Source organism: Metopolophium dirhodum, chromosome 2, assembly GCF_019925205.1.
Source record: "Metopolophium dirhodum isolate CAU chromosome 2, ASM1992520v1, whole genome shotgun sequence".
NCBI classification, from domain to species: domain Eukaryota; kingdom Metazoa; phylum Arthropoda; class Insecta; order Hemiptera; family Aphididae; genus Metopolophium; species Metopolophium dirhodum.
The window spans coordinates 27,778,562-27,922,740 of NC_083561.1; the positions used below are offsets into that span (position 1 = coordinate 27,778,562).

General features: G+C 28.8%; 11 protein-coding genes across 26 annotated transcripts in view; 8 read left to right on the forward strand and 3 right to left on the reverse strand.

Moving 5' to 3' along the window:
• Positions 1 to 11,010: 11,010 nt before the first annotated feature.
• Positions 11,011 to 12,265, forward strand: LOC132938861 (52 kDa repressor of the inhibitor of the protein kinase-like). The gene is made up of 2 exons (XM_061005859.1): positions 11,011 to 11,014; positions 11,405 to 12,265. Exons 1-2 carry the CDS (start codon positions 11,011 to 11,013, stop codon positions 12,214 to 12,216), a joined length of 816 nt encoding a protein of 271 aa, XP_060861842.1. The 3' UTR covers positions 12,217 to 12,265.
• A 2,492-nt stretch (positions 12,266 to 14,757) lies between these two features.
• On the forward strand, positions 14,758 to 22,408 carry LOC132938543 (S-formylglutathione hydrolase-like). 4 transcript variants are annotated; one of them, XM_061005444.1, is made up of 6 exons: positions 14,758 to 14,882; positions 17,424 to 17,717; positions 20,356 to 20,540; positions 20,607 to 20,790; positions 21,101 to 21,320; positions 21,451 to 22,407. In XM_061005444.1, the coding sequence occupies exons 2-6, from the start codon at positions 17,464 to 17,466 to the stop codon at positions 21,628 to 21,630; spliced, it is 1,023 nt and encodes a 340-aa protein (XP_060861427.1). In that variant the 5' UTR covers positions 14,758 to 14,882; positions 17,424 to 17,463; the 3' UTR covers positions 21,631 to 22,407. The 4 variants fall into 4 exon arrangements, with proteins under 4 accessions (XP_060861427.1, XP_060861428.1, XP_060861429.1 ...); XM_061005446.1 differs by lacking the exon at positions 14,758 to 14,882 and adding an exon at positions 18,672 to 18,948 and having other exon boundaries at positions 17,581 to 17,717; positions 21,451 to 22,406; XM_061005447.1 differs by lacking the exons at positions 14,758 to 14,882; positions 17,424 to 17,717 and adding exons at positions 17,724 to 18,426; positions 18,672 to 18,948 and having other exon boundaries at positions 21,451 to 22,406.
• LOC132938541 (uncharacterized) lies at positions 22,339 to 26,675 on the reverse strand. 3 transcript variants are annotated; one of them, XM_061005442.1, is made up of 8 exons: positions 26,287 to 26,675; positions 24,831 to 25,007; positions 24,648 to 24,745; positions 24,496 to 24,576; positions 23,858 to 24,298; positions 23,001 to 23,188; positions 22,595 to 22,866; positions 22,339 to 22,503 (listed from the first exon to the last, which is right to left on the reverse strand). In XM_061005442.1, the coding sequence occupies exons 1-8, from the start codon at positions 26,508 to 26,510 to the stop codon at positions 22,401 to 22,403; spliced, it is 1,584 nt and encodes a 527-aa protein (XP_060861425.1). In that variant the 5' UTR covers positions 26,511 to 26,675; the 3' UTR covers positions 22,339 to 22,400. The 3 variants fall into 3 exon arrangements, with proteins under 3 accessions (XP_060861425.1, XP_060861424.1, XP_060861426.1); XM_061005441.1 differs by having other exon boundaries at positions 23,858 to 24,304; XM_061005443.1 differs by lacking the exon at positions 26,287 to 26,675 and adding an exon at positions 25,455 to 25,883 and having other exon boundaries at positions 23,858 to 24,304; positions 24,831 to 25,061.
• A 555-nt stretch (positions 26,676 to 27,230) lies between these two features.
• On the reverse strand, positions 27,231 to 39,944 carry LOC132938538 (proton-associated sugar transporter A). 8 transcript variants are annotated; one of them, XM_061005431.1, is made up of 13 exons: positions 39,806 to 39,944; positions 38,698 to 38,871; positions 32,330 to 32,525; positions 30,713 to 30,970; positions 30,310 to 30,572; positions 30,053 to 30,229; positions 29,888 to 29,989; positions 29,671 to 29,825; positions 29,498 to 29,608; positions 29,228 to 29,389; positions 28,963 to 29,093; positions 27,924 to 28,098; positions 27,231 to 27,846 (listed from the first exon to the last, which is right to left on the reverse strand). In XM_061005431.1, exons 4-13 carry the CDS (start codon positions 30,925 to 30,927, stop codon positions 27,619 to 27,621), a joined length of 1,719 nt encoding a protein of 572 aa, XP_060861414.1. In that variant the 5' UTR covers positions 30,928 to 30,970; positions 32,330 to 32,525; positions 38,698 to 38,871; positions 39,806 to 39,944; the 3' UTR covers positions 27,231 to 27,618. The 8 variants fall into 8 exon arrangements, with proteins under 8 accessions (XP_060861414.1, XP_060861416.1, XP_060861415.1 ...); XM_061005433.1 differs by having other exon boundaries at positions 38,694 to 38,871; XM_061005432.1 differs by lacking the exons at positions 38,698 to 38,871; positions 39,806 to 39,944 and adding an exon at positions 34,314 to 34,713.
• On the forward strand, positions 39,940 to 50,716 carry LOC132938540 (synaptic vesicle glycoprotein 2C-like). Its single transcript, XM_061005440.1, has 13 exons — positions 39,940 to 40,079; positions 40,164 to 40,330; positions 40,452 to 40,520; positions 42,837 to 42,902; positions 44,738 to 44,899; positions 44,966 to 45,128; positions 46,005 to 46,123; positions 46,787 to 47,022; positions 47,121 to 47,272; positions 47,381 to 47,646; positions 47,750 to 47,909; positions 47,964 to 48,091; positions 49,262 to 50,716. Exons 2-13 carry the CDS (start codon positions 40,309 to 40,311, stop codon positions 49,315 to 49,317), a joined length of 1,599 nt encoding a protein of 532 aa, XP_060861423.1. The 5' UTR covers positions 39,940 to 40,079; positions 40,164 to 40,308; the 3' UTR covers positions 49,318 to 50,716.
• A 1,600-nt stretch (positions 50,717 to 52,316) lies between these two features.
• On the forward strand, positions 52,317 to 81,629 carry LOC132938537 (uncharacterized). The gene is made up of 22 exons (XM_061005429.1): positions 52,317 to 52,335; positions 52,409 to 52,509; positions 52,626 to 52,694; positions 53,766 to 53,831; positions 57,641 to 57,802; positions 57,868 to 58,030; positions 58,872 to 58,990; positions 59,662 to 59,897; positions 59,996 to 60,144; positions 60,254 to 60,519; positions 60,749 to 60,908; positions 60,963 to 61,090; positions 75,777 to 75,842; positions 77,302 to 77,463; positions 77,523 to 77,685; positions 78,572 to 78,690; positions 78,932 to 79,167; positions 79,266 to 79,414; positions 79,517 to 79,782; positions 79,871 to 80,030; positions 80,085 to 80,212; positions 81,323 to 81,629. The coding sequence occupies exons 2-22, from the start codon at positions 52,485 to 52,487 to the stop codon at positions 81,376 to 81,378; spliced, it is 3,048 nt and encodes a 1,015-aa protein (XP_060861412.1). The 5' UTR covers positions 52,317 to 52,335; positions 52,409 to 52,484; the 3' UTR covers positions 81,379 to 81,629.
• Positions 63,643 to 74,155, forward strand: LOC132938539 (uncharacterized). Of its 2 annotated transcripts, none has more exons than XM_061005438.1 (7): positions 63,643 to 64,015; positions 70,543 to 70,820; positions 71,246 to 71,679; positions 72,228 to 72,408; positions 72,492 to 72,670; positions 73,382 to 73,544; positions 73,653 to 74,155. In XM_061005438.1, exons 2-7 carry the CDS (start codon positions 70,547 to 70,549, stop codon positions 74,114 to 74,116), a joined length of 1,695 nt encoding a protein of 564 aa, XP_060861421.1. In that variant the 5' UTR covers positions 63,643 to 64,015; positions 70,543 to 70,546; the 3' UTR covers positions 74,117 to 74,155. The 2 variants fall into 2 exon arrangements, with proteins under 2 accessions (XP_060861421.1, XP_060861422.1); XM_061005439.1 differs by lacking the exon at positions 63,643 to 64,015 and adding an exon at positions 64,053 to 67,823.
• Positions 81,630 to 84,188: 2,559 nt separating the features above from the next.
• Positions 84,189 to 94,412, forward strand: LOC132938618 (synaptic vesicle glycoprotein 2B-like). 2 transcript variants are annotated; one of them, XM_061005552.1, is made up of 11 exons: positions 84,189 to 84,385; positions 84,478 to 84,546; positions 86,514 to 86,675; positions 86,738 to 86,900; positions 87,683 to 87,801; positions 89,106 to 89,341; positions 89,447 to 89,595; positions 89,687 to 89,952; positions 92,322 to 92,481; positions 92,710 to 92,837; positions 94,219 to 94,412. In XM_061005552.1, the coding sequence occupies exons 1-11, from the start codon at positions 84,364 to 84,366 to the stop codon at positions 94,272 to 94,274; spliced, it is 1,530 nt and encodes a 509-aa protein (XP_060861535.1). In that variant the 5' UTR covers positions 84,189 to 84,363; the 3' UTR covers positions 94,275 to 94,412. The 2 variants fall into 2 exon arrangements, with proteins under 2 accessions (XP_060861535.1, XP_060861536.1); XM_061005553.1 differs by lacking the exon at positions 84,189 to 84,385 and having other exon boundaries at positions 84,482 to 84,564.
• A 4,045-nt stretch (positions 94,413 to 98,457) lies between these two features.
• Positions 98,458 to 109,190, forward strand: LOC132939263 (probable peptidoglycan muropeptide transporter SLC46). Its single transcript, XM_061006343.1, is given in 9 exon segments — positions 98,458 to 98,610; positions 104,497 to 105,217; positions 105,583 to 105,955; positions 107,274 to 107,375; positions 108,165 to 108,302; positions 108,500 to 108,583; positions 108,644 to 108,750; positions 108,752 to 108,801; positions 108,913 to 109,190. Coding segments are annotated over 8 exon segments (1,617 nt in total). The 5' UTR covers positions 98,458 to 98,610; positions 104,497 to 104,590; the 3' UTR covers positions 109,049 to 109,190.
• A 21,725-nt stretch (positions 109,191 to 130,915) lies between these two features.
• On the reverse strand, positions 130,916 to 142,442 carry LOC132939265 (uncharacterized). 2 transcript variants are annotated; one of them, XM_061006346.1, is made up of 8 exons: positions 142,340 to 142,442; positions 134,492 to 134,860; positions 134,177 to 134,423; positions 134,023 to 134,105; positions 132,769 to 132,901; positions 132,230 to 132,416; positions 131,576 to 131,762; positions 130,916 to 131,490 (listed from the first exon to the last, which is right to left on the reverse strand). In XM_061006346.1, the coding sequence occupies exons 3-8, from the start codon at positions 134,264 to 134,266 to the stop codon at positions 131,331 to 131,333; spliced, it is 840 nt and encodes a 279-aa protein (XP_060862329.1). In that variant the 5' UTR covers positions 134,267 to 134,423; positions 134,492 to 134,860; positions 142,340 to 142,442; the 3' UTR covers positions 130,916 to 131,330. The 2 variants fall into 2 exon arrangements, with proteins under 2 accessions (XP_060862329.1, XP_060862328.1); XM_061006345.1 differs by lacking the exon at positions 134,492 to 134,860 and having other exon boundaries at positions 134,177 to 134,428; positions 142,309 to 142,408.
• Positions 142,360 to 144,179, forward strand: part of LOC132939266 (uncharacterized) — a 2,008-nt gene continuing 188 nt past the window's right edge. The window contains exon 1 of the mRNA XM_061006347.1: positions 142,360 to 142,651. Within this exon, the coding sequence (XP_060862330.1) occupies positions 142,360 to 142,651 (292 nt within the window). The remainder of the gene's footprint in view (positions 142,652 to 144,179) is intronic.

Here is a 144,179-nt window from a genome sequence, read left to right on the forward strand (position 1 = left end):
TGAATTCATGGGGCACCAAGTTATCAATTTTCAAGTCAATACAAAATATTCAACTAGAGTTACAGTACTAAAAAAAAAATTGAAGGGAGGTGTTGGCGCCCGCAGGCAAATTGATTTTAGAAAACAAAAAAGAAATTTGGAAAAAAGTTTACTTTTACACATAACGAAGTTCAAACTAAAATGTCCCGAAACATAAACAGAGAACACTATTTAAAATATTTAGTTCATTAAAGAATGATTATTCATGGGGCACCAGATTGACAATGTTTAAAAAAATTGGCTAGAGTTAAAATCATAAAAAAAAAATTGAAGGGAGGGGTTGGCGCCCGCAGGCAAATTGATTTTAGAAAACAAAAAAGAAATTTGGAAAAAAGTTTACAGTAGCAACACACATAACGAAGTTCAAACTAAAATGTCCCGAAACATAAACAGAAAAAACTATTCAAAATATTTAGTTCATTAAAGAATTTATGGGGCACCAAGTTATCAATTTTCAAGTCAATACAAAATATTCAACTAGAGTTACAGTACTAAAAAAAAAATTGAAGGGAGGTGTTGGCACCCGCAGGCAAATTGATTTTAGAAAACAAAAAAGAAATTTGGAAAAAAGTTTACTTTTACACATAACGAAGTTCAAACTAAAATGTCCCGAAACATAAACAGAGAACACTATTTAAAATATTTAGTTCATTAAAGAATGATTATTTATGGGGCACCAGATTGACAATGTTTAAAAAAATTGGCTAGAGTTAAAATCATAAAAAAAAAATTGAAGGGAGGGGTTGGTGCCCGCAGGCAAATTGATTTTAGAAAACAAAAAAGAAATTTGGAAAAAAGTTTACAGTAGCAACACACATAACGAAGTTCAAACTAAAATGTCCCGAAACATAAACAGAAAAAACTATTCAAAATATTTAGTTCATTAAAGAATTTATGGGGCACCAAGTTATCAATTTTCAAGTCAATACAAAATATTCAACTAGAGTTACAGTACTAAAAAAAAAATTGAAGGGAGGTGTTGGCATTCGCAGGCAAATTGATTTTAGAAAACAAAAAAGAAATTTGGAAAAAAGTTTACTTTTACACATAACGAAGTTCAAACTAAAATGTCCCGAAACATAAACAGAGAACACTATTTAAAGTATTTAGTTCATTAAAGAATGATTATTCATGGGGCACCAGATTGACAATGTTTAAAAAAATTGGCTAGAGTTAAAATCATAAAAAAAAAATTGAAGGGAGGGGTTGGCGCCCGCAGGCAAATAGATTTTAGAAAACAAAAAAAAAATGTGGAAAAAATTTTACTTTAGGAACACGCTTTAGAAGTACATGGGTACTCAGCGTACTCCCAGGTATAGCCGGTTAATCTTGAAAAATATTTATACAAAAAAATCTACTAGAGTATTGAAAAAGAATTGTTTGAGAAATCTGTGTGAAATAACACTAAACAAAAGAATACGCTGGAAGCTAAATACTGCAATACATATTAACTACAATCCAAAAACTAGGTATTGTTTACATTATAATAATACGAACAGTTATTATGATCAGAGGTGTATCACCGTAATATATGTATTAGAAAATGTATAAAAACGAATGTAATTTATAAAGGATGCAAAAAAAATAAATCAGAAAAAGGTCCTGCGCGGACTCTATTATGTGATTGTAATTTATGAAGGACATAAAATAATGTTTAATTTAAAATAATATTGTGTTTGGCTGGGTCTACAGTCAATATTAAATAACAAACTATAAAGTCTAAATGCAAATAAAAACATAGTCAGATATCTGTTTTAGTCTTTGTAAATATGTGCGGAAAAAAATTAGATTTAGTACAATGTAAAAAATTGTGGAAAGAAATCCCTGAGAATTCTTTGACAGTAGGATAATAAAACACAATACTATATATTAAATTAAAACTATTGATTTTAGACATTTTCTATTTACAAAAGCTCATAAGTATTGAAAACCTTATAAAATCCTAAAAAAATTATATTTTGTTATATTTCAAAATACATTTTATAATTTGTGGTGTTAAAAAAATCATTATTTAATGTTGGCTGTATTTATGTTTTTAATAACTATACTGGTACAACTCTAGTTGACAGTCTTTAAGACCGTGTTAAAAACTATAATAATTAGTTAAATTTACTGTCCTATCCTAACCTAACCTAACATAACCAAATTAATAATATTTAAATATTTTCTTTCATTGTTATGTTTACAATATCGAATAACTTTATAGTTAGTAGGAAAAGATCATCGCAAAGTTCACGACCAGTGATTGTAGTCGTCTATCATTACCATAGCTTCAACTAACCTTAGGTTTACCAAACTAGCCTTCTTATGACTAATTACATTAGGACACTTTGAATAAAAAGTTCCTGAGTTGCAGGTTGCCGAACTTATAAGTGATTGATTATCAAGTTGATCCTTAGATTGTTGACACCTTAGTTCCCCTCGAAGACCGCTGGTAAGACTATTACTATATACTATTATGTCCTATCCATTATGTTATATCTATATTATCTATGATGGAGCCATACCCAGCTCACTCGTGTAAGCAATTTGAAGCACATAAAAGCGATTAATGAGTCTCTATTAATGATAATATGAAATCCCAGACCTGTCCCCCATACTCTGATATTAAGAGCCCAGCCCACCTTCATATTCTCTATGCAAAAAGTAAATTTAAGACAAATTTGTAAATCAATGCACAGTCTCTCTATTTTACTAATATTTGTGATTTCATTAATTTTCAGTATTTTGTATAATTAGTAATAATTAGTAAACCTAACCTACTGAGGCAACCTTGAGGCATTTCTTTTTAGGAAATTAATTAAATCCTCAAACATAACTCTTAATTCAAGAGTTTGTAACTAATACAATCATAATATAATATGAGTATAGTACATTTCGTAATATTTTTTTATAATATTTACTGTTAGTGAAATATTAAGTTTGTATTTCTAATATAATATATGTTATGATATTTATGGACGACACTTGCACCATGGTCCCTCGATATAGTAATGTGGCGACCCGGCACATCTCTTTTAGATAAATGTTTAAATACTTAATCAAGTCTTCCAATTTACTAAACATTTATGTTTTGTAGATAATTTGAAGAACAATTTAAAATTGAAGAGAGACTGTGTGAATTAACAAAATTTGTGGTATGAAATGTTTATTTGAACACCTGTTATAATGTATTATATTGAACTTAAGTTAATTTTTATAATGTACTATAGTAAACATTTGAACGTTTATTACAATATACGTATATTATACATAGATTTCAAGTATGATTTTTTTAGTATTTTGTGGAATAACAGTACCTAACCTTCTATTATAATTTGTTATGAATATAATATTTTATGTAATAACTCAAATTTAGCACTTTTACGGTACTTAATACATTTTCCTAATATTTTAACAGAAATTATGGAGCTAAAAATATAGAAATCCCTATATTATGTCACGGTACATAGTTGATAGTTTTATTTAATTTATAATAATAATGCTTTTTAATATACTTTTTCATAAATTAATATTTATTAAGGTTGGCTTTTATGATTTGTTTTACGTATTTTTACCTATTTTTTTTTTATTTGTTTTACCTATTTTTTTTACGTATTTTTTTGGGAGATCCCTATTATTACAACACCGTTACCAATATGCGTTTTTTTCTGGTTAGTTAATATAATTGCATGTTTTCATGATTTCTTCGTATTTATGCTTATTTTCTTAAAATGTTTTTATATTTTCGGTTCATCCGTTACCTACCTACCAAGTGTGTAAATAAAGAATTTTTTTTGTAAACCAATTTGAATTATTATTTATTAATTTAAAAAAATTTTAATAAAAACGTTTTCATTCAGTACTTTTTTGAATATTTTATTATTTTTAATATTTTTGAATATTTCAGTGCATATATTTGCCTGTTTTTAGTGCATACATGCAGGCAAATATTTAACACTTAAGAGGATGTTAGATTTTTAGCGCACCATTTATTTCTCTCTCCGACCCACGCACAATCATTTTAGTGTTTTCTTAATCGTACATTTGGTATGCTACGCGTGGGTCAAAGATGGAAAACAAATAGTGCGCTGACATCCCAACCAGCAACACGAGTGCGCTTTGTATGGCTCCATCATAGATAATAAAGATATGGATAGGACATAATGGTCTTATCAGCGGTCTTCGTCCTTCGAGGGGAACAATTGAGGCCAAATAAAGTATACTCATATCGAGTATCGACTATCAATATAAAGTAGCCTCAATTGCCTTCCCCTCCGGGAACGCGGCCTCAAATGTATTTAACATAGGCGTGGACTATCCATGGTGTCAACAGAGGATAAACTTGATAATCAAACACTTAAGTTCGGCAACCTTTAACTCAGGATCTTTTTATTCTGAAAAGTGTCCTAATGAGTCATAAGAAGGTTAGTTATTAAACCTATGGTTAGTTGAAGCTAGTGGCCTTTGCAATTCAAGATCTTATCCTACGTATTCGGCATTGTTAACATAACTATTCTACCTTTACACTTTTTCTTCCCCCGTCTCTCACAGCTATATACAGGTTCAGCCACTCTCATTCCACACCACCATATGATCGGTATTCTGTCTACCCATCTCTTCTTCAGTCTTCTCACCCCTCATTTCCCACCTAAATTAACTAACTTCTATAGAAAAGCCACTCTCACTATCTCTTATTATACAGTGACCGAACCACCTAAACCTATTCTCTCTTGTTTTCACTACAATATGTACACTAACCTACACTACCCTTAATTAATTAATTTCTTATTATATCCTCTTTTGTACCTTAACACCTAACTTATTATTCTCATATCTGATACCCTCACTCCACTTACCTACCCTAACCTTACATTTCTTTTTCATCTTTCCCTTTCATACACCAAACATTCTGAAATCCTGTTGACCCATTTCCTTATCTTCGCCATATTACACACTACCTAATTCCTATTCACCCAGTCTCTAGTTACCTACAAGTAATCGTACTTGATTATCGGTGAAAATATTTAAATATCATTGAGCGAATTCCCTACTCGAAAGAATTACTTAAAAAAATATCATACCTCCCAATTTTCTAATTTTTAACACGACTTTATTGATAGCCGGAATAGTGTTATACCAGTATAATTACAATACAAATATTGAAAAATTTCGGGCAATACAACCTTTGATCAATTAACAATAATAAAAAAAAACCTACTGAGAAATAAGAAAACACATACCCCGTGACGGAATCTAGAAATCCAGAGGTACTAGAAAACTGAGATGAGTGTGTTGAATGAAATAAATTAAAAAATTGATTAACACAACAATCGCTTAAAAATTAATTTAATTCAAATAATGAGATGAACCTTATTAGATCATTTAAATTTTCCAGAACAAGCCCCCAGTTGTTGGTCGCATGCCAATTTTAACCATATACTAGACCACAAGTTTATAGACATTCTATAATGCATTCTGCTGCCGGTGGCCCTAGACACTGTTGGGTAAATTATATTTCTTTAGTAATTAAATTACGATATGAATTATAAGTTACGTAGGTACTTGTCCAATACTCCACTACCAGAATTTAAATTAAAGAATGTGATATACCTAGGTAACATATCGATCGGTTCTCAAACAGAAACTTAACCTAGGTACAAATAATATCACAATATCAAATAGTGAAATGTGAAAATTTGAAGAAAATTTCCTATAGGTATATCCCGTAAAACCCCCAAAATAAAACGTACGTTTGAGGTGTTCTCTTAAAACCCAAATATTTAATGCCCGTATGCATAGAAAATGTATGTTTCACATTTAACGAAAACTAAAACTATCGTGACGGAACTGAATTACGAAGAACGTATAAAACAAAAATAATCGTCACCAAGTGATATGTGTAATCTGCTATATGTACTTACAAATCATATTAAATAACATTAATCATTATGTATTTTCTTATTTTGTTAGGTAGGTATAAAAACCTACCTTCCTACTTATAAAAGCATTACCTAATCATTGATTTCAAATTTTAAAAATTATTCTACTATAACAATAAATTAACAGTTGTAGGCAAAGTATTATAATTTAAGGTATTTTTCGTAATATACTAATTTTTGTACACCTATAACAACTGGATTTTAAAAACTACTCTACGTCTAGTGGGTATATAAGTTTGTCTGACAATAAATATTTACATTAGGTCTACCGCGTCAACAGAGTAGTAGGACAATACTTACGTTATTATTTATTCTTCCGGCGAAACGCGGTCCCTTTGAGTGTATAATATTGTCTAGTGTCAGAGCTGTGCGTCTCCACCAAGCAAAATGCAGCGCCGTCTTCATATCTCCGATCCAAAAGTTCAGTCTGGAAGTATTGAGATTAATGACATTTATAAAAATAGGCACTTAGCTTAATAACCAGAATGGAACGAAATATGTGAGTACGTATTGGAATCGCTGTTCGTCTCAAACGATTGTCATTTTCCATAGATTATTTATAATTATAACCTAACCGTCCCAATCATAGAAAATATATATATGGTCCTAACCGATGGATGATGGATATTTTTACATTATCTTCAAAAAAACATTTATTTGTTTCTACTAGACGCAAATGCGGTAAATTGAATTCAAATTTATAATATAGATAACGGTTTTTTTACTTGGTAACCATTTATTTATTACTTGGTTTATAAACAAATTCTAATTGATATAAAATAGTAATTATATAAAAATAGTTTTATTGATCCCAATATTTAAAAATAATGTTTCAAATAAAATAATAAAAAAAAATTAAGAAATACCTATTAATTAATATGTATTACCTAAATAACAAAATAACTAAATAAATTCGTGTTTTTTTTAAACATTTTCACGTTCCCCCCCCCCCTTACAAAATTGTGTCACTGCTCCTTAGAGTGGTGCGCCCCTTAGGTTAAGAGCCCTTGAAATAGTGCATGTTAAAAAATCAGCCATATCCTCCCCCCCCACCCCTTGACAAAATCATTTGACTCATTTAGCTACTTTATGAATTAAGAACGATACATTGAACGTACAAAACTGTACCTACCTACATAATAGTTATCAACCTATTAACCCATCAATAATATTATATTTTTTATTGTGTACACTAATCGATTGGTATATACAAAATAACATTAAGTTATAAATAGGACGTGGATTTAAATGCATTAAAAATAAGAAAAATGCCTTAAAAATACGATTTAATGCACTTATATTATTACAAAGCTTAATAAAATGGCCAGAAAAATTAAAAGTCCAATTTAAACGAATATAAAATAGAATTTAGATAAGTGTATAGGTAGTGTATTCGTTATATTATTTTGAGTTTCATTATAGCACATCCAGTCGATCAGATGCTATTTAATATATTAAAATAAAAAAATTCGACAGTAATTCCATATTGGCAAGTGTTGTTTTCTATAACTGAAGACTGAAGTTATAGTATCTTACATAATGGGTACGTAAAAAAATAGAAGTATAAGAAAAAAAATTACCTTTATTTAATTGTATTTAATTTTTTTCTAATAAGTTTTTATAATATTGACTTTATCCCATATAAATGTTCTAATTTCATTTTTCAATTCGTTGATAATATATGAAACGAATTCTTTGCTTGGAAAGCAATGTTTTAGAAAATTCAGAAAATGCAGTTTATATTTAAATATTATAAATAATAATTTCTGATGCATTGATGCGGAAGAGTGAGGGGGGGACAATCAGCCGAACCGAAATCTAACATTTTAAACACTTTATATAAACAATTTTTCACACACGCGTCATGGTATGAAAATAAAAAAATATTTACTACCGAAAAAATAAATTACTTTAATCTCAATATTATTTATTAGTTATCGATATCTTTACTCAGAATCGTTTTTCGTTTGTCGTTTTGTATTTTAATAATTTATACGTGGATATATTATTATTACTAATAATTATAGTAGTTGTGTTTGTTTTATTTCATTAATTTATTTAGTACTATACCCATAAATTATATATTAATTAATGATTTTTAATACATTGTGTTCAAAAAAAAAAAAAAAAATGTGATTTTAATTAGTCTTGTAATGTACCTACTTATATTTAAAAAATAAATGAATATAATAATAACTGTTGAACTTTTAGTGACATAATAGGTAACACATTCGTGTATGTAGTATTACACTATTTATATAGGTATATTTATATACCTATACCAGTATATGAGTAGGTATATTATTCATAAGTGCGCACACGTCAGGATAGGCAGTTGACCATTCCGTGAATATACTTTTATGTGTACATGGTTATACATCCCTAATCCCTATGATATAGAATATAGATATTAGGTAAACAATAGAAGTTAAGTATGTGACACTAAATTAATAGTTACCTATAACTTATAAAGTTATAACGTTGTATTTGGAAAAAAAATTACCAGTTATTAATTAAAATTGTATCTTATGACTATTATCAGTTATAAGTCATAACATATATTTCTATAAATTAAACCAAAATATTTATATATTTATATTAAGTACCCTGTATAGGTATGCACCTATTAATTATAATTATTCTACAAACAGGGACTGGAAAAACGACAACGGCGTTTATATCTCGCGTATTTTATACATTTCTAGTCCGGAACTAAAATATGAGCCTACAACACTTGGATAGCACATTTTTCGTGACATTAAATATTTGTTTTAAGTCTTAAAAGTAAATTTAAGCCCCAAAAGAATATAAAAACAAACTTACTTTAATTATCGACTCCTTCGGCGGAATCCGTGACGTGTGTGAACTGCGACGCCCAAGAGGAAACGCTCCAGAATACAGCCAGAACTTAGAATATTGTGATTTATGAAAAATAAAATTATACGAAACGCAGTAAGTTTTTTGCTCATATCTTCTTTGCTTATTGAAATTTTAGAATTTTTAATCGACTGTGTCTTCTGCAACGACTTTGAGATTTGCCATAGATTAAATAAATAAATGATAGATATTATACTAGGTATACGTCAATATGATGAATCCACAGATATGATATAATGCAACTTTTTATATCAAAGAGTTCTGTGTTAAGGACCAATTTGTTCATTGAAATTTTATATGACAATAAAACCAAAATAGTTTATAATTTTGAATTTGAATTATAATAATATGATATAGGTATTATTTAAATTATTATTTTCGTTTATCAATTTAATTATTGATTAAGGTGGTGAATAGATATCAGAAGCACACGAATATTTTTATAAGAGCATATTGTATTTTATGAATTATTAAATAAAAATGTGATTACTGGATTTTAGAGTTAACATAAAGCCATAAGCGTATACAGTAAATTCATCAAATACTATAATACCAACTATATTTTTACAATGATGTGTGTTTTTTTTTTTTTTAATATTTTTAATTATTTTTTCTTGTGGTCTGTTTAAACGATAAGTATTTGTAATAAAGATTCAATTTTCATATATAATATTATATTATAGGCACTCAGTATATAATCATAATATGTTTATTTTAGTTTAATTTAATTGTAGGTATTTAGTAAATAATAATAGGTATACGAAATTGTGTTTTCGAATAGCAATTTATTGTTTGTATTAATACCTACACCATAATAGGGAACTTAAATTTTGTAAATGATGTACAAATGTATTTTTGGTGTTTTAAGGCTGCTGTAAGATTAATTTATGAGAATCCTTGCATTAAATTGTTAGGATTATTTGATATGAATAATTATTTTATTACATATAGGTTTATTACATATTGGTAAGTCGATCAGAAACTATATTTACACTGAATGTTAATAGTAAAAAGCTATTCAAATATCTATTATTTGTATTTATTTGTTAATAATTATTAATAAATAAGACTTAAATATTTGCAGTAATCTTGTTCATTTCACAAAATGTTTTTTAATTATTTTTAATTTAATTTACATTTATCCATTTGGCATCTATCCCAAAGTGATCTCTGAATAATAATTCAATGATTCAATTTAATAGTTACATTATATGGATTATAAAAACTACAGTTTCCAGCTTCTACTACAACATTATTTTATGTTTTTAATTTTTTTAATTCAGTCTGCACCTTGTGTCGGTGGTTATATAATAAAATTGATACTAGTGATGAGTAGGTACCTGATTGTTTAATCAAATTATTTACACGATTTCAATAAAAAAATATCTATGAAGTACAAACATCCGCATTTCTATTAACTATAAATTCATAATTGTATGAGATATACACGTTACATATATTTTTCGAAAAAATTATTTAAAAAAACAAGAATAATTCCTATTTTACGCCTAATTTAAGTCTAAAAAGTAAATGTAAAATTGTAGGTAATAATATGAAAACAAACTTACTCGTAAACATCTACTCTTCCGGTGAAATGTAGCTAGAGTGCCGCCATTGCCGAAGAAACAGCTATCTTCATCCATCTTCATCTAATCATCTCACTCCGATGAGCTGAAACTTGAAAGTATCGAAATATTTTATGAAAATAACCTGATCAAACGAAATTTGCGAGTTTGTGTTACAACTTATCCGGTTTAACGAACTGTCCGTTTATATTAGTGGCTCATTATTTTTTTGTTCACTGAAATCAAAATATACAATATATTATATTTATAATACAATAGTATTTGCTGAAATTATTAGAATTGTTAACCGTCGCCGACGAATTTCGACAATTGACGATTGCCATAGATATTATAAAATATATTATTTACTATGATAAATCATAAATCCATAGAACTAATATATTATAGTATTATACTCAGTACCTATACGGTATATTGATAAATGGTATGTTCTTTTACAGAAATCTTTGTCATCTGCAATGCACCTATTCTGGTTTTCTATTTCAATTATAGTTCGCATCAGTGCCGTATCCAGGGGGTGGGCTTTTGGGCTTAAGCCCCCCCCGAAATCTCAGGAAAAATATTTTTTTAGTAATGCGTTATGCGTAATGGGTTCATATCACAGAACAATATCATATTATCGTTCATGTCATAGTAATAATGTTGACGACCTTTTAGTATATTATGGTTGTGGTGACGCGGTAGTCTTATCACCACGTCTTACTCACTCCGCTCGCGTTACCGCGCTATACGCGCCCCATGATAATATATTGATAACAATAATCTTATTCGTGATATCACAAATTGTTTTATAATATAATCTGTGGTGATACGTGGTGATACCATCATAAAATAATGCAATACTCCAATATACCTACTATCATTAATTATCAACATCAATTTGTGGCTTTTTGCTTTTTAGTTTTTACTTTATATTATATTTAGTGAAGTGTGTCAGTTTTATTAGTTTATAAAATGAATGAAAACGAAAATGAACCTAAGAGAAAAAGGTCCTTGGAATAACTTATTTTATTTCAAAATATCTTCAAACAGAAAATATTGATTTATCCATTGCAATAGAATCTGTAGAATTGACAATTCAAAAATTACAAGATTTACGGACGGAAGAAACTTTTTTTTCTATATTTCATCGTGCTTGTGAAATCGCAAAAGAAGTTGGTACATCACCAACCATACCAAGAGTAGTCGGGACTCAAAAACATCGAGAAAATTATGCCATACTCAATAATGACCATGTCTCTTACTACAGACAATCATTATATTATCCATATTTAGATGATATTTTAGCATCATTTAATGAACGTTTTAAAATGAACTCTAATATTTTTATTTCTTTATCTTCTTTATTACCAAGCAAAATTGGTAATTTATCATTTAGTGATATACAGCCAGCTATTGATTTTTATGAAGAAGATTTAAGATCTAATAACCAAAACATTCACATGGACTTATTAAAAAATGAATTTGAATTTTGGAAGCAAAAATGGTCTAATGAAGAAAATAATTTACCAAAAAATGCATTAGACACATTATCAAAATGCCCCGAAGATTTATTCCCACATATAAATATTTTATTAAAACTTCTTGCTATTTTGCCTGTATCAACGGCATCGGTTGAAAGAAGTTTTTCTTCTTTAAAAAGAATCAAGACCTATTTAAGAAACTCTACCGGTGAGGCAAGATTAAACGGATTAGCTCTTATGAATATCCACAGAGACATACAAATTGACACAGATGCTATTTTAAATATGTTTGCGTCTAAAAAGGAAAGGCGTTTAGATTTTAAATTGTGACAATTTAATAATGAATGCATAATACATTAAAAACTATGTGTATATATTATATGTTTTAAATTTTTTCCTATAAAGTTAAGTATGTTAAAGCCCCCCCCGAAAACAAATCCTGGGTACGGCACTGGTTCGCATGCCAAATTTAACTATACAAACTGGTCCGCAAGTTTATAGACATTCTAATACATTCTCCCGGCAGTGCCAATAGACACAGTGTTTGAGAAGTTATATTTTTTTGGTACCTAATTAATTTACAATAATATGAATTATTATAAGTTACCTATGTAGGTACTTGTCCAAAACTCTACTACCTACCGGGAAACCATTGGTATAGCCTTACATGTTCACGATTTTCGGTGTTTTACGCACCCGTACAACGCTTAAAGTTTACCGAGCTTAAGTATAACAAATTAATTTTTTTTTTAATCTATAATATTTATATATTAATCACATTTAGAGCATTCATATGGACAATTTGAGCAGAAGAAGAAATTATATTATTGTATTTTATTTATTTATTTATTTTATTTATTTTTAACAAACAAGTTTATTAGACACTTGGATTTTTTCTAATACATATTTTTTTAAACTTGGAACTTATATCATTGATTATAATTTTATTATTTAAATTTTTAAATTTTTATTTATATTTATTTTATTTTATACTTATGTGTTGTGTTGCAGGCTACAAAATATCGGTATAAGTTAATATAATAGAATACATTTATTTTATATTTGAAATATAACTTTGAATAATATTAGATATGAATTTTTTTTAAATCCTTACCGTGAATAGAACCAAATATAATAATTTAAATGTAATCAAACGATTATGTGATAAAGCAACTGTCATGATAGTGTGATACTGATAATAATAGTACTGATAAGAGGCGCTGTCTCTAGACCATAGAGTAATATTACTCTATGCTCTAGACGCTCGTATATTATATATATAATATACATATAATCTTATATTATCTATGTTTTAATTTTTTTAACTTTTTTATCATTTATCAATTAATAGGTATTGCTATTATGGCACGTGAAAACGATTAACGTACTATAATATCTTCGTTTTGTATAGAAAATATATAGTACCTATCCAGTAGGTCATTAGCAAATATTAGGATAGTTAACATTTTATATTGTGTACCTACTAATTATTAAAAGTTCCTACTTATACAAATTCCAAAATATAATATTCTATGAACTGATCACTTTACGTCTACACTTGCCAATTTATGTATACAGGGCATGTTAATCTTTGAGAGATAAAAACGATGGGAAATGCGTTAAGAGGACGTCACACCCCGCGTGTGTTGTTTCCGTCTTACACACGTACGACATAGCAAATTTTCGTTCGCTAGTTTCAATAGGAATAGGGTGCTGTCATTTTTGATTTTAGAGTGAATTGACCTATTATCAAACTTTTAGGTAACAACATTATCTGTGTCCTCTCGTTGGTTTTTTACAATGTTTTAATTTTTAAGTGAGTTGTCAGTATGTAAATTATTAATGTTTAAAAATGTTCATAACTCAAATAGGTCAATTCACTCTAAAATCAAAAATGACAGTACCCTATTCCTATTGAAACTAGCGAACGAAAATTTGCTTTAGGAATATTACTTATAGGCTCCCTAGATGATGTACATGAATTTCTGCTGAATTTTCGTAGACCAGCAGCGTTGTGTCATACTTTGATGTTTATTGTATCACAGAATACTGAATAGTAGAATAGTTGAAGATTAACATTTACATTTCACTACCTAAACACCACGATGTATAATACCACGTCAATAGTTTTATAATATTATTATAATATAATATAATCTACATCGTGTTATACACTATAATTATCGTATTTGACGGTATAGAACTTTTGATTTCCAAGAGGAATTTTGAATTGGAGGGAAATAAAATAATTTATTGAAAATAGCATAGATAATAAAAGATTCTTATATTATCTATGGAAAATAGTACCAGAAAATTAGTACCAGAAAATTCCATATGATAATATTCCACTATTTCCAATGCACATTTTTTCTAAAAACCACTATGACCATTGTTAATTTTTTCCAATATTGGTAAAAACAGAAAAATAGAAAAAGTTGTTGTTGGAAAAATTAAAATGTGGAAAAAGTGGTAGATAACTTTGGAAATAGTGGTTTTTGGGAATTAGAAAACATAGAAAATATTGAGTCATGGAAAAACGTTCTTTTGGCAATTGAGTACAATGGTAAAACTGGTAAAAACGTTACTGGATAAAATGGTTTTTGGTAGTAAATGTAATGTTTACTTTTCCCAAAGTACATTTTTTCCATGGAAAAAATGTGCAATGGGAAAAGTGGTAATTGGTAAAATTGGTAGCAACCCATGTCGGAAGCTGCAGTGGTCTTTTGGTCTGGTCGTCGATATCGAGCCGGTTAGTGTGTGATAAGGAGGTCTGGTGATAAGGAACTGTGATAAGGTTAGGACTTAGGACCACCGCGGTTCGACGTGGTAGCCCGGCTTATGCCGCCGGAAATTCGGAATTCCGTATAAAAATCATGTAGTCGCCGCGATTTTTTTGGGGTCTAGCAGGTCAGTTACCTCAGTTTTCCGGGTGGCGGGTAGGCAATCTGACTTCGTCGGATAGCGGACAATGTGCGACGGCCGGGTCACGTCATTAGGTATGTAAACCGACTGCGTCGGATCGCGGATAGCGTTCATTACTGTCACAAAAAAAGCAAAAATAAGTAATAAATTAAGTGAAAAAATTTCGGGCGTCCATGCAAATCATATAGCCAACGATTGTATTTGGGTGTCTAGCAGGTCAGTCACCTCAAATGACGTTCACCGTAGTATATAACCACACACAATGCAAATGATATACTACACAAACCAAAAAAACATATTGTATATACCTACCTATGATATATGAACTAATAACGTACATAATATCAATATAATATTACAGTTGTCAGGTGAGTTAACTGGTTGAGGTAATCAAATAGCCACTTTCTGATTTTGGTAATTAATAATTTAATGTAGCATACAAATACTGCTATAGTTACTATATAATATATATTAATAAATAAATAGATCCTCATTAAGTCATATAGTATACATGTAGGTTAGTTATTAATTTGATTTTATGCACATGATTAAACATACCTATAATATAGTCGACTCGAGCTAGGATATTTTATTATATAATATATTAGTTACTAATAATTAGTATGGCCGTGGTCGGGAATATCATTAGACACTATATATTTTAGACACATGTGTATTGTGTTTTATTGCAATGAATCAAAAATATTTAATATTATAAATATTGTATTTATCATGGAAAATACCTGTGTCTACCTACGTTTATTTATTGGTATTTCAATAAGATAATTTTAACGTATAGTATTCATCTTACAAATCATTTATTGCCTTATGATATACTTTATTCAACTGCCTAGAAGTTTACAATTGAAAATTATAGCAAAATTGCAGATAACAGAATACAGACCATTACAAATTTTATAATTTCTATATAATATAAGTAACTCAAATCTATTTATATATACTTACTTCTTTATATTTACTTTTGATTCAATATTTACCTAATATTGGTATTTGGTACCTTCTCTTAAAAATATGTAAATATATCTAAAACACTATTACATTAATAATAATAGGTAATGTGCCTAAGTATAATACGTAACATAGTATATATATATAAGTAAGTAGTTAGCACATAATATTAAAGAAGTAGTTACAACTTGGACTGTTTTGACAAATTTTTTTGTTTTCTCAGGGTTTAAAGTGGGAAAAATTCCAGAGGGGACTAATGTCTCCATATAGTTTTAACTTTTAAGCGTTCAATTTATAATTTTATGTATAATGCCTAATGTATAAAATCCTAATTTGTTAAATGGGACGCATTTTAACCGTCAACAGAGGTAGGGTTGACTGATTCCTCCTGTATCCCCCCCCCCCCCCACTTTAACCCCTGAATGTTCTGTGTTGTGACATAGATAATATCCTGATTTGGGTAGTATTTTTTACAAATTATGTTAATATAAATAGTAATCTAGATTTACTAAAATAAACAAATGTGTTATTTAATTAAAATTATAATTATATCCCAATCAGATTATAAAAACATAAAACTTAAAACTAAATATGTTATAGCCTATAGGAATATTGTAATAAAATAATTAATATATAATACATTTTACAAAAGGTAAAAATTCGATTTACTTAATATGTACCTAATAGTTATTTATTAATTATAGTTTATCTTACATCAAAATAAAAGTTATAAAAATATTGTTTATTACCTAATAATTATCATATTAAATTATAATATTTAAATTTAAAGTATGAGTATCCGTATCTTGAAAATTACTAAAATGATTTTATGTACAAATAATTTATCTAAGTGTATAAATTATTATTAGGTACCAAATAATAATAATACTCTATATAATTATTATATTATTGTGGAGTAATGCTATTTAGTAATTACCTACTTAAAATTTATAAAAAATCATGTAAATATTTTTTTGTCTTTAATATAGTCACAGTATGGACCTCTAAACAATGAAATATTTTTACCTTCACTTCCACTAGCGTATCTTGTCTTACAACCTGGTACATAGCATTTATTTAGCATGTTTAATTATTTAATTTACCTATTAAACTTTTAAAATAATATTTTAAAACTTAATATAATATTAATTGTTCGGTAACTAAACATTCAATAGTAGACATTTAAATGGACAGTCATAGTTCTTACAATAATTCTAATAAATTTTGAACAATATTGGGAAGGGATTTATATTTTAAATACTATTTGTTATGACTGGAAGTCTACCTCTATATGTTTATTTTATTGAATTCGTGAATATATTTATACGATACATTAGTTTGGTCTATATTTAATACACCATAATAGCAAATAATTAATATAACCAGCCTTCGAGTAATGTAGCGGTGCCTAGCGGTATTCATTTTAACTAAATTTTTGCAGTCAAAAATCGTGCCACTTTTTTCGGGGAGTGTTATCACCTTCTCTTCTCTACATCGTGATATTATCTATCTCATGCACAGATAGATATCATGGGAACAACCACAGGACACAAGATATGAGAATGAGACATAAATACATAATATTATATATTATATTAAAAAAATATAATATATTATACCTATAGGTATTTCATATGTTTTTATAGTATATCTGTGCGAACAACATTACCCAACGAAAAAAACGATATGCGTGGTCCATTATGTCATAATAATATGTACATGTTCCGGTGTGGATATCGGTTGTCCGCGGTCTGCCCGTCATCGGGTCGAGCAGTTCACACAGTCAAATTCCAGAAGCGACGCACTCGACTGCACCAAGACCAGGATTTCCAACGATTGTGTGGGTCACGTCAGTGGTCCAATAACACCGAGCAGCAATTGAAGGTAGTGTCGGACAACCGCTGTTTCGGCGGACAGCAAAAGGTCTACGAACATTACAGGTCCGTAGTAACTCGCAATACTGCACTGACGTCATTTGAGGTGGTCAAGGTGGGCATTTGCCCCTGTGGCCCCGTCTGGTTTTAAAAGCAGCCCAATTGGCTAGTTGTTGGTGAAAAAACACAATTATTAGTTGCCAATTATCAATAGTCTGTATATTTTTCATAGCAAGGAGTTACCAAATTCTATAAACTGAAATTTGTTATGGCAATAAATAGAAATAACAAATATATATATTATTATACTGATGGAAAACAGAAAGGTCGATTTTGGCAGAAAAATGTATCACCCTTAGGTAAATTCTACATGCACAGGGTGATACCTGTTTCCACCAAAGTCGAAAAGTGTACCTTTTTTCCACTTAGAGTGTAACTTGGCCTTTTTCATCAATACTATTACCATACATTAATGAGATATTGACCACATTTTCACTAAGACAATTTTTATACCATTTAAAACTATTATACATTATACATATTTATTTAAAATACTATAAAATATTACATTTTAATAGGCAAAATTATTTTTATAGCAAATTGCTATTATCAATAATAATAGAACTCTGTACCGGTAATGAGGGTTTGAATTGGTCGTATGCTACGTACATATCAATATATTATATTAAAGGAAAATTACCGAATAATTACAGCTTTGACCAGAGGTATTTAAACTTTTTCATCTCGCGGATCTTGATTAATTCCCCATGTTTATGTAAGTTCAGTTTTGTAAACATGTCAGTTTAACAAATATTTAAAACCAAAAACTTTGGTCATTGATTTTGAAGTTTCAATTAAGAGAAAAACTTCATAATATAACTATTGTTAGATATCATTTTTATTTTAGTTAGTCATGGTGTATTAAATTATTAAGACATAACTTTAGGTATTTCAGTATTTATAATTTTATTCATAACATAATATTGTAATATACCTTTTTTTTTTTAAATTTGTTAATAGGTGAAGAAAAATTCAAACAGTAGGCCTTGTAATCGATTATACAAATAAATAATCTAACATAGGAAAATGGCTTGGACAATCGTTTTGGTCTTACATTTCTGGATCCAAATGAAGTCGAATTATAATTGGAATAAGATTTTAAAAATGGCAAAACATATAATGAACAAATTTCAAAGCTTGTTATTTTTTAGAAAATACATCCATAAAAAATGATGCAATATTTTTACCCAGTTTTGAGCTAAAAGAGAAGGGACATTGGAGAAAACAACAAATTAGTGTGAGTCTTTTCATGTAAAATTTGGTGATTTGTCTAGTTCGACACATCCCAATATTGTGATTTTCATTAAAAATGTATTAGTTAGTCGGATTCTTATACACAGTTGAACTCTGCTAATAGTAAATAATAATGACTAATGACTCGTGTCGTCAGAATATTCAGAATGAGGTTTTCACGGAAAGAAAAGTTGGAATATTCAGGAAAAACTATAAGGCCTTTTTCTATGAGTTTTTTGTAGATATATAAATGGTATAATATAGTAATAGTAGCAAATTAGTAGAAATTAGTTTTTTTTTCTATGTAAATGGTTACCATAGGTTACATTTAAATACAATAAAATTGATCGGATATAATAATTTTGATATTATTTGGGCACAGTATTTTTAACCTGCTTTGGTTTATCCAATGCAATAGACTCAAAAACTACTGGACTGTTTTCAATAAAAGTTCTACCTATAAATACTTCCTCGAGACTTAAAGAGTGTTTAGTTTTTCAATCCTTATACCCTAAAATATTTATAAAAAAACACATCTTTGGCAAGGGAATCGTTGGTGACACAGCTAGTATTAAATATATTTCAAGGGATCTATGTAGCATAGGTACCTTATAGATCGGTGTAGTAGTTTTGTGGTATAAATAGATGTAAAGGTAATTCTTTCTTCTGTCCATCCATCTCTTCTTCGGTTTTCTTCACCCTTCTTTCTTTTCTTCTACATTAATTTCCATTGCCATTCTCACTGCTTTTGAATAATTTCCCTCTTAACATGACCAAACCATTTTAACCTATATTCTTCCTGATTTTGTCTATAATTGGTGTGATTCCTACACCTTCCCCTAATGAATTAAGTTCTTATTAATTATTATATACTGTATAGTACCCTACAATCCATCTTAGTTTTCTCATTTCTGCTACACTCACTCTCTGTTCTGATTTATTGCACACTTCACACATTCAGATTCATACAACATTACTGACCAGAACACACTCAGAACCATTTAATATAATCTACCATAGCTAAATATATTTAGCCATGTAATCTACCTTTTAATCTCAACGGCATCCTCTTATCGTTAGATAGAATACCTGACGTTTCTCTCTTCTTCCATCATAGACAATCCTATTTTGACATCATTCTAAAATCCACTATATTTTTGTCCTGCCAATCATAATGTCTTACACCCGCTTAAACTCTTTAACTTCACATACTAAATCATCTTCATCACATGCCTTGCATTGCTTTGCACATCATAAACACCTCTGTGTTACTCATACTAATTCTTAGCCCATTTTTGATTTATTATCAATGTTACTTTAAAATAGAAACAATGTTATTAATTATTATTTATAAGTTGTTTTTTAGTTATTACTTATTTTATTAAATGTAATGTACTTTTATTATTTTTAGTGCAGTGTTAAATTTCCGAATGAGATTTGCTGTGTATGTACCAGGAAATTTGGAAAGACCTGCTCCAGTCTTATATCATTTGGGTGGTATGTTATGTTCCGAACAAACATTTATACAGAAGTCAGGGTTTCAACGATGGGCAGCACATTATGGAATAATCGTAGTGTCACCAGATGTCTGCCCTAGTAAGGATATCTAATTTATTTTGTAATAATAAACATTTAATAACAAACATTGACTTGTGTTTTCAGGGGTTAATTTAGGTGTTGAGAATAATAAAATTGAAGCTAATGGCGAGTCATATTATGTAAATGCCGTGAAAAAACCATGGAGTAAAAATTTCCAAATGTATTCATATGCTAACGAAGAGCTACCTAGTATTATTCAGGAGAATTTTAATGTCAACAAAGACAAGCAGTCAATCATGGGTCACAGGTATATTAATAAATATTAAATAAATAATTTATGTTTTTAATATGTATTATGCATTATGGTAAAAAAGGAAATTAGACATATATTATTATTAATAATATAACTTAACGTGTTTAAAGTGTCTTTAAACCAAGACGTTTAAGATCAGTTCATTTTAAACATAATTTGGTTATTTATAATACTACATAATTATACCTATGTATCAGGAATCAATATTAGTACCTATTATATTTTAAATTCATAAATTTATATTTTATAATTGTATGTATTTTATGTATTCCACTGTACTAATTAATCAATAATAATATTTTAGTATGGGAGGTCATGGTGCATTAATAAGCGCCCTTAAAAATCCTGGCAAGTTTCGTTCAGTCTCAGCTTTAGCTCCGGTTTGTAATCCATCTCAATCACCCGGTATACATTTAATATTAAAGTGTTACTTTGGAGATGATACAAAAACAATGGAGAAATGGGATGCTACCTGCTTAGTAGCTGATTATAAAGGACCAGAGTTAAATATTCTCATACATCAAGTATAGTTTAACTAAATATTATATTAAAAATGTCTTCATTTATTTTTTAAACAATATTATTGGCATAATATGTATTACTATAATGTACGATTAATTTGAAAATTGAATGTATGTATATATTTTTTTGTAGGGATATAATGATGCTCATAAAGATGATTTATGTTTGGAAAGTTTTATAATCGCTTGTAAAAAGGCAGGGATTGCAGCTTCAATAAATATAGAAGAAGGATATGACCATGGTTTTTATTTCATTTCAACTTTTATAGAACAGCATTATCATCACCATGCTAAATTTTTATGTGACTCTTAATAATTTATTAAATTGTATGTATTTTTAAGTAGTATTTAATTTAAAAGTGGTTAAAACTGTTAAAACTTATATGTTACCAAAAAAACCTTACCAAACTTAATTTTAATTTACATAATTTAAAAGTTCATGGAAAATAAATTATAATAAATAATAATTGAAAAATAGTGCTCTTATTAAATTTGAATGTAACGATAGATTATCATATTTAAAAACACGACTGAGCACAAATCTATAAAAATTATATTAGCTGATATTTTTTCAAAATTGCCACCAAGGATACACCTTCAAAAGTTTTTTTTACAATTGTCTCATGTTATTGGTTTTTATCTTACGCCTAAGTATAGTTACAGAAACTTAAGAATACTGAAAAATTACTTTTATAAAGGTAAATTTTTACATCATTATGTTATGTATATATTATGTAATATATAATTTTTTTGAATCTGATTTAAATTAAAAATAATGTCTCAATTGCTTATGATATAATTGACAGCACGATACAAATTAACGAATATACAATCCGATATACTATATTCTTTATATTATCAAAGAATATAATTAAGCGATTATTACAAATTTACATACTATTTTTTTGTAGTTCGTACCTATATTGTATTAAATTAAAGAATGCTGGAGTCAGTTTTTTAAAAAAAAAATGTTGATATTAGATTGGTACAGTATAATTTAAAAGAAAAATAGACCAATAAATTAATAGGTATAATATGTATTTATTTATTGTCATGTTCACTTAGATGATAAAATCATAAATTTTATTGACATTGTGAAGGCAAAATACAATGACCTAATAATGCAGATATCACTGGCTGGCTTTTATCTGTACCTAATTTCTTCGAAAGCCATCCTAAAGAAACACTGAAAACAAAAAAATTTTTGATTACTATTCACTATCTATATACCATAAACACCAATGAAGCTTATATTTTAATACTTAATTTCAACTCACTTCCAAACAGGCAATAATTTTGAACTGAAGTTTATACCGGTTTTTACTAGTCTTTTGGATCTTTGGCACAATGTTTTGACTTCTTCACAATTCACAGAGGTCCCGTCCACGTTTGCCATCATACTGTCCATCGTCGATACTATGGTCCACGACAACTCGTTTATTTCCCAAATTATGAGGTTATTGTGGTTATTATGTCTTCTGACTCTAGACACAGTGGCGCCGTGATGTAATGGCGATGAGTTTAGCGTTAGCGTTGCTCCCGATTGCATCTGAAATAACAACGAGAAATTCTCACGGGGGCTTGTCGAATGCTTATATTATCATGACGTATATTACGTTTTGCAGTATTATATAGTTTATATTATTTGGGTTTCGTTTGTATGAAAAGCCATTACGAACTTACCGCCATGGCGTCCATGACTAGATTCATGACAAATGTACCGAACCCCAAGAATGCAATGGCTGTTAAAGTAAGATCGTACATATCTGTTGCAGTAAGTCCTCGTATAAATAATGGTTCTCTATCAGAATTATGTACACCGTTATCCGATTGACTTAATGTTTCGATATCTCGGGTCGGAAGATCGTGACCTTTATTAAAATTATACGCATGTTAATATTAGGTACATTTTATTTTAAATGTTTACAAACTACGTGAACGATATGCATTTATATACAAATAATGAAGTACCTACCTATCTTTAGAAATGTAGATATAATATATTATATTGACACGATATGGACTCTTTCTATAAAATTAATTTTAATATATTTTGCTAATTTTTAATGTGGATTGCGGATAACAATATAATATTATTAACTTGAAATAGTGCCAGTAATTGGGTTGATTTATTTTTTTTGTCTTATTATCTTATCATCATATTAATGGCCGTATTTATATTATATTATTATTATATAGCTAATAAGGGTAAGCTAGAAAAACGATGTAATACATAATAAATACATATGCAGCTGCTATCACTATGTTTAATAATTATTTAATATTTTAATGAAAAATTTCGTTAACCAATTAAAAAATCTAAAAAAGTAGGTAGATAGGTAGTTATAATTGGTGCATATTCATAAAATTCTAAAAATTATGTGTTGTAGCCTGTAGGTATATATTGATATCTATTATAATGGTATGTATAGGTACATTTAAGGTACCTTTGATTACTTTACTTACTAATCTCTGATTAATTTTTAAATTTTTAACTGTTTAAAGTTAATACATGTTTTGTACTGATAGTAGGTATTCACCTGTATTTTTATTTGGCGGAGACAATCCAGGACGTGGATAATTTGATGGATGGTAATTTGAAGTAGGCATAAAAGAATGACCGTATGACGACGAAGGTGGTCCATACGATGACGGAGGTTGTTCGTGTGATGGTGGTGGTTGTCCATATGACGTCTGCAATGATGGCATTCCATAATCAGACGGGTATGAAGGTTTTTGATTCGACAATAGTGGAGGTTCATAGTAAGTTGGAAGTGATGGTGGTTCATGTGATGATTGTGGAAAATATGGTTCGTGTGTTGACTGAGGTATTTGAGTAGATTGTGTAGGGTTGAAAGCAGCGGAGCCATGGTGCGGTTGATTTGGTCGTTTGTACTCTTTTTCATTATCAATATCGTACTGTATAGATTGACTTGGTGCGAAATCCACAGTGACTGTATCATTGGGGCTAGCAAATGAATCTAAACCTTGGGAAATATTGTATTTTCCTAATAAGTAATTGATTTGTAATTTATAAAATAGGTACCTTATTATTAAATATACTTTATTTTACTTGTTGAAATAACAAAGTAATAATAATCGTTTTAATTACCTATTGACTCTACAACTAACATTAGTCATTACTCATTACGTTCTCATATTATTTACGGTGTTTTACCTTCGTTTGAGTGATGAACTTCTTTCAAATCTTTTATGTCATCTACGTTCTTCATGGTATTGTAGTCATGTGTTCCTAAGCCTAAACAATAATATTATTATAAAATATACTGTGTTAAATTTTTAGAACGGTAGGTACCTATGTGTAATTACTTTCATTATTTTTATTGTTTAGAGTGAATCCAACGGGTTTTTCGTGCATTCTAACGTTTAAATCGTATTCGTCATAAATTCTTTTCAATAATTTTGTTCTAAAAATTAACACGATAGACATATTTTAATCCATATTCCATTATACTTATACAATAAATTATAGTTTATATTTTAAATGTATACTTAATCAGCCATGCATTGTAAGCAGATGAGCCTTGATCGGTTTGCATTGCAGACGTTTTACTCCTCACGTGACTGTCTTGAGACATCGATCGGCCTTCAGATGACGTACTGTCCGTAATATCTTGTAATATTTCTTCAACTACGTATTGTCGACAGAGATAGTCATTTATTTTTGTTCTAGAAGAAATAGTAGAACATTGATCGAATTTTATTGATTAATTCAGTACCTACCTACAGTCCCTAAAATTGTGTGTACTACGACACACTTTATGTAGTACGAAAAGTGCAGTGTGTAGTACGAAATTTAAAAGTGTGTTATTCTAATTAGGTAAACCTTTATAATAATATTATGTATAATTTTATATCTTCACATTTTTTAAATATCTTAATGGTTTTTGGCCAAACCTTATTTTGATTATTATCTACATTCTACACAGACACACAGTAAACAATATTTTGTGTTGTTACGTCTCATACTCTTATTATAGTTATTATAATAAACTATTCATTGTTATTGAGAGTAGCTACTTTTATTATTATCAGCTTAGTAGTGAATTTAGATTTGACCGATTTAGGACTATGTGTGTAGTACAAAAATTTGAATATTTTAGGGACTGCGGCTACCTATATAGGTAGGTACAAGGGTTTAATATTAATGTCGGTTCATATTCATTTATAGTTTGAACTTTTGAAGCTGTAGCCAAACTATTATTTGATACAATTTGGTTTGAAACAAATAACCAAAGTGCTAATTTGACATTAAAAACAATTCAAAGTAAATTGATATTTTATTTTATTTTTCTTATTATATTATCATGTATTAACTAGGTATTATTATATTTTATATAGGTACTGCAATATTATTATGCGTTTATTGAATTTCCATGAATAATATCTAGTATTGGTTATAGTTTTGCTATATAAATATTTTAAAATGAAAATTATACTACTTTTATACTAGAAAGCGAAGAACGAGGTTTAATATAGGTAGACAAGTAGTAGGTAATCTCATGTTTTTAATGTTTTATTCCTTATTTTTTTAAATGTTCATTATGTAATTTAAAAATATTTGGGTGTGGTGTCAATGGACTTCACTCAACCATCCTGGTATCCTGTACCATGTCTCATTTTATATTTTTACACATATGTTTCGCCGTATCAATTGATTAAATTAATTAATCAATTTTTCACAATTTTTTTTTAAAATTAATATTTAGTGTATTATTTTAAGTTTATTGTAAATTATAAAATACAAATAAAACATTGCATTCAAAAATAATATTATAGGTACGTCAATTATTTTAAGGGGATTATTGCGGTTAAATGCATGTTTGGCTTTTTTTAGAGTATTTGTCGATGGTTTTAGACTTTTAGAGCATTTAAATCCGGGTCATATATATATATATATATATTATTTGATTAGTGATTGCGGTAGGTATATTATATAAAAACATACCTGTGGAAATTCATGGTTGTCAAGGCGTCATTTAAATCTCCTGCAATTATTATGGTGTTGTTACGAAGTTGGCCGGATTTTGAATTATTGACAATGTCAGATAAGCCTAATCCTTCAAATACCAAATCTTCGGGGAATACGTCATCTGCGTGGCAGTGAGTTGCTAATACGATGTACAATATAAAGAACATATTTTTAAAATCGACTGTCCAGTTTGAATGCATCTAAGACAATGTTAACACTCTACAAGTGTCCAACAACCGGAAAAATTAAACTACGTGCGTAAAACAATACGATTATAATAGGTAGTTTTCATAGTTATTTAGACCATCTAAATTAGAACGCATGTAACTAACTATATAAGTATACTTAAATGTCAGAATGTCACACATAATGAGCTTTGAGAATATAATATACTACGATATACTATCGTATGTGAAAATAATGATTGAGAACCTTTTTTTTAATTAATTAGCTGTATATATGGTTATTATATGTTTTTGGTTTATTTGATAAATATATAATAATGCAATTATTATTATGTCAGTCTAGGTATTTGTTCAATTATTATAAAACATAACTATAATTAATGATTCAACGATTAAAATGAATACAGACATACAGTTCACATGTTAAGTAAGTAAAAAAAAATCGGCGTTAAATTAAATAAACATGTTGAATAAAATAATATAATTTATTTAACAATTGAGTAAATGTATGAAATTTAGTTTAACTTTAGAAATTCTGAATAGATAATTTTTAACTTAAATCATGCATAAAGTAGTAGATATTTCATTCAAGATATTAGCAAAAAACGATCGTCAAATAATTAATTTTAATTCCGACAGTTTAAAATGTTGATGTGTAAAAAATTAGAGAAGTAATATGGTAATAACATTTTTTTAATGAAAGTCTTGAGAACTTATTCAATAAAATTATAACAACATAATAATATGTAATTAATCGTCTTCAAGTTTAATATTTTAGCAATATATGTAGGTAGTAGGTATTGTAGTATTTTACGGGTTATAGGTACATTTAGAGAAATTAATTTCGTAAAGTAAAATAATTATTAATAAACAACAATAGTTAGGTGCCTATGTGATATTTCATTTAGATATGGATTTTTGATTTACTATTAAAGTAATTATATAAATTAAAATTCATAGTGGTACATATTAAATTGAATAAAAATGATTATTTTGTTGATAATATTATTATTTGGTTATATGTTAATGAAGCATTAAAATATGTAACAAGTGAAAAAATGGAATGTAATGTTGAAAGAATGGAATGTTAACATATGTTCGTGGGATTCTGATGTTCTTGGTTTTATAGGTCTAAATACACGATTTGTGAAGCGACTATCGAAGCACAAAACGCTAAAAACGATGCAGTGTAAACGACGGCCGAAGTCGTCCCGGATATGCTGACAATTGTCCCCATGCACATAGACAGAATGAACTGAGCCACGAATACCATGGAACTGACCACGGCTACATCCGTGCCCAAACCTCTGATTTGATCATCTGGTTCTTGACCACGGACATTGTCGGCAAACTTGAAAAAAATATCAAAAATCAAACTAACACCGCGAGAACGTCCCAGGTTTAAACACGACATAATCTAATACTAACCGTGTTGGTTGAGTGATAATGGGCGATAAGCAAGTACGGCATCGTGAACATCGTAGAGTACATTACACCGGCCGCCCAGGAGAAGAATATCACGCTGAACTTGTGTCGTGTGATGGCCATTAGAAACATACCGGTAGAATAAAACAGCAGACCTCCGACGTACACTCGTTTGGCCCTGTCCGACAAAAAACATTAATGCTATCAAACAATGGTGATGCGAGAGTTTTTGGTTGGGTAGACATTGAAATAAAAATGGCACTAACACAGCGTCGTCGATAATAGAAGATTGAGGTAATACAATATATTATTACTCTATGGGTAATACGAACGACGAGACGCATCTCATAGCGTAGATAGTAAACCCAACTCCCATTAAAATTCCCCCTGTACCCGTGCGCCCATAATTGGGAGACGTTACATCGCAACGTCTCTTTGATATAATACCATTTATGGAATGACCCGCATACTGATGAAGACATCTATCCAAATTGCAATTTTTTAATTAAGATTTTGGTTGTATTACCTGTGACAGTGTCATCGGCAGAGAGAAGTATCTCTACCCTGAAAAGGTTAAACGTCTGGTTGAGAAATAGAATGAGTGAAGAGAGATTAGTTGGATTAGCTCTGCTGAATGTACATAATGATGTTAAAATTACGCCTGATGAAGTCATTGACCAGTTTGCCAAGAGTAAAAATAGAAAGCTAGACTTAATTCTTTAAATTTGAATTTAATATTTTATTATTATTTTATTGACATATTATATACTATTGTGTACAATGTAAATGTATGCCACCTTATTCTATTTTTAACTTTAAATGTGTATTTTCATTATTTTTATTTTTTTTATTTTTGCTGTATCTACCAGATCTATAAGATTAGTGTTGTTTTTTAAATATATCAATGTTGTCATTGATACCAGTTTGTAAGAATAAATTCAAAATAATGATATAAAAAAGTATGCTATTAACTATTAAGTATGAATAGTATCTGTTGGATACATTTTAATTGTAGACACCACGTGGTCGTTTTAGTGCTTACCCAAATCGTTTTATGAGTCTTTCGATTACGCTCGAATAACACGCACACGACAACGAGTACATCGCCATACCGACCGATCCAAATCGCACGCCTTGTTCGTAGAGTATTTTCTTTTCGGTTCCCATTAAAGCCTAAACATAATTTTTAATTATATTTTCTGTAGTTTATGCACATGACCATTGTAGTATGGACCGCGGTGATATTGTGTTATGAGTAAACGTGTAAATGTGGCTTGTAAATTTTTTTCAAAACTATATAAACCCACCGTGGGATCGCCTCCGAATACAGCTTCACCCACATAATCCGTGAAGTATAACGAATAGCAAACATGGGCCATCCAACAGAACAAATTTGTCAGACACAATAACTTAATAGATTTGGGCATAACGACTATAGTCTTCAGGTAGTGGCCAAACGTTGCATGCTCCTGTAAAATGTGTCATTATGAAAAATAATATCATATATCATTGTTATACGTAACTAATAAAACAGTGGCTTGTTGTTAGTATCAACTACTATACTATAGTAAGCTTACTGGTATAAGACGTGGTTCGTTATTTTCGATTTCATTTTCATTCACATCATCTTTTAAAGTACCGTACGACTTTGGTGCGTATTCAGTGAGTTTATTTTCTACATCAATATCCTATGACATTTTAATCATGATTTAATTCAGTTATTTTTTCTGCAGTTATTTATTTTGCTAACTTCATCAGCTGCAGTGATCAATATTCTTGTTTGATTTGACTGTAATAATTTTAATGGCATCTCTTTGAAACTGCTTATAGTATAAGTGACGCAACCAATAAAAAGAAAAGTGACTAATGTGAACACTGCTCTTACGTGGCCGCCCATCAATTCTCCTAAATATTATGTATGAGATTTTCCAAAAATTAAAATATTAAGTAAAAAAAAAATGTTTTACCAAATTTCAACGAGTCCCAATCAATTCCACCTAAAAGATAACCGATACATCCTCCCAGACCGGCCATTATCGTAAACGTACTTAGACCTTTGGCGTGATCCTCTGTGCACATTTTATAATGTTTGAGTCATTTACTTAAAATCTATTTTTTTTATCCATAATTACCTGGTACGCAAATGTCTAAAAGATAAGCTCTTGCTGGGCTTTGACAAGCGTCTGCATCGAAATCTAACAGTACCGTACCTAGTACTGTAAAAAATATTGCCCAGAAATTGTTTCCTGGTGCTAAATCACCTTCCACCCAATGTCCCAATAATTTTCCATTTGGCACCAATATTAGACCTATAAAAAAATATTAAGATAATTATTTCAATCTAGATATTATAGGTACATATATACGAGAAATAATTTGTCTTATTTACCTAAAAATACCCCACAAGCTAGCATTATGAGAAATGGTCTGCGTCGTCCCAACGGAAGTTTACACCTGTCACTTAAAGATCCTAATATGGGCGTGACGAAAAATCCAATGCAAGGAGATACAGCCCATACAAGACTCATATGTTGATGGTCGACTCCAATGTTCAAAAGTGTTGGAGATACGAATGCTGTTTCTGCTGCATACGAAAATTCAATTCCCATCACAGCAGCGGATATGCGTACGAGTTCACTTCTAGTCTTTTTTCTACAACACGTGTAACGGTTAAAATGATTTTAATATTATAAATTAAAAATGTTGAGCTATTTGTTTTATGCCCCCCCCCCCCCCATATTATAGTTATTAGTACTTTTCTCGTGATTATCAATGGATATTATTGAACTCACCTAAATATGTGAGAATACTGTTCCACATTAACTTCAGGGGGACATTCGTCCTCTTTTTGGTTTTCTGGACGTTCAGCCAAACCTAATGACTGTAAGAGCTCTAAAAGTGTTCGAGGACGTTTTTCTTTCCATCCTTCCCATTTATCTCTTAACGAATCCCTCCAGGTATGTAAAATACCAATCGGGCCTTGGTACTCGTGAAGTTTTTCCACCATGATAAATCACCACCAGAATTTTCTTTATTCTAATATAGAATACCTATAAATGAAAAGAAAAATGATCTTTAGCTATTTTTCATCGATTAAAATGGCTGGACCTAGAAGCATGAAAATATATTCATTCAATACTATCTTAAATGTCCTTGTATGTACGATGTACCCATGGTCTGGTTAAATCGTTTACATTGTTACATTAATGATTAAATGTAATAGGTATTGTATTATATTTAACACGAATTGTAAAATTGTAAAATTTAATTTACTAAACAAATATAGAAATATTATAAAACATAATATTTATCTAGATCTATACTAACTCTATACATAGACCAGGAACAAGCCAAGCAAAAAAATGTACGAAAACCTAAACAAAAAGTTTGCCAGGCCGACACTGGACTGATTAGGTACGTATTTTGAAGTGTTGTGATTTTAAATTGTGCATTTGTGTGCTTATCGTTTACCACCAATCAATAGGTTCACTTCGAATCACCTGCTGTAATAGGCCAATTATTGAACTTTGGACGAAGCTCAAATTATGGCAACGATAAAGCCGTGTGCCGATGGCCGAAAAATGACTCGCTAATTATATTATTGTAATCGATCCGACCGGTTGTATGGCACTTTCTGCCGCTAAGTTCAGATGCACGATACATAATTTTTGCCGTACTTAATAACCGATAAAGCCATTCTCACTTACACCGTCGAATTGTACTTGTATTTTTTTCGACCGGCGTGTACGAGAACATAGGGAATGGATCATAGTTCATAGGTAGTATTATAATTTTTTTTATTTCGACTTGTTTCATAAACATATATATACCACTCGCGGTTAAAATATAATATTTTATATTAGGTACTGCGAGAATTACGAACGCAATAAATCCAAAAGTTTTAATTGTATTCGAAACGAAACTTGTGTGGTGGATTTTAAACCCGTGGAAACAACTGCTGCCGTGTACTAGTAGGTATTTTATTTTAAATTACGATTTATGTTTTAATATGACGTGCGTTATCATTGTACGACGCACATTCTATCACTGAGGAATTGAATTCTGATTATTATTTTCATCATAGTTTGTCGTATTAATTAATACAAATATTTAGATAAATCGATAATTGGTAATAGAATAAATATGCGGAAGTCCGAGGTGTGAGTTTTTTACGATTGAATTGAATCTATTGCCCATTTGTTAATAAAATTAGTTTTAACTAACGAATGTAATATAATATCTATTTGTATATATATTACATCTATATATTATTAATTAGTATATAGTAAAATTTAATATTTTAATATTTTACAGAAAATAAAACATTCATGATATTTATATAAAATTAATCTTTCATTGATTAAATAATATAATAGCAAATTCTTATTTATAATAGTATGTATTATTACTTTTTTAGAATTCGACGATTGCGTTGTTGACGTTGTATAGTATTGTCCAGTACAGATATATGGAGTACACTTTGAATTTTGCAAATTTTAAGGAATATATTGAATGCTGAAGATGCTGTTGTGTCAGTCAAGAGAGGTGAACTTTGTTCAGTCTGTCTTCTATGATCACTGCACTGATATCATAAGGAAAGATGTTCTGTAATGTTCATTATTATTTCGTTAATACACTAAATGTAAATATAGTACTTTAGTTTAGTAGGTACCTAATTATAATATAACTATAGATATTTAGTAGGTTGTTCATTTAAGTTATAACCTCAAAGTAATATAAATAATTTTTAACTTTTCCCGATTACGGTAATAAATAATAGGTAATGAAGAAAACCCTACTGGTTACCTACTGGCTACTGGCTACCGTGTGCATAATATAAGCGATCAATGACAATAATATTATATTTATTGAATAATAATGATTAGCAATATGAAAATACTATATACATACTTGATATTTTATAGACATTCAAATATTTACGGTAGGTATAAGATAAAATCATAGTAAATTCTTTATGCTTCTAGTAATTAGGTAATTAGTAAATAAATAATTGAGCAACATTATTTTCTTATCAGATATTAAATAGTAGGTATGTGATTATGAAAACATCCGTTAAATAGTTTATTTAATCATGTTCACGTGTTATAATATTATTGTTAGTAAAATGTTACATTTTTAAATACGGTTTGTACCCAATATGTTTATCATTGACTAAACCTTATTATTATTATTATTTATTTTACTAACGTTAATTTTTAGGCTGTAACAGTTAAACATATCAATTTAGCATTTATAATACCAATATTTATCAATATAATACCTAGAAAATAAGATATGAAATCTTAAATAAATTAATGAAGACAAAATATTGATTATTGTAGCCTGCACAGACTGAAGTGACTGAACAGATAGATTGAATTCAATAGTAAATTATGGTTAGTGTTTAAATAATAGTGTATTACTATTGATACTAATTATATCAATCAAGTAATTTAACTGATGCGTAAGTCTTTAAACTATGTTTTAATTTTATCGTATTTTAAAGTAAGTAATCAATTAAAATACTAAAATGGTGCACAAATGTTGTGGTTATATTCTGAAATGTTCAGAGATAAATCAATAACAATGTACCATGCAACAGACTTAATAAAAAATTAAATTAAAAATTAGTTGTAAGTGTTCTAATTACTTATAGTGAACCTGTAAAAAGTTACAATAAATCGAACTATAAAAAAAAAAAAATAATATTTATAACTGCGTGGGTACAATAATTTGTTATAATAAAATACATACCTTATTTTCTCTTACTGAATAAACGGCTTAATTTAAAAATAATTTATTTACATATTTGTGTTTAAGTTCCGACATATTATCATCAAAAAACGGGAAGAGAGTAAAGGTGAATGCGCTTTGCTCAACGTTGGCGAATATACTAAAAGCGTATAGCGTGATAATCCGAACACACACCCCCGACGAAGTTGTATTTTTTCTCCGCCGAGCCGCGGAGAATATTATAAATAAAGAATAATAATTATTGAATTTGTTTTTGAACATTCCAGTACAGTTTTACTTATTTACGTATTCGCGATTATTAGGTTAAAATGATGAAAATGATTAACAAATCAATTGCATGAATATTTAATATTTTAGCAATTAAAAGAAGCAATTATTGCAATCTGAATCTGATCCCGAAACCACTCAAACTTTATAGACATGTTTAGTTTCAAATAGTTATTACATTATAGGTTATACCTTTCGTAGTTGTAGGTAATGTATTTAGAAAAAAAATTACAGTTATAAATTTGAAACAATTTTTTTAAAATAATTTTTCAATTGAATTTTATAGGTACAACATCATTGACTGTCCGTTAGAACGCTAAAATAATGATGTTATCGAAGCAATTATGTTTATTGCAAAGAATTTGTACTTACGCGGGCTCGGCTATTAAATCTAACGCAATTCTGATTACTTTGAGTGCGACAACCACCTGGGTACTTTTCAATTTTTCACGTTTTTATTTTTAAGTATTATACAAATCACGTGAACAAAATAATGAAATTAGTAAATAACACGGCACTTTGTTAATAAAAATGTATTATCATTTATCCTAGTTTACTTCTTATATTTTAATTTTTTTTTTTTGATAACTTGTATAATGTATATATAGGTAACGATTAAGAGAGTATCGTACGACTTCGTATCAGCTGAAGAAGCCTTAAAACTCGGTCAAACGTAACTCTTTTGAAATTGATTTTCACTTTAATATTAGTATCTCTTTCGAAGTCAGTGTAGTATAATTGTTCGATTTTGGGTCTATTGATACACACATAATACGAATTGGACGTGCCTACCTAATTAATAATTACTAATGAAGCATCTACCTGACTGTATATAAAAATTATCATTATCACTATTTTTAATGATTTTATTCTATTTAAAATCCTTTTAGAACGTTCTCACGAATCTATTATAAATACAATAATAACTGGTAATTATTGATAATCTTTTATATAATTTAAATAAAAACAATTAGCAGTTTAGCACAATATACGACATAAAATAATGAATAGTGTAGATCGATTTATATAGTGATAGTTTCAACTGTTTAAAGTTTTAAACCCAAACGAAGTTACTTGGGTTAATACTGAGTAATAATATTAATTCAAATAAAACCCATGTTGAAATACAAAAAAACATAATTTTTAATTGTTTAGTTTAATTTGTATGTCTTAATCAATTTATTTGGAATTAATTTGGTCAACTGGTATAATGTAAGGCAAGCAGCACTATAATGGTTTAGAAATATGAGTTATATTTCTGTGACCTACTCGTATGCAATGCATGGTCCTAATGATTTGATAAACAAAAAGTATTTAATAGCAATATTTATAATAATATAAATTGTCAAATACGCGAATGCAATCATCACAATTTATAATTTTACACACATTCATTAACTCGAACCAATTTTGATTTTAATATTTGTGTTAATATTATAATATTATTAACATACTGGCTGAATATCTCGGTTTCGCCAGTGTGCAGGTTTTTTTCTGTGGCAAATCCTATATAGTATATTGTATATACGATGTATATGTGTGTCTCGGTTTAAGTATACCTATCTCAGTTTTAGTGCATCTCAGTTCACGGATGAATGAGTGTCACTGTGTCAGTGTACAAATTACTATCTTTGTAAAATAATAACTCGACCTCGATGGACAACCGCAAATCGTGGATTGGGTTTAGGCTATTTAGCACTTGGTATATTTTTTAACGTGGTTTAAACTACTTACTCTCTAAACTTCTCTGACATCTCTAAAAATAATCTGTGAGATTTTCGTCAAATTCGAATGAGTATTTTTTGAGCATATAAGTTACATACGTACATTTGGCTTTAATATATAGTTTCTTTAATCGATTCCATAAGCGTGACAGTTTGATACATGCTTATACACAGGGGTGGCTCCAGAAACATGGGATGGAAGGGAGGGAAGTAACAATTTTTAGAAAATTTCGATATTATAATATTTATTTTTTCAAACTTTAATAGTTTAATACATTTATATAATAAAATAAAATAAATTTTTTTTGGTATATCTGAGAACTTAAATTATTTAGTCAATTGTTTATAGTTCATAACATAATATTTTTTCTTTAAATTAATTTGAAATTTCTAGTAATTTTTATATTATATTCATTGGTCAATATTATTTGAATCGATTATTTAATCATTATTATGATTTATTAATTTCCATTAGGTACCTAATTGTAATAAATCATTGTCAGTAAAATATTGTTTGAATCGTATATATAATATGTAAATTGTTATAATTAATTAGTAATTAGGTAATATTAAATAATAATTATGTCTATTTGTAAATGATTATTAGAACAATATAGATCATAGGACATATTATATATTATTAATTATTATCTATGTATTGTTGAGAATTTATTTATTTTAGTTAAAAGTGTCGATTTTTGTATTAATTTACAATAAATTATACACTAGCTTTATTTAGATTTATGAACAAATTATTTTCTTTAGGTTATTAATCATAACATATTATTAAATTGTATATTATGTATCCTATCTATGTATAATGAACAATAATATACATACATACTATTAAATTAAAATAATGTTTCCAAAGTTTAAGGAAAACAATCTACGTAAAAAACTAATAACAAATACATTTTAAAAAAATTAAAAAAAAAATTAATGATTAACGTGTTAATACCTAGAGTTTTTAAGAATACGTTTTATATTTTTAAAATATTTAATCGGTTATCGGCCTTATCCTTCACCAGTTGCACCTGACTTCTAATAAACTATCCTCTAACTACATCTTTGAAAAACTATAACAAATATTATAGGCAAGTAATTGTTTAAATAATTAATGGAAATTATTATGCTGACTTTACATAAATATCTGCACGAATTACCTATTTAATAATTTTAAAAAATATATTTTTTTCAAATATTGAGTTCCAGTGAATTCCATGTATTATAAAATATAGATTATAATTAAATATATATTTATCTATTATAATTAGGGCTCGTATTTCAATGCAAAGTGCATCTTTTTTTGGGTGATCTTAGGTAATGTTTTCCAAGCACAACATTTGTTTCATGATATAGATACTTCAACGGTGAAAGTTGTATTTTGCAATTTGTTGCATGTTTGAATGTTTTTTTATAAAAACGTTTGTGAATTTTTTAGCATGTTTCGGTCATTTTGTTGGTTTTATTGCATATTTGTACATTATACAACTTACTACTTTAAATTGAATTAATTTATAATATTACCTAAAGATAATTTATTAAATTGTTTGTTTTGATGTTTAATAGGTTTTTCTGATTTTTCTATACAAATTCTCAATCGTTCTTTGATACGTCTATGCATCAGTTGATCAAATTAATTAAACAAATTGTCATCAAATTTTGGTTTTATTTTTTAATAATTGCCTAGAAATTATTTTAAATTTATTGTAAATTATAAATTAGGTAGGTACCTAATAAAACATTGCATTAAAAAAATAACTTATTATTGCAGTAAAAGACATTTTTAGTCGTTTTTTAGAGCATTTTTTTACGGTTGTTATATCATTTCAATTTGGGCCCGAATTATAATCCAAGTATAATAATGAGTATAATAATGTTTTAAAATTGTATTTCAAAAATGTGATTTTTTGGACAAACACTGTACAGATACATACTCTATACTGCACATGTTACATTATAAGTATAATATTATAATTTATAATCTAACGCTGCAACTGGTATAGACACCTATATAGCTATATATATAAGAGTACAACTTGTTTATTTACTGTCGTCACATTAAGTTTGATTGGTGAAACTTTAATTATTTGAAATTGATGAATTTATAAAGTATTACGTTTGTGAAAAAAAGAATATTGGATTTTTGTGTTGTTAAGAAGTCGACACGACGTCGTGCGTGTTGGTTGGAATAATAAAAATGTAAATAGATTATCAAGATACTGTAACGCCGTGGGACGTAAAACACAAACGATTATTTTCTGTTATTACAGTGAAAGGTCTCATTCTTACACAGTATACAATATAATTGTATTTTATCGTCTTCTATGTTCTCCATTCAGACAGTAAATAAAAGCTTCTTATTGGAAGGGAACGTTTAAATCTTGCAATCGTTATCCTTTTTGATAATCTTATGTTTTTATTCCCATTATAATCGTATTGAACATATTATTTTTCCCCCAATCATCAGGGGATTTGTCGTGCTGTACTGCTATAGTAATGAGTATGATGCGATTTCAGTGACAGTATACCTATGTAGGTCTGGTTTTTGTTTTAAGATATTATATTATTCAATATATGAACGTACTTTTTTAATGATGCCATATTCTGCTCGTTTTTCAGGCGGTAAAAATACGCAGTAAAAAGTTACATTTATAATAATAATAAAAAAAATATAGTAAATACTCTCATAAAAACGAGTAGGTAGGTACACTCATATAATAGTCATGTATGCTATTTTATCTATATACAAGGTATTTTGGTAGCTGGTAGGCTTAAGAAAAGTGTTTAATGATTAATGCCTACAGGTATCCTGGAATATTGTAACTTAAAAGAATATGAAACGGGAATAGTTCAAAATAATGGCAATAATTTATGTTATAAAATTCGATTTAACTGCATACCTACTTAACTAAATATTTTACCATGATATAATTACATTTTTACAATGATTACATTTATTTGATAAGGCAAGTAATATTTTTAAGTAAAAAATTAATAATATAGTATGTTACATATAAATTGTTACCTACTTCAATTCTGGGACAGTCGAGCCACCGGTCATTATTCTATTTGAATAATATTATAACAGTCAATTTTAGTTAATATTACTCGGGTAACATAGACGAATAGTCCAAGTGCAAAAAAAATCGCCAAAATGTTTCCACTCCAGTATCCTCGCACTATATTCTTTATTGTGTTTAGTGCTGAAATCAGACGTAGGTATAAATTTCCTATGGGAGGGGTTTAAAGTATAGAAAGAGAGATTTGAAAATAAATTTTGTCTAGTGTAATTTAACTTCTCAGTGGTGGTGGGGGTAGAGTTGAACCCCCTTTTCCCTTAACCTACGCCATTACCTGAAATAGGATTTGGTACCACTATATAGACACAATAGTTTTAACGTTATATAATATTATAATCTTATATACCACTTGGAAAAAAGTAAAATACGCCCTCTAAAATATTAAATAGTAAACATTTTTTAAATGTTCGCAAATTATCGACCGTTCTGTATAGTATGCTCGTACAACAATTCATTTTAGCGCATGCATGTATTATCATCGAAACTATAAGACAAGTACTACAAGACGTTATTATAATATATGACGTGTTATCTAAAATTATTTCACAAACAAGTTTGTTTGTACTGGTAGACAAATTGTATAATATAACAGCTGATAGATAGCAGGCTATTATATTATACCTACTTGTAATAATTAGATAATTGGTTACAGCAACAAATCGTGAATAAAATTAGCGCATATGATTATTGAATTACAATCATGAACACTGGGCATGAATATTATACGATGTGGAAATGAAAAAAAATTTGGATTTTTAATATCGTCGGACCGGCCTATTTGGTTGATCTCATTGTATTATGAATAGTGCGTATTATACATTTATACATCATGATTATAATATAATATTTTTAAATATGCACATAATATTTAAAAAGTAATTTTCGCACTTATGGGTATATTATGGCTCGTATTTGTTTAGTTCAATTTAGCACATGCATATATTATTATCGAAACTATACAAGTACACGACGTAATTATATATGTGTTATCTAAAATTATTTCACAAATATGCATATTATAATATTTTAAAAGTTATTTGTGTATTTAGATACAGACGACGGCGTGCAGCAGTGTATAATAATATGGCTATATTCGCTACGCCTGCTTCTTGTGTGGGATTCGACGAGCAGACACACATTTGTTCGGCGACAAATTTTCGAACTGTTGATACCACACCTTTGACCACGCATATGGCATAATATGGCACATCGGACTATACCGTTAACACTACGACATCGTTATTATGAACACACACACTCGACCAATTTGAACGTGTTAACTGCATACTGATATACGATGGTTTGCGTCGTTGCGTTACGAAAGTCGATAAGTAATTAATAATACCATTTATCTGGGACTGTGTTAAGACGATATTATAATAATTGATGTACATCATGACATTAATTGCCGATAGTAAATTGGACCAGTAATATCGAATTAAATTGGCAATCGTTTTATTACACGTACGAACGTTGAAGTAATAATCTTAGTTAGAGTCCGCTGGACGGAGGGTCGTTATTTTATGCACGCTTTTGATTGTGCCTGCTTGATCGATCGTGATGGAAAAAAATAAATCAAAAGGTAAATATAATTTTAGTTGAATTCTTGTTCATAATATTATAATAAATAGTGATTGGTGAATTACACTTGTTAAATCAATCAATATTGCTTTATGGAAATAATTTGTTTTTATTTTATATAGAAGACACGAAGTCCGTGTGTCTCAAAAGTACTCGACCGGTACATTTGGATAAAGATATCAAAAGTTTCGGTGAGTTTAAATCAAAAAGTCTTGCACTATAAATTTAAAACATTTAATACTATGAATTATACGGAAAACGAATCATCTTAGACTTTTTTCATTTTTAATATATACGAGTAATTTTAGTTAGTATAGACATTTTTAATGTGACTGACATTAAAACATCATTGGTAGAGATTTTAAAAGTAATTAACTAAGGACATAACATACCTCTTATATATAATATTCACAATACGACAAAATTTCGGTTGTGACAACCAACTGTTACTGAAACTAAAACTTTTATAGGTATATAGTATCTGCTTTTGATTTGTGTACGAATGGTTTTCCTATATTTTAAATAAAATAAAAACTATATTCTAAAAAAAAATCGTTGCAGGTTAATACAGAATGGTTAAAGTTTTTATCTTATATAAAATTGTATATAACTATCTATAATATAAAAAATTATTGAAAATATTACTTTCACAGCGTAATGACATGAGAAAATACTACTCAACGTGTGCTATATTATGTATATTTACCAATTATTAAATATTAATCAACTGTTGTAATTTGATATAAAAAGTGCGTTTTCGTTTCTAATATTTACATACCCGTGAAAAATAAAATAAAATGCAATATCTATAATATTATGTTCGCATAAAAAGAAGAATATTAAGTTGCTATAAATGTAATAACACAATTATCGATATCGTTAATTCAAAAGGATAGTTGTTATAATAATTGAAGTAATTAATAAGTAGTAAGATGATTTACTAAAATTAAGTCATGTCAAATTGTAAATGAAACATTTGAATGTGTTATTAAACATATCTGTAATAATGTAATATACTATATTATATCAATAATATTTCATTATAAATTTAAGTTTATTGTAAATTTAGCATTTTGATCATTTCGGTATTTTTTCTAAAAAACAAAATCTAATATTAAAAAGTAAAATAAATAAGTTAAAAATAGATTTTAGATTCTGAGCAGAGCGAGGAAGCTAGTGGTTTTACAATGGTGCTTATTTTTATATCTTGTATACAAAATTTCTACCGGAAGGAGTGCTTTGATTTCAACATATAGTACCTTATCTTCTACCTTATCACTATAAAAAATTATAATATTAATTCAACTTAAAGGCTATAATAAATAATAAAAATTTAAAAAATCCAGACTGATAAACCGTTTCTACTCAGAATCGTTTTTCTTATACAATGATATTATATCATTGAATTCAAGTTTAATACAATCAATTTATTATACATTGACCCACTTGTAACCTACTGTATAGCAGAGTGACATCCACTTACCCCCTTTTTTAATTGTAAAGTTTAATTAAGATTAAAAAGTAGTCAAATCAACATTTATAAGTTTTTGTATGGAAATTAGGTGCTACATTGTTTTGATGAGTTATTTGTAGCCGTTATTTTTGCATATTAGCGGAAAAGTAAAAACTATAATGTATTGTATGGTTATAGATGTTCAACAAGATGATGGTAATGAGGGTTGGTATCCCTTACAGTTCATGACGTAATAATATATTGACGTACTGTAATTTATTACGAGTCTTAATAAATTCATTATTGTAATGTTATAATTTACGTACTTATCAGTCTTTGAAATGATTTTGATTTTACTTTTAGTTTTAAAATTATAATCTAGTGAGTGTCATTAGTGGATGACTTCTCACATCAAGTGTAGCCTGTTAATATTTAATTTTAATTGTATAAATGATTACTAAAATTAATTTATATATATACTCTAACCACATAAACCTTATTGTGCCCTTAAGGTATAGATTGTATATTTCAAAAAAAAAAAATTATAATCCATAAACGTACTGTACAAATATAAAATTGAATAGTAATTTGAAATCGTATTGTAATACTATCGTATTATGCTGGATATAGAGTAAGTACCGGCCCACCGAATTTAAGTACTTTTAATAGCCCAAAACTCATTGAAATGGGTTAAAAAAATTAAGTTTAATACTTATTAGTTATTACTAGGATAGTCCGGCACTCTGGCTCACTGAGTTAAACTCGGTAACTCGTCGGTTCTATTCGAGACTTTTGCATGGCATATACCTTTGTATACAAATGTTGTTATATTTTATGCGCTTACACCAACAAATATACATAACATCGTCCATGCAATTTTTTCAGGAACATGATTTAAGTGGAAAAATATAAACAAAACGTTCTAGAGTCTTCAGCCTCAGATCCTCAATCGAGGACAGTAATAGCTGTATACCATAATAATATATAGTATCCACTATCCTGCATGATATTATCATGTACTCAAAACTACTATTTTTGACATTTTTTTTTCTAGAAATAGCAAGTTCCAAATTGTTGATAACCAAACCAGTAAATTTGGACGAAGCTATTGAAATTGTCGGTAAGTTATAATTTGTTTAAATTTAAATAGGTACCTTTATATTATACAATTATTGCACTCATTTTTAGTGATTTGATTAATCAAGCTGGTTAGTTATAACACACTATTGTATATTATTAGCTGCATTAATATTACGATTTTTACTTAAATTAAATGTATGCATGGAGTGGCGGATAAGTGTATTTATTTTTACCATGGAACATTTTTAGGTGTCCTAAAGTTTCAGAACCTCCCAATTTTCCAGTGAGCCTATATGCATATAAAATTAATCGTTTACGGTAAAGCTGAAAATTAATTTACACGTATCGTGACAAACTAGCAAAAGTATAGTTCAAATTTAAACATATATTAACAAATAATAAGGTATAGATTTTTATAGATTATTATAAGTATTACTTTGATTTATATTTATACCTAACTCATAACATTAGGCAGAGAGCTAGCACTGGTGGTTTACCTCACCCATTTCAGCTTCCTTGAAATTTTTATAGCTAATAGAATCGGGTCTGCTGAATACGATAGAAAATTCGGCCGATTCGTAGACCAACTTAGAGGGGGGAGGGGGTGTCTCAAAAATCAACTGACTTCAACGCCTCAGCTACCAACACCAAATGATTTGAAATAATTAAATTATGGACCCCCCCCCCCAGACACTGATACATATATAATTAATTAATTAATTTTATAAAAATAAAAATAATACATTTGAAAAACATATTATTTTTTAGGACCCCCTCCCCAGAAAAATTTCGAAAATCCGCCACTATGTATCATCATGAAATAACTAGATAGGTACGTTTCTACAATAAACAATTTTTAATACAGTTTTCTTTAAAAATAAAAAGGCTATTGGAAATTTGACCCCTCACATTACTCTAGTATTCGCCATTGGTAGTAGATATAATATTTGGAGTCATTGAATAATTCTTATTGAAGTTATAAGTTCAATTAAACTTTTCGAATCCAAAAGGTCTCCTAAAATTCCCTGTCTTTTCCTGATAAGGGTTTGAAATGTATGATTATCTATATAAGAAAAATTGTATTTGATTTTATGTAATATACCAAGATTAATTCAGTTTTAATGAATTGAGTTTCAATTTAAAGACATAATCCAGTTAATATTCTTATAACTTAAAAAAAAATGGTTATTATATTCAATTTTATTATTAAGTTTAGATTTTAATTTGGTAGGCACAGAATATATACACTGTAAACATTTAGATTAGGGGTCGGCAATAGGCGGCCTGCGGGCCAAATCCAGCCCGTGGAGGGGAAAATCTGGAATAATATTTTTTCTTATGCTGTTTTCCACACATAATAGATATTTGATCTATTTTTATTTTGTACATGGATGTATTTTGGCTCTACATATACATATGGGAAAATTCGTTCTCCAAAATGACGTTTTTAAAGAATAAACGTCGTTAAAGATAAACTGATCTCCACCTTGAAAGCACTCTGTGAATTAATTGTTCTTCAAGAGTACCAAATTTTAAAATCTGGCTAATATTATATATTATATTGAATAATTTGCTTTAATTAGTTTAAACTGTATTTTTGACTTATACAATTTTAGATAATAAATTAATACGGATTATCATTATAATTGTTATTTATTTTTTTAATAAAATAACATTCTTTTGATTAAATCTGTGCCAATTTTCAAAATTAAAACGTCTGGTTAAAAAAAAAAATGCTAATAATATTAAAATGTTAATATTTGTAAAATCGTGTAATTAATCAAAACTATACCTAACTTGGATAACTATATACCCATATTTATTAGACACTTCAAATGAGGAATGTTAATATTATGTTTCTATTATATTATGCAGGGTTTGGGAGTTTTCATTATTACATATTATTCATTTGCGGATCGCTTTTCGCAGCAATCTCTATTAGCGTGACGTCTGTGTCTTTCATTATACCGTCAGCACAATGTGATTTCCAAATGACATCCGTACACAAAGGAGTCCTCAATGGAGCATCGATGATAGGTACCTACGAATTTCATTCCTCCTCATATTTATGTGTTTTTTTTCAATAGTATTGGTTTCTCTCAGGAATGTTCTTCGGATGTTTTATTTCGGGTTACATGGCGGATTCCAAAGGCAGAAAGTATACATTGGTCGTCTGCATGATGATCGATGGTATCTTCAACCTCATATCTAGCGTGTCTCAGATTTATCCAGTATTAATATTCTGCAAGTTAATGAGTGGATTTGGGTAAGGAAATATTATTAATATAATTATCTACCCTTATGCACTTATATTGTGTGTATTATTGAGTTTTAGGTTTCTAAACATAATACGTTTAGAACAACACCTTATACTATCACCGTTGTGTCCGTCCGTCCGTTAGTTACCAGTCCATAGTTACGATTATTTGTGTTAAGATTTTATAGCCGCAATTCTATTCAAAGTAAATTCATATACTAGCCAGTATTAAAAAAATATCAATATGTGAGTACTGAGTATTTAATATATAGATTCAGAGTAGCGATTCAGAGTCTTGACGGACTATTTGAGTATGTACAAAGCTATACTCTGTAACATCTAAGAGTGAACCGCTTTCGCGCACGCCGACTGAGCCGCCGAATAGTGCCTGACCCCCTATGCGATGGCTATGAGTTCTATGATTGGCGGACAGTCAACGCAGGCCGTCGTCGGTCGTCGGGCGCCCGTGCACCATGTAACATGTTAACTCTCTCGCCAATGTCCGGATTGTGGCGGGGATGCGCAGAAAAAACGTGTTTTGGTCAACCAAGTGGTTCACTCTTAGATGGAACAGAGTATAGGTGTGGTGCTGGATTTTTTTATTGGGGAGGGAGGGATAATTATATGAATACAACTTGTGGGGGATTTACATATACTCGCTCTATGATAGTCATCGGTCTTCATATTACAAATAATATAAAATACTAAAATTAACTTATAAATAACTATATGAGAACAAATTTTGTAGAAAACATAGTTATGTATATATAGGTAGTAAGCATTGTAAATATTTATTATTACCTATATGTATAATAATAAATGCATATAAAACATTTAAGTGCACAATAATTATTAACATATTGATGAATAACGATTAATTTTTAGGGTGTCTGGTGTTACTGTGTTCTATTCATACTTAGGAGAGTTCGTGAACAGCAAAAATCGCGAAAAGTTTCTTTGTTGGATGGAATTGTTCTGGACATTTGGTGTGATATTACTTCCATGTGAGCATTATAATAAATAATAATTAATCAATATCTATATAATAGTAATTATTATAGCTAGGCACCAAATATACCTACTACTACCTACTATACTAAATACTTATAAATAAGTTTGTGTGTATTTGAGCATATGTATTAAGTTAAGAGGACATCGTACTTACGTGTGTTTTCTTCGTTTTACACACTTATGTCATAGCAAAGTTTTGTTAACCAGTTTCAATAGTGAGGTGTTAGTTTTGGTATCAGAATCAATTGACCTATTCTACAATTTTAATGTAAAATTATTATCTGGGGACGACGTAAGTTTTTATTGATATCATTATATTTAAGTAAGTTAAGATGGTTTTAAAATGTACAGTTTCAAAAAGGTCATTACTAATTCAAAAATAATAATATCAATAAAAGCCTTTGTCATGCCCTAGATAATAATCTTACCTAAATTGTATAATAGGTCAATTCACTGTAATATCAAAACTAACAGCACACTTATGAAACAGGTGAACGAAAACTTGAGATATGTGTAAGACAAAGACAACATACTTGAGTACGACGTCCTATTAAGTAAAATTGGTACAGTGTAATAAGGAATCAAATTGAATATATCAATAGATTATAAATTTAGTAAAATACCTATTCGATTAATAATATTTTAGTGTTTTTTAGGCATTGCATGGATAGTTATACCACAAACATTTAGAATCGAATACGGTTTCTTTTTGTTCAGATCATGGAATTTATTTGCAGTTATTTGTTCTCTTCCGAGCATAATATTTTCATGTTTGTTGGTTAAATTGCCGGAAAGTCCAAAGTTCTTACTCGCCAAGGGTAAACACGACGAGACCGTGGATTGCTTGAAATTCGTTTATAGATGGAATAATAAGACTGACGATGAATTTCCGGCAAGTTTAAGTTGTAATTATCAGTTAATAATGCTCCCACGGGACCACTTTCGACAAATCTTAATAACACTTACTTTATTTGTACCGGGTTGTTGTAGGTGACTTCATTAACGTTACCAGATTGTTGTGTTAATGAACAGAATAATAGCTTTTTTAATGGACTCTACAAGAGCATTCTGGAGCTGTTTACGTCTAAATTCAAAGTTGTAGCTATGAATACATGTATGATACAATTTTGTTGCACTGCCAGGTAAAAATAGATTATTTAAGTGAATATATAAAAAAAATATGTAAACCAATAATAAGAATAAAGTAATTTTTACATGAACCTGTTTGTTCTGTAATTTTAAATGTGCAGCTTTTACATGATGGTTTTGTGGTTCCCAGAGCTGATGAATAGATTTCGATGGTATGAAACATTATATTCAGGTCCCAAAAACATGACGAATATGTGCGAAATTGTATCACTGTTTAAAATTGAACCGGAAGAGATAGATCTCAAATGCAATGATGAAATCGATCAATCTGTTTACGAGAACATTCTCATAATCGGCATAGCTTGTATACCTACAAGTATTATTGTGCCGCTGTTAGTAAACAGATTCGGAATAAAATTTTTTTTAGGTTTGAATATTATATTATATTGAATAAATGTTATAAATGTCAATTTAAATAATAATATACCCGTATGTTATATTTTAAATTAATTTAATATGTTTTTATTTAGTGTTAAGTTTTTTCGGGTCAGGTTTGTCTGCTGCTTGCTTGTATTTCATTACGTCTTCATTCGAGAATATCGTGTTATCTTCCGTATTTGAAGCTCTTTCCAGCATGGGTATAGGTTTAATATTTTGTATTAGTGTTGAACTATTTCCAACAGAATATAGGTAAATTTAGAAAGTTAAAAATATTCGAAATTTGTAATATTTTGTTATTTTTAGGGGCGTCGCTGTATCTATTGGTTCTATGTTTGGCAAAATTGGTGCAGTTATTGGCAACATCGTAGTTGGTGTATTTATAGATGCACATTGTATGGTTCCTATTTTAGTATCGTGCTCTTTTTTGATAAGTAAGTATAGATAATGTTTAAAAAAATCGAGAAAATCGCTCAGCTATAGTAAGGGTCAAGTGTAGTCGTAAGTAGGTTTTAATCATCGAGCAGGTCACTTTCTAATGAATGTCTCAAGTTTGAATTCAATGATAATAGTGATAACACAATACATAGTTACGAAAAATAATTCTAAGCGGAGACGGGTTGTCAGTCTACATTTTTAAGGATATTTTACTCTTTTTTTATTAATATTATCATTAGTTATTTCTATTTAGGTATATAACCCTTATATACCCAGTAGATTTATATATCGTTAGGTTGAACTTATTTTTCCATAAGCAAATTGCATGTAATGCCATATTTTATTATATTATAATTCATGGATAGTAAGTACAGTAATTATATAATAGTATTTCATATAAATATATTATAATAATATACTGCTTGTTATTTACTTAGTATAGCAAAAGTTTTCAAGTCTCTACGAATAGATATTTGAAACTATAGCAAAATAACTTAAAAACTTGATTTTTATTTAAATATCCAATTTTCACAAAATGTGACAAAAAAATTGTGTCTTGTATTTATGGGATTTTTAGGTGTCTGTAAGAAAAATGTATAAGAAAACCATGTGGTATGTATTATAATATATTGGTCAAGTCTTCGATATTAAATTAAACAATTTCAGACATTTTTACCTACAAAGTACTTTGAATATTTTAGTGATTTTGACGAATATTATCAACATTTTAACTTCAAACACTTATAAAAAATAATGTGGAAAAAAATATTTTGAAAATTATATCATGTTCAGTAAATAAGCTAATATTCTAAAAATTTGGTGAAAATTTCAAGTTTTCTCTGAATTTTTGATTTTAACCCTTAAAGGCTAAAAGTATTATTAACATTCAATTTTCTTTCACAATTCAACTCAGAATTTATAATATATTATAAATAAATAATAATAAACTATTACCTTAGTATAGGTATACAAAATATACAAATAGTTTCAATGTTTGAATAGTTTAAAATATTAAATATATGTATACCCATACTATTTTTATTTTAACTTGATTAGGTCAATTCAAGTTGTTATTAGTAAATGCTTTCAAGTAGAAATATATTGTTAAAATATTTTTATATATTAATTAATTTAGTCATAGTTGTAATTATAAATTATTTTTTTAGTTTCAGGGTTATTAGTATTAACATTACCAAAAACTGGAAGAACCGCCATGAAATGATAGTATAATATTAAAAGAGAGAACTTTGATCTTGTATCATTAAACAATTATTATATACTGTTTTTTTTACAATTTTAAATACATTTATTAATTTATTTTTCTTCGTAAAAAAATGAATATCTTCATAATGTATTATGTAAGGAAATAAATATTTATTAAAATTGATGAACAATTAAAGATTTGTGTCTAGTAGTCGAGGTACTTTCTGAAAATGAATTCAAAACTAAATTTTCTTGTAATATTTTTTGAATGTTTGTTGTTTTTTACCTTTTATTAAATATATCAGTATTTTCATGTGCATGGAATTACGTAACTCGTTATAAACATAGTAATGGAGTTACTTTCATTATGTTACTACCCAACACTAGTAATACTATATTATGTTTTTGTGTTATAATTGTGTGATGTGATAATTTTCTATTAAATATTATAATAATACAGCGCTGTTTAGAGAAGTTTCATTTTTATGGAAATATGAATAAGCAATAAAACAATTAAAATGCTCGAAAATACTGGTGCTCGGAGAATATTCTTTAAAGATCTTACAAAACTTCTTGCAGACTATTTGGTACTATCGGGTTTAAACTGCTTCTTTGGTTACTTCTTTTTATCGAATCTTCGGATGGTAATTTAATTAATATGTCTTTTGGTTCATTTTGTGCGGCTTGAGCAAACATTTGTCCTGGATTGTTACAAGTCTGAAGTCAATATTCCTTAATAATTTGTTTGATTTTCATGGTTCCTATTGAACCATTATTAGCAGCATGATAATGTTCTTGTTCAATAATAAAGTACTTTGATTTTCATAATTTTAAAATCGGTAATTATTATTGCTGCACATTGCAATGATGATTTTTTTTAACATTTCCATCAAATGATACTTTGGAAATTCTAGTATATAGTATAAGTATTCCCATGTAGTCCAATTTTATCATTTATGCATTATTTACTTATGAAAAATACTAGACCAATGTCTAATACCCATGCTGGAAAGAGCTTGAAATACGGAAGATAACTCGATATTCTCGAATGAAGACGAAATTAAGTACAAGCATGCTGCGGACAAACCTGACCCGAAAAAACTTAACACTAAATAAAAACATATTAAAATAGTTTAAAATATATAACATATATTAAATCGACATGTATAACGTTTATTGAAAATATATTCAAACCTAAAAAAAATTTAATTTCAAATCTGTTAATTTATAACGGCACAATAATACTTGTAGAGTTGTAGGTATATACAAGCAATATCAATGATGAGAATGTTCTCGTAAACCGATTGGATTGATTTCATCACTGTATTTGAGATATATACTGTATTTAAATTATAATGGATATTAACATTACCAAAATCTGCAAGGAATGCCATAAAATTAAAATATAATATTAGAAGAGAGACTTTGACTTTTATCATTATGATATTATTATATTCTGTTTTTACAATTTTATAAAATATTTATATTTTATATACATTTATTAATTTATTTTTATCCGTAAATTTATGTATATATCTTCATAATGTACTATTTAAGTAAATGCATATTTATTAAACTTTTCACTTAGACTTTACTTGACGTATTTATACTGTGTTTAATAACGTTTGATGTATATATTGTATATTGCTTATAAATAGTATTATATATATAATCAGTGCATGCATTGTATGTTTAGATTAAAAGTTACATTGGTAAATGTATAAAGAATTATTGACCAGCCAGGGGCTAGGTAAAATCACGTTATGCTCGTTATGTTAGGAGAAAAAACATGTTGGTACCAACTATAATCGTACAATCACTAAATATCCAGTGGACGGACGGATTAATAAATTGTGAAAACAAAATCGGTACCTTGTTACATGAGTGAGGAGCCTTCAGTCTTGTATTAAATTTCCAAGCATTTTGACCAAACGAATAAAATTTAATTTACATGACACGTACATTGTATTAAAAAAAACTAAAAAAATTGATAATTGGAAATGTCCGTAAACAACTCGAAATGAGTCGAAATATTTTGAAAATTTTATAAAGTATAAAAAATTATAAAAAAACATATGGTATAAATGTCAAGTATCTCTTAACAAAATAAGAAAATCGTTGTATGATAATTTGTTAAATTGTGACAAAATATCCGATGTCTAACTTCAAACGTTCGTAAAAATTTAAATTGACCTTCCGGTATAGACATTGTTTTTTGTTGATAAAGGTAGACAAACCTAAGGAATCTTGTATTCATTTTTTTTTGCTTTTGCAGATCTACTTATGAATTATCAAAGCATAAAAAACACAATGTAATTTTTAATTCTAACTTGTAACTTTTATATAAAGTTACAAGAAAATTTGTAACTAGTAACAAGTTATTAGTAAAAATTATAAATGAGTAACTTGTTACAAGTTACAAAAGTAACTGAGTTACATAACTTATATAAGTTACATGTAAGTATTAAAGTATTTAATTATGATATGCCCAACCTTGTTAACCACGCATATCGGACTAAAACATTACGACAGTGTTCAGAATGTTATCACTAAAAAAATGAATTCGTTCACGTCCACGTTCATATTTATTTCAAATGAACATGTTCAAGTTCTTTGAAAAAATGAATAATAATAATAATAATAATGCGTTCATTATTTAGTCGTTCCTTAAATTTTTTTATTTTATTTTTATGAATCATTTAAATACTAGTACAAAATCGTTTATATCATAATATTATTGTTGTTTTATGTCGTCCCGGGCGCCCGGGCCCACTTGAATTTCCCATATTTTATTTTTATAATTCGTAATCAAATAAAATATGTGTATAATAAGAATATTATAATAGTAATATATTAAATATACATATATACGTCGTTCATGTTCACGTTCTGTTTGAAAAAAAATGAGTGAATTTCACGTGACACACACACATACACTCACAAACGAACAATTTGAACCTGTAAACATACGATGGTATTCGTTGTTGCGTTATGAAAGTTGATGAGTACCTAATTCATTATGGAATAGATTAGATAAGTTCAGTAATATTAAATTAAAATGGCAATATTTTTATTAAACGTATTTGAACGGTGAAGTATAATAACTTTAGTTATAGGGACGCTGGACGGATGTTCTTTATTTTATGCATGCTTTTGATTGTACCTGCTTGATTGTGCGTATTGATTATGATGGAAAAAAATAACTCAAAAGGTAAATATAATTTTAGTTAAACGGTTGTAGGTACATAATAATATATAGTAATTGGTGATTTTCACTTTTTAAATCAGTCACATGTTCTATGGATATAATTTGTTTTTATTTTATAGAAGACGCAAAGTCCATGTGTCTTATAAGTAATCAACCGGTACATTTGGATAAAGATATCAAAAGTTTCGGTGAGTTTAAATCTGAAAGTCCTGAATAATTATAAATTAAAAACTTTTACTACCGATTATTAATTATGCAAAAATGAAAAAACGAACCATTTTAGAGTTTTTAATTTTTTAAATATAATAGAAACTTTATTATACTTCTTATATATATCTACAAGGCTGGGCATTACCGAGTTAAAAAGTTAAAGTTAAGTTACTTTTAACCAAGGTTGCAAAGTGTTTTAAAATTGTAGTATTACAATTTTAAATATAACAAGAATTTTTGAATTTTGTCGTTATAAACTGATAATTGCTCTGAAGTAAACAAAGGATTACTAAAAAAAGCTGTTTATAGTTTAAATCATGTACCTAAACGAAAAAAAAAACTTTTTAAACAATAAAAAAATCATATAATATTACTAATTATATTTGATTGATTATATTGTGATAAATGAGTAATTTATTTTACTTTTAAGCATAAGTACAACAGTAGGTAGGTTAAATTCATTTTTAATAAAACATTTTATTTGAAAAGTGAATTGTTTGTATAAAACTATCAAATATAATAATATAGCTAAACCATCCTAATTATATTTAAAATAAGCAATAGTCACTAAAGTAATAATGTATTTAGTTCAATCGTTAGCAGATTATATTGCTGTGTCTGAGCGTTCCTATTTAATTTTAATTAGTTAAGTTAAAAGTTATCAAAAAAGTATAAAAAATATCTTATAATTTACCTTTTAACTTTTAAACTAGTTACTGCCCAGCTTTGGGTAATTTGTCGGTCCTACCCAGGACTGTTTCATGTAGTACCTATGTATACAACTGTTGTTATAATTTATGCGCTAATGCCTACAAAATAAATATACATAACATTGTTTATAGATGAATTTTTTTCAGGAACATAGTTTAAGTGGAAAAATAATAAATATACAACAATACGTTTTAGAGCCTTAGATTCAGCCTTAGATTATCAATCGAGGATAATAATAGTGATTAGTGGCACCCTAAATAGTATCCTGCAGCGCAGTATATAATATATTATAATATTATCATGTACCTACTACTATTGTTGACAATTTTTTTTTCTAGAAACAGTAAGTTCTAAATATTTGATAACCAAACCAGTAAATTTGGACGACGCTATCGAAATTGTTGGTAAGTTATAATTTGTAGTTTGTACTAAATTTAAATAGGTAGGTATTATACACAATTACTCTACTTTTATAGAGATTTGAATGATTAAGCTATATAGGCATGACACACTATTATGTATTATTAGCTGCATTAATATTACGATTTTTACTTATAAATTAATTTATGGATGCAATGGTGGATAAATGCATTTATTTTTACCAAGAAATATTTATAATGTCCTAGAGTTCCAGAACCTCCCATTTTTCTGGTGAGCCTATTTGTTCACAAATGTACACATGTTAATAATAATTAATGGTAAAGTTGAAACTTAATTTACATGTCATCGTAGTATACTAGCAAAATAAATTAAAATTTAAACATACATTAGTAAATAATAAATGGGTATATATTTTTAAATAGATTTTTATAATTAGTATAATTAACATTGATTATAATAATATAATATACTAGTATATAATATAATCAATGGTAATACTATAATATTTATATTTATAAAACATATTATGGATCAATCAAACATTTTTTGAAGGCTCTTCTTTTTTAATCTTAAAATATTTTATAGGTGCAATGTACATATCTTAATATAAGTTATAAAGATGGGTTTTTTGTTAGATAATAATATGACATTCTAGATAAAAAAAAAATAAAATAGGGGGACATAGTGGCAGAGCGGACTAAGGCGTCGGTTGCGACGCACACCGTCGCCGGTTCAAACCTTGGCCACGGGCGGCACTTCTCTTCGGGCAGTCACAGTGTCTGGAGAGAGAGGTCGCCTTCTCCCCACCCGGGCATGGCAGATACCTAGGGGTGTCCACTTGAAAATTCGGGTAGAATACGATTGCGTACGCTGCTTATCGGCAACGTTGTCATGCTAGCCGGAAGTCACATATAGACGAAACTGGAAATATCAAATGATTATCGTGATTATCGTGAAATAAAAGTTCACACTACTATTATAACCGCTGTAGATTTTATTAGTTGACCGACGAATGTTCTGAGCGTAGTATAAAAGTGTGATATAAAGAGTAATATAATTGTGTTATTTAAAATTGAAAATTAAACAATAAAATAGGTGGGTAAGTGGATGTCGCTCTGCTGTACAGTAGGTTACAAGTGGGTCACTGTAATGGATGGTGTTAAATTTGAATTCAATGATATAATATCGTTGTATAAGAAAAACGATTCTGAGCGAAAACGGTCAGTCAGCCTATGATTTTACCAAGTATATTTGATGATATTATTGTGAATAAAGTAATTTATATATTACCTATTTACGTGGAGCCTTGTTTTCAATTTTCAATCCTTAGCCATAAAAGTTAAAAATTTATATTTTTAACCACAAAATAATTAATAAATTATAAATTTGATAAATGTTGTCAAAATTTGAACTTTAACAGCTTATAAAAAAAAATTGTGCCTATGTATTTTTAATATTTTTCAACTGCTATTAGAACGATATATCAGGAGCCTTATATTAAATTTTCACGCTTTTTTACCCAACAAATAAAAATTTATTGATATTTATAGAAAAAAAACTAAAAAAATTTAAAACTGACAATGTCCGTAAACAGTTCAAAAAGAGTCAAAATATTTTCAACATTTTATGGTGTATAGAAAATGCTAATATAAACATTCAGTGAAAATTTTAAGTATCTACAGTCATTCGTTTTTTAATTACAATAAAATAAGAAAATTGTTACATGAGAAATCGAGTAAATATCAAATGTTGTAAAAATATAAATTTCAGACGCTCATAAAAATTTAATTTAAGTTTCTTCTAGACATTTTTTTTTTGATAAAGGTAGACAAACTTAAGAGTAATCTTATGTTACATTTTAAAATCTTAGATTTAAAAAGAAAATTTTTTATGAATTCTCAACTCAAAATAATTTGCTATTTTTTGTGATTTTTCAGTATTTTGTCAAAATTTGAACTTTAAATGCTTATAAATAAAAACTGTGACTAAGGATTTTTAATTTTTTTCATCTGCCTTTGAAACAATAACCTAGGAGCCTTCTATTAAATTTTCAAGCTTTTTTACTCAACAGATAAAATTTTATTGATATTTATAGAAAAAAAAACTAAAAAAATTGAAAACTGACAATGGCCGTAAACAGCTCAAAAAGAGTCAAAATATTTTGTAAATTTTATGGTGTATAGAAAATGCTAATATAAACATTCAGTCAAAATTTCATTTGTTTTAGAGTTACACCAAAAACCAAAATCGATTTTCTCGAAAACAGATTTTGCGTAAAAATTCCCGTTTTTCCTTAATTTTTCTTTTGTTTTTCACGTCGCTTGTGAAAACTACTGGAAATTTTTACTTTTGACCCCCCAAAGTACCAACTAGATTCACTTTCCTATCAGAAAAGTTACTATTGAAGAAGATCCAAGCACTTTTACTGTCCTAAAAGGTGATGACCGACACAAAAAAAAAAATAAAAAAAAAAACACACATCATTGTAAAATCAATACATTCATCGCTTCGCTCAGAATCTAAAATAATTACGTCGGAACGCGGAAAAGACTACAACACATGTGTTTAAAACCTACAGTACCCTCCCCCACAGTTAAAAACCACCCAATACCCTAAGTGTCCACGGATTTATTAATAATAAAAAAAAAATAAAATATTATATTGTATTTTATAAACTTATTTTAATAAAGTAATTCAACTATAGAGCACCTTGTGACGTCGATGGTTATTTGTATAGTTGCTAAACTAAATTAAATTATAAATGTTATATATTTATTCATTATTGTCTATTTCGCTTTCTAAAATTATTTAAACAATACAAAATATAAATGACTTATCTACAGCTATATAGAAATTATTCTACTTATAAACACATTCATAATAAGTAGATATTTTTCATTATATCATACTTTTAAAATCTCAAATGAATCCCCTCGAATGGGATGGAAAGGGTTGGAAATATAATATGATCATCTATAATCATATAATTTTATAATATACCTACGTTAATTAAGTTGTAATGAAGTGAGTAAAAACAAAAAACAATTATAATATTTTTTTAACTTAAAAAAAATAGTGATTAAATATATTACATTTTATTATTATGCTTAAACTTCAAAATTTAGTAGGCACAAAATACAAGTACACTGTAATCACTTAGATAGGTGGTAAATTTATAAAATATTATTAAAAATGTTATTTATTTATTAATAAAAAAACATTATTTCGATTACATTTTTGCCAATTTTCAGAATTAAAACGTCCAGGTAAAACAAAAGGCCTAATAATATTGAAATGTTGATTGTGAAATCGTGTAATTAATTAAAACTATACCTAACTAGGGTAACTATATTATTAGAGTTATACACTTCAAACAAGAAATGTTAAGAGGACGTTACACCAACATATGTGTTGTCTCCGTCTTACAAATGTAAAACACTGCAAAAACTGTTTTGCGCAGGTAAGAACTACTGAAGCTGTAGTCCCAGTTAAGCAACCAAATTTTCACACTAGAAAGAGGTGAATATTAAATTGTCAACGTTCTTTTTACCTTTTGATATCATGACTATGAAAAAAGTTTTTATTGTTTAAAAATGCATTATTTTTGAGTTTTTAAAAAGTGAATAACTTTTTTTTTTAGTTCTTATATCGACATTTTGCACAGTAAATGTTCTCTCCTTTATAGTGTGAACTTTTCGTTGCTAAGCTTCGACTACAATGTGAGTGGTTCTTACCTGCGCAAAACAGTTTTTGGTAAGTTTTACATTTGTAAGACGAAGACAACACATGCAGGTGTTGCGTCCTCTTAATATATTTTGATTATGTTATGCAGGATTTGGGAGTTTTCATTACTACATATTATTCATTTGCGGATCGCTTATCGCAGCAATCTCCATGAGCGTGGCGTCAGTGTCTTTCATTATACCGGCAGCACAATGTGATTTCCAAATGACATCCGTACACAAGGGAATCCTCAATGGAGCATCGATGATAGGTACCTACGAATTTCATTTCTCCTCATATTTATGTGTTTTTTTCAATAGTATTGGTTTCTCTCAGGAATGTTCTTCGGATGTTTTATTTCGGGTTACATGGCGGATTCCAAAGGCAGAAAGTATACATTGGTCGTCTGCATGATGATCGATGGTATCTTCAACCTCATATCTAGCGTGTCTCAGATTTACACAGTGTTAATATTCTGCAAGTTAATGAGCGGATTTGGGTAAGGAAATATTATTAATATGATAATCCAACCTGCGGGTTATGCACTTAAATTATGTATGTATTAAGTGTGTTTTAGGTTTCTAAACAGCATAATATGTTTAGAACACTTAGTTGGGGGAGAGGGCAAGTGGGTATTCTTGCCTCTGGCGCTGTTGGTATGAGGGCCGCTCAGTCGATTTTAAGTTTATGAAAAATAAAAAAGTCAAGATCATAAAATATGTATAAACTATATACATATTTCCAAAAAAAAAATGATAGGTATTACACAGCCACACAGAGTCATTCGTTATTTAATACGTTGAACGCCGATAGGAGCGGACTGCGGCAACTATCTGGCCTGGGAAATCTATATTTTGACTGGCCCTTGCCAGGTTAGGTTAAATTACCCAACACTGTTAAGTATAGGGTATAATGTATTACTTTTTTTCTATTACTCTATAACAGGGATGGACAACTAAATGTTACTATAGGGCCAATTTTGAATGTGCGAAAATCTAGCAGCCCAGAGAACACAGAAAGTAAAACAAAAAAAAACCCAATGTTAACTATACCCCCTATAAATAATATAATATTATTTACATTTAATAGTTCAATACTAGATAAGAATTTCTAATATCTACGTAATACGATGAACATTATATCGGTTTTAATAATTTTATATATTAATAAAATAAAATACAGAAAAATCTGTTAGTTGAGCCGCCAGTTGCCCATCCCTGCTGTATAACAATAATGAATAAAAAAAAATAGGTCGATATCAAAACTGTTCTAACTTGATTTTTCTTAGATTTTCCTTTCTCTCTCTCTGATTTTCTCAGCTGATCTTACTGATTTTTTAGGGTGTCTGGGATAACTGTGTTCTATTCATACCTTGGAGAGTTCGTGAACAACAAAAATCGTAAAAAATTTATATGTTGGATGGAATTGTTTTGGACATTTGGTGTAATATTACTTCCATGTGAGCATTATAATATTTGATTAATATCTATATCAATAGTAAATATTATAGCTAAGAAGCTATTATACCTACTACTACCCAATATACTTATATATAAGTTTGTGTGTATTTGAGCATATTTATTTATATTAGGTTAAGGGGACATCACATAGTATTCGCACGTGTTGTCACTGTTTTACACTATACATGGTAAATTTTCGTTCACCAGTTTCAAAAGTGTGCTATTAGTTTTGGTAACAGAGTGAATTCACCTATTATATAGTTTTAATGTAAGATTATTATCTGGGAAACGACGTAAGTTTTTATTAATATCATTATATTTAAGTAAGTTAAGATGATTTTAAAATTGTACAGTTTCAAAAAGGTCATAACTTATTTAAAAATAATAATATCAATAATAGCCAACGTCGTGCCCAAGATAATAATTTTACCTACAAATTATATAATAGCCTAATTTTTTTCTAATATTAAAACAAATAGCACACGATTAACTCTGCAGGTGAACGAAAATTTGTTGTTGTTCGTGTGTAATACGCGGGTACGACGTCCTCTTAAGTTAAAATGGTACAGTGTAATAACTAATAAGGAATCAAAGAGGTACCCGGCTATATCAATAGATTATACATATAGTAAAATATTTATTCAATTAATAACATTTTATTGTTTTTTAGGTATAGCATGGTTAGTTTTACCACAAACATTCAGAATCGAATACGGTTTCTTTTTGTTCAGGTCATGGAATTTATTTGCTGTTATTTGTTCTCTTCCGAGCATAATATTTTCATGTTTGTTGGTTAAATTGCCGGAAAGTCCAAAGTTCTTACTCGCCAAGGGTAAACACGACGAGACCATGGATTGCTTGAAATTCGTTTATAGATGGAATAATAATACCGACGATGAATTTCCGGCAAGTTTAAGTTGTAATTATCAGTCAATAGTGCTCCCGCGGAACCACTTTCAACAGATGTTAATTACACTTACTTTATTTGCATCTGCATGTTGTAGGTAACTTCATTGATGTTACCTGATTGTATTAACAAACAGAATAGTAGCTTTTTTAATGGACTCTACAAGAGCATTCTGGAGCTGTTTACGTCTCAATACAAATTTGTAGCGATTATTACATGTGTGATACAATTTTGTTGCTCTGCTAGGTAACAATAGATTAAATTAATATAAAAACAAAAAAAAATACGTAAGCCAATAATAACGACAAAGTAATTGTTACATGAACCCGTTTATTCTGAATTTTTAAATGCGCAGCTTTTACATGATGGTTTTGTGGTTCCCAGAGCTGATGAATAGATTTCGATGGTATGAAACATTATATTCAGGTCCCAAAAATATGACAAATATGTGTGAAATTGTATCTCTGTTTAAAATTGAACCAGAAGAGATAGATCTCAAATGCAATGACGAAATCGATCAATCTGTTTACGAGAACATTCTCATCATCGGCATAGCTTGTATACCTACAAGTATTATTGTACCGCTCTTCGTCAACAGATTTGGAATTAAATTTTTTTTAGGTTTGTATATATTTTCAAAAAATGTTATAAGATAAAGATAAGATAATTAAATAAAATAAAATAAATTAAAAAATATATTACTTATTGGCCATAAAACAGAACTTCGCGTATTTAACAATATTAATAGTATTAATTAAATTTACAATTAATAAAATTAATTAATTAAAACTGTCGATTTAATATATGTATATGTATTTTAAACTAATTTAATAGGTATATTTTTCTTTAGTTCTAAGTTTTTTTGGGTCAGGTTTTTTCGCCGCTTGTTTGTACTTCATTTCATCTTCGTTCGAAAATATCGTGTTATCTTCCGTATTTGAAGCACTTTCCAGCATTGGTATTGGTCTAGTATTTTGCATAGGTGTTGAAATATTTCCAACAGAATATAGGTAAGTTTAGAATGTTAGAAACATTAAAAATTCGTAATATTTTGTAATTTTTAGGGGCGTTGGCGTTTCTATTGGTTCCATGTTTGGCAGAATAGGTGCAGTTCTTGGCAACATCGTAGTTGGTGTATTTATAGATGCACATTGTATGGTTCCTATTTTAGTATCGTGCTCTCTTTTGATAAGTAAGTATACCTAATGTTTAAAAAAATCGAGAAACTTGTTCAGCTATAGTGTTTGTTGATTGTAGATAGGTCTTCATCACTGAGTATAGGTCACTGTAATGAATGTGTTAAATTTGAATTCGATGATAAATCATTACATACTTACGAAAAACGATTTTTTTTTTATTCATATTATCATTAGTGATTTCTATTTCTATTACTATATTATGTAGGTACCCAGTAGATTGATATAAGTTATGTTGAACTAGTTTCGCCAAAAAATGTATTAATATTGTAATTATAAGTACATTTTCAATAGTAAATGCTTCGAAGTAGAATATAATGTTAAACGTTTTTTTTCTATTCCTTAATTTGACTATAGTTGTAAATATGAATTACATTTTAGTTTCAGGGTTATTAGTATTAACGTTACCAAAAACTGGAAGGACCACCATAAAATGAAAAAATAATATTAGAAGAGAAAATTCTGAACTTGTATCATTAAAAAATTATATTAGTATATCCTGTTTCTTACAATTTTATAATATATTCAAATTTAACATACATTTATTAGTTTATTTTTGTCCGTACATTTATGAATATATCTTCATAATTTATTATGTATAAGTAAATAACTATTTCTGAATATGCACTCAAAACTGTATTTTATTGTAATATTTTTTGAATGTTTGTTGTATTTTTTCCTTTTATTAAATATATCAGTATTTTCACTTGCACGTATTTAGGCTGTGTTTAATTACATTTGAATTATATAATGTATATAGTATAAATTGCATATTATTTATAAATATTATAATATAATATATCAATGCATAAATTGGGAAAAATTATAAAAGGGATGGAAAAGTGTAAAAAATAATGTGCATATCTGTTAAGATATTTGAATATAATATAATTTATTATAAAACGTATTTATACGGGTTTATTAATTTACGAATCAGTATTTTTATGATATCTATAAAAGTTGCCGAATTAATCATTAATTAAGTCGTAACCAAACGGTTGATTTGATGGATTATATTATGTCTATTTCTGAATCCTAATTGTGAGTTTGGAATGATTTGATTAACACCAATTAGTTGAGATATACGCGTTAAAATTATTTTTCAGATAGTTTGACAAATAAGTGAAGAAGACATAATATGAGGTTGATATATCCGAAGGCCTTTATGATTTAAGAATTATTAAGATAATAACAGAAGTTCTCCAATGAACAGAAATATAAGAGAGCCTTAAAATATAATAAAATTTAGAATATGAGTGTGATGGATCAGGTTTTTTTTTATTGTTTGGCGAGCAACTTTTGCTGTTATTAAATCCAGTCCAGGGAATTTTTGAGGGGAAATAATTTTAAGTAATGATGGATTTCAGCTGGTGAGAAGGGTTCAGGTGGTAGGTAGAGTGGTAGTGGGGTGTCTAATTATTTTTTGGATATGTTCTGTGAATAATTGGTTGTTGATATCGTTGTGTAGTTGGAAAACCTGATCAAGATGTGAACGAAAAACATCTGCTTTCTCCTCATCAGACTTGCACCAAGTACCGTCCGATTTTTTTAGGGGAGAGTATTTATGTTTTTGTTTTAGGCAACGGTGAGTTGAATCCCGGAGGGGGAGCCTTTTGCACTAAGTGAAGAAATCTAAGAGTTGAAAGAGCTATTTTTTAATTGGTTCAGAGTATGTTTTAGTGACGATGATAGGTTGTTGTAATAGTGTTTTAATCTGAAGGCAGTCTTGTACGTAACTCACACGATTTACATAATATAACGACGAATGATTGATATTTATAACATGTTATGACTGTAGAATAACTCTTTATAGTTTAATTGGTTTGAATTACATTGTATTACCTTTTTACGAAGGTACCTACTTATTTATTACAATATTATTTTCCAATTGTTACAACTTAAACTCTACTTAAAAATATTCCTAGATAACTATAATAATATTTAGTTTTAATATTTTTTAATAATAGGTAATTATATTTATAAATGTTAAAATAAAGTGGAGGAATCATAATTCAATTAAGTCAAGATAATAGATCACGTTCAAATGTTATCTAATATTTAAGATATAGTATAACATGCTTGAAGGAAGAAAAAATTGGTCGAGTTGTTTTCAACAGAATACAGGTAAACTTTGGAGTTGGGTTGAAAAAATGATTATTAATTCGTATTTTTTTTTCTTAGGGCCATGGCTGTATCTATATAGGTTCTATGTTTGGAAAAGTGCGCGCACTTATGGGTATATTATGGCTCGTATTTGTTTAGTTCAATTTAGCACATGCATATATTATTATCGAAACTATACAAGTACACGACGTTATTATACATGTGTTATCTAAAATTATTTCACAAATATGCATATAATATTTTAAAAGTTATTTTTGTATTTAGATACAGACGACGACGTGCAGTATAATATGGCTATATTCGCTGCGTCTGCTTCTTGTGTGGAATTCAACAAGCAGACACACATTTGTTCATCGGAAAATTTTCGAATGGTTCATACCACACCTTTAATAACGTATAAGCATATCGGACTATAACATTACCATCATAACATCGTATTCAACTCAATTCAAAACACACACATACACACACGAATAATTTGAACCTGTTAACATATTACCATAGTTTGCGTTGTTGCGTTATAAAAGTTGATAAGTACCTAATTCATTAAGTACCTAATAGATTAGATATATTATTAATAATAGCATTTATCTGGGACTGTATTGAAACCATATTATTATAATAATTACGGTAATATCGAATTAAAATGTTAGTCGTTTTATTGAACGTACGAACGTTGAAGTAATGACTTTAGTTAGTGACGTTGGACGGAGGCTCGTCATTTGATGCATGCTTTTGATTGCGCCTGCGTGCTGCGTAGTGTGTGTTGATCATGATGGAAAAAAATAATTCAAAAGGTAAATATAATTTTAGTTAAATGGTTGTAGCCTTGTAGGAACATAATAATATAATATAGTGATTTGTAAATTTTAATTTTGAAATCGATCAATTGACAATTGTTCTATGGAAATAATTTGTTTTTATTTTATAGAAGACGCGAAGTCCACGTGTCTTATAAGTACTCAATCAGTACATTTAGATAAAGATATCAAAAGTTTCGGTGAAAAACGAATCATTTTAGTGTTTTTAATTGTTTATTTAACTAAATGATAATTTTTATGTGACAGACATCAAAATATCATTGGCAGAGAGTCTAAAAGTGATTATTTCATCCTACTTATTTATGTATTGTAAATCGTTATTACCGATACTTAGTAAGAGTCATAACTCATAATATACTTCTTATAAAAAATGTACACAAGGCTGTATATTAACGAGTTAAAAAGTTAAAGTTTAGTTACTTTTAAGTTTTAGGTACTAAGTTACTTTTTTAGAAGTAACTTCTAACTTAACGAGTTACATTGTTTTCCATGTTATTCAGTAACTTATTTTTTTTTATTATCACGTGAAGTTAATTTTATTTCTAAACCAGAGATTACAAATATATTCAGTTTTGTAAAAATTAGTATTATAAAAAAATAAATAACCTTAAATATTAAATACATTAATTCGTAAATCATAATCAGCTATAATAATAGTTATTACATTGCATATTCATAGAATATATTATTATACAACATATTATAAACAGAAATGTTATAGGGGTAACCGCGTCATTAATAAAATAAAAATATAATAATTTACTTTCAGTATCCCATACACATTAGTATACTCATTACATAGATGTAAATCCATTAAAATTTTAGGGGGGACCAACATTATTAACATAAATGTGAGTGGGATGATTTCGATCCCACACAACTAAAAAAGGAGACTTGACGGATTTTTTTTTGTGGGGGGGGGGGGGTAAGTAAGGTCCCCGTAATCCCGACACATCTGTTTCACAACCTTGTTTTTATATTGCTTTCTGTGGAGCTGTGAGCTGTGTAACCAATTAGTTATATTCTAATAATGAATTTGATTATTATAATATTTAGTAGATATAGCTGTGGACCATTACGTAAACAAAATAATACATAAAAATAATTTAATTAATTTGTTGAATTTCATCATTGATTAAAGTATATAAGTATCTACAGTAATTAATTTTAATACATACAATTATTTAAAAATGTAAGAGGTTTATTGAATTACTATGTTATTAATTATTTGTTATAGCTTTAAAAAAAGGTAGGTATAATAATATTAATATTATATGAAAAATAAAATAACTGATTATTAACGAAGTTAAGTTACTTTTATTATTTAACGAACTTGTAACTTTTACAAGTTAAAAAAAAATTTAAAAAAGGTCAACTACCTACCTATTAACTTTAAACTTAATTTACATTTTGTACTATTGTTTATATATGACGTATGGTTTTACCTATTTTTTAAATAAAATAAAAATTCTATCTTATACAAAATTGTTACATACTATCAGGTTAAAATTGTTATCTTATATCAAATTGTTACTATACTAGACCTAAGTATTAAAAAAAATATTAAAAAAATTATAACACTTTTACAGTGTATCACATGTGAAAATGCTGTGAAATAATACCCAACTTAGGTATACTGTAGGTTATACCTACCAATTATTAATCGATTGTTATTACAAAAAGTGCCTTTTCGTGCTAATATAGATAAACCCATGAAAAATAAAATACAATATGAACCTACGACCTACCTATTATATGTACAATATGTTCGTATATATAAGCAGCAATCAAAGACGAATATTAAGATATTATAACTGTAATAAAGAACATAATTATTGATATCGATAATCAAAAGGATAGTTATAATAATTTAAGTAATTAATAAGTAATAAGATATTAGGTATGTATATTAAAATTTGTCCATGTTAAATTTTAAATGAATCATTTGAATATGTGATTAATTATAATGCATTAATAATATATTGTGTTTATATAACATTTTGGTTTTTTATTTCTAAAAAAACGAAATGTAATATTAATTAGTAAAATAAATACATATACGTTAAAAATATACTTTTAATTGTAAAGTTGAATTAAGATTTAAAGGTTAAAGACTATTCATCGTTTAGAACACAATATACCTAATATAATGTATGTGGGCGTTTATTATCGATAAAAAATATCGATTTTTTAAACGGTTAAAATGTATTAAAATATCAATTTAATTTAGGGAATCGATGATTTCAGTTTAGGTAGGTAAATATCTGCTTGTTAATTTTGATTGGTCTAAGTTTCTTAATACAATGATACCGATATATGACGGTACGAGTATTAATATGACTAGGATTGTACTTTGGTTTCGTATTGAGAGTAGGTACCATTGAATGATTTGTTGTGTGATAAGGACTTCTGAGGTGTACTTGGCTTGTTTGGTGTATAGTTTCTTGCTAAATTATTCTTATTATAGTACACTTTTCTACTGTTTTTCCGACTTCTTCATTGACAAGTTTTTGTATGCAGATTAGGTGCCATAATTTTCTGATGAGGTTTTTTAGTCGTTATGTTTTGCATATTTTTGCATATTAGTGGCATTAAAGTAAAAGCAAAAATTCAAAATGTATTTATTAAATAGAGTTACCAGACGTTCGACAAGATGATGGTAACGAAGGTTACTTCGCAGTTCATGACATTATAATAATATATTGACGTTCTGTAATTTATTACAAATCTTAATAAATTCAATAATGTTATAGGTAGGTAACTTACTTATCAGTCTTTGAAATAATTTCGATTTTCTTTTTAAATTATAAATGTATGTAGGTACTGTACAAATATAAAATGTAATTGTAATCTATTTTAATATTGTTGAACTTTACATAGTAATATTAAGCTGTACAATGAACTATATTTCCTATATTCATATTATTTTTACTAAATTTCAGAATAAAATGTTGTTTTTTCAATGCTTATATTTACAAATAAATAAACACCATAAAATTGTTAATTAACTATCCATGTTTGTGAAGTGAACACATATTCAGTGTACCAATATTGATATTGGTATGCAGTGCTGGATATAGAGCAAGTACAGGCCCACCAAGTTTAAGTACTCTAACTAGCCCAAAACCCGTTACAATGTGCTAGAAAAATTAATTTTAATACTTATTACACAGAAAGAAAAAACTAAGGTGAAATTAACAGAATACATTTGTTAAGTGTTAACCAACATAAGTTTGTTAAGTTTATTATATATTTGTTGTTAAAACAGAATTTTTATTGAATTATTTATATTTTTATTAAATTAACAACTAAGCTTTTATTAAATTAATCACGCCTTATCGAATTAACAAAAAACCTTTTGTTAATGTTCTGAGCATATAATTAAATACAATTTATTATTTTAACAATCATATGTTTGATTTAATATTTATTTTTTTTAAACCAAATAAACGAATTTATTAAATTAACAAATTATATTGTTAATTTAAAGTAACCGCATTGTCATCTATATTTGAATTATTACCAATTTAAAAATAGATATAAATTACTGGAAATCCCATTTTTTTCAAATGTTAACAATCAATTTATTAATTCAACAAAAGCTTCATTAAATTAATAATATTTTTTTTCCGAGCGCATGCGCCAGACTTCCTGACTTCGACATTATCGTACTTTGTTCAACAATTGTATACAGTATAGTTTTTATTTTTTACTTATATCGTGTGATAACTGTGCGTTGTTTTTTGTAATAAACATTTAGTTTCAATCGTGAACAAATCCAACGGTAAGTATTATATTGTATTACATAATATTATATTAACAAAATGAAATGCTTCATTTGTAAATTAAATGTACAATCATTGCCATCGCTCGTTTACCATTATAAGATTATACACGTGTTAGGGCCATTTAATTCATACACTTGCGTAGAGGACGATTGTTCAAAATCTTTTCAAAATCTGAGTAGTTTAAAAAAACACATCCTTAACAAGCACGTGAACCCTGTGGAAGATAACTTTCCTGAAACTACACATTTGCATAGTGGTATTTTGATAGATAGTAATAGTTACAACAGTAATAATTCTGTTAATAATGATGCCAGTAATATTTTATTTGATCAACATAAACGAGCCAAACCAAACGAGGATATCTTTGACACAAACAATTGCATTAAAGAACTACATTTGGGGGCAGTAAAATTTTGTTTGACATTGCATAACAATAATAATTTTTGTAAAAGTGATGTTCAAAACATTCAAAGTAATATTGAAAATAACATTTTAAATCCTATTACAAACTTATTAAAGGGTGTTATTCAAAAGGAAATAAAAGAACCATTACTACTATCTAAATTTACCAAAGTTGTATTAGGGATATCAGATCTTTTTGAGTTTTGTAAAACTGAACATTTGTTAAATAACTGGCTTAAAAGCAATGAACTCATAAGTGACGAATACAAACAGTTTACTATTAACAATGAAGTAAACTTAATTTCTAATAATGGACAAACAGTATATGATGAAGTACTTACTAAGGGAGTTATAATGCCTTTTAAGTTTCAAATAAAAACATATTTTGAGCAAAATAATAACTTAAATACTGCAATTAATAAATACAACAAACTTATAAGTGATCCTGAATCAAACACCTGCTCCATAACTAACTTTATTCAAGGTTCGTTATGGAAAGAAAAAATAATTACATTTAAAAATAAAATTGTTATGCCTTTTTTTATGTACATTGATGATGTAGAACTTAACAATCCATTAGGCTCCAAATCCATGTGTCATTCATTATCAGCGGTGTATTATAGTTTTCCTCTCAGTGAGCATAGTTCAAAGCTCAATAACATTTTCTTAACAGCCCTTATAAAATCTAGAGATGTAAAAACCTTTGGGAATGATTTATGTTTTAAACAGATAGTTTATGAAATAAACAGCTTGAGTAATGATGGTATAACAATAAACACTCCTACTGGTCCAAAACATGTGTATTTTATTCTAGGTTTACTATTAGGGGATAACCTGGGAATTAACAGTTTATGTGAATTTTCAAAATCATTTTCTGCTAATTTCTATTGTCGATTTTGCAAAGCTCATAAATCTATAACACATAATTTATCAAAAGAAAATGGTTCTTTACTCCGTAATGTTATAAATTATACAGAAGATCTAGAAAAAAATAATTTTAAACAAACTGGTATTTATAAAGATAGCATTTTAAACCAAATCACCACATTTCATGTTACGGATAACTTTAGCGTAGACATTATGCATGACATTTATGAAGGTATTTGCCATTACAATATGTGTCATTTAATAATTTATTACACAGAAAAAATACAAATTTTTTCTTTAGAAACCCTTAATTTAAGAAAACAAAATTTTGACTATTGTGAACTTGAACAAAAAAACTTATCACCACCTATTGAAAAACATCATCTTCACAAATTTCATTTAAAAATGTCAGCAAGACAAATGATGTGCTTTGTTCATTTTTTTTCTTTGATCATTGGTGATTTAATTCCAGTGGATGATGAGGTTTGGCAATTTTTTTTAATTTTTATTGAAATTATAGATAGTTTATTAAGCCATACGTTTACACGAGATATGGTAAAGCATTTAAAAATTCTTATTGAAAAACATAATTCAGATTATGTTAAATATTTTCAAGACAACTTAAAACCTAAGCATCATATATTGATACATTATCCTACAATTATTCTTAAATCTGGTCCTCCAAGACACTATTGGTGCTTTCGTTTCGAAGCCAAGCATAAGGAGTTGAAAATGTATGCTAGGGCAATAACATCTCGAAGAAATATTTGTTTAACATTGGCAAATAAACATCAATTTAAATTTGCATATTTCATATTAAACCAAAAGAAAAATAGTTTGCTAGTAGAAGCCTTGGAAAAATATAAACTTGATTCAAAACATGTGGCAATTATTTTTGACTTTATAAATGTATCAACTAATAACTATATCAGTTATTCCAAGATTGAATTTCGAGGTACAATCTACAAAATTGGCAATTTTGTCACTTGCTTTAATAGTGAAATTTGTTTATTTGAAATTCTTGAGATAATGTTGTTAAAAAATAATACAGTATATTTTGTTGTTCAGCAAATTCTATTAGAATTATTTGACACTCATTTTAGAGCATACAAAGTTGATATAAATAAAAGTGTCGTTTCCAAAAGTGTTATGAATGTTGATCAGTTCAATTCCCCACCTTTAAATATCAATAAAGTTACTGGTGGTAATCTTATGATTAGGTTGAAAGAATATTTCTAGAACTGGAAATAATCGAATCTCCTAATTTTGTTTTTATTTATCTCATTTTAGTATTAGTATATTTAGGTATAAGATGAAGATGTAGGTACTAATATGTGTAGTATTTATATCTTTAAAGTTTTAAAATTAAATAATTTAATTTATGTAATATGTATATATTTGTGTGCAATTATATTTTGTATTTCTAAATGTATTTTATGGATCAAGTAAAATGCAACACCAAAAAGAAGATTACTTAAATCTATTCAGAGAAAACCTTGAGGATGAAAGAATTTATACAGAGCTTCAGCTACCCTCCTGCTCTTCAATTTCCAATGATGAAAGATTAGTAGAATGTCCGAATATTATGGATAATTTTTCTCAACTATCACCGCCAAGTCATGATATTTCACCTAAGCCTTATCATTTAAGTTTTGAGGATCAAAATATTTTAAAAGATATGTTGTTAGGTTGGAACATGGAATATTTGTATGAAACTTGCTTAGGTTAGTATTATAAATTTAATTTTCGATTAATTTTCATAGCTATAAATATTTAAAATTAAAGTATTGTTTAATACTTGTATAATTAATAATATTAATTACTGTGTAACAAATTGCAAATTATAAAAATAAAAATTCACAAAAGCCAGATTATTATAAGTTGTAATAATTTAAATGGTAAATAATAAATATATTATTTATTGTTCTTTATATTTTATAATATTTGAATTTGATTTTTATATTTATATTTTAAATATTTTATATAACCCTATAATGGTCTATAGGCTGAAACATGTATAGTTACCATTTAAATTTTTATAATATTTTGGCTCAGGATTTTTATTTTTATAATTGTACACAGTAATTTAAATTATTATTTATAAATATTGACTATTATTTATTTTAATAGAACCATATTTTTGATTTAGCTGAATGTATTGATGTCGAGGCGTTACAATCTATAAGTACTATTGAAGTTGAGCAGCTTTTATCAAAGTATCCAATGGGGGTGAAAATAAAATTTAAGAAAAATCTCAAGCAATTGCAAAACAAACCAGAAGAGGTTACTGTTGATGTAAGGAATACATCAACTGTATCCACTTTATCATTTTCCAACTTACCAGTACAATCAATTTGCCATATATCTCCACAATTTTCTTTACATGATGTCCTTAGTAATAGTTCTCATGGGGTAATGATAACAAACTACTACAAGTCAAATAAAAGTTTAAATGAGTCATGTCGCAGTTTAATGATTGACTTAATAATATCGAGTCTCATTGAACAATCTATCTCTATGTCTGTTGGTCTGGCAGATACTATAGCAAAGACAATTGTTGAAACTTTTACAACGGAATTGAAGGTAACAAAATTAACACATTCAATTTTCAGTTATTTATCTTAAATTCAAAATCATAGAAATGTTTATTTTTAAAATTGTAAAAGTAGTTACTTAACAAGTTGAGCGCCATGAGACCCAATTTTGGTTCACAACTAAATTTTGATGATTGTCAACAGTGATTTTAAAATTTTGTTTTCTATTGCCATGGTATATAAAACTAAAATATATTTTTGTTATTTTGTGATTATATTTAAATGTCTTAGAAATAATAATAAAAATTAGGTTTTTGCTATTCATATCAAAATATAGTGCAGAATCTGAATAAATTAATTTAATGATTAAAATCCTATAAACGAGAACCAATATTGGGTGTTAATTAATAAAAGTGTAATATTAGTGAGATCCTATTGTACTTCTCATGGCAATGTAAAAAATTCAACGAGAACTAAATTTGGGTCTCAAGGCGACATTAGGAAAACTATAAAAACCCATATGGCGCTCAACCAGTATAACTGAAATAAATACTAAAAGTGTACATAGATTAAATATTTACTTACATTTTTATTCAGGAAACATATTTTGTTAGAGATACAGACAATAAAGCGCCAAAAGGGAAACTGTATGCAAAATATTTCAACAAAATAAGAAGTTTAAAAAACCATGGGCTAGTGTCTCAGGGCCCATTAAAAAAACGTAAGCTTGAGAAAAATAGTCTTACCCGGATATCTGCAGCATTCAATGATGAATTAGGTGATGAGTACTATGGACTAATATTTAAATATATATTTGTAAGTTGTTAATTAAATTAATTTGTTTATTTATTAAAATAACAGTGGTTGAAGAAGATCCTGAAAGATATATAAGTCAGTTGAACCATGATGAATTATCATGGCCTGATATAGAAATAATTTGGAAAAAAACTGCAGTGTACAGGCTAAAATCATTAAAAATGTCGGCTACTGATTTACACAATACATGGCCTCACTACAAGAAGCCACTTGGATATAAACTTGTGAGATTTTATAATTCATAAACCTAATTTATAAATTATATTTAGTGATATGATTGCTAAAAATATTTAATGCTTAATCTTTTTAATATTATACTAAAATGTATAAGACAATGTTTTTGTGCCGTAGGTAATTTAAAGTTTGAATGCCTATTGCAGAAATGTATCTCTGTGTTGATAGGGTGGATATCTACAGTGGCGGCTTTAGTCTTCAAAACTCAAAGAGCAAGCTTCATAAACTACCCACCCACCAACTAAATTTACTAGGACCTATGCAATAGTTTTAGGTTCTTCTTTTGTTAAATTTTTACAACTTTAACAATTAATAATAGATTGATACACTTTTTTTTAACTAATCTTTTGTTATGATTAAACTTGCACAACTTAAAAAAATGTTTTTCCCATTTTTGGGGCAGGAGCAGGAGCAGGAGCTTCTAGTATTCTTACAACAAGCCCTCGGGTATCCAACAATAAATTGTTACTGTATCAAATTATTGTGTTTAATAAGCTACCTACCTATGAACAATATTATTGATAACAACATACCACTAATTAATACAGTTATACTTATGACTCTGTAATAAGTTTTTAATACCTATATAATAAAATGTATCTTTATTAAAATGTATTTGAAAATTTGAACCCCTTTAATATTTTAGTCATCCTAAGAATTGTAAGTTAGAATTAATATTGGCATATGTCTTACTTTTATAGGTTGACATTGATTTTCAGTGTCTTCAAAAGGAAGCATCAAATATGCTAAACATTTTTGATGACACCAAACTAAAAGTTATTCAAGTACTGAATCAACGGCTGAAAGATCCTTCAAATAAGAAGTTATACAATTATCTGATTGACAACAGTCAAGTAACTGAAAGTAAGTTCAGATCATGATCCATTATTCGTTCATTATTTACCAATATTTTATTGAATTAATGCATATTTTCTTTCATAGAATTAATTTTCATTAATTTTCTATTTTCAGGTTCTAAAAGTTGTATAATATTGTATCTCCTACATGCAATTTTAATACCAACAAACAAAAAGTCATCCACCGACACACAAGGGAAAAAAACCATAGTAAAATATTCAATCCAAGATTCGCAGAACAGTTTTATGATGATAGCGCCAACTGCAGTAGAGGTTGAAGAAATGATCAAGCGAAAATATAATGTTGGCGATACCATACAACCATGTATTATAATTATAGGAACAATTAGGGAACCACTGGAAGTATTGGTTTTTTTTGATAGTATTAAATACAAAGTTTTTTCCCCTATTAAAGCACTAGACATTTGTTTCAAAATTTTCCATGTCTTCAATATAGAATATCCAATTGAATCTATAAATGTATGGCTATTTGTTCAAAAATTATACTATAATATTGTTAACAAATATGACAAACCTTGTCCTTTGGTTAATCAAATTGTTAGTGAAATTAAATTTTGATAAATTGTTTGATTTTTAAAATAAAATTATTTTTAGTCTTAAAAATATCTTATTTTTTCATTACTATAATACCTACCTTCTGTTACATTACCTATATGATACTAATGACGATAGTAGTAAAGTAATAAGGGGTGTTCAGGGGATATAAACCCCTAGAAAGTGTAATATATATATATTTGATACATGTATAATATTAATGTCTTCAAATATCCATCTATATTTTAGTTTATATATAGTGATATATATATTGATGAATCTTCCTCCTAAAAAAAATCCTAAATACGCCACTAAACGAAGGTATGATTTTATAATTAACAAACCACAATTTTCAAATCAATGGTTAAATAATTGATGATTTAATAAAAAAATATCTTGTTGATTTAATAAAAATTAATTTTTTTTAACAAAATAATTGATTAATTTAAAAAATCATTTCATTAGTAAGCACAATAATTCTAATGGTGTATTATTTCAAAACAACAAAATAATTTGTTGAATTAAACATTAAATTAACAGGGAAAAATGTTGTTAAATCAACAAAATATTAATTTTCATAATAACAAACTCCCTGTTGGACCTATGTCAATCATTATTTTGTTGATTTAACCTCAATTTTTATTAATTTAACTGCGGTATTTCTTTCTGTGTACTACAAATCCATCCCAAATTTTCGGTGGAAAGGTACTTTCCATCATTATGTATGTATCATGAATGTAGTGAAAAAAAATCAGATTTTGAACAGCATGGTTTTAATGCCATCAAATCATTAAAAAACAGTCTTCGGCGTGTTTGGGTGATAATAAGGGCAGTCCAAAAAATAGTTTCAGATGCTGTCCGACACAAACGTCAACCAATTCGGCTTAACTTAATAAAATACCTTTTTCAAACAGAAACCAATTTGATTACTCCCTTTTAGACTTATCATAGTATAAGACGAAGACTCGTGTGGGTATTAGAACACATGTACATCTTTTTACAATAATGAAATAATGATGTTTACATAGAATATGTTATTTTCGTTAAAAAATCAATGCATAAAATATACTGTCCATAGTTTCGAAAATTCGTAAATGGCATTAATTTTAACAAAATAACCAAGTTAAGTTACAATTATTTATTTATGAAATAACTTCAGCCGGGGTCGGTCAATTGCCCTTATCGTGTTGTGTCATGTTTTTAATAATCGTGTGCTTTCGTGCAATGCGGCCAGTTGTGAACTCGGCTTTAGTTCTTAACTAAGTTATTTTCTAAAATTTTATTTTATATTAACTAATTAAATTAAAATTCATCAAAAAAGTAACTTATAATACATTTTAGTTTTAACTTTTTAACTAGTTACTACCCAGCTTTGGCTTCTACCCGGGACTGTTTCATGCGGTATATACATATATAAATGATGTTATATTTTATGCGTTTATGCCAACAAATATACCTACACACCATTGTTCATAGATGCAATTTTTTTCAGGAACATAATTTAAGTGGAAAAATAATAAATATATAACAATATGTTCTAGAGCCTTCAGCCTTAGATCTTCAATCGAGGATAGTAATAGTGATTAGTGGCACCCTAAATAGTATCCTGCAGTGCAGTATATGTATATTATAATATTATTATGTTTTCTGCAATACTACTATTTTTGACTATTTATTTTTCTAGAAACAGCAAGTTCTAAATATTTGATAACCAAATCAGTAAATTTGGACGAAGCTATCGAAATTGTCGGTAAGTTATAATTTGTACTAAATGTCTAAATTTAAATAGGTACTAGGTATATATTATACACAATTGCTGTAGGTACTTTTTTGGAGATTTGAATAATTAAGCTGTACCTATAGGTATGGCACACTATTGTGTATCATTAGCTGTATTAATATTATGATTTTGAATTAAATTAATTTATGCATGCAGTGGTGGATAAGTGCATTTATTTTTACCAAGATATATTTTTAGATGTCCTAATGTTCCAGAACCTCAACATTTTTTGGTTAGCCTATTTTCTACCGTACGCATGTTAATCAATTACTGTACCTAAAGTTGAAATTTTATTTATACACCATCGTAGCAAACTAGCAAAAGTAATTCAAATTTAAGCATACATTAATAAATAATAATTAGGTATATATTTAAAAATAGATTTTTGTAATTTGCTTTACCGTTGATTATATATACTAGTTTTTATCATCAATGGTATTACTATAATTCATATTTATAAATATATACATACAATTAAACGATTATAATGACGGGTGTTTTGTAAGATAATAATATGGAGAGATATAAGAATACTTTACTCTATCTATACTCTATCTAATACTTTCGAGATCGAAATAAAATTAAAATGTATACAAATTAAAATAATATTATATTGTATTTTATAAGCTTATTGTAATAAAGAAATCCAACTATAGAGCGCCTTGTGATGTCGGTGGTTACTTAAGTATAGTTGCAAAAACATCACTAGAGTGCGCACTAAATTATAAATATTATATATTTCGTTTTCTATAAAAAGTCATAGAAAATATGCTATTTACGAACACATTCATAGTAGGTAACTAGATATTTTTATCTATCTATCAAATATTCAAATGTATACGCCTTGGTAGTAAATATAAAATAGTTGGAGTTATTGAATCTTACTTATTGAAATTATACATTCAATCATACTTTTCGAAACCAAAAGGACGTTTGATGGGGTGTAAAGTGTTGGAAATGTTTGATTATCTATAAGAAAATTTTCTAAAATTTTCTAATATACCTGGGTTAATTCAGTTTTAATGAACCGAGTTTCAATTTAAAGACGAAAAATAGTTAATATTTTTCTAACTTAAAAAAATGGTTATTATATAAAATTGTATTGTTATGTTTAGATTACAAAAATTGGTAGGCTACAGAATACAAGTGCGCTGTATACATTTAGATAATATTATATTAATATGAATTATCATTATAATTGTTATTAATATATTTCATAATATTATTTCAAATAAATCTGGTCCAATTTTCAGAATTAAAACGTCCAGTTAAAAAAAAGCTAGTTAATAATATTAAAAAGTTGATATTCGTGAAATCGTGTGATTAATTAAAACTATACCTAACTAGGATAACTACTAGGATAAGAACTATATTATTAGACAATTCAAACGAGAAATATTATGTATTATGTTACTATTATATTATGCAGGATTTGGGAGTTTTCATTACTACATATTATTCATTTGCGGATCGCTTTTCGCAGCAATCTCCATTAGCGTGACGTCTGTGTCTTTTATTATCCCGTCAGCACAATGTGATTTTCAAATGACATCTGTCCACAAAGGAATCTTAAATGGAGCATCGATGATAGGTATCTACGAATTTCACTCCTCATATTTATGAGATTTTTTCAATATATTTTTCATTCAGGAATGTTATTCGGATGTTTTATTACGGGTTACATGGCAGATTCCAAAGGCAGAAAGTATACATTGGTCGTCTGCATGATGATTGATGGTATCTTCAACCTCATATCTAGCGTGTCTCAGATTTATCCAGTGTTGATTTTCTGCAAGTTAATGAGTGGATTTGGGTAAGGAAATATTATAAAGCACTTATATTGTCTGTAGTGTGTATTACTGAGTTTTTGGTTTCTAAACATATCTTTAGAACACATTATATCACCGTTGTGTTCATCCGTCCGTTAGTTACCAGTCCATGGTTACGATTGTTTGTATTAAGATTTTATAACCGCGGTTCTATTCAAAGTAAATTCACACTAACCAGTATTAAAAAATATCAAAATATGAGTATTTATACATTCAGAGTTGGCAATGTTAAAAAAATAGGAACTAATGATTACCAAATAATTATTTTTAAATTGTATGATATGAAATTATTGTTTGTAGCGTTGTATTGAAATGCCTTTAGAAACTGGAAATTTAGCACCCCTGCAGAGTGAGCTTTTCTAACTTATTTACTATATCCATTCCAACATTTAGAGTTGTAAAATTTACTGTTTATACAATGGCTAAATTGGCTATAACTGTATTATCTCGTTAGTTTAAATCAGTAAAGCCTATAGTGAAGTACTCTTTTGCTGACTATACGCGAGTACCTATACACTAAGCTGGGCTTTATTTTAGGGGGGGGGGGGGTAATTTAATTTGAATTTAAATGTTATAAAATGTGGGGAATTTACACACACTCCGTGATAGTTATCGGTCTTTATATTATTAAAAATATCAAATACTAAGTAGAACTATACTAGAATTTTATGATGACATATTTTGTCAAAATCTGAAGCTAATTATATTTTTTGCATACATATGGGTAATAAAATACTTAAAACACCTCTCTGGCTACGACACTGCACTACACAAACTACATATTTATATTACCTATACGTATTGATGTATTATAACAGTAAAACAGATACGTGCACAATAAATATTAACATAATAATAAATCATTTTTAGGGTGTCTGGTTTTACAGTACTCTATTCATACATTGGAGAGTTCGTCAACGGCAAAAAACGCGAACAATTGCTTTGTTGGATGGAAATGTTTTGGACATTTGGTGTAATATTACTTCCATGTGAGCATTATAATATTCGAAAAATATCTATATAATAGTAATTATTATACCTAGGCACCCAAAATAGTTAGGTACCTATAATACATTTATATATAATTTTGTGTGTATATTTGAGTTTTTTTTTCAAGTTAAGTAAAATTGACACAATGTAATAATGAATCAAAGAGGTACCCGGCTATATCAATAGATTATACATTTAGTAAAATATCTATTCAATTAATAACATTTTATTTTTTTTTAGGTATAGCATGGTTAGTTTTACCACAAACATTCAGAATCGAATACGGTTTCTTTTTGTTCAGGTCATGGAATTTATTTGCTGTTATTTGTTCTCTTCCGAGCATAATATTTTCATGTTTGTTGGTTAAATTGCCGGAAAGTCCAAAGTTCTTACTCGCCAAGGGTAAACACGACGAGACCATGGATTGCTTGAAATTCGTTTATAGATGGAATAATAATACCGACGATGAATTTCCGGCAAGTTTAAGTTGTAATTATCAGTCAATAGTGCTCCCGCGGAACCACTTTTAACAAGTATTAACAACACTTACTTTATTTGTACTTGGATGTTGTAGGTGACTTCATTGATATTACCTGATTGTATTAATAAACAGAATAATAGCTTCTTTAATGGACTCTACAAGAGCATTCTGGAGCTGTTTACGTCTCAATATAAAATTGTAGCTATGATTACATGTGTGATACAATTTTGTTGTACTGCCAGGTAAAAATAAACGAATATAAAAATAAAAATATGTAAGCCAATAATAACTACTCAGTAATTTTTCACATGGAACCTGTTTGTTCTATATTTTTAAATGCGCAGCTTTTATATGATGGTTTTGTGGTTCCCAGAGTTGATGAATAGATTTCGATGGTATGAAACATTATATTCAGGTCCCAAAAATATGACAAATATGTGTGAAATTGTATCTCTGTTTAAAATCGAACCAGAAGAGATAGATTTCAAATGCAATGATGAAATCGATCAATCTGTTTACGAGAACATTCTCATCATCGGCATGGCTTGCATACCTACAAGTATTATTGTGCCACTATTAGTCAACAGATTTGGAATTAAATTTTTCTTAGGTTTGAATATATTTTAATAAATGTTATAAATATCAATAAATATACCTATATATTATATTTTAATCAAATTTAATATGTTTTTATGTAGTGGTTTGTTTTTTGGGGTCGGGGTTATCTGACGCTTGTTTGTACTTCATTACGTCTTCATTCGAGAATATCGTGTTATCTTCCGTATTTCAAGCTCTTTCCAGCATGGGATTTGAACTAGTATTTTGCATAAGTGTTGAACTGTTTCCAACAGAATATAGGTAAGTATAGAAAGTTAGAAATATTCAAAATTCGTATTATTTTGTTATATTTAGGGGCGTTGCCATATCTATTGGTTCCATGTTCGGCAGAATAGGTGCAGTTATTGGCAACATCGTAGTTGGTGTATTTATAGATGCACATTGTATGGTTCCTATTTTAGTATCGTGCTCTCTTCTGATAAGTAAGTATAAGTACCTAATGTTTGAAAAAATTGAGAAACTTGTTCAGTTATAGTAAGTGTTGAGTGTAGGTAGGTCACTGTAATGAATAAGGTAAATTTGAATTCAGTGATAAATCATTACAATATAATAATGAATATTACATTATTATAATTATCCTTACGAAAAACGATTTTAAACGGAGGTGGTTTGCCAGTCCAGAATTTTAAAGATATTTACTATTTTTTTTTTATTATAAATATTATTATCATCAGGGATTTGTATTTATATTACCTACCCTTATATACCCAATGTATTTATATAACGGTAGGTTGGACTAGTTTCGCCAAAAAAACAATTTGCATATAATGCTATACCTATATGGCTATAAGTAATAATTATTATTCATAATAAAATAATTATATAATAGTATTTCATGTAACAGTATGTAGATTAAATATTCACTTAGTAGCAAAAGGTTTCATGTTCATACGAATATATTTTTAAAATCATAACAAAGTAACTAATAATCTTTATTTTTCCGTTTAAATATGCAATTTTGAATAATATTGTGCATTTGTATTTTTGGGACTTTTAGGTTTCTGTAAGAAGAATGCATAAGAAACCATGTATTATAATATATTGTTCAAATTTTAGATATTAAATTTAAAAATTTCAATAATTTTTACTACAAAATAATTTGAATATCTTCGTGATTTTGACGAATTTTGTTAACATTTTCACTGCAAACGCTTATAAAAAAGAATGTGAAAAAAAATATTTAGAAAATTATAATATATTCAGTAAGTGCTATATTATGAACAATTCAAGTTTTCTCAACTTTTTTTGTTTTTCACCCCTATATTGATACCAGCCAAGTATAAATTTGATTCAATTTTCTTTCAGAATCTATAATATACTATAATTATTATTAGAAATAATCTAATAAAGGTGATACTTACCATACTAAATATACAAAGAGTTTCAATGTACATATTAAATATATACTTTAATTTTTACTTGAATATGTCAATATAAGTTGTTAATGCTTCAAAGTAGTAATATTATGTTAATGTTTTTCTTATATTAATTATTAATTTAATTATAGTTGTAAATATAAATTATTTGTTTAGTTTCAGGGATTTTAGTATTGACGTTACCAACAACTGGAAGGATCGCCATAAAATGAAAATATAATATTAGGAGAGAGAACTTTGAACTTGTATCATTAAAAAAATATTATATCCCTTTTTTTCAATTTTAAAAATGCAAATTTTAAATACATTTATTAATTTATTTTTGTTCGTAAAAAAATAAATGTATTCATAATGTATTATACTATTATGTGAGTAAATAAATATTTATTTAATTTGATAAACAAAGATTTGTGAAGAAATATACATACGCTTTAATACGTTGGCACTATGTCGAGATACTTTCTGAAAATCTACTCAAAACTATTTGCTGTAACATTTTGTGAATGTTTGTTGTTTTTTTTTTGTTGTTAAATACTGACAGTGGCGTATTTTCAAATTTTTGTGGGAATTGGAGGTTTAAAAAATGCAAGTGTAATACATTTTAAAAATACATATGTGTCGAGTTCAGGACCAATTGTTGCACAAAAATGATCGAAATATGCAGTTTTAAATATATGCAGCTACAATTGTATATTACTTTCTAAAAATGCATAAAAAATATTTCAATTTTGGAAATAAAAACTCAATAATAAGTAGATACTTAAACGGTAATAAAAATAATGTATACACGGGTTTACTAATATTCGAATAAAATATATTGATTCATATAGACGTTATTGCATGTTTTAGATATTTTAAACTAACGTAAGGTAAAACAACTTAATTTTTAAAAATTTAAAATACTGCAGGGTTATGGAATAAGTTATAAGTTATAACGAATAACGTGATATACGAATACCATGATAAACTAACACATAAGTATCTACTGATTCATACAATCTAGAATCTAGATGATGTCAATTCGTTGTATCAAAGTTTTGTCAAAATGAGACTCGTAAAATCATAAAACTTTACGTATCTACCATACGCACAAATAGGGGAGGTTCGGGGGGTCAAGCCTCCTCCTTATTCAATATTATAATAGTAGTGATTCAGGCTTCAGAATCCCCAAATATCGAAGGCTATTTGCGCCTATGCTACCTGCCTAAACATAATTTATTTTAAGAAATATTCTTGAATGTTATCCATGTATGATTATTCCAGGCAATTGTACGTACACAAAAATATGAGTACTGAAATGGACGCATATTAATATGCAAAAATATGAAATTTCAAACCTTGTATTTAATTTCGCCATTTTACATAAAAATTTATAACTTATCTAGAATAATCTACGACCAAAAATGTGCGCACCTTAATATTTGAATATATTATTGATTATGGTACATTTATGAGGAGCATGCATAAATATTTTTTTTAAAAATAAGAGGTATATACTCTGTTGCGTCCCCTGTCAAACCTAAATTCAAGCACTGCATATTACACCAGCCGAGTGTGGGAATGGGTGTTTTAAGTGTTGAAGCACCCACACGGCCAGCTCTCCCGTCAATGTTTATTTAGTGTTATGGTATAATATTGTATAAACTATAGTATTAACTAATAAGTATTATAATATTATATTATGGTGTAAAACTTTTATAGTTAGTAAAACGTAGATAACCATAATGTGTATAGCACAACACTAATTATAATGTACATTACGATTTGTAATGGATATTGATACATCATAATATTTCATAAGTATTGAATGTTATTTAATCGTGATAACTATTAATAACAATATGTAGCAGGTATAACAACGATAAACTTATCGGTATGAATGATTAGCTTAGATATTGATATACTCTCTATGATATTTAATAACTGAAGTGTTAATTAAGATGGAATTACCTATAGTGTATGCTGTATGTAAATTTGTAATTACTGATAATTATTAACAAACAATATTAACATATTATGTTAGTACGCGTACATGGCAAATAAAAGACAATTTTTTTCACAATTCGCATGAGTGAACATATTAATTCATTAACCTAAATCCCTTCTCCCATTATAGAAAAAACTCACCATGTGATATGCCACATGACACTGCATGCTCAAGTGCATATTATATAGTATAGTGGAAACGCCTATTTGAAATATTATTATAAACCTACTGAAATTTGGTGTGAGAACAAGCACAAGTGGTGTATATTACTGTCGAAAATCATTTCGCAAACTGTAATAAAATGTGGAGAGACTTATACGATTATATTTTTATGTTTGATACGGCTGATTTTATTTTATACTGTCGTCGCATTGGGATTTCTAGTGATGTTGATAATAGAAATTAATATACCTAAAAGTAGATAACATTTGTACGTTACTCATTAGAATATCATAGATTATAATATAATGTTGGGTACCCGTGTAGTATGCTAACTACCTCTACTTCGTGGTGGAAGTAGTATGCTGCCGACTGTAAAAAGCTACATAATATAATACCTACCAAAAAAATTTACGAGTTTTTACCATTTTTACATGCTTATACCTACTGATTAATAACAATTGTATTATCTAAAATGTACTTACTGTATTTTTGATGATCATAATATTGACAATTATTTGAATACGTTATAATATATTGTTATGCTGTGTTTACGTCATCCCAGGTAGCACACTACACGAGTATTTATAATGTTGTAATAAAATGCTGTTTCGTGTTCAGGTAAACACGTGGAATTGTTAAAATAACTCGAAACAGTATTGGTGTCGTAACTCGATTTTCATCGTACCTACTTAACCTCTATTATATAGATCGCAAAATTTAAAATATTTTTATACCATTCACAGACTCCCGTGGCCAATTTAAAAGCGCGTCAACAGTTTGCAATCGAGAGTTATGACAATTGATTGTTATTAATACTAATGATTGTGTTAGTACCATACACTGATGGATGTTGGCCGACAATATATAATAACAGTATGGTAATTAATAAGTCGCGATCGTTTAATTGGACGTCTGAAATAATTATTATCCGGACATTCATAGAAATAACTTCAACCACAAACAGTGTCGTCGATACTGCCACCACCTAACCGTCAAGGTGGTGTTTTTAAAATTGTTTATTCACTGTTGTCGATTGTTCGGTTTTAAAATGAACAAAAACAAGCCAAAAAGTAATTACGATTTTTCGATAGCTTTAGGAAAATTAAATTTTAGTAGAGTAATATTTAAAAGAAATGTGAAAATTATATTATGTTTATTTTAGACGTCGAGGATTCCACTTTCCTTGTTGCTCCACCACCTGTACACTTGGACGAGGCAATCGAAATGGTTGGTAAGTGAATTAAAATTGGTAAGTACCTATAATATTTATTTTTTATGTTATTCAAATTATCAGTCCATATACGTTTATAGTTTATAGTTTATACATATTATAGTTAAGGTAGGTGAGTACATTTTTTAATTGATCGGAATCGTTGTTTAAAATAAAAAGTTGAATCGACGATACCTAGCATAAAAAACTATTTTACATTACTTATAATAAACAAACTAATATTCGTCAAACAAATTGGTATTATTTTTTTGTTTTTAGATAGGTAGGTACCTCTTTAATTTTAAATTATTGGTAGAACAATATATTAAAGAACATAATTATTGATGAAATTGAAAAAAAAAATTATATTTCCATTTTAAATATCTATTATAAATGTAGATTATCAGCTACCTATATTGAATATATTATTATTCAAACTGTGTTTTAATTTACTGATAGATTTTAATGAGGATTTACTATAGTTATTAATACATATTAAACTATAATAAATAAATATAAAACAAAACCGGGGATGTCGTCTTGCTGTTTAGCAATTAGAATGTGTCAAGTGTACATTGAATAGGTCACTGTAATGGGTATGTCAATTTTTAATTCAATGATAAATCGTTACATAAGTACGAAAAACGATTCTGAACGAAGACCTAAATCAGAAGCGGAGTCTGCCAGCCCCGATATTTTAATTTTTCAGGAATGTTTTACTGTATATTTAAATTTCTATTAGAAATTTATTTTTCCAATTGTAAGCAGAAATAATTTTTGCCAAAAACAAACCGCATACATTTCATTAAATATTACATTACTATTTGTTATTTTATTAAGTCGACACTAACGTACCGTATTTGAATGGCGTGTAAATAGGTTCGTGGAATAATTATCTTAAAATTAATCTAAATATTTTATAATGTCATTGTGTATAGTATAATAATATCATATTATGATAAAAATTAATATATTATGTAGACATGGAGTGGTTAAAAGTTTCAAGTCCCTGGGAATAATAATTTTTGAATTACAAAAAAAATATTAATTTTTATTTAAATATCAAATTTTATCAAAATTTGACTTTCAAATATCCATAAAAATAATTACGGCTTGCTGTTTTCAATATTTGTTGACTACTATATTATATAGAACTTATGATAAGTAATCATGTTCTAAATTTTCGCGCTTTTTGACTAAGTATACCATTTTTTGAACCAATATTTATAGAAAAAAATCGAAATTTTTAAATGCATTATAAATAGCTTAAAATTAGTATAAATATTTTGAAAATGTCAATGAGCATAGAAATGAAAATATTTTAATAGAAATCTGAAATACTGTAAAGTTTCAGTTTTCTATGATTTATGTTTTTTTCGGAATAATAACAAAATAATAAAAATAAATTCAGGATAAATCGTTATTTTACGTGTGAACAATAAATATCGGCAACTCGTAACACTTATAAAAAAAAATTGTGGCAATATTTTTCTTAGTGAATTTCGGTAATAACAACTTGTGATGACCTTGTGTTGAAATACAATTTTCAAGCTTTTTTACTCACAAACAAAAGTTTTGTTTTATTTTATTTTTTTATAAATCATGGAAAAAATCAATTTTGTTGAAAATGTTTTCGTTATTCCCAGTTTTTTCTAATTTTTTTTTTGTTGGTTAAGTACAGGAAATTTTTACTTTTGACCCCTCAAAGTACCAACTAGATCCAATTTGTTACCAGAAACCACCTTCAAAGTTTATTATTGAAGTATTTTTACCTCTCCTGAATAAAGTGATGTCAGACATATTAAAAGAAAAAACTCATAATTTTATCGATCCGCTCAGACTTTAAAATCTCAGAAACCATATATCTTATTAGTTTTTCAAATTTACACTTATGTGATTAGTGATTAAAATTTGTAACGTTACATTTTATGAAGCTTTTTAAATAAATATACTAATAAAAAATTAACACATTTTAACATATTTTGTAGGGTTTGGAAGTTTTCATTATTACATATTATTTATTTGTGGGTCACTTTTCGCGGCGGTCGCCATTAGCGTGACGTCAGTGTCTTTTGTTGTACCGTCAGCACAATGTGATTTTCAAATGACTTCTGTCCACAAAGGCATCCTCAATGGAGCTTCGATGATTGGTACGTATATTTTGTCTCTGCAGTGGGTGAAAGTTATTCATCCCATGTTTGGTTTATTTTAGGAATGTTCACGGGATCTTTTATTTGGGGTTACGTTGCTGATTCTAGAGGCAGAAGATATGCCTTGATATTGAGTATGACGATGGATGGTGTTTTCAGTATCATTTCCAGTGTATCTCAGATCTACCCAGTGTTAATATTCTGCCGACTGATGAGTGGATTTGGGTAAATCAAACGTATACCTATTATGAACATATCCTAATCTATATTATTAAACGACCGGCGTGCGCATGATGAGTGCTGCAGATGGCGGGCATTAAATATTTTAATGCTACAACAGGACCTTCGTTTTTAGACCACGGACGCTAATTACTAAATATTTGGTATATTTCAATGTCTTGTGATTACATTTTGGCAATTATGATTGTCATATCTGGGTTAGGTATCGCCGTGTAGTTTAAATTAGGAATCTATATATGATTGGTTTCATAATGTTTATAATTGTGTTGAGGGTTACTATAGTTCGGTTCAGGGTTACCAGTTCGAATATGATCTATCCGAAGATCATCATATGTTCAAATATTAACTGGCCGAATGATCATATCATAATATGTTCGAAAATATGTTTTGTGTACAAAAGATCGAGTGTTCGAATGTTTTAAATATAATTATATATTAAATCGCAGACCCCCCCTTGTAATATATTATAAGAATTTATCGTTTAATATTTGGATGATATATTATCGATTATATACTGGTGTCCCCCATAATTCAAAGTGTTTTTTTACACTTTTATCAATACATGTATTTCTGCAAAATAAATAAAATCAAAAAAATCAAACATTGAATCAAATTTTAGTTTGTAATCAATTTAATCACGTATTCTTCTTCCACGCGTTATTTTACACAACATTTTCCAGGCACCAAGGGGGGCTCCCCTTAAGAGCACCCATGTTAAGACGTCATTACAATATATTCTAAAATATATATTTTTTGTCCGTATACAGAGTGTCCGGTGCTACAGTGCTATATTCTTACCTAGGAGAGTTCGTAAACACCAAATATCGTGAAAAATTTCTATGCTGGATGGAAATATTCTGGACGGGCGGTATAATATTACTTCCATGTGAGCATTATAGTATTTGAACAATATCTATAATCACCCTTCCTGGTACGGTACTTGGCCTTGATCCTAGCACCAAATAAGCTCTCCGGGTCGACGGCGGAGAGACGTACATTTCGTAGGGTGTCCTCGAATGTGGTTCCGTCAGCGAGGTTTAGTATTGGTGGACAGTCACGTATTGATATGTATATATCTTCATATAATAATATTATACAATACTTATGGTTTAAAATTAATTTATTTTATAAAATTACTTTATAGGTAACATTATTTGTGGGTACATCTACAAGAATACATACATATTTTCTAAAATATTCGCATATAGTACTTTCATGACTGCAAAAACCGAGTAGCTTGTAATATTATAATTTATAATTATACATTTCAAATGATTTATTTTAAACATTAATATTATAAATTAACGTTAAATTTTAATTAATTGGTATATTAAATCCGTATCTACCAATCGTACACCATCAATTTTATTGTCTTGTGACGTATACAACGCAATAGGTAGTAGGAAATTGAACGATAAAATAAAATAAAACATCAATAAAGACAGTACTATATGCATTTTTAACTTATTATATTATGTTTTAATAACTTGAATAATTTACAAATTATAAAAATTAACCAAATTTCAGGTATTATGCATATTCAATATTTACACTATTTTATAAAAAAAAAAATGGTAAAAACTATTTTTAAAATTTATTACTTACGCTATGAGCTTGCTTTCGTTAAATTTTACTGTCAGGTACGTTCGAGATTGAAAATATTATCAAATGACCAAATAAATAATTAACTTTTCATACAATTCTAGAATATTATAATTTTTAATTTCTTAAGCTTGTTGGAATGCCATGTCGGACTTGGTCGATTAAAATGTATTATTATATTATACTATTATGCAATGTATAATATTTATAATCGTATGTATAACAATACGCATCGATACAATATTTCTATGTAAAAATACAAAAAATAAACAGATAATGTTCTTATTAAGGAAAAAAGTACTAGAACCTACTTTAACGAGTGGTCAATTAAATAAATAAAAATAATTTTAACAATTTGTTAATCATCTCTCGATGTTCGATGCGTTGTTCTATAATAATAATATTATTTAGATAACCAAAAACTATTTTAGTTTATTGCCGATAGTATTATACTTCTTATATTAATTTATGTATATATTTTAAAATTGACAACTTTAGGTAGGTTTATCAAATAAAATTAATACCTACAACAATAATTAATACATTTAATAAAATAATTCAAAAAATAACATTTAAATATTTTTTTAGGCATGGCGTGGTTGATTATACCACAAACATTCAGAATCGAATATGGATTCTTTTTATTCAGGTCATGGAATTTATTTGTTATTATATGTTCTCTACCGAGCATAATATTGGCATGCTTGTTGGTGAGATTGCCAGAAAGTCCAAAGTTTTTACTCGCCAAGGGTAAACACGACGAGACCATCGATTGCTTGAAATACGTTTATAGATGGAACCATAAGGCTTGCGATAAATTTCCGGCAAGTTTAATTATGATCTAGTCACTATAGTGCTATGGAGGACCACTTTCAACAATTAATATTTACGATAACACGTCTCATTTAATTTTTATCTGGTCGTTTTAGGTGACTACGTTAATCTTACCTGATTGCATAAACGAACAGAGTAATGGTTTCTTTAACGGGCTCTACGAGAGTACTGTAGGTTTGTTCACGTCTAAGTACAAATTTATAGCTATAATCACGTGCGTTATACAATTTTGCGCAACTACCAGGTAAAAACCATTCGTTTAGCGAATGTCGAGAATTTTCAATGTGAGAGACATCGGCGTAATTAGTCACACGTCTATTATTGTTTGTTCGCAGTTATTATATGTTGACGCTGTGGTTTCCAGAGCTAATGAATAGGTTTCGATGGTATGAAAAGACATATGTAGGCCCGAAAAACATGACGAATATGTGTGAAATCGTATCCATATTTAAGATCGAGCCCGAGGTGACACACCAAAAGTGCAATGATGATATTGATGAATCGGTGTACATCAACATTGTCATTATTGGAATAGCGTGCATACCAACAGGTCTTATCGTGCCACTGTTCGTTAACAGACTAGGACTCAGGTTTTTTTTAGGTACAGTAATTTTAATTTTTAAACTAACCATTGATTCAATATTTTTTGTATATTATTATGTATTATTAAGAACGTTTTCAAGTGAAATTAATATTGAAAAACTACCAATGATTGATATCTTTAATAACACTTTATAGTACGTTATATTAATTAATAGCTTATAACTGACTATGAAGGTAATATTTCACACTTTATAGGTTATTTGATTCGAATTACATTGTATTTCGTACACATTTATGACACTAATTTTTTTAATTGTTAAAATGACTTAAACTCTAATTAAAAATATTCTTAGATAGGCAACTGTAATAATATTTAGTCTTAATATTTTATAATAATATAATATTTATAAATGTTAAAATAAAGTGAAGGAATCATAATTCAATTAAGACAAGGGAACAGGTAACGTTCACATTTTATTCAATAGTAAAGATATTATAGAGTGAGATGTCTGAAGAGAGAAAAAATTGAATTTATTGATATCTGCAAGGTCGCCCGTTTTCGAAAACCAAGGGGGAACACTGTATTTTTTCAATAATATTGACATTTCTGTTAACCTGTTAACTGCTATATGTAAGTTTATGTAGCATAATATTATATGACTGTATTTATACAGTAGTATTTATCAATTTCTAATAAAATGTAAAATATATAACATAAAAAGGCACTTTATTATTTAAGTTGTATATTTTACATTTTATTAATAATTGAACTACCTACTCTTATTTATTTTATAAATAATTATATTGTCATGATAAATTTATAAATACTATTGTATAAATACAGTCATATAATAAGTTACGTTTATTTTTTGAAAATTCGTCAACAACATTTTGAACTAAATTTAAATCTTGAATCTCTTCTGTCTATGTATACTAAGCATACATAATCCAGATAATAAATTATATTAAACTTATTATTAAGTTTAATATTTTTTTTTTTGTTTTGTGGCATTGACGACGCTGTTGGAACTGCTTAAGCATTACATCGACAGTGCCGCAATTGTTTATTAATTTTAAATTAATATATTACACTTAATTACTACTACTATAATAACAATTACTTAACAGGCATTTACGAATATACATTTTTTTAGCGACAAATTAGTTTCCCCACACCCTGGCTGCTAAGGTCTACTTTACGCAGCAATTGCTAGTATATATATGTAGATCCCTGGCAGCCTAAGCGCTTGCAGTGCTGGTCGAGCTAGCGAGTAGAAAACAGAAGATCCATGTCACCTTGCCTCAGCTGCCTGCCTAGCTCTCTCTTCTTCCTCCTTCGCTGCCATAATTTTTTTCACCATCAGGTAGAATTATAGAAAAGCCGAAACGTTTGCTCGGCGCTCTACAGTACGTTAGTCTTCTCTGCTGGGTCAGTTGGTAGACCCTCGAAAACCGATCCACAGAGGATGTTCGGTATGTCTACTGGAGCCAGTGGACGTCCCAGGTGCGTACTGAGGTCCACCCTTAGACCATCCCATAGTAATAAAACAGGCAATAAAACAGCGTATGTTCAGTCGTGTCCGATAAGCTAGGGCAGTGCATGCAGTGCAGACAACGACCCTATACCAATGTGATGCAAGTACTGTTGAAACTGTTGAAAACAGTAAAGTACCCATGTCCAGTTAGTGCCTACGTCATGTGGAAGGTCATCAGTACCCTGGGCACCATGCGCCCTTCCCACCTGATGACATTTGGGATGAGCCTGTGGGTCCAGGAAGCCTTGGCGGAGACCCTCCATCTCCTTTCCCATTCCCAGATGATGGTCTTCCGTTTGATGGCCTTGATCTTCACGCGGGGAAGGGACGGCCTTCCTGCGGCGGGTCGATGATCGTGGTCTTGACCCTAGTCCGTTCCGAGGCCAGAAGGTCTGTAGGTGACATGCCCGGCTAGGAGGAGTGCAGCTTTGTCTGACACAGTCCTATAGGCACGGATAACGCGCAGAGCGGCTGCCCTCTGTAGTCTTACCAGGTTCGTCCTTGTCCTGGCTACAGATGAAATGGTGCCGGACCACAGTGGTGTTAAGTTTAATATCTATGATGATGCATCTGTTGTTCAAATCATTAAACTACGTGATATAATCATTGACATATTTTTCTTATATTAATATAATACCTATTAATTATCAATGGATAAAATTAATTTCTGTGATTAAAGAACAAAGTGTTAGTAATGAACACTATGACTATAAATTTTCTTTATTCAATGTATAAATTATGTATATTATAATATATTATGTATAAATGTATAATTGACACAGAAAAGAAAAGGGGGGAATGACGACCCCCCTTGCCACCCCTCCCAATGAACGCCCTTGGATATCTGTAGTAGGAACACTACTAACTATAATTGTATTTCTGTTTTATCTAGTGGTAAGCTTTTTAGGATCAGGTCTGTCTGCTGCTTTATTATACTTCATCACGTCTTCACTCGAGAATCTCGTTTTATCTTCAATGTTTGCAGCTCTTTCCAGCGTGGGTATTAGTCTTATGTATTGCATCGCTGTCGAGTTGTTTCCCACAGAATACAGGTAAGCTTTGGCATAGGCGGAAATCCATTAAAATTTCAGGGGGGCTAACATTATTAACATCAATGATCCCCCGCTTTGATCCTACAAAACTAAAAAAAGGAGGGGGCTTGACGGACTTTTGGGGGGGCTAAGCCTCTTAAGCCCCCCTCGCCCGATTTACGCTAATGACCTTTGTAGTTACTAGTTACGTTGAAAAAAATTATTATTAATTCGTATTTTTTTTCTTAGGGGCATGGCCGTATCCATAGGTTCGACATTTGGAAAAGTAGGCGCACTTATGGGTAATGTCATTGTTGGAGTATTTATCGATGAGCTTTGTGGAATTCCAATTTTGGTATCATGTTCATTTTTGATAAGTAAGTACCTACAACATTTTTGAATGTGTAATATAACTAATAAGTAATAATATGTGTTATACATGTATATTGTATATGCAGTCAATAAAATATATGTCACTACTTACTATTATAAGTTATAACTAGTCCACTCTAATTGTTTTAATTTTAAATTAGTTTATTTTTTTTTTTTATTAACATATAATAACATATTAAATATTGATACCTATTTTCAAAACTATTAAATACAAATTAATTTTAAAAGAATAATTGAGGTTATAATTTATTAAAAACAATTACAAATTATTTAATAATATTATAAGTATTAATGTAGACCTATTTATATGACCGTATATGGTATTTGTGGACCATAATAAGACCAGCGACGCAAAAAAAGGATAATAACATATCTATAGGTATCTAATAGGATAACGTAATTACATTCTTTCTGATGTTCGGAGGGCACCCACGAGGTTGTATAATCAAGAAATGATCAAATATACACTAATAGTACACAAATCTTAAATAGGTATAAATATACTCAATCTTAGTAATCAATATCTTACCATCGTAGTATCTTACAATCTATATACTGCCTATGGACTATGCCGCAATATGAATCGAGGCGACGAAAGAAATAAGAAAGAAACAATTCACTGATTACTGATCGTTAGAATAATCATAGCTATCGTATGCGGGACTTGGTAACTTAGGACTGGAGATCGGACGATATGATCACGCTGGCCAGTAAGTGGTAGTTGGATTATACAAAGGACTCTGTGCTTAGAAGTAAGAGTAATGCTCTGCGCTATATTTGTCTTCGATGTCGGATACCTTTTTTGGCAGTCCGTTCTCTCTGGTGATATAGATGAAAGTCACACGCTATTATTAATACGATATTCATGATATAAACGACCGCATTGCAACAGCGTTGTACATATTTTATAATGGGGATGGATAATTCCCTGCTTGTGACTAAAGAACTGTCTGTTGGGTGTACAGTTCATCAGATGAATGAGAATGCAATGAACAGGGCTACGCATAGACGAAAATATAATCAAAAAATTATTATAATGACCGAGTATATTATGGATGGAAAGAGACCAAGAGGATACGAGCGAACAAAATAAGTTGACAATATCATATATACCTACTGAAGGTGCTAACCCTGATGGTAGATGAAACAAATTGGAATACTATAAAGAATAAATATATTTTGGATGGTAAATAAAGAACCTCGACGGATCGTAAAGCCAAAAAAACATCAAGAAATAAATGTCTGTAGGTAGTCTTGTGAATATTAGGTGTTAGGATAATTTAATTCTTTCTTAATATTCATAATATTAAATTTAGAAATAGGCTTATTACTAAACCATTTATGTTAATAACATTAACTATTTAGTTTCAGGATTTCTGGTGCTAACATTACCAAAAACTGGGAGAACAAACATACAATGAAATTATAATATCTAATTATATTTCTTTTGATTTGTGTCATTGGAATAGTATATCGCCTCGTTTCACTATTTTGTAAGAAAACAAATTTGTATAAGAACTAATGATTTGTAGAAGTAGAGAGGTTATTGTATTACTATATTTTGTGTATTATTACTTATTTTATAACTTTGTTTTCCGAATATTTAAATAATCATTTTACTTACATTTATATTGAAAGTCATAAGAAAGATATTTGGAATTAAAATAAATAATACAAGCATTTTATTTTAAATTTCCCTGATGTTTTGGATATTTTTACTTCATTAGTTATAATTACGTTTTTTATTAATATTAAATATTAATTGTGTAATTAATTTAATACAATTTGATTATTATTATTACCTATTTAATACAATTTTTATACCGTGAAGTTACTGAATTAGTTCAATATTGCTATAAACTAATATATATATATATTTAGGTATTCGATTAATTTTGATAGGTATAGTATACGCTCAGACACCGAAACATATTATATTATACGATTATACACGATTTATGTAAATATAGTATTCTCATATTATTTTCGTTATTGTAAATGCACATTTAATGTTCCATCATAATGAGCGGAGCTTTGATTTTTGATCAAACGCGTATCACTCTGAAAACCTGTGACACATATCCCACGTTTTATCGATCCAAGTGAATAATATTGATATAATGATATTTATACTTGATCCTGTCCAGGGAGAAGTCGGATAGCTAATTCCTTCTACAATAACCGATCTGGGAACCAGGTTGTGGGATTGGAATGATTAAAGTATTCTTAGTTATATTTTACTGAGCCTAAACTGAGTTAAAAACCAACAACATTTAGCAAAGTGTGCAACGGTTTATTTAAGGTCTAAAATACAATATTGTGCACTATCACCTGAGTAACCAATAACCATGTTCTTAAGGGTGGTTTAATTTCAGATCAAAGGAGTAACGGAGTACCTACCAGTTAAAGAATTAAATTTGTTATCATGTGATGGTGAAATGTATTATGATTATTGTAGTAGGTTGGTAGGTTGTAGTGAGTTATGGCAAGTTATTAGTTACTAGTTAATTACACTCAAAGTAAATTTATTTATAATGTATTAATGAACATCTTTTGAAAGCTTAGAAGATGCTGATCAATGAATACTAAATCGAATAAATATCATCCTGATAATTATTTAACATTATTAACAAAGGTATTCATCACTTGCCTAAAACCAGCGAGGCGGAAAATCGAAATAATGATAATTATTAGTATTATTAGAACGTGAACATGTTTAACTAGCCAAAAATAATGTGACTGATAACGTCATAATAATATTTATAACACATAAGTTGTAAGTTTGTAACAGCTACGCCCTGCTGCATGATTGCAGCGCTACATAGCGGTGAAAACTCAAAATATGGTCTCCATCACCCACTGCGGCCACTTAAATACTTTTAGTTGTTCATCTTTCTTTCCCTTGTGACACGCATGTGTTGCACCTTGCACAAACTAGCACCTGTCCCCTAGGTAAATCTAATAGTAATGAATAATAGAAAAAATATTTTTTTTAAGTTTTTTGAATTTTAAAATATAAAAAAATATTAGCAAAGCGTAAAACATACAAAAAAATGACCTATAGAATAAAAAAATTCTTCAAAAAATGTACTTAGGTATAACCAAACAATACCTAAAAAATACAAAATAAAATTCAACATTACTGCTTCTATGTCGCATAAAACGAATTTATAATTTGGTCAGCAATTTGAGGCTAAAATAAAATAATCAGGGAAGTCGGTCAATTGTATGGTGGGCGTCGAGCGTACATCTTCATTCTGCAGTAGATCACTGTATAATGGATGTGTCAAATTTCAATTTTGTAACAAAACATTCTATGCGGAAAACGATTCTGAGCGGAACCTCAGTCTACATCCCTATAGGTATATTATTATACAGTTACCTATTTATATTGATATTATTACAATATAGGTAATCAATTTTTTTCATTTTAATGACACTGATACAACAGCAGGTTAAACATATTATTTATTTTTTTTAAAACGATTCGCATATACTTTTTTAAATAATAATTATTAAAATATTTCATACATAATAGTAGCTGTCATTAATATTATAAGTCGATATAGGTACCAATGTATATATCGTTATATATGTATTAGAACTCAAAACGGTGTGAATAGAATTGTGGTTATGTACTAATGTGATAATATAATCGAACGTATCCTGAATCTAAAATAGAAAAAAAAGCTAATAAAAAAAAGCAATTTAATTAGCTAGAAATAGCTGATCTAAAATAGAGCCTAAATTATGATGGTTGGGGATTTGACATTTTGACAGTACCTTCGAACCACGATGGAAATACAATTTTTTTTGTATTTAACTGTTGACATTGGTTATACACATTATAATAGTAATAGTTGAAAATAGTAGAAATTTGTATTGTTTTTTTATATAATAGTTACCACTGGTTACATAAAATAAAATAATTATTAGATAATCATTGGATATATAATTATATAAATGTAACAGTTATTATAAATTTTTATAACGAAATTGAGCAAAGTTTGAATCATATTATAGGAGTTTGCATTTTTACGGGCAATGAAGTGCACGGGCTATGGGGTCAGAAAATTAGGGTTTAAGATATTCTGAATACTTTGGAAATTGCATTAAGTATATTAAATAATTATTTGAGAAGTTTCAACTTTTCAAGTCCAATAACATTTTTTAAATTCCAGCAAAATATCAAAAACCCCTATTTTTTGTTTAAATGTCCAATTGAATTGACAACCCGTCGCTGAATGGTTCTTCCCCACGTGCCTTCAAGTCTTCATAATATTGTATGAAATAAATAAAATATAAATGTCTACACGTCTGTTTATAGTACGACCATTGATTATAAATACTGTTATACTATACTAGTATTTATAATCAATGGTACAACACATAACCACACATCATTGTTAAACCATTACAATGATCGGATTGCTCAGAATCTAAAATACGTAAAAATTATAAACATCCTAATGTAATCATAATAAATAATAATGAAAAATTAGTTTGTGTTTTTTTTAAATCCCATTTTAGGTTAGGTTAGGTTAAAAAAAGTTGCTATTATGTATATATTTTTAATTCTACAATAATATTTGTACGTTTTATAGCCGTGTTAAGATTAAATTTGATAAAATTACCATAATATATAGGTATTAACCTACCTATCAGCTATTGTTGTTAGAATTGTTATTACAATAACGATATCGATTACTATGGATTGTGATATGCTATTTTTTGTGAATGAGTAGTCATAAGCTTAGAAGAGCTTGAAGTTATATTTTGTATTCTGTCTTGTACTTTGAGCTCTAAATTTAATGTTTTCTGGTATAATATTATGTAACATATCAAATTAATTTTAATTGGACATTATCTATTGGTGTGAATTCACGTGCACGTATGTAGGTATTTCCTTTTCTCAGTACCTACCATGCTGTATATTAGTATGATTATTTACTCGCCGAATGACGAAGGAGAACACATAATCGTAATCAATAAATGCTAATTGAACGGCCGAGATTGTAGTGATTCATGATTATTATACCTATACACAAATAGTTACAACAACGTGAATACAATTTTTACAAGAACAAAAACGAAAGAGCTAGTTTGCTTGCTGACTGGTCACAATATAATATGCAGGGGTCTGTCTTAAAATATTAATAGTGCGTATATTATATACACACACTCTGGGCCGGATTTACGCCTAGGCCGGCAAATTTTTGGGGGACAGAAAATTTTGTAAGAAATTGAAAAAATACATTATAATACATATAAATACATTTTTTTATCTTGGGGTGGGGGCGGCACCTGTTCTAAAACCGGCACTGACACACCTCTGCCTATTACAGTAGGTATAATACATTTAACATTATCGTATAATATTACCGATTCAACAGGTCGTCTATGACGTTCGCGATTTCGGTATAGCCTCGGTACAGGTTTATCGCTCAAATATCGAGCTCCGGATCGCATTTGCCGAGACGCGTATACGTTCTAAAATACCAAAAAAAAGCACGATCAAAGTGGCGGGAGAGAGAAAGGGAGATAGAGACGGACAGACAGAGAGAGAGAGACACACACACACACACACGGACAGAGCGAGTGACAGAGAGTGGCGTATTGTGTTATTATCGGTTGATTTAAGAATAAGAGAGCCAGCAGCTCATCTGTGCAGTCGTATGTATAGGACGCGAGGAACGTTTCGCTGCAGCCACCGCGTCCCCACCCTGTAGCGTCGGCGTCAAATGGTGTACAGTCGCGGTACTATTTTACATATTATTATATTATATAGGTACACTTATATTATTATATTAGGTATGCGCGTCGAAAAATAAAACGACGGCGTTAACACTTATCATTGCGGAATCGCCGATGGAATACGCACGCGCTCTAAACGGGACGTAATACGACTGTGCTGCAGACGACCGTCACAATATTAATATAATATTATTATATTAATATTGTCGTATCGCCATCAAGTGTTGGATGTATATATCATATTATTGTATTGCATTGTACGCACGCGGTAGGTAGGGTGTACCCACTTTTACGAGGTTCAAAATCGTATTTACGGACGCGAATATTCGCGGGATGCGCCAAGTCCACGCGAATCCGCCGCAGACGACGAAGCGCATAAAAAAGTAATAATAATAATAATAAAAAAGCGCGTACGCCCCGATCGAGACGTGCGTCAAGACAGATCGTCATCATCATTATCGTCATCATCATCATCATCATCATTACGATCACTGTGTACGGTTATTTGGTGTTATCGAACGACCGTCGTCGCGTGTTTTTTTACGGTGAATAATAATAATATTATCTACGCGATGTACGAATGTTGTATTTTGATATATTTTATTACAATAATTTAACACTATAACATATCATATCATTGTTGTTTAATACAACCGTTGTGCACAGTCGAACGTATGAAATATTAATATAACGATGGTCGTGACGATGAGCAAGTCGTCTTGTACGTATTTATAACACTATCGTTTTTATAGTTTAACGCGCATAACGTTGTAGTGATATTGTTATTATATTATAAAATCATAGCATCCTAGTAACCCGCGATCGTCGTCAACCTACCCATTACTGTAATATAATTATTATTGTCGTTTCGCGCGTATTCACGGCCAACCGCTGAGGGATGTAATAATATATCATTATTACATTATTATACGCACCTGTACGCGTAAATGGACAAGAGGTAAGCACTGCACACGTAAACCGTTCATTCATCATTTCAACCGTTCATTTAAAAAAAAAAAATGCCATAATGATATTTATACCTAGGTGAGCGGACGGGAAACGCATTTTTTCCATTTTTTTTTTCATAACATATTATTATATTCTTTTGAAAACGTCAAGTGCAATATAATGCGGCGCCGATATTCGACCGCATATTTTTTTTAAAAATATTATTGTAATATACGTTTTTTGTCGTGGTACAAAGTATATAATACATATACATATTATAGTCGCGCGGGAAAATCGCACAATGATTCGGTGACCCACAGAAGTCATTTTATACAAAGGCTTTCTACCACACACACTTTTGTCCGACGGATTCTTCTCTACCTCTATTTGTCAGGCGAGAATATTTTATGTTTTTCACATATTTTAAGTCTATATAGTCATACAAAACGCGTACCGTCTTGACCTACTCATTTAGGTTTTATTTTTGTACTGTAGCTTGTTTTATAATAACAATGCGTTATTACTTAGTTATTTCGTGTTTTCTAGAAATCTCGATTGTATAATTCAATATATTTTTAATAAATCGGATTTTCGTTCATGCGTCTTCATATTTGAATAGTTATCCCTGAAATAACCGATTTATTCGTATTTTTCTTCAACAATATTAGAAATGGTTTTATACTTTTATGTAAAGTAAAGTTTGTTTAGCAACGTTGCTTCATCATTTTGTTCATAAGAAATATAATAAATAAAATACTATGAACAATAACATATTTTGCTTATTAAAATAAATGTTGGAAATATATAATTTAGTCAGTGATTAGGTTTAACGCCTAGACCCGCCAACCTTAGGCATAAAGCTCATCTAATATACGCCTTTGCTCCATTTGAGTTTAGAATTATACTAATTATAGAAATGTGTACAATTAATTCAAAAGTATTAACATGTTTGTTATCTAAGCTTAAATTGTATTTGTAGTATAAATAATAAATTATTTTAACCTTGTATACATTTTTAGTATATGATTTAAACATCGAAACTAAACTTATTTTTATTATAAAGACCTCAATCAATTTAGAGCTCGTTTAAGTACATAAGGACCAACGAGAGGGCCTTTTATACATTATTAAGAAGTGTATAATATATATAATATATTTATTCAAATTTAAACATTCTATTCGACGTATAACCATTATTTTATTTAAGCCATTAATAAATGTAAAATGCTTTATACATTAGGTTCTTCTTAGATTCGATCACGATAAAGTATTGATAAGATTGTTCATTTTGATGTCCTATACCTGGTTTTTATTTTTTAAAAAAGGTTCTTTATATATAAATAAATTATTATGGTGTGAGTGTATTAATATATTTATATATTTTTAACTCCGAGAGGAAGATTTGGGCTTTACTATTATTCCTAAAAATGTGATTGATTGGTTTTCAAACATATTTTTTTTACCGGAAAACACGTTTTTGGGTATTAAGAATGCTTTAGAAGTTTTATAATATTACTTCAATAGGTTCCTATTAGTATAATTGATTTTAAATCAATCAAAGAACACTACGAAGTTTTTATTTTTTAGTTAAACTTTGTTAAAATATCTGTTTTTAAAACAAGTATAATGGTGCATCGCAAGACGTGATATTATATGTAATTGAACTATTGAAGAACTTATATGGTTTATACAGTGTGTATTTGCTTTACAAGTGCTAATGTGTAAAATGTTATTGGAAAAATGGAAACTTATTGACAGTATGTAGAACAGTTATCATTCGAAGAGTAATGGATTTTAAGACTGGGATTTTTCGAATGTTTGATTACGATTTTGTAATGGCACTCCATATTTTGTAGAATATGTTAATAAAACGTCTACAAGAATTTTTTAAGATTGGCATGGAAAGAACTTTGTGCAAAAATACTTAGGTAGTTTAAATGTTTAGTGGTTATAAATAAGATAGTTTTTTTTATAATTCTATACAATTAAAAAGGTAGTTTAAATATAAAATGCCTGTGTAAGATGCAGTATTGCAGTGGCGGATTTAAGGGGTCAAATAGAGTCGGCAAATCCATAAGAAGGGCCTCGTACCCCACACACCATAAAAATATTTTCCAACTATGGTAAAAATATTTTCAGGAAAATAATATGTTTGTCAAAATATTTAAAAAAAGTTGCGTAAATAATTAGAAAATATTTTAGTTATATTCTTCGGCCAAGAAATTCATATTTTTGAAAATATTTTATAAAAAACATTTATTAAACATTTTAATCATATATTTTTACGGAAACTTTATAAAAATATTAGGTCAGCATTTTTATGCAATTATATAGTACAATATTTCGTTATTGTGAGAAGAAAATATTATAGTCATATATTTATTACTCAAGCACTTTAAAATATTCACAAAATATTATCATTTCTCAAATGCTGTGTGGGACAGAATGTATCAGTTACATAATCATCCTCATTTTACTAAGCCGCTCCCTTCGCTAGCGAGAAATAGTGACCAACCAATATTCATTTTATACTAACAAATCTTCTAATAAAAAAAAAAAATGTTACATTTTTTATTTTTTTTTTACAAATAAATAAGTTTACTGTGTAAGTACTGTGTGTGTAGAATGTAGATAATAGTTAAAAATTAGTTTAATTTGAATTATACATTTTTAAATTTCGTACAGCACACCATTTTAGGGGCTGCTATTTACACAATAGCCGATGATCAAGTTAACATGTTATGTTACTATGATGTGCGTGTATGGGCGTATGGCGGCGAGAACTTTTTTTTCCAATGAAGCAACTTCCTTAAATAAGTACCCCCATACTTCAATTTCTAGTTTAGGTTATTTTAGTTTCGTCGATAACAGAGTTCTAGGTATAGGTGTAATTTAATTTGTACTGTATGGAAAAACCGATGCCGCGAAATTGATTACGTGGTAGCAGTTGTAGTCATCGTCGATTATAATAAATTATAAATATTATTATTTATGATAAATTATTGTAGTGGGCAGGATGTAGAATAACTCAGATTTACGTAAGTACTTATATAAGTAATTAGTTTGATCTTCTCTACTTTGTTTAATTTAAAAATGTTCTACTTTTAAAATATTCCTATGTGTCTAAATTATTTTATTATTAAAACAATGGTACATTATATTCCAGTTTGCTAAACGACCGTTAAATCCGCCACTGCTAAGATGTTTGTCATATAGTATTGTAGTCTGCGATATCGTTCTCTAGATAATATTTAAATAATATTATTATTGTTTCCGTAAGCTGAATATAGCTTATTTCAGCCTAAAAGCCTATAGCTGCATAGCGTGAAATGTCTTTACACATTATGGATAATGATTTTTAATTGTTAATTTAAAATGTGCACTATACCTATACCCGTTCAACGTAGGTACGAAACAAAAAAAAAGTATAAATGAATAATATAAATAGATTGTGGTTATGGTTGGGCACCTTCTCACATCACAATATAGAACTACAATTGCACAATTTCGGTGGTGAATGTTTCTGTTAGTTTTGGTTTGCACTTTTTCGGGTACTAAAAATTAAAAAGTGTAATTTGCATATGGCATATTTATGTTTATAATTGAAAAAATAAGGTGTTCTTTTGAATTGTAATTTTTCTGTAGCTTTTGATAAAATGTAGATTTTTTTTAGTAAGATCAGAATAGTTTTTTGAATGTAATGATTTATTATAGCTTTCAATTTTAAAACACTAAGCGCCAAGTGGCACACCCAATTTCTTTAACGCTCTTTAAACCGGTTAAACGCTACTCTTATACGGTAGGTCAAGTTAGGTTTTACAGTAGGTATCTATATGTAAGAATAATATGAAGAGAAGGAGTGAGTGAGAGAGAAACGCATAGAGGGATAGGGAGAGGGAGAGAGAGAGAAAGAGAGAGAGAGAGAGAGAGAGAGAGAGAGAGAGAGAGAGAGAGAGATTATAGCCAATTGAATAGTATCTGGGCTGGTTTTGAATTGTAATATGAAAAAATATGCATATATTATTTTCAATACGATGCAGGTATGTGGAATCAAACAATACTCAATAACACCATCATTATTAAATTTGTATCATTATTTCAAATTTCAATTTATAGTATTTAAACATTTTAAACATAACGATTTATTATTACAATGGTAAAATCTAAAATACTTTTAAGTTTAAATTATTGTTTATGTTGTTATAAAAATCATAACTAAACAGATGAAGCTAAAATAAATTTACAAAATTATTTGAAGAACGTCCTAACTTATAATGTAAGTAATAATAAGTATACTATTATCTTGACAAATAAAAAAATCTCACAGAAATATAAACGAATACATTTTGAGCATTCAAATTTCAAAATTGGCTTGATATAATAATTATTAAAAGGATGTTCCCTTTATATGTTGTGTCGCAACATAACAAATTTAATATCCGTAGAAGTATAGAACCAAAACTGTGGCCTCTATAGGTTATTAAAGTTGATTGACCTTATATATAAAATTTAAAGATGTGAACATTATCTGTGGTTTCTATAGTCCTTTATTTTTATCAATATTCTGAACCAAGGTATCGGGGTATAAATATTTTAAATAAATAATTCAATCAAATTTTATTTTGAATTTCTAGTATCAAAATGTCATTAATATGAAATTGTTATATCTTTATATTAAATGTTATCAATTAACGTCTACAATTTTGGTTGCACGAAAATTACATTTACAGTGTTCTTATGGTGGAAAGAATGGACTGTCAAATGCCTATTTTAGAACATTATGAATGTCATACGTTCCTGCACAATATTATGTTGCATTAAACCGTTATTGTTTAAACGTTAAATATTAATGCGATCAGATTAAAAAAAAAATTACAACCATTTTAAAATTTGTATTTCATTTGATTACATATAATACGATTTAAAATTGTATGGTTTTAGAAAGTATGCCGAGTTGAAGTCGTCGTTTTCAACTGGCTGGTATATTGTTGGGCTATAATATAGTCAACGGCCATAACAATAATAATTGAACAACATGATTGACGACTCGAAAACAGCCTCGCACGACGAGACCGCAGCCGAGACAAAGTGTGAGCCGCCGCAAACGTCCGCCGCACCTCCCGATGAAAATGCCGAGGCGTGGCAATCCATGAGCGTCGTGTCCAAGTTCAAGTTCATCTTCGATCACTGCACCATCGAGCCCATGTTCGGGTGTTACATCATGACCAGCGTCCTGACGGGGCTGTGCACGCAGAACTTGAACCTGCAGAAGGCGTGCCGGGTGAACCTGAAGCTGCCCAACAGCACGTGTTCGGCGCTGGACAACCGGAACTCGGACGACTACGCCACGGAGGAGGTCATGGTCCAGGAGCTGGTGACCGACATGATCATATGGAAGACGATCGTGCAGAGCAGCATACCGATGGTGTTGATCATATTCATCGGGTCGTGGAGCGACCGGAACCACAAGCGCAAGCCGTGCATGTTGGTGCCCATCGTGGGCGAGCTGCTCACCAGCGTGGGGCTGCTCGTCTGTACTTATTACTTTTACGAGCTGCCCGTGGAAGTGGTCGGCCTGGTCGAGTGCTTGCCTCCGGCCATGACCGGTGGCTGGATGACGATGGTCATGGCCATATTCAGCTATATAGGCGACGTATCTTCGGTGAGTTCAAAACCCAAAGGTGGACATCGCGACTATATCATAGTCAATTCGATACGTTGATAATTATTGTATGGTCATACAACTATTGTCCACGACTTTCTAACTGAATCGGATCTTACCATGTATTTTTTTTTTTTTAATAATGATACTGCGCGGTTAAAATATCCGTGAATTTGTGAATATTTTAATTCCGAGTTGATTAAAAAAAAAAATGTAAGCTTTGTATACAAGTTCTAACATATGTCAAGCGTTAAACAAATATTAACGTTGTCCGGTGTAAAAAATCGAAATAAATGCGTTTTCGATTTGCAGAGTTATACAGATTTTTCCCAACTGTGTATTTTCAATTTTCATTGGCTTTTCAGGTGAAATACCGTACATTAAGGATTGGAATAGCGAACGTTTTTTACTCCGTAGCCGTTCCCATCGGCACCGCATTGTCGGGTGTATTGTTTCGAGGACTCGGATTTTACGGTGTGTACACCATAGCCATAGTGATGTACGCATTTACGATTTCATACGGCTGGATATTTATCAAAGAACCAAAACCAGAGACATGTTTAGAAAGCAAAGAACCACCAAAGTCCACGTCTTGTTTTTATTTGATCGAGGATTTTTTTAGCCTGAGCAACATCAAGGAGGCCATACGAGTGACGTTCAAGGAAGGACAGCACAACAGAAGGTTAAGAATCATTTCCTTGTTAGTGGTCGTCATCGTCGTAATGGGTCCTTTGTATGGTTCGTAAATGAAAATATAAATATATTTAATATTATCATTTATTTTATCAAATATTTTTAAATGTCATGTAATGTTACATAATTGATATTATGGTATTTAATTTAAATTCAACGTATAATAAATACTATACTTTATATATTATTATGTTAGGAATTAGAATACATCGACGTTTTATAATGGCATCAATATCCAAACGAATACAAAAATAAACTTTATTCATTATATATTATAATTTCACGACTCTCTCACGTACATTTCTTCAACCCCACCCATTCCTCAATGTACTCCGCGTACAAACTCTATCATCGCAACGCCTCGAAGCTGACCAACGGTTCATTCATTTCTTTTTAAATGGGTCTTTGGATACACCAGATCTGCTCGAAAGAATCTCCTTTAGGGATCCATCGTACACTACCCGCAACCTGCAGCTCATTTTCGTTATCTCCAGTTACACCACCTCGTATGGCCCCCATAACCATCCCCCTTCACCACATGCTCAAAATATACACTCCCTGATTCCCGTCTTTTAAAATGTACATTATGTCATTATGTTTGTACTATTGAATTTAAAAATCGAAGTAACGCCATTGGTTTTCTGCCCCTTTGTAACTGCCGTTTGGCTTGTAGGTATATTGTAAATGAAATAAAATAAATATTACAGTCATTTTACTCTCAGACTTTTTTTTAAACTTAGGTACCTTCGTTAAATACATTCTATGCGTATTATATTTTTCAATTAACAAAGAATATATTGTTGGAAAATTACCATCACTACATTTCAATACGTTGTATTACTGTAGGAATCTACACCTCTTATACCCCTTACAACCTCTAATATGTATACGACTAATTCATTATAACGGCCTATGATAGTTACGTTTATGTGTTGGTGTGATATGCGAGAATTCGTCTTTCTAACTTTATTCTGTATAAATAACATAACACGAAATTTCACATAACTTATCATTGCAGTTATTGATTATTATTATACGATTGCATATTAATAACACTCAGCATAAACCCCCCACATCAAATTTTGGGCATCTGTACTAAATGTTTTTGCGGGCCCTATAAAATATTATTGAATATAAAATAAGTATTTCAATCAAAGTTTCAAAATTTCAAAAAGTACAAATTCATTTCAACGGGCTCCTAAAATAGCAAACTACAGGTCCAACACCTCTCTCCCTATGGGGGCCCTGATAATATTGTCCATATGTATTTTATTACTTCATACAAGCAAACTGTATACAACCGTGAGATATTGTGATTATAATACAGTACCCAACTCGATTTAATGGAATTTTTTATTTTTAGGGGAAATGTCAATGATGTACATGTTTACACGATTAAAATTCAATTGGAACGAAATTGACTTCAGTTTGTTTTCCACATACGCTATGGTTACCAATCTAATAGGTTTGCAGTTTTATAAAAAATACTATTTTTGTAATGTATTAAAGTATCAGGTACTCTAAACTTTTAAAAAAGTATTTTAAATACTATTTATTTTTTATCAAATACTATATTGTTTTGTTAATAATATTAGGTACGATACGGTTACAGATACGAGTTTTTTCATACTTTTACTAATTTTAAATATTAATTAAGCTCTGTATGAGAGTTATATTATCAACTAAATTTAAAATATTTACAAAATACAGTAGAACCTCGATATATTGAAATAATATTATGTAAATGATCAATGAATCGGAACTGCAAATAAAATTCGATACACAGAAACTTCGATGTAGGGAGTTTGAGATACCGAGGTTCCACTGTAGTAGGTGATAGTTAATATTTTTAAATAGTTATCAAGGTGAACACATTTTATTATTTAATAAAAATTATTTGAATGATAATTTATGTATTTAATCATATAAACGTTGGTTACGTTTTAAAAACATGGCTTGCTCAAAATGAATATCATTCATATTAATGGTTTTTTTTTCTTTAAATTAAAGCTGAACTGCGCAGCAAAACTAAATAATATTTTTTTCTCCACAGATGCACTACTAAGCATACGATTAAAATGTACTCAAATACAGTGAAATACTTCTAAACACGTCTAGTATTTAGATACCAATATAAATTACATAACACCACTGTATAATATGTTTGTCATAATTTACTAACCAATTATTGATTTTGTGGTGTTAATAATTATTAACTATAGTTTTGACAATAATTTTTATTTTCATCATTTAGGTACGATGTTTTCGGTTGGTGTGTTCAGTCATAAGTTGGGAATCGATGATGCCTTAATTGGAGTAATGTCGTGTATGAGCAAAATATTAGCAGGATTTGTTTATGCGTTTGCCCCTACTGCTTTCATATTTTACTTAGGTGAGTTACATAAATTATAATACTTGTAATTGAATAATAATGAATATCTAGATTATCGTGTTTATTTTTATTTAATCATAGAATATTTACTACGAATAATCTACAAAACGTAGGAAAATTTTTAATTTATAAAATTCACTATAGTCTAATGAGTAATGATAATATATTATGTAATACTTGTCATGTTATGTTTACAGCACCACTTGTGGAAATCATAAACGGTACATCGTTTATTGCTATGAGATCAATTATTTCCAAGCTCGTGCCATCCGACGAGTTAGGTAGGCATGGGCAGTTTTAAATCACAAATTATCGTGTTAATCGTGCTGAAAATATTTCAGGCAAGGTGAATTCAATATTTGGCGTTTGTGAAGCTTTGGTACCATTGATTTATGGACCAATGTACAGTTCTGTGTACAAGCACACATTGAAGACATTTCCCGGAGCGTTTTTTTTTACTCGGTGGCTTGTTAACGGCTCCAGCAGCGATTATATTCCTGTAAGTACATCGTACAAGCGATGTAGTTTATAATATTATCATGCACAATAATATGATAAATTAGTCGTAATATACATTTATCTATCCGCGTGTTGTATTAAATTTTAATAGGTGGATGTACAACGAACATCTAAAGGAACGACGAGTAAAAGAGTCGACGGTCAAAAGCGGGGTAGAAAACTCAGAAGAAACACTGCAAAAAGAGAATAGTTTGGACATCAGGTTATCCTCACAAAACATTGATTAGATAATCTCATTAAGCAGACAAACACGGCCTTTCATGATTTCGAGGCTATTATATTATATGGTTTTGAATGTTGGACAATAAAGTACCTATTTTAAACGGCACACGAATTAAGCGATGCAAATAAGCAAAGTGGCCAATATTATTCACCGATAAGGCGTTTTTTTTTTTATACTCCTATTTACTCCTTATTTACTCCTATTGTTTTTAAGACATTAATATTTTGTATTATTTTTATATAAGTTAAGGCGTTTGTGAAAACTAATTGCTGAACAGTTTATGAAAAATGCATTTACATTATGATACATCCGTGATTCGTATACCATAACCATAATGTTTAAATCCAATTACCTATTATGCCCACTTATACAGTTAACGTATATAAAAAACATATAGGTACAGCGATCAAGGATTTACAAAAAACGTAGATTTCAAGTAATTTGTCATACAGCAAAACAGATATAGATGAGCAGAATTACCAACAAACGAGGAGTGATTTAAAAAAGTAAAAAACAAGTCAAATTATTTTATTCTTTTCTGAAAATATCTTATTCAGTCGTTGAAAAAAAAATATGTTTTGGCCCAACCGCATTGATTTCCTGGTCCTGAGTTATAATTCTAACTGTGGACAGTATATTATTATCAATAATTATAATAATTATTTATTATATTATATTTATTTATTAATTGACATTTGCGAGGTTTAAAGTACATTACTACAGTCTATACGCATGAGTTCATGACAATACTATTATATATATACAATATATAGGCATTGCTTTTTATTTAAGTTTTACAATTGAATCTTAAAAGTTTAATATTCCTTGAACAACACCTCAGTCATCTGTAAAATGTAATCTATTATTTATATGACCTTTTGAATGGGGGGATCGTTGTATAGTTGTAGGTACACACTTATAAATAAATTATTTAAATATTTTCATTACGATCGAGCACATAATATCCAGGAGAAGGGTGTTGCAAGTACTGCCTGTAGCATCCATATCTATAATTCCTATAGGTAATCATAATATATGTATACTTAGATAATGCCATTTATACCAACTCTGTATTCCAATTATATACATGCAGTTCACACAAAATAATGCTTATGGATAATGTAGAATCCAAACAACTTTGAATGTAAATTCAATAATGTAACATCATAATATAACAGATATTAAAGTATTTTCAAACTGCTAAGTATTAACACATTTTTGATTAAAATCAACCACAGGAAAATATAAAAAGTTAGTTTATGGGAGTCATGTATATTATACATAATTTTTTCGGTACATAATATATATATTATATATAATATGAATATTATGTTTTATTTTTATTTTTTATCTCAATATTTGGAGATATTTTATTATACTTTTTGACTTAGAAAAATCTAAAGAGGTATTTTTATTATTTTACTGTGACATAACATACAAGTACACGTTTATCTTGGTTGAGGTATGGTAAATAAGTTAAATATCTAACTCCGGAATAACGAACTGTGGAGTTGGAAAACGTAAAGGTTATGACTTTATATAATGTTTTTAAGGTTTCTTTGAACTGTCATGCAAAAATTGGATCAAGTGAATACTATTTAGGCAGGTATCATTAATAATACGAATAATAAATTAATATTAAAATGTTTTTTTACGATAATCTATAATAACCCAGTTATAAAATCATATAGAATGACATTTAAGATATATTTAAAAATATTTTGTAGAAATGTATTTATGTACAACAGTACAGGTACCGGTGATTATATTTGTATTGCTTTATTCATTTCGCAGTTTATATTTATACAATAAATAATACATTATAGTAGTATAATGGGTACATTATATTCAAAAAAACGCAGTGGTTAACATTATTTTATGTATGACGTATATAATCGCTATTACTTCCGGGATTTACAAATCGGAACAGAAGTGAAGATGACAAAATATGTTAAATTTTTTTCTAAGCTACCCAATAAAAATAATAGAATTCGTTTGTCAAAGTCAAACACTATACAAGCATTTCAAGCTATATACATTTCAATATTTTAATGCTAGTAGTTAGGTACTTACGTATTGCGTCGGACGCGGACGCCTGTGTAAACCATGGTGTGGTTACCGCGGGTAGAATTGTTTAAAATGATAATAGAGCCCGAACACAAACTTAAACATAATACTAACACTTATTATCATTCATTAAGTTAATATTTCAGATGTTTATGAAGTTTATATTATCTGCCGATATCGATTAATTATTATATTCAATAGGTAGTCTACTATAATAGTAGAAAGTATAATATAATTAATACAAAACGAATCGCGGCCCACAAAATGAGAGTATAATATAACTGACAAGTGACAAATCACTATATTGATTTATTAAATTACAAGTGATGGTTTATGCAACCAGGTATAAAACATTTCAAAACTAATCGGGTCCAAACGTAATATCTAATGAAGTTATAACATTAACTTTAAGAAGTATAGTAAACAATAATATTGTACATAAAAAAATATATTATGTGTTTTACCATTTAATTGAATTTAATTAAATTTACTATATTGTAATAAATAAGGGCAAAAATCAAAAGTGTGAAAATGCTCACCCAGGGGCCAGGGGGCCCAAACACAGAATTTGTTAGTGGAACCCCGGAGTAAAGCAATAAGTGTCCCTATATTTTGTTTTGCCCCTCGTGTAATTTGCCAATTTTAAATTAAATTAAAATGTTTACAACATTACCTATGTTGGCTGTTTAGTATTTTATAATATGGTTTTTGTTGTCTTGAGATACTCGAATAATATATCATAATATATATTTTTTAACGGTTATTTACAAACGACACTAGGTTTTAACAGTAGGGGTAGACTATTATAGTACCCAAGTCCAACTCTAATAATACTTACGATTTTACCGCGGTGATGATGTGGAGGCTGCAGATGCAGTTGCAGTAGCGATGGTACAAAAACGAGATCTCAAAGAAAAAGGGTGGAAACCAAAAGGAAAAATGCTTTGAGTGGTAGAGCTCTGAGGTGCGTCGTCTTGGCACCCATAAATTGTCAACCCCCCCTCCCTAACATATCTCATTGTTTTGTGCCCGATTTGCACCTATTTGTACCCTCCATAAAAAAAAACGTGTACTCCTCTCCCTTTTACGCAAAACCAAATCCCCCCTCCGGCCGCCCGTCCACCTGTCCGGGTGCTGTAACGACGTCGTCCTGGCACCCGGAACCACCAGAAGTCAACCGATCGATTCCACACCGATCTCAATTTTTTGTACCCAATTCGTACCCATTTGAACCCTCCCTAAAAATGTTTGTACCCCTTTCCCTTTTACGCCAAACCAAATCCCCCATCCAGGGGCTGGAACAGCGTCTTTATTGGATACGCAGTGCTTGGTGTTTTTCAAAATCTTTGTTTTTCGGTTTACCTAGATGTAATAACTCATCGATGGTAGTAATTATATTATATTACTATTGTATACAAATATATAAGTATATTGTATTTTGACAAAATTACTTTGTTATATTTTACTGAATAAAATGTTCAATTCTCTAGTTTTAATACAAAATCACGTTTTTGATACAGCATCAATCGCTTATTAAACTCCATAGAAGTATAGAACTACTTTAACTAAAACTGCTGACCAAATATGAACATTAGTTTAAGTTATTTTATTATTTTTTGTCTGTCATGAGCTCGAGCAAAATAAAACGATATAGTTTTGGGAGCAACAAAATTAACATTAACGTCTTCAAATGTATATGGAGGTTATGTAAGTGGAATCGAATACATCATGTTAATATACACTTATAAAGACCAATGTCTCAGTTTCATAATAATTTGAACAGCCGTTTAATTGATACAGTTTTTAAAATACAAAATTAGTTTTTTTTTATTTATTCCTATACTATAAGAATTAGTAAAAATCTGTGATCAATTGATTTAGTTTACAAATAAGTCTTCGTTGATTCCTGAAAAATATTAGAAAGTCCTAATTGGAAGTTTTAATTAAAATCAATTAAAGTTAAGTTCCGTATAAATCAAAGTTGAGTTCCATATAAATTAAAGATAAGTTCAAATTGAATTAAAGTTAAGTTCCAGTGAAGTTCAACAAATATGTGTACCATAACCATACGATAGACATGATTTTATTTTGGGTAAGGTAGGTATGTACTATAGATTCCAAACAAAATTGTTCATTGTCTTTAATCTCCAACCAAATATTTTCGTAATTTATTTATACTTGATACGTTGGTTAGCAGTAGCACGTATTTGATTGCAATTTTATTAATTTTTATTTTGTTATCAAGGATTATAATATGATTCTACTTAGGTAGGTACTTAAAACAATTTTGATATAATCTAGACCCCGTGCACCCCTATCCCTGATATTATGTGCTCGATCGTAATGAAAATATTTAAATATGTAATTATTGAATAAAAATGGGTGTAAATCGGGTACAAAACAATGAGATATGTTAGGGTGTTTTGACGATTTATGAGTGCCAAGACGACGCACCTAAAGCCCTGTTGTAGTCATTACGCATTGTGGGACACTTGATGGACATAACGACGAGAAACCGTAATGTCAACAGCGCCGATCTCTCAGGACGAGTAAGCCTCGGATGACCAGTAGTGGTAAGTTCTGGTGGAGACGGCCCCTGTTGGAGGTTACAAAAATACTCCTTATACTCTAAGGTGACTGCGATTTCGGGTGGAAGTGAGGGATTTGGAAGTGGATCAAAATGGTAGGGGAAGGACCCGGTGACATCTGCCGTCTACGAAGGAGACGACGGTCTCCTGACCGTGGACGCCGACTGTAGCGTGGCCGTCGTGGAGACGCTACCGTATGTAGTGACTGAATATGAAGCACGCCTGGCGACGCCACGCCGTTCATGGAGGAGACGACGGTCTGCTCCATGGATTCGGGGAGACAGTCGTGGACACTCGTGGTTCTGGTAACACCCAAGCCCACGGAAACGGACAGAGAGGAGCCGTCCTGCATATCCATGGGCATCGACCAGATGAAACGGGCAATGAAGCGCAGCTGCAACCGAACTGACATCGCTTCCTGTCGGGATAGTGGTTTGCATGACTATTATTTCATATTTGGTTCACCACGGCTCATGTCGTGTACTCGGTGTACGGTTCGTCAAAATTCTCGTCTTCGTCTTCGTCTCCAAGCGTCTTGAATTGAATAATAATTATGATCAGTGAGTTTTGATAAACAATATTGTATAGAGTCAAAATAAACCAATATTTAAATTGACGTTTTATTACGTTTACTCAGACAATAACATAATATAGATGCACGAAAAATAAAAAAAAAAAATAAAAACACATAGCGCTGTTCAGCTGAAAATCTACCTTTTAGATTCTGAGTGGAGCACAATGTATTGATTTTACAATGATGTGTGTTTGTTTTTTTTTTTATGTGTCTGTCATCACCTTTTAGGACAGTAAAAATATTGTTACAATAGTAGTTGAGAATATCGAAAATACCTATGACATAATTATTTTTTATAAGCACTTCAAGTTCGATTATTAACAAAATTTATCAAAATTAAAATTAAAAAATTATTTTGTAGTTACAAATGTATAAAATGTTAAACTTTTATAGCTATAAGGATTGAAAATTTAAAACAAGGTTCCACGTAAGTATATTATTCTGCAACCAAAAAATCTCAATAATATAAAAACCCAGTTTTTTTTAATAATTTTTTTATGTTCAAATTTGAATAAAATACATATTAATTAACAAAGAATAACGATTTTAGTTATTTTTTTTGTATTTTTATAATATTAATTCAACTTAACAGCTACCGTATTAATAATGATTTTTAACAATATAAATATAATAGAAAATATTCACACTGACAAACTGTCTCCGCTCCATTGGCCCAACTAGGGGGGTGCAAAAGGGTCTTTAACGTTTTAGACGCCTAGTTGCGCCTAGCTCCGCTCAGAATCATTTTTCGTATACAAAGATTTCAAATTTAATACCATAAATTAGTGACCCATTTGTATAGTAAAAGCGACATCCACTTTTTTTTCATACTCTCGTACTTTTCATATTTCCGAATTTTAAGCCGTAAGGAACAAAATCCAAAATACAACAAAAAATATCTCTTGTCATTTTTTATTTGAAGCAATATTTCTGGTAGAAAACGTCGTCCGTAATATTATTTAATATTATAAAATTGTGAAATCGTACGTTTTTTCTCCTTTAACCGCTTTTATTTCGAGTAGCGTTTCGAAAATCGAAAAATTACCTCTTTAAAGTACTATCTCAAGAGCATTACCATTCAGGTAAGATGCTATACTTGATACTTTTAGCAAGTTTAGAGAGAGAAAAAGTGTTTACAGAATAAAAAATAAAAATAAATAAACATCATTGTAAAACCATTACATTCCTCGCTCCGCTCAGAATCTAAAAAGCAGGTAAGTGGATGTCGCTCTACTGTACAGTAGACTACAAGTGGGTCTCTGTATAATGGAATGTATTAAATTTGAACTCAATGATATCATATCATTGTATACGAAAAACGATTCTGAGCGGGGACGGTTCATTGGTCTGGATATTTTATATTGTTATTATATTTTATTATAGTCTATATTATGATGATTTAATATTATAAATTACAACAAAATAACTAAAATCGTTATTTTTATTTTTATTCGTGTCTATGGTAATAAACAAACCGTTTGAAATTAAAATCCCATTTTTAGCGGTTTTTTGTAATTTGTTGATGGTTTTTCCACTGGCATTAAATAACTATTAAGAAAATCGAAAAATTACCTCTTTAAAGTACCATCTTTATTCAATTTTCTAAAAGATAAGATACGAAATGTTGAAATCGAAGCACTCCTTCTGGTAGAAATTTTGTATACAGGATATAAAAAAAATGAAATAAAAATAAAAATAAATAAACACCATTGTAAAACCACTAGATCCTCACTCCGCTCAGAATCTTAAAGTTTATGTTGTGTAGTTAAATTAACGTTGTTGTGATTAGTGTTGTGAACACACTGGAATGTTGGGTGTGGTGATGGGATGCCAAATGTGGTCATCTAACTTTAAGTTAAGAACATTATCTGTGTTTGTACATTGAATTGTTTACGATTCTAAATTTTAAAGTGGTATAAGGGCATTGAAATTAAAACATCGTGAAAACGAACACTTTTAATACTTAGTTTGACAATGGTCAATTCGCTATATAATACTAAAACTAAAAACACAAGGTTCGTTCTGCTGAACGCTAATTTACTATATTGTACGTTGGTCAGACAGAGAAAAAAATAGTGCGCTGACATATTTTTGGGATGTAATTTATTTTTCTGCTTTAACGTTGATTTCTAATATAACTTGTACAGTTTTACTGCTATATATTTGTATTATACTGCTAAATATTGTATGCTCTGAGCTAATGACGTAGGTATGCTTAGCACGTAGGCAGTTAAGATTTCTTTCTACATTTAAGGTTTGTAGCACAAGTTGAAATGTGTTTTTCTGAAACTGACTAATTAAATAGATACGTAGGTAGGTATATATATATATATATTTCAATATTTCAGACCTTTATTATTTGACCGACTCTACTGCTCTTTCCCATAAAACATATTATAATACCTAGTACATATTTGAATTAATTATAAATAATATCAAATTTGTTACTGGTTACTCTGTTATTATATGTTCAAATACTAGATACTTACATGATAATGCTAATAAAGTGTACAGTTTAATAGTTTCATATTTAAACTATATAGATAAAATATCGGAGGAATATAGTTGTAAATGAAAACGTATAGTAAGTATCTATAGTTACAATTTTAGTTAATGAAACACGATGAGAATTGTTTAAGAAAAATATAAAGTAGCGTAATACTCGATATTATTTTCCGAACGAAAAAAACATTGAATATGACTATTTTATAACTATGTAAGTACAAAAACTTTACAAAAAAACCAATAACAATAAAAAAAAATCAACATTTACACGTGTATCTACATTTTTTTGTTGGTTTCTATGGTAATGAAATTATATTATTTCTTAGTTGCTAAGGTTATGTTATAACATTAAATTAAATTTTGTTATAATCTGGTTGCCAATTGCCATGACTATACTGTAACCGTCAGAAAAAAAATGTGGCACCTATCCAGTCCCAAAACATAAATTAAATTTAAAAAAAAACCAAAACCTATCAACATATTTGAAATATTTAACTATTCTAGTTTTAATTAACAATTCAACTCAAAATATCCATCGTTGTCAAATTTTTGATAAATATTTCAAGTGTTTTAAAGTCGATAACACCAGCTAAAATTCCACGAGTATTTTCTTCGGCAAAATCAATACTTACGCAGAGTTAAATTCTGTGTTCGGATTAAGATTTAATTGATGGTACACTTCAAAAACATTTTATAATGCATTTTTAAAATCTTTAAAACTATTACATAATATAATCAAACCACTTCCGGTCACTATTTCTAAAAAAAATTTCGTTTTTTTAAATGTATACCTATATTAAGCCACTGATACAATAATTAACTTTATTTAAATATAATAATTAGTTAGCTTAAATCTAATTAAATTCAACTAGACGGATAAATAGATTGGTCGTTATTGTAATTTAGTTATTATTTAAATATAATTATTTAGTTAGGTACCTTTTTATCTAAAATTAACATGGTGGAGGTTTAGAAAGAATAGGTTCTAAATCGAACTTTTTTCAGACTCTGCGTTTTTGTACATTTTAAGTTAAAAATGAGTTTAGTTTGGCGATTTAAGAAAATAAAGATTTTATTTCATTGTTTAGGAAATTAAACCTGGTATTAGTTATAGCGAACCTTTTCAAACTAAATAGGTACACAATTTAGAAAGAAAAGGTTCAGCTTAATAATAATCCAAAATTATTTAGAACAAAAACGTTCTATACAACGAATAATAATGTGATCTATAAATAATATCCAACTTAGATCAATTTCTTCAATTACAGACTTAGGAATGACTTTAACCAGTAATTTTCGTGATCATATTGAGTGTGTTGTGAAATAATCGTTGAATGTTTAAGGATTTATTAATCACCATTCATCTAAATTTAGAGCTATTAAGACCTTAGATCATTCAAACTCCTGTATTGTGCGTTAGTTAGATGTATTCTCGAATACAGAGCTCCTATCTGGAATCCATACACTAGAACTGATATCAATTTCATTAAACGCGTTCAAAATCAGATTTTAAAATTCATAGCCTTTAAATTTAATTTTACCATTAATAATCATGATTACACACAAATTAGGTCTTTTCTGAACATTCCAGCAAGTTAATTAACGGTGTCACCGATGCTTCTGATCTTTGAAATTGTATCCCCTTTAATATTCCAGCATACAATAATAATCAATAACCGTTCCACATCATTGTTTTATATTCCTGTATATAGCACAAACTATTTAAAAAAACTCACCTATTCCTAGCGCTATGGCTCTATGCAATAAACTTTCGACGAGAGTTGATTTTTTCTTTTCTTCGCAAAGGGAGATATTAAATGCTCACATGAACATTGTTTATACGTAATGTTGGGTTTGCCTATCAATTTTAATACTATTTTTCTTGTTTAGATTTTCGTAAACTTTATATATGTAAGATATTTATTGTATGTAATATTGTATTTCTTTTTTATTTGTACTTAGGCTATCTGTACTATTGAGCTTCGGTCCGGGTTATTCAACTGAATAAACTATTATTATTATAATGATGCTTCCAAAGTTATAATAATACTATATATCATGTAATTGTATTATAAACTATTTGTACATGCATTGGGAAAGATTTTATTATCATACACCTGCAGGGGTCACCAACCAGTCGATAATTAGAAGAATAAAGTTTTAAAGATTAATTATTCCAATATCGGTTGATCGTGCGTGCATAATCAAACACACTTTTGTGCATTGTATACAAAGTAGAGTACATTAGCGATTAAAAACGTACCTACTTTTTTCTTATGGAGAAATAATAAAAGAAGAGACAGTATTATTAGATACTGCAGGTACTTACCTACGATTTATTATTATGCTGCATGTAATAATATAAATAAAACACCCACCTAAATAAATAGTGGTTGATCACCAGATACTTAATTTTTTTAATGTAGTTCACTTGTTGTAAAAGTTTGGCGACCCCTGTGATACACAATAATTAATAAATTTGATTTTGAAATATATAATATTTGTTTCTAAGCAACGTTTCAGCTAGGGGTTTAGCTTATTCATTCATACTATTTTTACATTTATTATATAGGTATTAAATCGTCGTCAATACTCGATGTTATTCACTGTAATTGTATTGTTGTATTACAAATTTAAACTTATGTAAATTAAGACCAAAATTAATTTCAGTAAAATAATTAATGGAACGTTGGAGTACCTATCAAACGTATGACATTATTTTTATCTAAATGTTGGCCACACTGATCAAACAAAGTTTTCATTTAGCAAGATTTTGTTTTAAGTAGAACAAAAAGGTTCTATAAAAAAGAACCTTTTTAATCTTAACAGAAATAAATTTGTTTTGATTTTATTTTTAGTTGACATTTCTTAGATCACTAGGTACATAAATTGAACTTAATGAATATTTAAATTTATTTATTTTTTTTTTTTTTTATTCAAAAACCATCATAAATTACATAGGATACAAAAAATTACGTATACAATAAATTATAAATTTAAATAAACTATTTTGAAACTAAAAAAAATATGTCTCTGGTTGAATATTAAAATCGTTCTCCTAAATAATTTTAAATTAATACGATAGAACCCTTTCGTTCTAACCAGCAGTGGGTACACTCAAATAGAATAACTACTAAAGATAATAAATCCATTTAGGAGACCGATCGCGATAGCTCCAAATATCTAAAATTAGAAATAGAAATATGGAATTATTTTCATAAACATTTTTAAATTTTTTAACCAATTTACTTGAGTATCTTAAACAATTCTCATTTCTGTAGTTAGCTGCATTGTTTCTATATGTTATTCGTGGTTTTATTTAAAAAAAAAGTTGGCAAAATAAATATATATACTATATAGTAGCTGGTAGGTACCTACTATTAGATGAATCAATAAAACATAGCCGTTTAAAAAAATACGAAAACCTTGAAAATGGAATCTAATGCGTATAATTAAATAAAACCTCATAGCTTTTATTTATATTATGCTCACCATGTAATCTATATAATATATACATTCATTCATAATTATTAATTAATTATAAAAAATATTACATTAATTTAGAGTTATGAATTTAATTAATGATAAATATCAATTATTTACAATATCACATAAAAAAATAAAATTTTATTTTTAGCTTATACTATTAAATTAATAAATGAGATTTCATCTTAAAATAATAATATTATATTGTGTATTTGATAAAAAAAATATATATATATTATATATTATATTGATTCTTAATGTGTAATTTACATGGTATATAATATATTAAATATTGGGGTTATTCACACCATGGTATGTTTTTAAATGCCAGAAGATAATAATTATCGTTTAGTTATTTTACAATTTTTTTTTACTTTTAAAATAAATTATGCCCTTGCCACAATAATATTATCATGTAATAGAAAATATGTTAACTATGCAGTGAAATAATTAATTATAAATTGGCGTGATAACTGTTTCGCCAATTACCCAATAAGAATCTTTTTAAAGTTTGAACAAAACAAAAAAATAAATATCGACCGCAAATGAGGATATAATTCACCTGTCAACTGTTCAGCTCTCCGATGCGCATACACGATACACGATACACCCATTAGTTCTGGCATGGTATACGGGTATATACCTATATACCTATTTAATAGTGGTCACTATTATATATATATATATTATACACAACGCATATTTTAATACCTCTATATTATACATTATGCAGCGTTGATTTTAACTTAGCCTTCGGTTCTCGGGGAAGTCACAAAATTGTGTAAGTAATCCAAACATAATTTCCTGATTTCTGTTCAGGTCACGTCGTCGTATTCCCTGCAAACATCACTATACCACACTTCCACAATACCTACCTGTATACATATATACCCGTCACATAGCGTCGTACGCGCGCGTGATACCTGTAATATATAAGTAATAATATAATAATGATGATAATAATAATAATAGTACCTAACATACGTAACGTATGGAAAAAATAACTAATACACCTAACCTACGTTCGGTGTATTAATTATTTTTTTCAAACTTTATTTATCAATACTTCTTTAGCTCCTATACATGTGTATGTCAATGTATCGTCGTACCGTCCCTATCTGACGCCGCCGCTGCACAGTTGTTGTGGAGGTGAGTTCGCACAAAACCTACCTACACTGCGACTTCAGACAATGGTTTTTTTCTATTTTATTTTTAAGTGTAAATTATAATGGAATACCAGCCGCTGTACTTTTGGTGGGGTCGACGTGTGCAATGCATCGTCGTCGATATTAATGTTTGTCGTCGTCGTCGTCGTCGTCGTCGTCGTCGGTGAAATTAATGATCACCCGGCCTATTGTCGGGTCAGGTGTCTGTGTGCGGTCGTTTGCAGTGCGTACCTATATATACATATTATGTATACGTATAGCGTATATGTGTGTCACGTGTGTTTATATGCATAGTTTGCCGATGTAACGCATTGAATTCGGTGAAAATTTACATTCACAGCGGCCCTATATTCTCTCCTCGTCTTCCGCTGTCTGCTTTTTTTTTCCACACCATATCGATTTAGCCTTTCCTAGGAAACCCCGCAAATACAACGGTTACATTTTTTAATACATTTTGGCGAACGCGCGCGCGTCTGCCCGTGTCGTCCGTGTGCGTGTATAGTGTGCTGTTAATGCTAAAAAGCGATTGTCGTTCATTCATGCAAAAACGTTTAACTGTGACGGACATCACCGCGGAATGGCGTAGCTATATACGTGTAGGGGAACATGAGTGACCCCGGGGGATATACGTGATGACGCCGCCGGGTACGCCGCCCAAAACGAAAAGTACAGGTAAACTATTTTTTTCTAAAATATAATCTCAATTCGTTATTAGGTATTTTTTTTGTTTTTTGTTTTCTCGCGTAATCACACTTATCTGTTGATATTATGAGTTGATATATTTTTTTGTTATACTGCGGTACGAGTTCTGAACAACCGTGGTGTACGAACGATAATATTATATTCTGTCAACGTAACAGTGAAAATAACATTTCATGTATCGCCCGCGAAATATAGGTACGTGGCGCCAAAATGCCGTTAGAATTTGAGATATTTTAAAACGTCGAGACTACTCCGATAGAAATAAATACTATATCAGTATTGGTATGGATCGTATGGTTTTCAAAAACAAGTAAAATAATCGTACAGATTCTAAATCGCCAATTACTGTATTTTAATTTTAATTTTTTTTTTTATGGTGTTAAGCAATATTTTATTATCCAATTATTGTTGTATAATACAGTATACACTCACTTTAGGTTAATTTAGTTTAGCTATGTGTGTTTAGTAGAGAATCCACTTACTGATAACACACCTGAGTTCAGAATAGGGTTAAGTTAGAAGGGGAGGAAGTCACAACACCATTTGCTTTTAAGTGTTTTAGGAGGACTGCCGGGCATTGATTTGGATCGGATATTGCGTAGTGGTAACTATAACGTAAATAGGACTTAATATCACTTTTTAATAGGTACTGTCTTTAATTTAGATTTGTATGTAGCGTTTGAGTTGAGATAAATAAGGGGCCTTAGTTATTAAACAAACATATTGGATTATTGGTTTAGAGTTATATTTGTATACAATACTATGTAATATTAGAACGAACATATCTATAATATATTATATGATCAATAGGTGAAAATTAAAGGAATGATCAAAGGTATTTAGATTTAGCACCTTCAGAATCAGAATTAGCTACTCCAAAATTTCGTGCAACAATTTTTAATTTTTACATATAGATATCCAATTTTCATATTATATGTTTTCCGATTGCACAAATTCATCATTTTATCATTTATGTTTTGATATATTTTATTTTAGATTTGTAGAATGGTTTGATAATAATAATAGTGATTCTTACAGTGAATGTTATGCTTGGAGAATACCATACAAAAATAGGTTTTCCCTAACTTGTATAAATTACTTCCAATTTTCTAACACAATGTTCCTGTTAAGTTTCAATCTTCCAGCGATACACGAACTCATAAGACGTTACAACAACGGTTAACTGATTTATATATTTTAACTACCTATTAAACGGGACATTACAAATAATTCAAAAGCTATCAGTTTTAGATAAATAGGTAGGCTGTACAGTACAAAAGCAAGAAATTTAGTTTTGAGTTCATAAGTTGGTACTTAATGTGTTTGTTATTACTTTTTGTTTTATTTAATATACTTATATAGGCACATAATATTGTATTAGTATTGTTAGTATTGTTATATGTGTATTTGTAGTATAGTAAAAAAATAAAAGTAAATAAATACTTTTGTAAAATGAACAATAGTATTTTTTTATATCTTTTTTTTATTTTTTATCTAGTGATTTTATAGTCTGTAAAGGAAAATTTTTACAATATACACAAATAATTTTGAGAGGATTTATAAAAAAAATTAGAAAAAATTAAATTAAATTCAATAGTTCCTAAACTTTACTTTAAACATTTTTTATATGAAACTTAGGGTGGTTTTCGACGGAGAGGGTTTAGCATAACTATTTTAGCACCACCTAAGTTTTATGTTTAGTAATAGGTACTATATTTTGTTTCAAAAACGGTACCGAATGTGATAATATTATATTGTTTATTATAATGTGGGTAATATTGTCATAAACCATAGTAGTAATTTTTATTATATATTTTACATTTATTTATAATTTATATACTTACTGTTATTTTTATGCTTTGAGATTGTATAACAAAGAATCTGAATAAATCTCATAAACAACTTTGTGAAGTCAAACTTATTTTTCAACTGTATTATTACTGTCTACTGACGTAAAAATGTCAGGTGTATAGAATATCGACATGCAAAGATTGTTAAAATAATTATTGATGTGCTTGTGATGACAACCATATTGATAGAGTTTGTGCTTTTACCGTTTTTCAAAAATCCTATCGATTTACTCTAGCTAGATAAGTACTACACCTACGTTCCGGATTTGATAAATTTAAAAACTGCGCGTCGATCAATTTATAATATGTTCACAGTCACGCAACAAGGTATCGATATTTGATTGATTGATATACGTCATAATAAATGTCCTAATATTTTGTACCTAACTAAATGGGCGAAATATTGGTTTCTTGTCGTTTCGTCGTGAATCTACTATTTAGTAATTAATACGATGGTATTGCTTCGTTATTCAGTTGAAAAATTGATTATTTACAACGAAACCTATCCCAATGCCAAATGTGAATTCAGAGTTTAGACGATTTAATAAAAAAATAACATGTATGCCAACGTCGTCTGATACGAAGTTTTAAAACTTTAGGAGCAATTAAAATTCATTTTTAAATTAAAATGTGCAATGTCATGTTAAAATACCAAGCTCGCGATCCTGCAGGTTACGAATACTAATGTCCTGTTTATGTAATTATATATTTTGTACCCAACACACGCATATTGGAGACCGTATTTGAGCCTTATTATAGAAAACAAATTACTACCTATACGAATATGTCGCGTGTCGAATCGGTTTGAATATACTATAGCCAGTTTCATGGTCAAAAGAATATCCTTATCGCAAATCCACAGATATTATATCACACATAGGAACAATAATAATGGTGCTGGGTATAATCATCGACATCAATTTCCATGTACACTAAAATTGATTATAATATGGCATCGTTTTTTTTTTTTTTTTTATTATATCTTTTGTCACGCGTTAACTTCTACGTAAAAAACAAAAATAACTTTATCGTTCAGTGGTCTTAACTATCACCAGGTAGTAGGTACGTACAAATTCGGAATGAATATAATATATTATCATATTAGGTTAACGAAGTTGTGAAATATGATATATTATATTCAGTAACAATAGTATCCAATATAGGTTATAAACTTATAACTATTATAATAATTACAAAACTAACATAATATTATATTGTTATGTAAAAAAATACAATTGATATGTAATTATTAGTTGAAGATTACATTATTGTTTTTATATCTGTATAAACTATACTATTAGAAAAAGTTTAAAATAATATTTATCTAATATATACTATTTATTTGAACATATTATAAACATTTACTATATTAATGATTCTATTCAACATGATGTTATTTTTCAAATAGAATATTACATTCGTTTGAATATGACACTCGCAAGTCACAACTTTACTTGGAGTTGTGAGTTGTGATTTGAACTGTTTCACGTCAAAAATCATAGTTTCTGACATAGAGTAGGTAGATCTAATATTATGAATAATATGTACCCACTATATCTTACTAATAAAACATTAAATCATAAACTTTTACTTATAATGCAAAAGTATGTATCTACGTATAATTATATTTGTTTAATTTGATAACAATATCGTTTGCATATAAATTTCATAATGTACTTACACAGACAACGCATTAAATAAGCTCATACAATATTTGTTTGAACTATTTATATAGATACGCGTTGGATTTGCGAAGACCGTCGTATCCAATATTGTAAACCTGTTGCTTGAATGGTTCGTATTTAAATATCATTTATAGTGCTTCTTTATCTTGTTAGTTATCTGGTTGATGGTTGACCCAGTCCAAGCCAATCACGAGTATAACGAATAATCAAATTAAAAAACATAAAATCTATGTAAGTGTAACACAAATCATGTAATAAAACGTTGAATTCCGCGACGACCGACTTACCTACCGCACGCCATTCAAATTATTCATATCGGCGTTGGTAATTTTTCAATAATTGAAACACTAAGTTTAAATGGATATATATTATAATAACACTCTAACAATCAGCAACACGAAATGACAAAATTAGGTATCTATAATTCTACAATTATGATATTATTTTTAGTAACGGGTGCTAAGTTATCGTTTGACAAGTAGGTCCCTATACTCATCAATTCACGTGTATATTTACGTTTATGACAGGAAATTTGAAAACTTTTAGATCATTGTCTCCTTTCCTTTACCCGATACCGTACAACACAGAAATTCCATTTTACGATTCGGGGAAAAAATAAGGGTTTATCGATTATTTGATGAAAAAAATGTTGTTGTCATACATTTTTCAATTTCCGAAACAAGTCATCATTTTCATATCACCTTCCCATAGGGCTCTGATATTTATTTTTTTGAAATATTTCACGAAACTTTCATAAAATATTTCATTTTAAAGAAAGATAAAAAAAAACAAATTTTTATTTAAAACTATATTAAAAACACCTCTACTTAGTTAAATGTTCATGAAAAATATTATAGAAATATTTATTACATGGTAAATTATACAAATTACATACTAATTATCTATAATATCTTCTTTATATCATGATCTGGTATGAAGCATATCAAAAAACATAACTTTAAAAACAAATTAAAAAATATATTTCTCAATATTTCAAAAAAGGGTGAGAATTTCAAGTTTGAAATATGAAAAAAATCATTTTTATCGCTCGATGGCCGTCGTGTGCAGACTTTACTATTCCTGTTATATGGTTTTATTTTCACAAGAAATATACAATCTGTACCTAAGGGAATGAATAAGTACCTATATTATAAGGGATAGGTACACGCATTCATACCTACATACAAATATCGAAATTTTGCTGTTTTGCTCTTGCAAATATTGGCTTAATAAATAAACAAATAAATCATAATAAGTACCTATAACTGTACATTTTAGCTTTGTTTTTCTGCTCGACATTGTTTTAGTTAAACCTGGATTATACAATATTTAAAACTCATTATTTGATTTGCAAAACCTATTAAAAACATATATATCTATGAAATATATATGTAATTCACTAAGTATGTTGCTGAAGACATATAATATTAACGAGGATTTAAACGTTATGTTAATAATATGTATATAGTAGTTTTCTTTTCATTAAATACATGCTGCAAGTACCGGATTATAAAAACTTCCATTTGACATTGAACTCGATAACTATAATATGTGTGACCGTTGACGTTTTCTTAACTCAGTTGGTAGGTATATAGCTAGCTAGTCCGGTTGGAACATTTTCAGATGTCTAATGCGTATTCGAACGTTTCGTTTCGAACTTTTGATTTTTATTACGATCTCTATGCGGGGAAGTGTGGTCTTCGAGTCATCACTATATTCTGTTAATTGTGTTTTCATTGTTACAGACAGTGCAGAAAACGAAGACGTAACAGTGGTAGACATTGAAGATGACTCAGCGTTCGCCATTCGAAAGAATGATGGTAAAAAACACGTACATTTTTCGGAAGAGACCATCACAGTGATGATACCCAATCCACCCAAAGGGTTTTGTGACTCGGTAAAAAAACTGCTGGACTTTGTTTGCTGTTGTGGATGTTGTTTTCCAAACTACTTATAATTGTAAGCTTTGTGATAACTAATAATATATTTTTTAATATTAGATATTATGTATTATTATATTGTATACTATTATTATAATATATTGTGTTATATACTTTATTACACTGTTAAACAGCGCTATCGTGTGTTCTTATTATATGAAATTTGTAAATAAAACAATTAGAAATTATTTTACAAAATCTGTCTAATTTTTTGAATAAATATAAAAAATATGTGTGTATGTTTATTTTTAAACGTATTTAGCTATTAAGAAAGATATTCTACCTAAAAGTACCCCGAAAAAGTCCAACGAATAAAAATAAGGTAAAAAAAGTCCTGAATTTAATAATTATTTTCGTTTTTAGGTAACTTTAGGTGACGTTTTTATGTTACTTATATTTCAGTATTAGGGGTCTAATCATATAATATTATACATGGGCGTAGACACGGGTGATATGGGGGATGGATCCCCCCATCGGGGGACCATTTTTTAGATTCTAAGCGAAGCGATGATTGTATTGATTTTACATTGATGTCTGTTAATTTATCAACTTTTGGGGCACCTTTTCTACTTCAGCATATGTTCTGGTGGTAATGTGAATCTAGATGGTATTTTGGGGAAAAGTTGACCAAAAGTGAAAAATGTTTAGCAAAAGTGAAAAGTTCTCATAAGTTTACATAATTCAGGGAAAAAAAATAAGAAAAACAGATTTTTTCGCAAAACTTCTAAAAAATTTTCTTATTTATCATCGAATGTGTATATTACCATATTTTATACATAGTAACATTTAAAAAAAATGTTGACTCTTTTATCTGCTATAGGCAGAACAAATTTAGATTTTTATTGGTTTTTTTTAAAATTATTACTCATAAAAATGTTTTTGCATGGTCAAAAAACTTAAAAATCTAATACTAGGTTTCTCAAAAGTTGATGTTAGTGGAAATTAAAAAAAAAAGTTGAACGTAAATCTAAAATTTTTTATTATGTGCTTCTGAAGTTAGACGTTGGATATTATTATATTAATATTGATATTATACCTGTAAATTAACAAAATTTCATAGGATTTTTCTCATTTTGTTGTAATTCAAAAACTAATAACCATAGGTACTTGAAAAATATTTTATTTTATTATTTTATATACATGAAAATTTAAAAATATTTTGATTCATTTTGATCTATTAATAGAAGTTTTCATCGTTTTTTTACATTTTGTTACACCTTCTGTATAATAGATCAATACCTACTTGTCCACTTTTTTATACATAATATTAGTGTGGGAGCCACTATACATTGTGATGTATCTTAAAAAATTTGTATATATATATCCCGCCCCCCAATCAAAATTCCTGTTTACTCCACTGATATTATGTTATAGATTATTACTCTAATCAGAAAGTCGTACATTACAAATTTATTATAACTAATTTTTACTTATTGTTCTTTAATAAAATTGTAAAAGTGAATTTCCCTGTGTAATATAGTTTGGTTATTTTATCAAATAAGTCAGTCTGTGTCACAAAACAACATTTAAAAATATAATTGTGGATTCTGATTTATTAGCAATTGATTTTTTGATTTTTCTTAATATATTTTTATATACGACCTATAATAATATACCCTAGGAACACCTTTTAAACTATTGTTCTGTGATATAAGTTTATTACAAAAACAATTCATGTTATTATTTATTATTAATTGTTTAATTTTTAATTTTTCTCCCTTTTATGAAAAATATTTTTTGTATAAAGTTTCATTTTAACTGTTATTTTAATTTTTTTAACAAATATGTTTTTGGGCTATAGATTTAAGATTTTTTGCAAGTTCTTTGTTGTTATGGTTACTTTTTGACAAAAACCTATTTAATATTTATGGTTCATAGATTTCCCTTGTAGAGAAATTCTAAAGAATGTTTCACCGGTGCGCAAATAAAGACGTTTACTGGACCTTATATCAGTTCGTTGCTGGTCGTCTAGTTCTCTCCCTTCGTCCGTCGCCCAGCCACCGTAGCGCATTAATTCCACTACTCCCCACATGTCGTTATTTGGGTAAAAGCACAATAATATTATCCAGTAGGAAGCTTTATAATATTTGTTTCAAAAGATATCTGCTGCAGTAACGGATGAGTGCGCCCGATTGCCTTTGATGAAAAATAAAATAAAAAGTAAATAAAAGCAAAGGCCCCATTTACTCATGGTCGAACACACGTACATATTATTATGCCTATACATACGTCATGTATTCTTCTTTTCTCGTTGTACTACATTCGATATTTCCCTTCGCCCGATTATTTATTATCGGGCCGCTATAGAGTGCGTCTCTATATAGGTAATACCTACCTATACAATTAAATAACAAACGTTAGAAATAAAACGTATTACGCACTCGCACGCTATTAAATTATTTATAAGTTTATAGATACCTGCAGTCGTGTATATTCAGTTTAAACATTTAAAATTTTATAACGACATAATAACCTAATACTAGTTGTCTAGTTACCTAATATGTAACAATTTTTTTCCTCGTTCCATTTGAATTTTGATGATCGACAACTCAACATTAACCGTATAAATTATAATAATGTTATTACGTGCAGTAGATAGATATAGTATACACAAATTAGTAATTTGTAAAATCAAAATAATATATTCATAAGCTCATAATTGGTATATCGTACAGTGTAGTTGTACTAGTTGTAGACAATAATTCTATTTCTCCGATCTCAAAATATTATATTATTATAATGATATTATTATACTTCAATGATTATACTACGTTAATACGGCGTTATAGTTAGGCATTTTAAGTACGTCGCTTTCGTGTAGAATACTAGAATGTCATGAGATACTTTGTTTCAAATTTTCAATCCTCAGCTATAAAAACAGAAAATTTTATAAATTTGTAACAATACAAAATAATTTGCAAATTTTCGATGTTTTGACAAAATGTATAAAATTTAAAATTTAATAATTATTTTGTAGCTAAAAACTACACGTTTTTACCGAAAAATAGTTTTAAGGGGCCTCGCTATGGCATTGATTTAAGGAGAATCAATGAGAGGCCCCTTCATCGTTTTCCTCTTACAGATTCATAATAATAAAATACCTATTACTTTTATTTTATAATTTTAAATTTATTTGTAGTAATGTAGTAATCAGTATGAATATATATAGTTTTATTAATAAATTAATATCCATTATTTTTGTTAAAAATAAATAAATAAAGTAGTTTAAGTTGCCTAATCCGTATGTAGTTATAAAATTAATAGGAAATAAAAAAATATATAATTATAAATATGGTATATTATATATATTTACTAATATTATATTTTAATTAATTATTATATTGTATAATACTATTTAGTTAATATAATGAATATATGTAGGTACTAAACAATTACCTGCATAAAATAGTAAAAAATTATATCTAATAATAAAATCGAAAAATGAAGTAATAAAAATTGAAAAATAACACAAGAGTAGATTTTAATAGTTATTTGTTGTTATAGTTATCGTAGGACTTTCAAATTTAGGTACAAATGTTTGTGTGATTATTATAATGTATGGTGCGTATAGGTTATTAGTAAATTAAATAAATTAAGTTAAATATTTATAGTATTTTATAATAAACTATAATGTATTTTCCAGTATACTTTAAAAAGTACCTACGGACTTAATTAAAATTATATAGATACAATTATTATATGCAATGTTACAACAAAATTTACTTATGATTTACTTTTTGTTGAAATTTGTCTTAAGAACATATAAATGCTGTTTTGGTCGAATGGACATTGTCTGTAGGCAGTCGTACACACTCCATTCTTCCCGGCTTCAAGAGCTGCTTTGAATCTCGAACCATCAATCATAAAATTCATTACAGAGTTTCTAAGACAGGTTTTACAATAAATTATTGAAAGAACACGTTTTTTATTCATTTATTATAACTTAAGATAAAATAAACATTACATACTGTGTTAAAGTATTAATTGAAGTGTCTACAAAATTGTTAATTCCAGATTTTTCTTTAACTTGTTCCGTGGACTGTATATAAGTGCACAGTGCTTTTTGCATACATTCTGTTGTATTTATATTATATTTGGACATGGACTCTTCAAACTTTGTGACTATACCATTTAAACCGGACATTAGATCCTCACCTATAAGTGTTAACAGACATTTTTACCTTTTATGCCATATTTATATAACAACAAACATGTAAAAAATAAAGAACAATGCATTGAATCATATCAGTATTAGTTTACGTACCTATCCACTTTGTTTAAACCTCCAACTAAGTAGGCTAAAGTAATTTTCTGAGACATTGTTATAGGTTAATAATAACTAATGAGTAATAGTCATTAAAAAAAATAATGAAAACGTATACAATAAATATAAAAAAATAATTAAAAATGTATAACAAATTAATTTGAATAAACCAAGGCTGAGAAAAAGTAAATCGTGAATAAAATACTACGTGTACGACGAGTACGTATAATAAATTGAATAATTGGCAGATATCTTTCAAAATCGCTATGACATCGAAGAAAAATGTAAAAACAATATACGTACGATTTATTTAATATTTGTAATAATTATGGATGAATAAATTACTGTTTTAACTCACTCCTTCCATATCCTGTGTAACCGGTGCCCACTGGATGAGCACCAAAAAGATTTGTTGTCGAAAATAGTAAGTAAAGAATTTTCGGGATGAAAATTAAAATTCCAAGCCCGACGACAGCGCCAACAACCAGACCTCCTATATCAATTTTGTTGGATCCATAGCTACTGACCGAATTACCTTGATAACCCTTAAACAAACAATTTTATTTTAATATAAATTATTAATTGCTTATGTAACATGACTTGTATGCAGTATATTATTTGTTCCTCCTCGTCTACCAGAAAAACTCATTTGCTTGTTCTTCGTAATTCACAACAATATTAGGTACTCTGCATACAAACACAACTTATATAATATATTTAAAATGACCCTAAAATTATAAAAAAAGATACTGCCATATCTAGTTCTAAATCCGTTGATTGACAAATTTTTTTAGACGTTATAAATTTAATGAATACATATTAATAATACTATACTGCAGCATGCATTGTAATGTATACCTATATTTAATAGGTAAATAAATATCTGTTTATACTTACGCCCATTCCAGTTGATGATCCACCAAAAGATGACGGTATGTATCCAAATCTAGCCTCGTGTGAGCGTCCAACATTTGTTTTGTTTTCGTTTTGTACGCCTTCGAAATACGTTACAGGATTCGGTAGCACTCCACTATATAGTTAGAAAGCAAACGTCAAATATCGTACAAATATACAATATTGAAGGAATAATTTAATTTAATCGCGGACATTATTATATAGGTAGGTAATAAGAACATAGACAATATAATATTGGTAAATGTGGATCGGCGCGGCGCGACGTGATTGAGAGTAAGCAACAACCGTTGCCACTAGTTCTTGGATGGGTGACCACCCGGGTGCGTAGTGCGCAAAAACCTTGCCACACATACACGTGTTCCTAACCGACCGTACTTATACCAATCCCTACCAACCTTACAGACTAATGACCTCAGTGGTCGAAGCCTCAAAAAAAAAAAAAAAAATATTGTATAATGAAAACTGTAATATATAATAAGTATTAGGTAAACGTTCGGTTAAGATTTAAATTAATTACATTGTACGCGTTTGAAAAAAATATAAATACATTTTTTTTTTAAATAATACGCGTCGGTAGGTAATCGCACATAAAACATTGATCACTATGTTATTTCAGTAAATATAAATATCATAATAATGCATTTCAGTATTTATTCATATTATTATAGTTTTAAATAAAGGGTGTACCCTGTATAATACTATAAACGACTATAGTAACAATGTGGTAGAACTTAAAAAAATTTGTAAGTACTAAGGTACGAGTATCGGAGTAGGTATGTGTGATTATTAGATTGTAGTTTATTTTATATAAGTGCTGAAATATTTGATGGTGGTAACATAAGGGTTGGCTTGGTATAAAGCTTCTGAATTATCTCTTTCCCGATTTTCACGATGTATTTGTTACTGATGCAAATAGTTAAAATGTAGATAATATGCTTGTAGAAAAAAGTGTATTAATCCAGGTAAATATAATATAGTATCCTGATAATTAAATGGTTATAAATTGACATTTTTAACACAAATATTCCTGAGCTATGCCTACATTTCAGTGTATAGAAACTAAAAGTATAATTATTTAATAATGAATATTCAGTAGCCACTGTGTCAGTAGGTAATTTATGGATGTATAATTTATTGAACGATTAAAAAATAAAATTTTACATTTATCGTTCAAACACATTTAAAGCAATACGTCATTTCTTAATAGCTGGTACTTGGTAGGATTAATAAACTTACTTGGATGGCATTTCAAACGAGTTGGGCAGCGCACAAACAACCAGTTGAATAGACGCCAAAACGTATACGACCGATTTGAACACCTGGAAAAACAATGTCGAGATAAACGTGCGGAAATTTCAAGAGCCGAAAACACGTGTTTGTTTTTGTTTACCATTGCAGAGCTGCAGTGAAAATGACGAATATTATTATTCAGCGACGTGAGCGTTGAAAATCGTAATGTCTCGAAAATAGGTAAACACATCGGTATATATATGGCGCACGAGACAATATGCGGATGTCGCACACGGGAAGGAAAATAAAAGTGAAAATGTGCACTTAAAAATAATCTGTCGTAGGAACAGAGCGTAGTTTTTCCAGAACCATTGTTGGAGGCTGTTGATGAGCAACCATTTGTGACTCTGCACTGGGAAGATTTTTTTTTAATGAACAGTAAACAGTGTTATTATTATTACTTAACGAATATTACCACATTGCATTTCTGTTGTTATGCGTTATGTGTGTTTTGTTTGTCGTGCGTTCACGTAATCTATCTATATATTTTTTGGACACGTAATACATAATATTATAATAATATGGTTGCATTGTGTTTACACTGCAATTAAAACGTTATTTGAAAAAATGTAGGACATATATGTTTATTAAACGTCGACCGTTTTTCCGGTGGTTGAGTTTTACTCTCATTTATTATTTGTTGTGCCACAATATAAAAATATATTATGCTAATGTTTTGGTAAATACATAACATTATATTCATTGAATACGCTGCAGTTTTTGTCGCATCCGATACTAGTACACACTATTATTTGTATACGATTGCACATGCAGTATATTAATCCTGGAAAAAAAAACACTATGTTTGGATTGTAAATAATAATAAATTCAGTAAGAGTGATTTAGTGACTATATACTTGCTACTAACTCATTAGATAACAACGACGAAGACATAATTATTTTAATATTTGATAATACCTATCTACTAATAGAAAAATACCGATACGATTGAACTTTCAAATATTTGACTTCAATATGAAATGTATTTTATTTTGTTTAGTTTTGATGTTAAGCCCATATAGGTACTGTAATAATAGTGTGCAGTATAAGAGTTTTTTCTTTCAAAATTGACTGTTGATCCATATAATAAATAATAATCCATATATGTTTAATATTTTATTCATGACTTTTAATATTTTTTAACACTGGTTTCAGATAAGCAGGTTTTGATATATTATTCTTATATATTATAATATAATTTAAATCCACTGATATAATGGCACATTCAAAATTGTATGTAACAAGTACCTATCCAAGGGTGCCGACTTTTTGTTTAGCATCATATTTTACACGGAACCTTGAAAACTTCCTGCTTACGGAACAAGTTTGCATATAATATAATGTCTGCTGGAATATGTTAAGATCAACGTACTTTTAACCACGGATAGTAATAATAATTTTTGATTGATCTGACTAAATGTGTTTATACATCTAAACTTGATTTTAAGTAAATTATATTTCTCTTATATACTATTTAAGTATATACCTACACTTTGTACACTACTTTCAGAACTTGTTTATTTGTTTATAATATTACTAGCTGATCCCGCTGGCACTTCGTTGTACGTTAAATGTACCAATTATATATGACTCAAACTTTGTTCAATTCGTTATTTAATATTCGGTGTATGGTGTATGGTGTTCAAAATTTATCTTAACTTTTCTGTTGCCCGGAATAAAAATTCTGTTTCGCAGCAGTATATTATCAGGTAGGCAATCTACCTGCGGTAGATCGCGGACCCCGTGCTGTTTGTACGTAAGTGTATGATTTAACTCTAAAGTATCAAAATTGTACAAAGCTTGTCATTTTTACTTAATTCCACCTTCGGAGGATTAATATGATCAATTAATACAAAAGCCTAACGCAACCGTACTAAAATCCGATGAATAAAAAAAAACAAATTTAACACTTTTTAAATTAGCCCATCTTCTTCCCAGAGGTCTAATCTACACACAAATATTCATTTTTATCTATACTATAAAATGATAGCGTTTGTTTGTATGTTTGGGATAAACTCCGAAACTACTGAACCGATTTCGAAAATTCTTTCACCAATACAAAGCCACATTCTTTGTGAGTGGCATAGGTTAATTTAAAAAGGGAAGTGATCATCCCGGTAGGTGCTCAAACAGGAATTTTGAGATTCACGATAGAAATTTTATCACGTATTAGCAGTGAATAATTATAATCGTTAATTACTCCACTAAAACGCAACATTTTTGAAAATCCTTTCTTATTGCACGGTGAAAATATGAGAAGAACCTCTATTCCAAATTTCAAGTCCGTACGTTGAGTAGTTTTTGAGATACAGCGATCAGTGAGTCAGTGGTATTTGGATTTTATATGTATAGATAACTAATTATTGACTAACATTATCGGACTTTATTTATGCCTAAAACCTGCTCCGTGATATCCTCTTTCATTTAAAAAAAACTGCATGACAATTGGATAAGAAGTTTCGAAGCCATACCGTAACAAAGATTTCCTCTTTTGCTTGATTTCAGTTTTATATAAATAGATTAGTTAAGACACGTTGACAATTTGATTTAGTGGAATTATTATATAACCAGGAATAAATAATACAAATTATACCAATTATGGTAGTATGATATATTAATATACGAATGACAAACTAATTTAAGTAATAACCAATAGGTACCTAAATAGTAAATTACTATATGTATTAAAAGCTCATTATTAGTACCTTAGTATTAATCTATTATACAATTTATTATGATGTTAATTATCTATTTTTAAGCATATACATTTATAAATTATTTATCATTCAGAAATTATAGATTAAACTCAATATGAACTAAGTTTGTTGTGTTTACAAACATAATATATCCTAAAATCGTTTATAAAAAAGAATCCATATAATAATTTTAAGTAGGTAGTAAAATTAAATTATTCAAATATGTTCCATAATATATACTTACTTATATACATAATATAGCAAATCGTAATTCGTATAATATAGGTAATTATTAATAAATTAATATTGTGTTTACAGACCGTTTTTACCCTTTTCCATAAAATCTACTCAACCGACGTTGAAAGGGCCAACACTAAATAAACTTCATATTAAAAACGAATCACCATTATTATTATCATTATTCACCATAGGTTTTGTCATTATTTTTATGATTTCTGAATGTTTTTTTTCAAAAATTAAACACATAAGTAATAATAGGTACTTACCTAAAGTTTTTTTAATTTCCAAGAAGTTAATAAAAATGCGTAAAAATTAATAACATGATCACTAGGTTAAATTATTTTTCTTTTTTTTCTTTGAATGATGGATATAACTCGTACGACCAAGACGAGTGCTCAAAACCCAATCATTGACTCTTGGCTACACCTATTTATATTTATTTTGTGAGTACATACCTACTTAAATAACAAGTAGTAACATAAAATACATTAGGTTTAAAAACATTCATTTTTTTTTATTCTACAATAGGTTGTCATAGAAAATGTCCACTATATACAGTGTATAATAATTTTTTTTTTAATAGTATTTGCTAAAATATTTCAAGACCATGATAAGTTATACTTTCATAAGTCGTAGCTATCTGTTTGTTTTTGTCTACAAATTATTGCTGTGCGTGGAAACTGTTATTACTAAAGATATAATTTCTTCATATTATGTTGTAATAAATATTGTGTTTTGAATTAAATATATATGTATTAATCAAACAATTATTTTTTCATTACAGATCCCAAATAAAGACATCAATAATTCAACACATTTTAATGATAAACAAAAAAAAACAAAAATAGAATCGAATATAGTTGGTCATATTGTATCAAAAAAAAATCTTATTTTTAAAAAGCCAGAGCTATGTACTAAAAATAAGTTAAGATCATCTAAACGTATTCGAAATGGATTCAAAATAAAAAATGGGGAGTCAGGTAAAAGTAAGAGAATATAAAATACAAAATTTAGTTTTTGAGTAGGTAGAGAAATATAGCGGTTATAGTTGTACATAATAATAAACAATGGGATTTTATTTTTCAATTGAACTGTGATCACACTTTTGATGAAAAGTACCTACAACCTACTCCAAAATGTACGTAGGTAATGTAGATAATAATTTGCTATGGTTTAAGAATAACAATTTAAATCTAAAAGACGTCAATAAATAATGATTTAATATTAAAGTAAAAATAAATTATTTTATTAAAAAAATTGCATTTAAGTGAGATTAGTAATACCCAGTGGCGTACGCAGGATTTTTCAATGGGGGGAGGGCTTGAAATTTAGTTACAATTTTATTTTGTCCAGTCTAATAATTTCAGACGTTTATTTGAGGTATTTTAAAATGTTTGCAACTTCTCAACTTTTCTGGTAGAAAAAATGCTCTGATCATAAACTTCGATGCCCGGTGTGTGTTTTTGGAAGCAAATTGGATATAGTTGGTACTTTTAGGAGGTTATTAAAATTGTTTCGTTACCAGCTTGGTTATACCATTACCATCCTCACTTGGATTGTATTTGATTAATTAAAATTTTTTTTTTCTATAAATGTCAATAAAAAATGATTTATCCGGTCAAAAAGTTTAAAAATTTAATACGTAAATTTTTATTATAACTAAAATATTAACGATACATAGGCATCATGGTTATTTTTTATAAGCATTTAAAGTTCAAATTTCGTCGAAACAACAGTTTATTTGTAGTTCAAAATGTATAAAATATTAAATGTGTATAAGCCTATAGACTAGAAAATTTAATACAAGGTGTTTGTTTCATACAAGTAGTTCATACTTTTACCGAAAAATTACAGATAATTTTAAGAAAATTGGTATGCAAATACAATGTTTTTTCAAAAATGAATTCATTCTGGTAAGATATTTATGAAATGTATATCTTGCTTACTATATAGTTGACAGTTGAAACTTGATAAATATTTTTTTTTTTGAAAGTAATAATAATACGTGCAATGGGGGGGGGGGCTTCAGCCCGTTAGCCCCCCTGCGGACCCCACTGGTAATACCTAGTACTTATAACAACACGTAATGTAATATGACAACAAAATAACCAATAATACTGTATCCTGTCTGAAATTAAAAAATGTGTTATGATTTTAAATGAAATAAAATAATTTAATACGTAGGTATAATACATCTATTACGTAACAAAATTAATATTACAATTATGAATTCATTATATATCATATTAGTCGATATAAATTATAATTATATAAATATATGCGGTGTTCTGGTTATTAAACAATAAATATATTATTATATTAAATATTCGACAAGCACATGTCGATTATAATATTTACCTAGTAATTTAATTATTAGAATTTATTAGAAAAACGGTATCGAATATTAAAAGCTTATCAATATAATTTATAGTTTATATTAGCTTATTGTGTTTATATATCGCAACTAATTACAATCATTCGTAAGATTATAATAACAATATTACTATTTACTATAGTGTAGTCAGTTATGAATGGATGGTTGATTAGTAATTAAATACACATTGAAAATTCATATATCATATTACTTTATATAATAATAATAATATATGAATTAGATATGTAGGTTAATGATTCAATGTAGCATTTTTTTTAAATCAAAACGTTATCATGATCATTATTTATTTATTTAATAATGTAAATAATGAACAGCGATGAATGGTGATTACGTACACAAAACAATTACAAATAAAAAGATAAATTCAATAAATTTATTGTAAACGATGTATATTCAACCAGGAACTCCATATACTCGATACGAGCTAAGCTCGGTTAGCATAACGTATCAGCTCTTATTATTATTTTAATATACACCTTATCTATATATTATAATGAATGTTTGTCTGTCTGTCCTTTATGCATCTCTAAGCCCTTAGTTTGATTGCGATGCAATTTGGTGCAGAAATAGATTACACCTTGGGGAAGAAAATTTAGTCGCAAAAAATGGTATATAAGAGGCCCAACTCGGGGAGGTTCTCAAACGGGTATTTTGAGATTTACGATGGAAAGTCTTGTTTATAAATGGTTGCTAGTGGTTATAAAATAATACTATTATTCATCAGATTTTAGTACGGTTAGGTTAGGTTAGGTTAGGTTAGGATTTTGTATCAATAGATTGTATTAATTCGCCGTAGGTTGAATTAAGTAAAAATGACAAACTTGGTATAACTTCGATAATTAAGAGTTAAATTATACACTTATATACGTACGCACCACATATTTCTTCAATATGTCTTATTTTTAACCAAATATCAAAACCTAAATTCAATAAAATTACAATATACATGTTTTGGACCCCCCTCCCCCCGAAAAAACTTTCTGTATATGGCCTTGGTAGATTGCTTACTTGATAACATACTGCTCGCATAATCACAAGCGAATCTCATGGACAACACCGGTCGGGATAGTTATAAATTAAAATATAATATAATTTACAGTTAAAAAGACATTGCTTAAGTGTGTTATACACCCAAAAAGAGTTGAACAACCACAATTTTTTTCTGGGCAACACCGAGTAATTTACCTAGTTGTAAAATATAATGTTATTGAACTATACTGAAATAAATAAACAAAAATAGCAAAAAACAATTACTGGAACAGAACAATAACTGCCATTAAAATTAATGATAATATTATGTACATAATATACCAAATTACTATTATTTAATGCATATTTATTTGATTTCCTAATGTTGGTGGGATCATTGCTTCACTGATGTCATTCAACCTTTTGTCAATAATACAATTGTTATTTAAATAAATTAAATTCGTGCCCATCGGACATATTAATTATTATATCTTATTATTCAACATATTATGCAAATATCAAAGTAGACTGAAATTACTATACTGTAATTTTAATATATTGTTGAAAAGTTAAAGTATACAATGATATTCTAATTCCATTATATGTAGACATAATATATTCTTAACAATGACTATGTGTTGATAAAATGTTGTTTAGAGTTTAGATGTACCTACTCAACATTTTAGTACAAGCCTAATACGAATATATTGAGAATGATTGGTTGAACTCAATTTTGTTGTCAATAAATGGCATAATATATAAAGTATAGAGGTATCACCATAGTATTGCGTTCATAAACCATGCCAATTTTATTAGATTTTACAGTAATAAAAACAAAAATAATGATTTTTATGTCAATTAAATTAAAGACGACGGACAAGTCGGGACAACACTGCTAATATTAAAATATAAAATGTGTTACTAATAAAATCACCAAAACAAGAATACATTATAGTTTTTCGTTAATTTTGTAACCGATCATTTGCATTTCTGAAAAACATAATATGTAAACAACATATTATTGTAAATCATAAATAGATACATTGTGAATAAACAACTACCACGGAATCGAGTGATTTGATATTTGAGAGGGATGTATTGTGGTGTAGGTCACATTTAAGTATAACAATTACTACTGTAAGTTAGCACAGGTAAAAGCTAGTATAATATATAGGTACAGATGTACCTATATATAAAAATAAACATTATATATTTTTTTATAATCAAGATTCCACACAAAATTAGCTTCTCACGAAAATCTATAGGTACGACCACGTACCTACGGCTAAGCTCACACACTTATACAATTTATTTTAATTATTCTTAAAAATAAAATTACAGTTTTCAATGTTAAACAAAATACGAGCGACAAAATAGGCATTCACGAAAAATAATTTTTTTATGTTTTTGATAATAAACCTATTACAAAAATTATAGAGCACAATGTTTTTGAGGGTATGGCTAATCGATCTGTCAAAATATTGTACCAAAACAATTTAATATCCATTTAAATTCATAAAAAGTCGAATACTAAGTCAACCAACAATCAATTATAAAACCTAAGTGTGAACTCTCAACAATATTATCCTCTATAATATTTGTAATAGGTGATTTTACTCCAAGATTATTCAATGGCCAGTTCTCAATTAGCCATATTTTTTTATTGATATTATTTCAGCACACCATATGTACTCCATGATATATAATATATGAGTAGGTACTGCAGTACTTATGATAATATGAATATATACGATGTATAATAAATATAATATATCGATAAAAATCGTATTTATTATATTTATCAATATTTGTTTATTGGCCAGTCCTATAGAGACCCTTAATATAGGTACGTACAATATAAAGGCATAAACCTATCTGTCTGTACATTAATGCTCTCTAGCCTGTCCATTCTATACATTTAATACATGTTACCATCTATATTGCAAACATAATTGTACCGTACAAATTCGGCGTGTGTCGTCGATGTTCACAGCTGCACAAGTGGCACAACAGGTGCCCGCGACGTCTGTTTGGGATTTTGGAGGCACGTGGTCGTCAGAACTGGCAGGCGTCCGGTTCGTCGTACACTCACATAGCACAGTGGGCATAGACAACAGTATACCCGTCAAGATATTAGACATGGAGGTCGGCACGAAATCAAACGGTTTCCTCAACAAGGGTTGGTTGGCCAAGGCCAACGCGCATTACGGGCCCCTAGGGCCGGTCTCGTTGTCCGTCATAAACAACGTGGATAAGAACGTTGCCATGTTTATCGGTAACTTGCGTTTAGGATTTTGTTCAGTCTACAACAAATTAATTAATAACCCATAATTTGTTTTTATAACCAATCCAAAGTAATTTACCATAGATAGTACAGTACCATCAAATAAGTACCCACCTATAGATACGTTAATATAATATGGACTTATATGGAGTGATTTTTTCAGCATGCTCACCCCATTTTCCTTTTAATAGTCCATTTATTCAAATGAGAAAATTCTAATGAGTAGTTTCTCAGTTATTAAAATGTTTATACTAAGGATAATAATCCTTAAAAATGGTTTTATAAAAATATTAATTATAACAATATATGTAATACTAGATTTAGTATTTAATATTTATTATATTATGCAATTATTACTTTTGATTATTTTTAAAAATTATTGATATTGCAAATAGATCAATAAGTAGGTATTAATTATTAACTTTTTAAAATCGTCTAAGCCCCTATATCTAGTTAACCCATTACCATAGACATTTTATCCTTAGTATACACAAACCATTTTTTTTGTTTTCAGTTTTAACCGACAACGACGCGGCCGCGGAAATTGCTTTTGCATTGTTTCCGCGAGCAGTATACACAAACCTATACAACTCAAAAACTACTCACTTGAATTTTTATTTAGGTAGGTATATCAAAATTCTCAAAAAAGAATATCTGCTTGATAATTAATTAGGGGAGTATTTTTTTATGAAATAGAAATTTGTTTTAGAATTATCTTTAAAACTGCTACAAAAAATCTCAAGAATTCAAAAATATGGTCTTCAAGTGTATTTAAAATTCAAAAATCAGAATTTGAGTATATGCATAAATTAAGCGTAAGAATAGGGTGAGCACTGAGCATGCTTAAAAAATCACGACTGCGGGTTTACCAAATAAATTTTTGATTTAGCCCCCAAGGGCCAAAACATTATTATAACATTTAGATACTTTCCTGTAAAGGTATCTATAGATATTTTAGATTTGCCAAATTTTAAGATTTAAGAGTGTACTATATAATATTTATATTAAGGATAATAATTGGTCAATTAAGCCCGATATATAAAATACAGTTTTGGTGATGGCTAGCAAGAAAATAAAACCAAGGCCATCGAACAGATTACGGTTTGCCTAACAAGATATGCAAATAACGATTTTCCGAGACCATATTATAGACAAGGACACTAAAAATAATAGGAATTTTAGCAATGTAAGGAATAGGTACGTCACTACGTAATAAATATGGTCAAGAATAAAACCTGATCCCATAAACAATTTTGTTGGATTCAAAATCGAAAATGTTAATTTTAAAACACGTACCTATAAGTTTTACTTATTTATTATATAATATATTTTAATTTTGTAATTGTACATATTTTAATTTATTATATTTTTGTTGTTGACTATTGTTATTAAAAAAGTAACCACTATAACCACCAATTTGAAAATACGAAACATAGTTTTGAATATATCATTATAAATACTAAAGTACGTACACGGAAATAGGGTAGATTTTGTGTATTTTAGAGGAATGATCAAACAG

What these genes read in the sequence shown, in the direction of transcription:
- LOC132938543 (XM_061005444.1), top strand. Translation starts at nt 17,464, where the DNA reads ATGCGTGGTCCATTATGTCATAATAATATGTACATGTTCCGGTGTGGA. An exon ending in GTCACCAGATGTCTGCCCTA is followed by an intron (nt 20,541 to 20,606) that starts GTAAGGATATCT and finishes TTGTGTTTTCAG; the next exon opens with GGGTTAATTTAGGTGTTGAG. An exon ending in CAGTCAATCATGGGTCACAG is followed by an intron (nt 20,791 to 21,100) that starts GTATATTAATAA and finishes ATAATATTTTAG; the next exon opens with TATGGGAGGTCATGGTGCAT.
- LOC132938541 (XM_061005441.1), bottom strand. Translation starts at nt 26,510, where the DNA reads ATGCATTCAAACTGGACAGTCGATTTTAAAAATATGTTCTTTATATTG. An exon ending in TACAATGCATGGCTGATTAA is followed by an intron (nt 24,746 to 24,830) that starts GTATACATTTAA and finishes GTTAATTTTTAG; the next exon opens with AACAAAATTATTGAAAAGAA. An exon ending in AAATTATTGCCTGTTTGGAA is followed by an intron (nt 22,504 to 22,594) that starts GTGAGTTGAAAT and finishes TTTTGTTTTCAG; the next exon opens with TGTTTCTTTAGGATGGCTTT.
- LOC132938538 (XM_061005431.1), bottom strand. Translation starts at nt 30,927, where the DNA reads ATGGTGGAAAAACTTCACGAGTACCAAGGCCCGATTGGTATTTTACAT. An exon ending in TTTAGACATTTGCGTACCAG is followed by an intron (nt 29,990 to 30,052) that starts GTAATTATGGAT and finishes AAATGTGCACAG; the next exon opens with AGGATCACGCCAAAGGTCTA. An exon ending in AGACTCATAAAACGATTTGG is followed by an intron (nt 28,099 to 28,962) that starts GTAAGCACTAAA and finishes TTTGTCGGACAG; the next exon opens with GGCCAAACGAGTGTACGTCG.
- LOC132938540 (XM_061005440.1), top strand. Translation starts at nt 40,309, where the DNA reads ATGGAAAAAAATAAATCAAAAG. An exon ending in CAATGGAGCATCGATGATAG is followed by an intron (nt 44,900 to 44,965) that starts GTACCTACGAAT and finishes GGTTTCTCTCAG; the next exon opens with GAATGTTCTTCGGATGTTTT. An exon ending in ATCGTGCTCTTTTTTGATAA is followed by an intron (nt 48,092 to 49,261) that starts GTAAGTATAGAT and finishes TTATTTTTTTAG; the next exon opens with TTTCAGGGTTATTAGTATTA.
- LOC132938537 (XM_061005429.1), top strand. Translation starts at nt 52,485, where the DNA reads ATGATGGAAAAAAATAACTCAAAAG. An exon ending in TGGTGTAATATTACTTCCAT is followed by an intron (nt 58,991 to 59,661) that starts GTGAGCATTATA and finishes ATTGTTTTTTAG; the next exon opens with GTATAGCATGGTTAGTTTTA. An exon ending in TGGTGTAATATTACTTCCAT is followed by an intron (nt 78,691 to 78,931) that starts GTGAGCATTATA and finishes ATTTTTTTTTAG; the next exon opens with GTATAGCATGGTTAGTTTTA.
- LOC132938539 (XM_061005438.1), top strand. Translation starts at nt 70,547, where the DNA reads ATGCAACACCAAAAAGAAGATTACTTAAATCTATTCAGAGAAAACCTT. An exon ending in AGCATTCAATGATGAATTAG is followed by an intron (nt 72,409 to 72,491) that starts GTGATGAGTACT and finishes TTAAAATAACAG; the next exon opens with TGGTTGAAGAAGATCCTGAA. An exon ending in AGCCACTTGGATATAAACTT is followed by an intron (nt 72,671 to 73,381) that starts GTGAGATTTTAT and finishes TTACTTTTATAG; the next exon opens with GTTGACATTGATTTTCAGTG.
- LOC132938618 (XM_061005552.1), top strand. Translation starts at nt 84,364, where the DNA reads ATGAACAAAAACAAGCCAAAAA. An exon ending in CGAGGCAATCGAAATGGTTG is followed by an intron (nt 84,547 to 86,513) that starts GTAAGTGAATTA and finishes CATATTTTGTAG; the next exon opens with GGTTTGGAAGTTTTCATTAT. An exon ending in CGGTATAATATTACTTCCAT is followed by an intron (nt 87,802 to 89,105) that starts GTGAGCATTATA and finishes ATATTTTTTTAG; the next exon opens with GCATGGCGTGGTTGATTATA.
- LOC132939265 (XM_061006345.1), bottom strand. An exon ending in TCGTTTGAAATGCCATCCAA is followed by an intron (nt 132,902 to 134,022) that starts GTAAGTTTATTA and finishes CTAACTATATAG; the next exon opens with TGGAGTGCTACCGAATCCTG. An exon ending in GATCATCAACTGGAATGGGC is followed by an intron (nt 132,417 to 132,768) that starts GTAAGTATAAAC and finishes TGTTTGTTTAAG; the next exon opens with GGTTATCAAGGTAATTCGGT.